The 121,896-nt window shown below is 39.6% G+C and overlaps 6 protein-coding genes across 7 annotated transcripts; 3 read left to right on the top strand and 3 right to left on the bottom strand.

The window, feature by feature from the left end:
• The first annotated feature begins 963 nt into the window (after positions 1-963).
• Positions 964-5,122, top strand: LOC121943922 (potassium voltage-gated channel subfamily V member 2-like). Its single transcript, XM_042487531.1, has 2 exons — positions 964-2,301; positions 4,868-5,122. The coding sequence occupies exons 1-2, from the start codon at positions 964-966 to the stop codon at positions 5,120-5,122; spliced, it is 1,593 nt and encodes a 530-aa protein (XP_042343465.1).
• Positions 5,123-13,366: 8,244 nt separating this feature from the next.
• LOC121944646 (purpurin-like) lies at positions 13,367-16,231 on the top strand. Its single transcript, XM_042488508.1, has 4 exons — positions 13,367-14,579; positions 14,946-15,082; positions 15,191-15,303; positions 15,389-16,231. The coding sequence occupies exons 1-4, from the start codon at positions 14,442-14,444 to the stop codon at positions 15,757-15,759; spliced, it is 759 nt and encodes a 252-aa protein (XP_042344442.1). The 5' UTR covers positions 13,367-14,441; the 3' UTR covers positions 15,760-16,231.
• A 105-nt stretch (positions 16,232-16,336) lies between these two features.
• Positions 16,337-23,159, bottom strand: idua (alpha-L-iduronidase). The gene is made up of 14 exons (XM_042488507.1): positions 22,826-23,159; positions 22,313-22,453; positions 22,111-22,193; positions 21,616-21,723; positions 21,069-21,164; positions 20,405-20,607; positions 19,765-19,944; positions 19,148-19,364; positions 18,725-18,934; positions 18,491-18,612; positions 17,761-17,886; positions 17,439-17,515; positions 17,099-17,199; positions 16,337-16,981 (listed from the first exon to the last, which is right to left on the bottom strand). Exons 1-14 carry the CDS (start codon positions 22,960-22,962, stop codon positions 16,881-16,883), a joined length of 1,902 nt encoding a protein of 633 aa, XP_042344441.1. The 5' UTR covers positions 22,963-23,159; the 3' UTR covers positions 16,337-16,880.
• Positions 23,160-24,293: 1,134 nt separating this feature from the next.
• Positions 24,294-40,742, bottom strand: LOC121944643 (poly [ADP-ribose] polymerase tankyrase-1-like). Of its 2 annotated transcripts, XM_042488505.1 has the most exons (28): positions 40,269-40,742; positions 39,283-39,507; positions 38,926-39,021; positions 38,326-38,362; positions 37,955-38,030; positions 35,906-35,926; positions 34,149-34,243; positions 33,998-34,064; positions 33,354-33,540; positions 33,057-33,178; positions 32,692-32,783; positions 32,351-32,429; positions 32,076-32,247; positions 31,749-31,828; positions 31,255-31,400; positions 30,686-30,851; positions 30,305-30,524; positions 29,914-30,023; positions 29,495-29,683; positions 28,966-29,212; positions 28,737-28,819; positions 28,294-28,414; positions 27,974-28,071; positions 27,587-27,661; positions 27,295-27,400; positions 26,935-27,121; positions 26,032-26,188; positions 24,294-25,597 (listed from the first exon to the last, which is right to left on the bottom strand). In XM_042488505.1, the coding sequence occupies exons 1-28, from the start codon at positions 40,717-40,719 to the stop codon at positions 25,511-25,513; spliced, it is 3,792 nt and encodes a 1,263-aa protein (XP_042344439.1). In that variant the 5' UTR covers positions 40,720-40,742; the 3' UTR covers positions 24,294-25,510. The 2 variants fall into 2 exon arrangements, with proteins under 2 accessions (XP_042344439.1, XP_042344440.1); XM_042488506.1 differs by lacking the exon at positions 35,906-35,926.
• Positions 40,743-41,570: 828 nt separating this feature from the next.
• piwil2 (piwi-like RNA-mediated gene silencing 2) lies at positions 41,571-58,342 on the bottom strand. Its single transcript, XM_042488142.1, has 23 exons — positions 57,901-58,342; positions 57,702-57,798; positions 55,766-55,868; positions 55,104-55,282; positions 54,850-54,940; positions 54,194-54,304; positions 53,723-53,840; positions 53,324-53,448; positions 52,863-52,943; positions 52,659-52,772; positions 51,862-52,050; positions 50,745-50,829; positions 50,220-50,312; positions 49,361-49,501; positions 48,504-48,617; positions 48,002-48,190; positions 47,031-47,132; positions 46,738-46,854; positions 46,374-46,462; positions 45,881-45,986; positions 44,295-44,548; positions 43,709-43,816; positions 41,571-42,077 (listed from the first exon to the last, which is right to left on the bottom strand). Exons 1-23 carry the CDS (start codon positions 58,324-58,326, stop codon positions 41,921-41,923), a joined length of 3,189 nt encoding a protein of 1,062 aa, XP_042344076.1. The 5' UTR covers positions 58,327-58,342; the 3' UTR covers positions 41,571-41,920.
• Positions 58,343-70,399: 12,057 nt separating this feature from the next.
• On the top strand, positions 70,400-103,151 carry htr7c (5-hydroxytryptamine (serotonin) receptor 7c). The gene is made up of 2 exons (XM_042488787.1): positions 70,400-70,851; positions 102,360-103,151. The coding sequence occupies exons 1-2, from the start codon at positions 70,400-70,402 to the stop codon at positions 103,096-103,098; spliced, it is 1,191 nt and encodes a 396-aa protein (XP_042344721.1). The 3' UTR covers positions 103,099-103,151.
• The last annotated feature ends 18,745 nt before the right edge of the window (positions 103,152-121,896 follow it).

Here is a 121,896-nt window from a genome sequence, read left to right as displayed (position 1 = left end):
CTGGTGCTGATAATCAGCAGGACAATAATCTGATATCCAGTAAGAGGATTCAGTTGCAAGCAAAGTTATGTTTCCAATTCCTTATAAATAACTACGCCTGATAGTTAAAATAATATTGTTAATGACATGTCACAGCCTTATTGATATATCTATGTAGGTCTAATATAAAAACAACCAATAATTCCCTAGAGTCTGTGGGCTTGAGTCAATTCAACCTCTGAAGAGTCCTGCACCCCCTCTGAATCAGGAAGTAGGCTAATACTTAAAGCCTTTATCCTCTTTTATGTATGCACCAGCCTTCCTTTGTTCCCTTAAGGTATGAGAATCTTAAAGGATTGCAAAATAATAAACAGCATAAGCAATCTATTGTTTACTTAAAAGAGATACTTGACCTAAAATTTAAAAAAAATGAAAAGTACTTTGCAAAGGAAAATCATCACAAAGTGATGTTATCCTCAAAGAATCAACACACGCAATGGTATTTTCCAATCATAGTCTTCCAATACGACTTCCTTGAGTAATCTGTAGGGATTGCAAAAAGATTAATGTATGGCACAGGCATTCATAAATAAACATAAGGAAAACAACACTTCTTGTCTATTTAATCAAAATCAGCTCTAAGTACTGAAAGCTCAAATCTTAAAAAATATTCATCAACTAAAACAGGGTGAATTCATGATGGGCACTGGGTGAATTCATGATGGGCACTGGGTGAATTCATGATGGGCACTGGTTGAGATATGCCACACGGCCAACGTCATGTGAGCTGGGCAGCTCAGCAGGGGATAATGGTATTTAGATGTCCTGTAAGCACGCGGATCCTCTCAGTCAGCAACATTAATGGGGCCATGAGGCATCCTGCTCATGTCCTCCATGCTTAGGTAAAGGGGGAATTAGACAGCCGTTTAGACATGCTGGCTGGTCCGAGCTTTCTGTCTGCTGTGTAGTCTGGGGGGGATCGACATGGGGAGCACCAGGAAGGTGGCCAACTTGTGGAACAGAAGACAGAGTCTCTTCCCCAACTACAAAGTCACAGATTCGGAAATCAATCGAAGACCCTCAGAGATTGCATATCCACTAGCCAAAGAAAGCTGCGTGAAGACATGGAACTCCATGCAGGAGCTGAGCAGGGACATCTACGACATTTATGCGGAGTATGAAGACGACGATGATGACAACAATTCTCCGCACAGCTTCTCAAAGCAGATTTCACCCTCTAAGAAGAACTACATGATCAACATCAATGTAGGGGGGAAGCCCTACCAGATAGCCTACAAGATGGCTGCCAAGTACCCCAAGACCAGAATAGGACGACTGGCCACCTACACCGACCACAACATGAAGCTGGACCTGTGTGATGACTACACCGTGACTAACAACGAGTACTTCTTTGACAGAGACCCAGATGTCTTCCACAGCATCTTCAACTTCTACAGGACTGGTGTGCTGTGGATCAAGGACGAGTTGTGTCCCCGTAACTTCCTAGAGGAGATCAACTACTGGGGTGTGCGGATCAAAAACACCCACCGCTGTTGCCGCATCTCCTTCGAGGAAAGGCAGGACGAGTTGAATGATCAGCTGAAGATCCAGAGGGAGCTGGAGGCAGAGGTAGAGATTGAGGAGAATGAGGAACTGTTTCATGACATGTTCATGGGCCAGCAGCGAAGAGCTATCTGGAACTTGATGGAGAAGCCGTTCTCGTCCATTAAGGCCAAGCTCATGGCGGTGGCCTCCAGCCTGTTTGTCCTGATCTCCCTGGTAGCTATGACTCTAAACACGGTTCAGGAGATGCAGTACAGAACTGCCACAGGTCAGCTCAGTGGTAAGACATACTGGGAATATGTGGAGTCCATGTGCATCGCCTTCTTCACCATGGAGTACTTGCTCCGTCTGGTGTCCACTCCTGACCTCAAGTCTTTCAGCAGGAGCGTGCTCAATACCGTGGACCTGATCGCCATCCTGCCTCAGTATTTGCAGGCCATCCTGGAGTTCTTTGACAATGAGGAAAACTACATGAAGCATGAGGCCGACATGCAGGCGGTGGGGCAGGTGGGAAAGTTGGGCCAAGTGTTGCGCATCATGAGACTGATGCGGATCTTCCGTATCTTGAAGCTGGCACGACATTCCACAGGACTGCGGGCGTTTGGATTCACTCTGCGTCAGTGCTACCAGCAAGTGGGCTGCCTCTTCCTCTTCATCGCCATGGGCATCTTCAGCTTCTCCGCCATGGTTTACACTGTGGAGCATGACATGCCTCAAACAAACTTCACCAGCATTCCTCATGCCTGGTGGTGGGCAGCTGTAAGTACATCTTAAAATGTAATAGTGTAAAAGACCATCAGGACAAGGCTTTAAAGAGCGTAGAGCTAAGATACACAGTAGTGCAAGAAATATGGAAAGAGAATGTCTTGAAAACTTAAATAACTTGCACACAAACCTAAGTAACCTGTTTATGTAAGTGAAATAAAGTGCCTTGTCCTTGATTTACTTAAAGTCTCCCTGAATGGTTTGTTAACTGTGCGATGTTATTAGATTAAACTCCAGCACCTGGCTTACAGAACACAATGAGGTCAGCTCTGCTGCAGCTTGGGTCACCTCATGCTTTGGTATGTGTGTCTTGTGTGATGGATGGGAAGATTCAAACTGCAGATTATATATTTGCATTGTATATGTACTGATTTATCCATGAAAACTGGTCAGTTTTAGAGGGTGGAATAACGGGTTTAATATCGGATCTTATGGTAGGCTTTTTGTTTGTGTTAAACTGTTAACACGTACCTTTGATTCACTGCTTATTGTGATGGATAAACTCATGATCAGATCCTTCCCCTCCCTTTTTGACTGAGTGGCAGAATCTTACTTCTAATCCAGGGGGAGGAAATGATAATCCTCTGAATGATAGTAATGGTTATGGTGAAGAGAACTGGGAGCGCTTCTCACTGCTACAGGTCTCTGTTGTATTCATATGAACAAGAGGAGAACTGTGAGCCATCTTTGAGTCATCGGAGGAGCTGCTTTTGGGTCGATCTGTTTGCAAAAAAACTCTATGAGTGGATTCTCACAAACGTTTTTTAAAAAGTGGAACATATTAACATTTTTTTCCAATCTTTGGCCGTGGAGGTGTGGCATTGAACAGGTTTTAAATATTAAATGACCCTCTCAACAGATTTGTACAATTGAGTCAGACTGTGTGGCAATCAGCACAGAGTAGTCAACACTACTTTTTCCAAAGACTATAGGGAAAAGCTCCTCTGACTCACTGGATGTAGCTGTGGCTGTAAGAATACCACTGACTGACAGTTTTGCAACTGTCACCACAATGAGGCTGTAAAGCTGTGTTCAGCACAGTTAAGTGTGATGACGTTCTGTCGTGTCATTTAGCCACTTGTTAGCAACCGTCTTTTTTAAGATGCATAAAAGCTTCAAAGTTTGCGAGTGGGATATTTACTGATGGATTTTATATTGTAGAACAAAGCATGACAGTCTCTTAAACTAGTGTTAACCACAGACCTTATTTAAGGCTTCTAGACAAAAACCCATACAAAAAACCCATTGACGTCTAGACATGGGAAGTGGAGGTGCTGAAATGCTAAGTCATTTCCAGGTTTAAGGACTCATTACTGGGGTTCTCAATAGCAGAGTGGTGCAAGTGTGGGTCCTTGTGAGTTATAATTTGAGTATACAATAAACTATCAACAAACTACAATTGGTTTTCATTTGAACACAAGTGATACATTTTATTTACATCACTTTGGACAAATAATCACAACACTAAGAGGGCAGCTAAAAGGTTAGATATGTGTTTCTCAATGCATATAATAAGCTGAAAAATGTTTTTTTCCCCAAACCTCCCCAAATCTAATATCATGTAACACAGTATTGTCAGCTAACTTAAATGAGTTTCCCATAGTTTGGATAATCTGAAATCAGTGCAGAAGTCTAAGGACATTGTCACTGTGTTGTACTGTGTTCTGTTACTTTTTTTCTGTTTTAAGTTTTCATAATGACCTGTTTCACTGGGTTAAAGGATTGTCTCACCCACAAAATGACCATTTGTAAATCAATTAGTCATGACAGGTTACTCTGAATTTGTGAGGAAAATGTTTTTCATGCATGCCTCCACTGAAAACAGCAAACATATGGGTTAATTGGCCTCCACACAGCAAAACTATATCTAAACATTTGTTTACAAACTCTCACATAACTCATGCAGTATAATTCAAGTCTCATTTATCCAGTCGTATACTAAGTACTTCTCAAACATGCATTTTTTTCCCAAAACATTACTATTTAAAATGAAAAACTGATCTATGATCCCTTTAACTTTAACATGAAGGGTTTTTAGGGCAAATGCATGTGTTTGGAAGAACTGAGCATAAAACTGGATAAATGAGACTTGTATTACACTGCACTAGTTGAGTGAAAGTTTGTAAACGCATGTTTTGATAGTTTTGCTGTTGTTAAGCCTGATCCCCAGTCAATCAATAACATCAATATGTTAAACATTTTCTGTGGAGGCATGCAAGAAAAACAAAGTTTTCGTCAGGAATTCAAGGTAACATGGAGTATCTACTTGATGCACAAATGGTCATCTTGTGGGTGAAATATTCCTTAAAGACTAGATTATTGAGGATGTCCTGACTTTAATAGACTTTAATGGTTTGAATCCAATCTCCACGTTTTTTTAACTGTTGGCTGTGTAACAAAGGCGACATACAGTTCTTTTTGGTGTGACATGCCCCAAGTTCTTGGCACGATCACATGGATCAACTATGTGTATCCAAATGGACACCAAGTAGATCAACTAGTAAAGGTTGGGAGTCATGTATTTCCATCACCACTCACAGCTCTCCTCACTCCCCCGCAGGTCAGCATCTCCACTGTGGGCTACGGAGACGTCTACCCAGAGACTATACTGGGTCGTATCTTTGCTTTCATCTGCATCTCTTTTGGGATCATCCTCAACGGTCTGCCCATATCCATCCTCTTCAATAAGTTCTCAGACTATTACTCTAAGCTCAAGTCCAATCAGTACACAGCCGCCCTGAAGAATCGAGGGAGGGTGAGATTTACCAAGAGGTCATTGAAAAGGTTGAACCGCTGCTTTGAAAGTCGCCATTGACAAGCAAACTGATTTCTTATGTGACTTTTTATTGTTGTCTTTTTAAAAAATAAAGAGCCTAATATGCTTGACTGTGAAACTGTGCAAAACCAAATTGTATGTGATGAGGATGAATGGGTAAAATAGGGTCAAAAGATGAGGGTTCAGTCCCCAGAAGTGGCACCTTTGGTCATACATCCAGTAAATTGTCAGCTTTTGTGGTTGGGAAGCCAGATTTACAATACAATATTAATATTAATTAAATAGCATGGCTGATTGATTTTTTTTTTAATATTTGCTTTTTATATACAGAAAACCATATTTCTTATATATTAAATTTCTCTCTCAAAAATGAAAAAAACAACACAGTAAAGACAAAGGTAGTTAAGCCTCATTATTAACATATTATGTTAATGTCATATAGAGAAGTTACCCACACAACAGAATATCTCAGTTTAAAAATAATCTGTATCAAATACGTCACGCACACACACACACACACACACACACACAAACATAAAACGTCTACAATATTCATATTTAATTTCTATATAATTATCACGTTTTCAGTGAAATGAGAAAAGGTACAGTATAAAAGGAATATGCTTACATTTGATAGTGTCACCCAATGTGGAAAGGTGTTTTTGTAACCTAAAACTAACAGGTATGATTTAGAATAAAACATGTTAAGAGAAGTCCTCCTGAATCAGATTCCTACAATGAAAATGTGTAATATTGTAAACATCCTACTGTTCGGGTGAAGACGTTAAACTGGGTTAAGCTGGTTTGGTCTGTGGCACTACCGTATGAATGAAAAAGCTCTATTGTTAGCGTAGCTGCACACACGGCATTGACCTTTTTATTTATCTACTACATAACTTTTGCCATATTTGAAAGAGATGCTTGTCAGAGACTGCTTTATCAGGATTTAGCAAAGATCTCAGCAACATTTTCTTTTGCAATTGCAGCTGCAATGTTTTAAATCTGTGTGTTCAGATGAGATGTGCAGGGGTCTGTGATGTGTAGCCTAAACATTCAGATACTGGTGCTGCTTTTCATGTGTTTGCAATGATCAACAGTTCCGCCTACAAAGTATGCAGTATGATGTACTTGCAATGGATGCAACAAAGTCACATGATGCAGTCATGACTCTGTTTACAATAAACACTGTACTGCTCATAAAACTGTTCTCCTCATTGACTAAATACTACACTGTCATGTTAAGTGTACAGAGTACGGAGACTGGCTCACCTGCATTCATCTCTACTGACCTCTTCTGGAAAACTTTTGCTATTGCAAAGAACTTTATGGTGTCTAAGGTTCATCATATTAATTCACCAATAGTTATTGATGCTATAACAGTGGAAAAAACATTCTGTTCAGCACTTTTAAACTGCTGGTGATTTTAACACAACGTGATGGTAAAAATAATACTTAATAAATTAATTCAGGCAAATTGATATATGTTGGCAGAGCAATGCTTCAAAATGACCACTTACAAGCAGATTCATTTAACAACAACACAGATGTACTCTCACACTGACTTTACTCAAATCCATTTAAGTCAAATTGATCATATTTGAAAGAACTGTCAACACAGATCAATGACACAACAAACTACCACAGCTGAATCAACATATTTTTATGTATATTTTTATGTATATATAATATTGTCTGTATATAATATTTTCATATTATAATAACATATTTACAAATGGTGAAGTCAGGTAATGTGGAACACTTTTTGGTAGATTACCAAGAAATAATCTAAAATTCTGAAGACTACATTATGTGTAATTTATTTATTTTCTTATATTAGTTAATTTCTCATTTTTCAAGAATTTAACACACAAAAACTCTTATTTGCCTCATGAGCACTGTGTGGGTAAGGTTAGATCAGATCTGATTAACAGTGACTAAACAACCCCTTAAATGTCATCAGATTTTTTTTTCTTATATTTTATTTTTAGAGCCTGGAACGTATCTGAGCTATATTCTTGTAAAAAAAAAAAAAAAAAAAGGCAATTTAAATACTTTAGACACACTGGACCTTCAAACACATCATGAACATCATAAAAATGGACAGCTGGTAAGATAAAATGGGACAGTCATGTTTTTGTTTTTTTAATTGTTAATTCCCTTTCTTGATGTTATTCTTAATCTATTAAATAATTAATGTAACCGAACTATTCACTAAAAAAAAGATTATCTTACTTTTCTGCCAAATTTTCCCTGTTATTTTGCTGTTTGCTACAACAGACGTTCATGTAACTGTAACAGCTAATGCTGGACTATTGCTATTGACATGATCTCACTGCATCAACTATATTAAGTAACAAAAATGCTGACAAAAACTCTGTACTGTGTTATGTTAGAGGGTGGAATATATTAGCATAGCACCTGGTAGCCTGTAAACATGCTAGTTTCATGGCAGAAAAAAATCCCACTTTTGCCCTTTTTTACCTGAATGCATTAAGTACTCACTAAAAACGATTTCCCATGAATATTTAAGAATATTGTTGCATCACTGTGATTTTGAATCAAATTGTTTATAAATGCAACATCCTAAAAACATGTTTGCTATTTACACTTATTGTTTCAGCTGCAGTATTCTAATTACCAAAAAAAAAAAAAAAACAGAAAATCAACATGTCACATGGCTTTTACCTAGTAAGTTCTGGGACCGGTAATTTTTTTCACTCTTTGCTTGGCTTTTCTAGTGATCTCACACAAATCCAAATGATTGTTTTATGTAAAGACCATGTAGTAACATGTTAAGTAATTGGCTGCTAATATTTAAAGAGCCCAAGATGTAAAACCTTATTATGCAGCTAAAGTACATGTTACATACGCTGAGTACATTTCAGAAAACAAAAATATTTATTTCATATGACTATTTCCATACTATTTGCTACTTTATAAACACCATATTTATACATATACCATTAGACATGGGAAGATCTTAATTTGCAGATGACGATTTTTGAGGTAAAACGGATATATTATCTAGCTAAATATCACAAATTTAATGTTTTGTTAATTAACACGACTACTGGAATAATACACAGATTGCCACTGAAGGGCACAATTTAGTCCAGAGGATGGCAGTGGTTCACCACATCAGCTGCAGTATATCCTCAGAGAAGAAGAAGCCTCTCCTCTCCCACAGTCCTCTGGTGTTGAAGTGACCTCTGCTGCTAGTTGTTAGCCTGCTGTAAAACGATGGCTCCTCCAGTCGCAGTGTCGCCTTTAATTAAGGTTTGTCCTAAAGTACATGCTGTGCATTTTATTTATTTTTCATATTATACGACAAATTACCTTAACAATCGCATTTCAGATTCATTGATATATGGAGCATGCTAACCTGCTAACTGTTGGCTAGGAAGCACGTTAGCACACAGCTAACGTTAGCTGTAGTTTTGCAGTGTTACTTCAACTTGTAACATTAGTCGGTCAACCCAAGCCCAAAGTGAATAGTTGTATTTGTGCCGCATTATTGCTGTGTATTAACAGTGCATTTGTTGAATGTTATTGTGTGGTACATTGTGTACTGACAGGATAGCACCCTTGACATTGTTAGCTAGCAGCTAGTGTCGCACCAAGTTTCCATTGAATCGACGTAGCTTGTGTTGTTATAAATAGAAATGCCCTTGATGTAATCGACATTCATCCAAAAGGAGGTGTTTTAAAAGTAATATCGCATTCGTTGTGTTGACGAAAAGCAAGTTAACTTAAGAAGTATTTATTCAGCTGTAACTCGTGTTTTAGATTGAGTTTTGCGTCCTGTATGTCGCCCACTGCTGTTCATTTTCGGTGGTGACGGGACTGCAAACATCAGATGGACAGGGTGTAAATGTATATATTTTTGTTAAACTGTTCATGCCAATTATGGGTCCTAAACACTCGTCAACGTTCAGTTCAGCTCTTTTATACGCGTAGTGTGTGACGATGACCAAGGTCTTAGTGAATACATGCAACAGTTGTATAGAGTTCACTGGGTTTCTCAACATAGTGGGAAGCACTTATAAGTTTGAATGTCTATAACTTCTAAAGCAAAGGCTGCTGGGTATCCTGTTTTAGTCATTGCTAGTGATGGAGAACTTTGAAGTCTAAGTGGCATGATGTCTTTAAGACGAAAATGACAAATGCTGTTATCTTTGCCATCTGAATGATTGAGAATTTGCATCGACTTTGCAAGCAATGACATTAGGACTGCCATTGATTTGCTTTGCTTTCTCCTTTACAGACGGCAAGGTATTCAGCTCTGATTGCTGGCATCATCTATGGCAAAAAGAGATATGGTGAGCTTTTTAAAATTAGTAATCATGTGCATTTCACTGGACTAGTGCAGTGAAATTAATCCACTGCAATATAGTAAATATAATTGATATGAAATACAGTACATGTAAGACAGTATTGTGGCCTACATGGAGATAAAATTCTACACTGTAATCATTATGTTTAAAATCTGATTCTCTTACCTAAAAAGCAAACATGCAATGTCATGAACTTGACAAATTAGATTACAAAAAACACCAGTTGCTGGATTAATGGTCATAGAAGTGCTGACAGATTGCAGATCTCCATTCAGTCTTATTTCTAGAGGACGTGACACTTGTTTGCATTTTGGACTTACATCAGGGTTCCCACACATTGTAATGAACCACATTTCAAAACTTCTCCATTACTTTTTAAGGACCCATAAGAACATTTAATGAATATTCATGAGGTATAACAAAAAGAACTGTACGGCATACGTTACTGTGTTCAGTTTAGGACTAGATGAGACAATCCCTTGTTACACAGTTTGTTGTTTGTTAATTATTGTACAAATTTTAAACAGCAACCTTTTCTATCTCTAATAGTTGGTTATGTTTGTTACACTATGTGGAAGGTTATTCACAGAGGAGCACTGCAACAATTTCATCACAACAAAATTCCATGACTGTTTAAGGTCTGGAAAATTAAAATGGGAAACACCATGACTATTTCAGGTTTTCAATGACTGTAGGAACCTTGTCATATAAGTCAGGTCCCATTATTGCATGGTGCATCTTAACAAGCTGTACATTTTTCCTATAATGAATGCAAAAAACCCTTTAATTTTCTTAGATTACCTGAAGCCTATTGCAGCTGAGGAGAGGAGGATTGAGGAGGAGGAGAAAAAGATTCGCGAGGAACAGGAGCGCATCGCCAAGGAGCTAAGAGAAGGTAAACTAATCACCCTCAATCTCGTGTCAAAACCTTTGATCTGCAGTTTACACGTGCTTACACCTGTTGCTCTACAGTTTACAGGGAGTGGACGCAGTAATTGCAACACCAGTGTACATTAATGAACGGTATTTGCAGTGTAAAATCCTAAATGTACTAATCCCACTTCTTTTACTGTCTCCCTACAGCAAGCGAAGACACCATTTTGAAATAAAGCTGGTGTGCTGTGTGAGGATGTCCATGTGCAATTCCCAACCTCTCCCACCTTTTTTCCTGAAGTAACAACAGCAAAGTCGGGTCCAACCAGTCAGACACACCACGCTATGGACGTATTTACTGTTACCTTGTATAATAAAACACCTCTGGACTGCCAGATACAGTGATTTCAGGTTATGATAAGAAATAAGGCTCTTTAAGTCAGCATTGTAATACTGCAAATGCAGCAGCACTCATTATGTTGTAAAGCTCATGTTTGTAATGAAACAATGTAATAAATACAGAAGTACATGATCCCTGTGGTCTTTGTTTACCAGCATGTGACTTTGGTTAGAATTATTGTTCTCCTGCAGACACTGTTATAGATCAGTTATGATCCAGTGTTTTAATCAAATAACAGTTTGTAATCAAGTATTTGTTCACATTAGCCATCACATTCAAGGGACAACAGACTCCAACATCAAAAATACATATTTTTCCTCTGTAGTGCTATTTATCAGTCTAGATAGTATGGCGTTGTTGGAGATGTCTGCCCTCTCTCCAATATAATGGATGTTTGGGTCATCTGTCTGTTGAATTGCATACGTTTTTAATGTGTTGCTGTTAAACCATAACCCAACACCTTTTTGATAACTGGATTCCATTTAAAATATTTTGATTTTGACCTTTAATTACGTGAATACATGCAGGGTTCATTGTGTTGATCTTATTAAAAGACATAGGTGCATAAGTGTCATATGAATGATTTTCAAAGAAAGCTGATCAGTTAACGTCTCTCATGGAAACAGCATCGGCTTAATAATGTCCTCACCCTGTGGAGTTCCTACTGTAAGCCTATGCCATAAACAATGAGGTAGTTAATACTAGGTTTTCTAAGATGCATATCTAATTAGGGTAAAACAATTACAGATGTGTTACTTAGCAAAGAAATGATCGGTTTTAGAGTTATATGGACTGGTCGACATGGGTCATGCACTTAAAATATAGTAGAAATGAATCTGCCTTACTTGAATGTAGAATATATATGGTCTACAAAATGTTGGAAAACAGCTTAACTGCTTAGAATAATTTCCTTAAGCCAAAGGTTATGTCAGCACATTATTTTGTCTGAGAAATAGTCCAAAATTCCAAAACACTCAGCTTATCATAAAAACAGAAAAGCAGCACATTTCTCCTATTTGAAAAGCTGGAACCAGATCGATTTTGGTTTTCAGTTGTAAGCGTGTCACAAACTCATTGATATGAGTGATTTCCACTTCTGAATAGTGAGATGCACTTTTGGAGTCTTGAAAATCGGACTTTACAGAATTCTCGGTTAAATTAAACATAATGACATAATTGTGAAATCCATGTATTTCCTCTCTAGTGCAGATTTTGTGGGAATTTGATCACTGTTAAACCCCTCTCTGAGAGTCACCTGCTGCTGTCCAGCCGACAGTCAGCTCACATGGCTTCAGTCCAGACGTGTTGACCCGGAGCTCACCTTCGGTTAAGCAAGTGTGTGCCTACATGTGTCCAAGTTCATTTAAACCTATCTTTTGTTTTCAGATCAGAGTTGCAGAGTTAATGCTGTCTACGTGTGTCAGGCTGATATTTTTAAAAGTGCTGATCAGCCCAGGTTGTCACAGCACTGAGGTCTTACCTAATATACTCAGGACAGGGTATTATTAGAACAATAACAATACCAGGGTCGGCTAAAAATAGAAATGGACATACTGGCATGCCAGGTGGCTTTACTTAGCTCTCACCTACTGCAGTTAACTAAAATATCTCCTCAGGACTGGTGAGGATAGCATGACTAGGGTCACAGTGGTCTGCTTTATACATCATTCTTTTTTTCTTGCTCATTTCTTAAAGTAAACAAAAGAAATTCAGAAAAAAAACTAAAGATGAAAATAATGAGAAAAAAATTTCTATGATTAAAACAGGAATCAAAATTTAAAAAGATGTAAAGACTGATACTAAACAAACTAAAATATAAAATAAAAGGGGACAAACTAAAAACAAAAGCAAGTTAAATAGGCTTTAACACTTAGAGAAAACATGATGATATATTGTGAGCAACAACACAAATTAGGTTTATAAATGAAAAAAATAAATAAATTCATGGATGACTTTTTACACTCTGTCTTCAAGTGGGGCATTTTTACCATAGGCGGATTCTGACACAATGGGCCCCTGGGCCCAAACACATATAAGGCCCCCTTACCCCTCTTGGGCAGGAATGACATGCTGTTGGTTCTCCCCACAGAACTGAAGGGACCATATTGTATCTCAAGTCCTATAGAAAGACACTCTCTTAACCTGGGGCTCTGTTTTAACATGAAGCCCTTTGACAAGAAATGCAAAGTTAATAACCTTAACTTAACAGAGGCGCTGGCTTAGGGGCCCCTGAGCCCAGAAAGCCAATTCAGCAATACATCCATAGTTTTTAAACTTTGGCCTCAGGATGCAAATTCACTGGCACATAACTGAAGTAAACTTCCTGGGACTCACCTCAGCTGTTTCCTATACGCAGTACAGTAAGTACATTTTCTCCAGTAGGAGTAGGTCTACTTTTACTTTACTTGAGTACTTTGATATCATGCCCCTTTCTACTACTCCACTACACTTGAAGAAAATGTTAAGACACAAAAGCTCACAAACCATATGAAAATAAACAAGTGAAATGATTAGTCTTTTTTATGCAAAAAACATTTTATGATTCCAACTTCTCAAACATGAGGATTTGCTGCTTTTCATGTTAATTATTTCCTTTTTTTAATTAAATGTATTTAATTTATATATTACTATATTTAATTTTTACTTACATACTTAACTAATGTTTACTAGTAACAGAGTACTTTAACAGTGCAGTATTAGTACTTTTACTAAAGCAAAGGATCTGAATACTTCCTCCATGACTGCCAAAATGAAACATTTTACCCCACTGTACAGGATGAAGCTCTGGTAGCATTTACAGACAAAAGTAACAAGCAGGTTACTTAACCGAGCAACAGATGGGAACAGCTGAGCCTCTGCTGACATAACATGACAGAGCGTCATTACTCAATGCTATTCTCCAGACTTTTATCATCTTAAATGCTACTGTTTCTTCATTTGCGATGCTAGTAAATGTGAAAATTTTCATTGTCCCTTCCCCTTTACATCCCTAAACTTTATGTATCTTTTTCTGTTTTATATAAAATATTTTGTCTACAGTAATAATCAAGAAAACCCTACATATTTAAAGTCCATTTACAGTCAGTCTTTCAAAGCCATCTGTGAATATACAGAGGTATAAAAACAGAACTATAAGAACTTTACAGGGTATTGATGAACTTTACAGTTGGTCTTGGGAATAGTATCCCAGTCTAGAGATTTGGGCTGATTTTATCACTGTATTACAATACTTTCTCAGTAGGTATGACTCAAAAAATTTCATATTTGCACTTGGAGGTCTTCATGACACCTTAGTGCCTCAAATACAGTCATGTGCTCATGTAAACATGCCATGGACGTGTGACTTGAAGCTCAGGCCAACTCTTTGCCCCCAGCAACTGCCGTTATGTATCCCATTATAGAGCCCTGCAAACAATTACATAAAGCCCACACACTGCTGAATGCGATGGTTCATCAGCTTACAGCGGGGGATTTTGTTAACTGGATTAGCAGTAGATTTAAACTCTGCATTTAGGTTCAAGAAGTGAAAATAATCAGTGAGCCTGTCTGTGCATCAGATATATAAAGGCTCACACGCCGTCTTCTCACCACAGCTCAGACAAGCCAACAGCTCTGCACTGAAAACTTCCTCCAGCTTCATTCTACACTTCAGGTAAGAGGATGCTGTGTTGTGGGGACTAACTGATGTTTTTGCAAACTAAATATGGAGTAGCAAGAGTGACTTTTTGTCCTTTAAATGACAAATTAACACATGCTACACTTTATTTTGCTTAGAATGGACTTCCAAATGTTTGCCCTGGTGATGTTGTTCCTGGCCTGTGTGGAGCAGGGCCTGGCCTCCTGCGTGGTCGACAGCTTCACAGTCAAAGAAGACTTTGACCCCAAAAGAGTGAGTACAGAAATGTGTCTAAGTGTTCAGTTTAGTTCCAGTGCAAGTTACGGCATAATAATGGCTCTATGTAAGTTCAGAACAGCTAGCTACAAGCTAGAAAACAGATTCAGAGACAGGAATAATGATCGTAATCCTCCAAATAAACCAGCACATCGTCCGCGTACAGTAAAATATATGGTAACATGTTGTGTACTATAATCAGCGTTATAAGGAGTTGAGCAATTTGTTAATTATCTTATATCTCTGATTGTAGTACAAATCCAAAAAAAACATTTGACATTCAGTTTATGTGCATAACCATATTCTACTCATGAAATATCTATTAAAAGAATTTCTATATTCATCTGATTTTTTCGCCGACAGTATGAAGGAAAGTGGTACGCTCTGCAGAAGAAAGATCCCGAGGGTTTGTTCCTGCAGGACAACATCTCTGCTGAGTACACTATTGGGGACGATGGTGCCATGGTTGCCTCCTCTCGGGGCAGAGTCACTCTCTTCGGGTGGGTATTTGTTATTTTTTGGTGCGAGTCTCTGTGTGATATGTTTAAATGAAAATTTTCCATTCTATCTTGCAAAAGTGACATTTTTTTTCTCTACTTCACATCCAGGTTCTGGGTTGTGTGCGCTGACATGGCTGCTCAGTACTCTGTGCCCGACCCCGGCACCCCTGGCAAGATGTTCATGAACTACCAGGGCCTGGCCAGCTACCTGTCCAGCGGCGGTAAGCTTCCTCGGTTGTATACACACATTTTCTCGACCTCTCTCTCACACAGTTGAGACTTATCTCTTGCTCTCTGCTCTTCCAGGTGACAACTACTGGGTCATTGACACAGACTATGACAACTACGCCCTCACCTATGCCTGCCGCACCCTGAAGGACGACGGAAGCTGCGAGGACGGATACTCCCTGGTCTTCTCCCGCAACCCCCGTGGCCTCCCCCCTGCCATCCAGAGAATTGTTCGCCAAAAACAGGAGGAAATCTGCATGGCCGGAGAGTTCCAGCCTGTGCTGCAGTCTGGTTCGTACTCAGTCTTTCATATTCAGTTTCATAGACAAACAGTGACTATGTACTTTGACTTGCATTTAAAGGATTTAGATTATAGACGCCAAAAATGCCACATTTTTAACATCATTATAGCGCTTCACTGCACTTTTTCATGTAGATTCAACTCTTAGAAATACAAAAAAAGTCTCAGTTACATAAGTTACTTATCAGTCACTAATCAGTCATAAGTCATTAATTTTTAAGTAATTTTACTTTGTATATTCAGATTAAATGTTTCAAGCTCAGTGTTACATTTTAACATCTAACAGTTGACCCTCTTCTCTCTGTTCTGAACAGGAGCCTGCTAAACTGCTTATAAGCTGAAGCTTTTTGAGGAGCCCTTCATTATACTGGATTGATCATCATCCTGCCAAAAACGAAGACAGAGCTCCGCTCAAAGTCACAAATATGAGAATAATTATGTCATGCTTATGATCTGCCATGTCATAGGAAAGAATTCTCAGATAAATCCAATTCAGCTCCCCATAGAAAAAAAAAATAACAATGCCAAAATGAAAATATAATTCCAAATCAAATTCACTGAAAACTTCCAGTTGAGTGAATTCTGAAATAACCAACTACACAGTATTGTCACACTGATGGGTAACATCTGCGCTGGGTAATCATTCTGTATTGGTGACAATAAATTTTGTAAAGAAACTTGCTGTTGTCCTTGTTTTTGTAAAAATGTCCGTGTGAGCAACTGAGTTTGCTGGTCCAACTTTTACTTACACAAACATGTAAAACACAATCATTTAAAAATCTGAGACATCTAGAGTATAAAAAAAATAGAGTTTAACACATAAAAAACAAAGATTATTCATGTATCCATTATAATTGTTGGTCTGGTTGTAACTGTTTCTGTAACGGTGCGATCAGTTATTTGTTAATCTCATTGCAATGTGGGATTTTGTATTTTACTTCTCCTTTTATACAAATAACAACAGATAATATGCAACTGCATAGCAAGTATCAAATCAAATCTTAGTTAAACACTGTTTAAAAGGCTGTCCTTGAGGATGTATGACAGAGCTGGCCTGTTCATGTGTAAGTTTATTAAATAATAAGTCTGGTAATATTTTCTTGTTTCTCTGTGTAACCAAACTTAGTGCTGTCCAGCATGATTGAACCAACTGCATATTAATCCACTGCTAAAAATAGTCATTGACAAATGTGCTAGTTACTTCTGTTTGAGTCATTTTGTCTTAAAACTACAGCGCTACAGGAAATACTGATCCTTTTAATAATTACACTATATATCCTCTGAGTACCTCTCTGGCAGCGAGTACGGGCCAGGCCTTCCCCAGTAATCCACAGCTCGGACTCTGTACAGACCGCCGACCTGCTGGTCCACTACAGAACACAACATAGTATTTGGTATTATTTCTATGGCTGGATGTCACTATGCAAAAATATTTTTGTTCATTGCCACCATAACAGTCCTTAAATGAATTAACCGGGAATTCTTACCTGGTGAATAAACATGGGAGGTAAAAATGGTGTCTTGAGTATTAATTCTGCTGAACTCTTTGCCATCTGCGGAGAACTCCACTTCAAATGTCGTAATGCATCTGCGTGAACAAAGAAATTCAAACGCATGAATGAGTAGTTTCTTTTTTTTGGTCCACGCACATTAAATATTCACTGCATTTACACATAGTCATACAGAGATTAAACCTGTTGAACTGTTGCACTCAATATAAGGAGTTCCACATAAGACACATTTTCACATGAATAAATCTGTACCTTCTTTCACATCTTTACGGTTTCTCCCAGTGACTAATGTAAAAATAAAAATATAACTACTTACTTGGAATCAATACAGTGGTCTGACCAGATAATCAGGACTTGGCCTTTGGTGATCCTGATGAAGCGTAATCCATTTACCTAATCAGAAGTGAAATACAGTTCAGAGTTCATCTCTTTTGAAATATGCAGCTCAGTCCCATTCAGAACTTTTTTTTATCAAGTCCATCAATCCCTTTCCCACTTTGCAAAGTTCAGTGGAGAAAATCTGCCTTATTACCACAGATGGCACTAGCACAATGTAAGATTCAACTGATACACTGCTGGAGATACTGTGAGGTGCCACAGTCATTTTGATTTAAAAATGTTGTGATGTTGGTACTGACCTGGTCTGGCTCTGCTTTGGGTTGGGCACAAATGTGGATGAGGAGGACAGACGGCACAGACAGTTTGGCATTTAAAGTCAGATTTTCCGCTGCAGGAACTTCCCAGGGCCCGTCGACATGAGGGTCCTGACACAATGACACATCATCAGTGGGTCAAAGCACTTTACGGACACAGAAAAGCCCAAAGCGATCAGATGAATCAGCTCTGCCTTAATGTCAGCAAATTGAACATATTAATTAAAGGTGCACTGAACAAGATTGTCATCCATGAATACACCTCGTCTCAATATATTGTGCAGGTAAGATGTACTGGGTCTGATATTATCGTAGATGGATACCAAGAAATCCAAGACGTCAAGCACACCTCACTTTCGATCTAATGCCAAATTACTGCTAGTGTGAAAGTTTTTTTTTGTTTTTTTTTTTTAAGGATAGATCTTCAGGAACTCTATGATTCATCTGACAAATAACAGTCCAGACTGATTTTAATTGATTTCTGGTTTGAAAAAAATGCTCACAGGCAAAGGGCCAATCACAATAATTCTGAGCAGACTGATTAATTCAGAGTGGCAAGAGAAATTACTTTCACACACACATATAGAGAAAAGCTTAACATACAGCATATTTTAAAATTACTATGCACAACTTTTGGAAAAAATTCATGCAGTATATTGAAAAAAACCCCATAAATATCATGATTTTAATTGTTAAATGTTGTTTTGATGTTTACCTGCGCACTCCTGAGGCGTCTGAACTGCTCTGCTGTGGGGTAGTCAGGGCGGCCCATGCTCTGCCACAGCTGGTATGGGTTGGTTACATTGTTGTCAATGTAATATGCAACATACACAAGACCTGGATGACAAACACACGGATAATGAGTAGGATGAAGTAAAGCACTGGTGATATTTTTCTGAAAATAATCTTTAAATCTAAAACAAGACTTCAGTTTTTTTTTTAAACCTACCCTTCTTCGTAGCCAGTCCCTTCAGTGAGATGGTGACATCATCAGTGTTCATGGAGGTGCTGTTGTCGTCACTGTTGTAGACCAGCACCGCGGCCTGCCAGCTGTCTGAACCTCCAGGTATTACAGGCTCGTGGCTGCTGGCAAGAACTCCTACAGTGCTGCTGTTGGTTCCTGCTGTGTCCAGAACCTGAGCCAGGACCTGGGTCTCTCCTGAAAGTGGAATCACATACAAGAAAGGCAACAGGGCCATTAAATTAGGACTAGGACAGATAAAACGGCAACATCCTGGAGACCGGAGCTGTGCAAGGCTGATTCTGAAAACGCAAACATATGAATGAATTTCATCATAACTAGAACATATATTCCCCCTGAGACGTATAAAACCCCAGAGGTTCACTTGTTGTAGAGTAAAGAGATTGTCACCTAGCAGCGCCAGCAGGCCCATGACCGTGAGGACAGGCTTCCTGATCAGCTGCACGTGAGGGGGCTGGGTGTTGTTGACCTGGAAGCGGGCGGTCAGCGTGCGCTGGGTGAAGGGGTGTGGGTGGTAGCTGAGGAAGGCATTGTCGTTGCTGAGGAGGGTGTAGTTGATGGTGCTGTTGGAGTCTGCCAGCAGCAGATCCTGGTGCTGGTTTATCACCTGTAGAAGGGAGTAAGACACAAGATAGGTGTAGTGTAATTTAACTTTTAGAATGAAGAGCTAAACCTGCCTGGCTGTGGTGCGCAGTTCCCCATCCAACCAGTGACTACAATTATATTTTATAATTCCTTCCTTTAGCTCACATGCCCCTATTACAATTACAAAACTCAACGCCCTGAATACCAACTGCAAGGGTTAACAGAACAGGCTAATATTATAACACTATGTTTATTATACAACATAGTAATGATTATTACATACCATTTCTGTCAAAAGATTCACCTAAATACTTCAGAATGGGCCTTTTATTACAAATGTTGATCTTCATCATCACATGTTCAAATATGATTTAACTCTCTAGGTGTTTTTCATGCTGCTCTCCTTCATCCCTTCCCCTCACCTTTGCCACCATTGCAGCGTAGGTCACATCAGCCCTCCACTCCTGAGGCCTGGACCAGCCCACCAGTGGGTCAGCCTCATCGTTGTAAACAGGGAGGCTGCGGAATTGGGGGAAATGCTCCTGGATCTCCCCCATTGTCTGGATCTCCTGCTGCAGGATGGGCAAGGAGTAGCCTCCTCCCTGAGGGACAGAAAGAGAAAGTCAGCTTCCACAAAACTGATTCTCAGTGTATCACTTTTACAGTAATTTAACTCTGTGAAACCTGGGCAAGTTGGCCTAATCTTTTTTTTTAAACATGGGAAGAAGAATAATTAGAAATATACAGTAATTTTTGCAAGCTTTTGAAAAAAAAAAAAAAAAATCTCTGGATTTCTTGCCAAGTTGCCCATGTTTTTTTTAATGAAATCAAACCAATTTGCTCAGGCCTCAAATGTTTAAATACTTGTGAAAGGTGTCTGAATGCAGAAAAAGAAAAGTGATGTTGATCCAGCTGTCACAGGGTTAGGATGACGGATGCAATGATAAATATTGTTTTAAAAAACTCAATATTCATGTACAATATTCATTAACATCACTATTCTTGTGTTTCTTCTTGAAAATTATTTATTATTATTTGTTCTGTGAGTCTAGAAAAGCCCACCTTCTTGTGCAGGGCGATGTAGTCGAGCCTGACCCCCGTCTCTCCAGTGAAGTAGTTGGTGCCGTTGTAGCAGTGCTGCAGCATGGCCCAGCAGTACGGGGAGTGCGGGGGAGAATGGCACGAGTCTCCTGGACCTCCGAACCTCAGGTAACGGCTGGCAGCACGCAGACCCTCCGAACACGCATCATAGTAGTTTAAAAACCCTAAAGAAGGGTTTATTATTCCTCATGATCAAAAACAGTATTCTCTGGCAACATTAAATCTATGAAATGTGAGGATTTTAATGACAAAATAGTCTCCAAAAGATTGAATTCATAATTTTTAAGGTGACAAAATCCATTCAAAGAGCTGTTAGACCATTAATGTATACTGAAACTCTCCACTGAACCTAGACTATTACTGCTTTAATGAATATATGAACATATATCTATTCAAGTATAAAATATATATTTGATAGATTTTATTCAATGTCACTATCAGCCTATTGAGCCAAAATTTCTATAATCAAATGACACACTCTTGGAGTAAGGAGAAGTAATATTAAAAGTAATATATAACAAAAACGATGACAAACAAATTACAATTTCCTAATCAATGGCTTCGTAAAAGGCACCAATTTCCACTATAAAATCAAAATATCATGCATAATGCATTATGGCTTTACCTTGAATTGACATGGTGACATTATCAAAGTCATGGTTGTTGGGCTCATTCCACGTTTCAAAGTTCCACTGAGAGACACTTCCCAAGCCGTACTTGTCTGTAATTAAACAAAACATGACAGAAATCACATTATTTAAGAGCAGGATCAAAAAGTACAGGTTAAGTTTGTCTTTGTCTTCTTATTCTAAAAGGTTATGTAGAATTACACATGAAATATTTGGACATAAACTAATGAATGTTTCTGTGAGGACATTACACTTCCTGAATGGTTCTGATATGATGTAAATACTTGTGTAAAAACAAAGCTGAAACTATCCAAAAAAGTATTAAATTTAATTGTGAAATACAATAAAAAATCTTGCCTTCATTTTTCAGAGCAACACATTAGCTGCACAACTGGCAAAATTCATTATTCTATTTCAGCACCTAAAAAAAGTGATTCTCAATAGCAACTCATGGTCTTTTTCGAATTCAGGTTTTTATTGCCCATGATTTCATGATATGGCGTGCAAACAACAATGCAATAGTAACAAAACAATAGCACTCACCGATGTACCTCTTGGCTATGAGATAAACCAGATTTCTCCACTTGACCACTTGTGATTTGTCCTCAAAGTCAGTGAAATAGTTATTGACACTGCCCATCAGTTCAAAACCTGTAAACCACATATGTAGAAATCCATTAGAGTTCGCATATTCACAGACACATGTCACACGTGCAACGGAGACCAGCAAACTCACATCTCAGAGGTTTTTTAATGTACCTTTATCGGTAGATTTGAACAGGCTACTGACAGAACTCTACTTTGGATTCTTGCTTAAAGCCTTTGGGACAACAGTGTTTCAATAATATGGACTTAACTATGTAACAGTTATATAACAGCTACTGAAAAATGAATGTCATCTTGTAAGCACCAATCTGGAAATATGGAGATCAGATGAAAACATGAAGACTAGTGGGGTTCATTTGGAAAGAAGATTACTTAAAATATGCATCACAAATATGATGTCATGTTTTCTTGCCAGGGGTTGTGGTACAATACCTGGTCGCAGTCCGTTAATCCTCAGGAGGTCTATTAGCTGATCCAGTTTGGTAAAGTTGTACTGGGGTTCTCCTTCAATATCCCTACAATAACAGGACCAGACAGCATTAATTAGTCATAAGGAACACTCATAAACCAGCAATTTAAGATGATAATGTCCGTCATAGTCAAACAAGACAAGTTTTCTTGCAAGTTTACTTACTGTGCGGTGATCAGCTCCAACATCCAGTGTATCCGGACCTGCTGGATCCCTCCATGGGGGACTGATCCCACATAGGCCAGGTTCAGCTGCTGGTCGATGCTCAGGTCAAACTGGTGGGCCTGGGTGTGAGGGAGCGGGGGACTGAACACAGACAGGAGACAGCCTCCTCAAACAGGTACCGCTGACACAACAATGCATTTATAGATTGACAATATTTTATATATCAGCATGTACATAAAGTTAGTACTTAAGTGTAGTCAGACTTCAGACTGAGACTTGTCATTTATTGCCTCTTGAGAAATATCCACTTAAAAAGAAAAAGTCTCTTAAATAAACTTCCTCAGTGCAACATTGTTCAATACATTTATTTAATAGCAGAGGTCTTCGGTATGAAAATAAGCTCACATTCACGTCTCCATTTCAATAAACTTTCAACTTTCTCCCCGCCTGCTGTTCACCACTGTGTTTCTTGCTGGAGTAACTCTGAAGAAGACCAATTTTTATTTCACTCACCAAAAACCAGTGCTTCTCCAGAAGTGTTTAAGATCTCCAACTGGTCTTCCCAAATCGACTGTGATAACATATGAAGTCGCTGAAATTTCGGTAATGTTTAGAAGTAACGCAAAGACAGAAAAGGTTTTCCAGCGCATGTCTGCGACTGCGCATGGCAACTTTGTGTCGCGCGAGCTGAAGGTACTTTAAAAACGACGTGAGGTTAGTAACGAGGGGTCAGCTTAACCCCGACATGCCCTACACATTGTTTGTGAATAAAAATGTAAAATTGTGAATGTAAAATACGACCAAACAAACGTATTTCCTCTCCTGTGGCGAGTTCTTGTCGCAGTCAGCTGAGCATGATGACGTCGAACGGGTGCGACGTTGCTGTTGTAGTCTTTTATGGAAATTTGTTTTATGAAATAAAGCATATTAAAAGCATGTTCAAATCGCAAAAACTTCTTAACAATCCATTGCCATGTACACAAAAGAGAAGCACTATATTATAATTAGAGATAGGTGTGTATAATTAAATATCATTTCAGTTTAATAAAAACGTTTAATTTAAAACTGGTCAGAATGGATTTCTTAGGTTAAAGTATGACCCATTTTTGGCACATATGCTACCCTGAATACTATTAACTTGATCAATAAGGCAAGAGTATAATTGATCTATATATTTTTGCATAATGAGGGAAACCCTATATTGTTTAGAACAAATTGTTTTAAGTAGTACTGATGCCAGAGGTGGGGTAAAGTCTTTGTATTTCAAGTCGCAAGTGAGTCAAGTTTTTGCACTCAAGTCCCAAGTCAAGACAGGTGAGTCCTGAGTCAATTCCCGAGTCAAGACTGACAAGTCCAGAGTCAAGACAAGCAAGTCTCAAGCCAAGACAGGCAAATCCCAAGCCAAAAATCAAGTTCCAAGCCCTAACCTTTGATTCCTAAACAAGTCAAAATGTTCTTCACCAAATGTAATGCTATTTTATCAAGACTAATGTATTACATTTATAAAAATCATGAATACTTTTCAAAATATGTATTTATTTGTTATTAACCACTGCGACTGGAAGTAATCATGAGAAAATAGTGCTTTAGTGCTTTCATAGAACATATAGCACCAGTACTACAACCGAATGAACTAAGTATGTTTCTGTCACATGTTACTTTTGTTTATTCTCCTGCAACTTGACTGGATGCTGTCAGATTAGTTCAAACAAAGTGGATCTGGGGAATTAAGAGTCCACTTGTTGGCATTAAATAGCATTAATGTTAGTTGATTCAGGATATGAAGGGAAAGGAATTAATTCCTGGCGCACTTTTTAAGAAGCATACTTCTTTATGGGCTTGAGGGAAGGTACCAAGTACTTTCAAGTGAAAAGGCTTAAGTCCATGTGAAATCATGAGACATTAGTATTAAAGACCAGGTTGAGTTGCAAGTCTTTTGATTTTGACACTATTTTAAAATAAACAAACACAAGGAGCTGTTAATGGGACATTTATTAAAAAAAAAAAGTTGGGAGAATCAAGAAGGCATGAAAGGAAAATTCATGTCATTTACAGTTGAACTCTAACATACTGTTAAACAGCAACAGTTATACACAACCATTTACACAACCTGTACAAATATTTTTTTCCCGAAAAATTCGCAATTTAAATTCAAAATAACTTAAATAGGCTTCTATGTAAAAGTGCAAATCCTTACGCGTGGGATGTCTGTGAGTAAGACCATGGCGACAGAAGGGGTGCTGTGTTGAGTTCGTTGGCTATCGGGTGTTAACTTGTAAGGCATCACAAGCACATTTCAGCGTTTACTGACTCTACTGTCTTGAAGCACAGTCATATACATAATGCTTTTAATATACAACATCCACGCTTTTAGTTTATGATTGTGTAATTATGATGCCTTACGTTGCATTTGAGCTTTGTTACCGTGCACGTCTTCTCTCATACAAATTGATATTGTAAATGACAATAAAATAGTCTCAACTTCTGTGATTTGACAGAGAGCCCTTTCTCTATCAAGCTTGTCTGGCCCTGAATAAAACCACTAAAAACATTTCAGTTCAGTGTTTGTAGTGTCATTGGGGTGAAAATCTGCAGAGTCAGCATTACAGCATAGCAACAACACACTGCTACCTGTTTGGTAGTGTTCTAAGTTAGCATTAAAATCACAGTTACCAGAGGCCATTCTATACAGGATGAACCCAGATGCGGTGGGGCAGTAGTAGTCCACAGGTTTCAGGCTCTGACAGTGAGACAGTGTGTGTGTGTGTGTGTGTGTGTGACAGTGTGTTAAGAAGCGAGAGGTTGGTGATTCTGCACAGTCACAAGGCATGAGACAACAAAGAGTGGCAAACTGTTAATGCTGATAATTTTAAGTCTCTACAGGCATCCTCCTGATTGGTGAGGAGGTAAAGAACTAACCCACGCACGCTATTGGGCCGTACATGCTTCTGTGTTAACATGCAGCCAATGCAAAAAAAAAAAAAAAAAAAAAAAAAATTGTGTCATCAACACGGGTGGGAGAGTATTATACAGCATATCTGCTCATGAAGCACTGGTCACCATGGGTTCTACTGGACAGGAGACTGGAAATGTGTTCCGTAAATAAAAGGTGTTTAGGCATTTGCAATACAAAGGAGAAAATAACGAGCATCGAGTCCTTGTGTGCGTGTGTGTGTGTGTGTGTGTGACCTAAAGTAACTACGACTTCTGCTCAGCTCCTGCAGCAGACTGGGCCGCACTCTCCGGTTTAAGGATCTGGTAGGTGATGAGGTACTCTGGGTACGCCTGAAGGAATAATATAGCAGGACATCAGCCGACATAATACAGCAGGTCTTTATTGTGTTTTTTACTTATGTTATATAAGAAATACTGTTCAATGAGCGGGTGATTACTGCGAAATAAACCTTTCACAATAATGACCCACTCGCTGTACATTATTCCATTTATTATATTGCTACTTACTAAAGAAATAATGTGACACAAAATACTGATTTAAAAGTGATTTCATTGATCAAAAAATTGTTTTATTGGTTCCGCGAAGCATCTATGATAAGAATTATGTCCATAGTATTGGTTTGTTGTTCATAGCAGCAATGTTTTTATCAGAAATAACTGATTGTAGAATGCTGTAATTGTCCAATCAGAATCAAATACTCAACAAAGTCGTGCAATAAAGGATAAAGGGTATACAGGAAGAAATTGGTGGTTTGCATTTTTACCTGCTCTCCTCTGTAGATGACGTACTCAGCGTAGGCCAGACCGTTAACGCTGGGCCGCCCGATCACTGAGTGGTGTCCTGGAGGGGCGTGGGCCATCTTCATGGCACTGAACTGTAGGAAGGACTTCCCCAGGGTCACTCGGCAGAACAGCATCTGCCTGAGGGTGCAGGCAAGAGGAGATGGGTCAGACACAAGTGTCTCACAATACTGCATATGAAACCTTCACTTTGATGAGGAACACATGGGTACAAATGCCTTGATTTACTGGCTGCACATCAGTATAGTGCCTCGGTGACTGCCATCAGCCTATTAGAAAATAAAATATCGCGCAGGCTAAAAAGCAGGGCTTCAGACTGCATCCTGTTGTGATCTGAAGCAGTAAAATCACAATCGACGTGTTGGGGATGCTCTCTACGGTTTCCCTAATAATACTGTATATATGAAAAAATAATCTGTACAATTTAGCAGGAGGAGGGCCAGTTAATGTTAGCTCTAAGCAGCCAGTGTCATCAACTAACTGCTGATGAAAGGTTGCATTGAGTCACATTATGATGCTTTCAAGCTCTCTTTGGTAAAAATGAGTACTGGGGGAAGGGAAATTATCATAATGTCTTCAAATGTCGTATAGTAAAATGGAATCTTTGATTTAAATAAATGCCAATAATTAAATTTGTGTTCATTATAAGATACTGCAGTGAAGGGATGAATGATTTTGAAATAGCTCAAAAAGTGTAGAAAGTGTATATTTCTTTGTTTCTCTGGCACACAAGGGGAAATAAACGACAACAAAAATAAAATAAACAACAACATCCAAAAAAAACAAGCAAACAAAAAAAAACATTGTTGTGGTCTGAAACTGCAGTTAAACTTTGACAGTCTTGGTTCCTGTCAAGTCAGAGTTACCTGTGGCACAGGTAGCAGGATCGGTCTTTGTGCGTTGGGCAGCCTGTGCCTCCACCGATGCCATAGACGTACTGATTACTCTTTGAGGAGTTCTCTGCAAAGTAGATACCTGCTCCAAACATCCCTCCTATGTAAGCGTGGCGCTCATCGAAGCCTTTGTGGATGATGGCGTTGATGAACGGGGAACCTGAAGTAAGATGTGCCAACAGTGACAGATATAATAACATAATTACAAGTATGTGTCTGACAAATAAGAAACTTGAGTTAGGGAAAGTCTTTAAATAACTAAACTCAAAATAGACAAACAATGCCGGATGCTGACACAAAGCAAACAGATGGTGTGACAGTGGGTGTGGTTACCATGAAACAACATCCTCTCATTGTGATGGTTGTGGTTCTCATCTGCGATCTCCTTCTGCCTGTGGGTGTAACGTTCCCTCAGCTTCTTATTTACCACCTTCTGAATCTGTGGGGCAAAACATGACATGTATCAAACACGATGTTGGGCGTCAAAAAATAAATCTTGAGTCATCCGTCGGGTCAGGTGGTGTTATCAGTTTTCCTTAATATCAAAGAAATAGTCCCTTCAACGTCTGTTCAGTGTTGCGTGGGTTATTAAAACAGAGAGTACAGAGAGATTCCTGGTTCAGACCTTGATGATGTTGTATCTGCTGAACACACCACCAGCGTTGCCTCCGTCTCTGTGCTCTCTGATGGTGCTCTGCAACTGAGGGGACACACAACAAAAACACCAGGATTTTATAAACAGGAAAACTATTACTTACCACCAGCAAAAGCTGCTGTTGCTTCTCAATTTATTAATCAAACATTCTTACTTGTGCAGATGATGTGTAAAGCACCACGACTGAATATAAACATTTTGTAAGGTAGGAGATGCAAAATGTTGTGCCCAATCAGAGCGAAAAATCCTTTGCATAGATATTTAATACCTGTTTAAACTATAAAACTGTGACTGTTCCTAGAGATATTGACCACGGCTGTTAAAACACACCAAAAACAGAAAGTGAAGTGGACTCACCTCCTCCTCCACAGACTGGTACTCCTTGTCGTCTGGAGCGAGGTCTATCAGGATGGTGCCCTGGTTGGCACAGTGGAATGTCAGGTAGGGGTTGCCACCTGAAAAACGACAACAAAGTTAATCAACGACTATCTAGTGTTTAACAGTAAAACATCTTTCCTCTGGAGCGTCACGCTAATTCTGACTTTGCTTTTTAGTTTGAAAATGTCTCTCTTTGATGAAAACTTGTAGTGCAGTTCAAGAACAAACTGTTACAGACAGCACAGTACGCTATCATTTTTTAGGCGATTGTTAACAAAAACACAAAGACGCCTCCTTACCTTGCTGGCCGCCCAGCAGCCTCTCAACTCCCTTGATGAGCTTGTGTCGGTGACCATAGGCATTAATTCCAATCTCCTTCAGCTCCTCGTGACCCATGTCAGCCAGCACATCCAAAGTGATCTGGAAAGAGGAGATAATATAGCAAACCACTAAAATCAACTCACTATTGTGTTGTTGGTGTGTTGGCTCCAACTACCAGCCATTTTCACAAATAACCAGAGTTGAACAGATCTCTTCTGTGATATTAACACAACTCAACACTACATAGAAATGCATCTCAGTGTCTGCCAGTCAGTTGAATGTTTGTCTGGGAACTAAATTAGATTTTTAAAAAAACAACTACTTAACTGTTTTTCTAGACCCTGGGATTGCCTGAAATCAAATACTGGTACTACTACTGCATGAGTGTTTGGATGTATTAAACATTTTTAAAATAGCTGACCTGCTCTCTCTCAAAGATGTCCCTCAGGTGCTCCAGACCCAGGCTCTTCATGAATTGACTTATGTTCATGTCCAGCATGGCCACTGTGGAAAATAGGGCGTTAAGAGTTTAATGAAAAATCATCCACCAATGACAAACAAGGTTCGTGCACATTTTCCTCGTAAAAATCCCAAAAAGTTTCCATATCCATATTCTTCTGGGTAAACTGACCACTATTCAGTAAACTTACTCTCCCCTTCCTTGCGGTCACTGCCTGTGGCTCCGTCTGCCACTCCGGAGGACCCGGAGGCAGCAGCGCCGGCCAGCTCAGTGAGCGGTCCGGCCAGGTTGTCTATGCTGCTGGCGGCCGACAGACAAGATGGTGTGGAGGCGGGGGAAATGACCGAAGCGCTGACCACTGTGGCCTGCGGCTTAAAGCAGCTAGGCAGGGCGTCTGGTGGCATGGCATCCATCAGCAGGGCCCGGATATCATCAGCCTGCAGCGATGGCAAAGAAGAACTAGTTGAAAGGAGCCTGATTTAAAGTAATTCACTGTACATTCTCGTTTCTATCATTCCAGTCAAGTGATCAGTTTGGGGCCCTAAATGAACAAAAACAAGTAGCAGTATGATGCTCAATGTAACTTGAGAGCTACAAAGTGAAACATTTTTCTATTTTACAATGTATTTTAACAAACAAAATTTGCACACATATGAACTAAGTTTACAGTGGTTGCTCCCAAGCTGTCAATGTGTGTCTGTTTTGACAGAAGCTGTTACCGTGGCCAGATCCAGAGCTGTTTGGCCCTCTTGGTTCTTCATTGTGGGATCGGCTCCATGAGCGAGCAGCAGCGCACAGAGCTGCGTGCGACCCTTCTGGGCCGCCTCATGAAGTGGTGTGAAAGCCCATTTGTCCGTAGCATTCACACAGGTATTGTACTTGATCAGCAGAGCTGCGATATCCACATGCTAAAAAGGAAGAGAGGTGACAGAGGGTAAGACCGTCTCTTTCTCTGAACTACACAACAGAGACATAAATGAATGGAAACAGCAAAGTAACAGTTACTGAGCTTGCGGCAAGACTACCATAACAAATATGATTTTCTTTAAAAATGTAGTTGGTTTCCTGTACCTTTAAGCTTTTGCAATGCACAGAATCTGAGTTTGATTAGTAATGTGTTCATGTTGTTGAGACTGACCCCATAAGAAGCAGCATTATGAAGAGGGATAAGGCCTCCTTTGTCCTGGGCATTGACATCAGCTCCATGCTCCAGCAGATACTCTGCCACCTCAAGGTTGTTGTACCCAGCTGAGGAAACAGAACAGTAATTAGAGCGTGAAAATGCTTTTTTTTTTTTTTTTACATTCTGCTTAACTACAGCATCTAAACTCCTCTTTTTGAAACACAGACAGTTCAGCAGATAGAAAGAAAAAAAAACAAAAAACAAAAGCACATACAGCCTGTGAGGCAATGTTGAAAGCTTTTCCCTTTCTAACATTTCAGGAGAGAACTAGACAAAGATCAAAAAATTGTTCACATCAGGTGTGTGTTAGTAGCAGTAACATGTCACAGCAGCTCGTGTTGATTACCTGCGAGGTGGAGTGGTGTGGAGTTGCGCCCCTGTGTGTCTCTGCAGTTGATGTTCTCTGGGGAACAGAGTTTCTGGACTCGGGCCAAGCAGCCTTTCTTGGCAGCGTCCAGCAGGGCGGCATCACCCCTCAGCAGGTCCTGGATGTCTGTGTCTCCGTCTTTCACCATGTCCAGCGGCATGTTACCGTCACGGTTCTTCTTGGATGGGTCGGCTCCGTGCTGAACAAAGTAGTTTGTTATTACACTATTTTATGTATATGTTTAATAAATGAGACTGTGTGGCTTCACAGTAAAATTCTGTATTTTCCACTCATGATGATCATCAAGATAATAACACAGGACACCAATTCATGTAAGTAATGCATGTGACAGATCCTCACTTTAAGCAGCAGTTTGCAGATCTCATATTTGCCTTTGGCTGCGGCCTCATGAAGCGGGGTGAATTTCCACAGGTCGGCCACATTGACTGAAGCTCCGTGTCTGACCAGCAGCTCAGCCACTTCATAGTGACCGTAGGAGCACGCGTTGTGGAGGGGAACCAGACCGCTGCAGGAGTGAGAAACACAAGTTAAAACCCTCCAGAAGCACGATGTGTTACCTAGTTAAAACTTTCTTCTTATGCGTGCTAAAACATAAAAAATAAGAATCAAATAGAAATTATCACTGACATTCACTATTTGACTTTCTACTTACTGTTTATCTTCCTGCTTACTGTTTGGCTCTCTACTGTTATATTCCCTTTGGGGTGTCTTGCTTCTACCTTGCTTTTTTTTGTCAAAGCACTTTGTAAACTCAGTTTTTAAAAGTTGCTGTATAAATAGTTATTATTGCATGGCTATAGAAGAAAAACATCCTTAGTATCTCAAAGAATCAAACATTTTTAATTAATTCATTCATTGAATTTTTTATATAACCCACAGATGGTTAAAATGGCAGCAAGAGAACTCACCCCTTGTCTTTGGCATGGACATCGGCTCCATGGTGTAACAGGTATTCAACGACAGCCACTCGATTGTAACCAGCTGCAAAGTGGAGAGGAGTGGAGTGGCGGCCCTCCAAGTCCCGGCAGTTTACATTCTGTGGAGTGCAAAGTTGCTGCCAAACAAAAAGACAACAAGATAATTAGCAAATCACTGAGTGGTGTAATAACAGGTTTACAAAACAATTAAAATGGTGCCTTCACAGTTAGCTGTAAGCCACTGCTAGATCTGCCAGTGTGTTTGAAATGTCAGTGCTAAAATTCTTCAGGAAAACAAAAAACTGCCCCAGTCACAGTGTAAGATGATGATTTTATCATAATAATGCATCATTATGTAGTAATGTTTGCTGCTGCCAAATCGGCAACTGAAAAGAAGTCTCCAACTATAAATAAAAACAGGTGCCGTGTCTAAAAACCAAACAATGCTGCTGGTACAAAAACTACCATGGAAATAGTGAACTTACTTGCACTGTGTCCAGATCCCCCGCTTTGGCTGCCTCCAGAAATCTGTAGTCCACGTCAGAATTACGTGTGGGAACATTTTCTGGAATGAAAAAAGGAAAAAAAAAAAATCAAATGAAATCCTGTCACCTAGGTTTAAACCTGGCAGATCTGAAGACAGTTATAAAAGAGCCTTGAGCACTGAAATTCCCACAAGATTTGTAGACTTCTGCCTCATCTTGGGCAAGGACATGAAGTGCTGTCGGAGTGGATTTTCAGTCTCTAACTTTAAAAGATCAAACCAAAAAAGCAGACAATGTTAAACAGTGAGTGGCGGTGGGTGTGATTACCATTAAGAATCTGTTGCACGGCCTCGTTGCCCATCTGAGCAGCGGTGAAACCCTGCAGAGACACGATGGAGGGGTCGGCCCCGTAGCTCAGGAGCAGCTTGCAGGTCTGGATGTGACCAGCCAGCGCAGCTCTGTGAAGAGCTGTCTGACCCAGTGTGTCCACAGCGTTAACCTGCAGTCAGAGGAGGGGACGTTTCAGCAGCATATACTTTTAAATCCTTTCAAATATAATTTTATAATTGACAGAACGGAATCTAAAAACTAAACAAACAGACCTTTGCTCCATGTTTCTGCAGCACCTCCAGGATATCGTTGTGAGCTCTCTCAGCAGCAACGTGCAACGGTGTCATGAAGCTGAAAGTCACAAGACAGAAAGTTATCTTTTTTTTTTTTAATTTTATGATCAATTTTTATTAGCTAGTTATCACCTTTTTGATACCATTGCTTCAACATGCAGTAAACTTTCTCTTTTGATGCCATTTTTCTCTTTTTTAATGTTTTTCTATGTGGAAGACCTTAACTTAGCTATGCCTCCAAGTTAAATGAGTTGATAATCACTGTAATTGTCTAGTTTAAAATATTTCTTACATGTAAAAACTAAATGTTGCAGACTTACTCTTTGTTCTTCTCGTTGATGTTGGCACCTTTACGCAGCAACAGCTCAGTCACCTGCTTCCTCTTGGGGTGGGGGGAAGCCACAGCACAGTGCTAAAATACACAACATTAGAATAATGCACTTGAATTTTGACCAGCCAGCCCAGGACAAAAGTTAAGAGAAAATGCCACATCGCTACATCTGTGGCCAATCACATAAAACTAACGGGCTGTACATCATAAGTCATTGGAGTATTGCTAGCAGGATCACTTTTAATTTCCAAGGTGAATTTTTGTCAAGATGAGCAGTGATTTTAATTTCCACACTGCACTCAAATGTAAACATGATGTTGAGCCCTGAAACGAGTAGTGAGGCTTGATTCTGACCAGAGCGGTCTCGTTGGTCTGAGGATGTTTGAAACTGATGATCTCCAGAGCCAGCGTCTTCTTCACTTTGGCCATGTCTGCCTCCCGGGCAGCCTGCAGCAGCGAATGACCTTTGAACTCATCTATACATGGGAGAGAAAAGGGAGGAAAAGGAAAATTACTTTTTTGAGCAGCCAACAGCTAATGCTTATGTATTGAGCCTATAATGTATATTGTGTGAGTGAAAGATTTTCCATTCATCATTGTGCGCATACATGTCTATGTGTATGCTGTGTGACTGACTGTGAAAGAACTCACAGGTGAGTCTTTCTTTAAGCTCTGGAGTGGGGGCCATGTCCACAGCGCTCTTGCTGTGGCAGTTCAGCAGGGTGGGGTCGGCCCCGTGGCTCAGCAGCAAGGAACACACTTCCACTCTGTTCTTGGACGCTGCCTCGTGGAGAGGAGTGAACTGCCACAAGTCCATGGCGTTCACACAGGCTCCGTGCTGCAGAGAACAGCACAGAATGTGTTCAGAAGGTTAACTTCCCAGATTTCAGTATGTCACATTATTAAAACATTGAAAATTCTGATTTGAGTGGTTTGTTTTCATGCCTTGCTCCTAATTAGTTTCTAATTCTAATTCCTATTGAAAGTGGTCAATGTTAAATTCTTTGTTCCAGCAAACTGATGGAGCAGAATTTTCATAATACAGTATATTACAAAGCAGCCAACAAGTTCGAAGAGAAAGTTTGATGAAAAAAAAGCAAGTTCCTGTCAGAATCTTCTCTTACAAATAACACACACTTGCATAAATGCACAGGGATGAAGGTGGTTTTACTCTGAAAATCTCATCGTCTAAAGGTACTCTTTATATTCAACTGTGTATGAATGCATATTTATGCTGCCACATGTCCAATAGTATCTTGACAAGTTTGAGAGAGAAACCTTTTTATGGGTCTTACTTTCAGCAGAAGCTCGGTGACCTCAAAGTGGCCGTAGGAGCAGGCGTTGTGAAGGGGAACCAGGCCACTGCAAGGAAAACACACTCACTAAATTATGACTCAATGGCAAATTAAGTGTTTGAGTGTTTTTTTTTATGAAAAAGCGCCTCACCCTTTGTCCTTGGCGTGAACATCGGCTCCATGCTGGAGCAGGAGCTGGACAATGCGGACCCGGTTGTAGCCAGCAGCCAGGTGGAGGGGCGTCGACTGTAAGAGAAGACAGCTTGTTAGCACACGTGGATCGTCGTCATGTTCAGTGTGTGTGCTGCCTTCGATGGCCACAGAGCAAGCGGCTGATTAGGGCCAGAAGCATTGTGCTACGGCAGGCTATGCTCGGTGAGTTGCAGATGAATGGTAGATATGATGATGCAAGGTCAATGAAGTTTGAGGGCAAATCCAGCGACAAAAGTTCATTTGCTGTCGATACTGTCTGACCTGAGTGAGTGACAACAAGCAACTTAAACCTCATTACTCATTTACATCGACTGCCATTTGACAATGTCAGCAAAATAAAAATATACTTCCGTCTTGGGAGTTTAAAATTAAGTTTTATGGAGTTAGATGACAAGAAAGAATTGCGATTGTTAGACTATAAAAATTCAAAATGGCTGCGCAGGAATTACAGTTGGGTGACGATAGCTTGTTCCTGGATTTGATAAGTCATCCTCTTTTTCTTTTATTAGGAATATAGGGCAATCAGGTAGTCATTTAGACAAACAGAAAACAAAATGTGGCAAATATTACTTATTTAAATGTCCACCATTGAGTTTTGGTTTATAAATATTCAATTATTTTTAAGTGCTGTTTCTTTCTATAGCTGAAATTGTGGTAAATACAATAAGAGGATTCCATACTGGATCCAGGTTTGATGAAACACTATCGAACCCCAACTGTAACAGGATGCAAGGAAGCTACAAAAAGCAGGCTGAGTGTTTGAGAGTGCATCTCTGCAAGCTATTAGAGGATCAAATCAAATGGCTTTTTTTTCAGCCGAGGAAAAATAAACGTTAGTGTAAGCAAAGCTTCAAGTCAAGCTAAGGTGGCATTTGTTCTCTACTCAAACGTCTAGCTCAGGTCAAGCTTACAATCAAAAAGAAGGGATATGTCACTCATTTCATTTTCCATGCAGTGATATTAATACAAATCTGAAAAGGCCAACTGTTAGATCTCAAGCCACGGTGATCAAATCAGATGGACTAGAGAGTCGAATCATGGAGGCATCGTTCAGTGTGGGATGACACGAGCAATCAAAAGCAATCCAAAGTCATTACCATGGAGGGTAGCATAGCACTAGAATGACAGGTGAGAAATGTAGTCCATTCATTACTGCATACCAACTGTTCCAACAGGGAACGTGATGAAGACAAAAATTTCACAGACACGTACTCAGGATTCGCTTGACAAAATGCAGAAGGGGCAGGCCTTCAGGCATGCATGAGTGATCATCAAAAATAAATTAACATGAGTAAAAACAAAAGCCAAAATCAGATACTGACTGAAGAGCAAGTGATTGAAAGTTGGAATAGTGTGGGTGAGTGTGCAAGGAGAGGACAGACGCTGAAGAAAGCAGGCAGTGGACATTGTGAGCTCCTCTCCAAATCCAAAAAAAGATGAGTCATCACCATGACACCAACCCAACTCGCTCACTTCCTCAATCACATGCCACACACACACACAAACGCGCGCACACGCACAGAGGAGCATCAGGGTAAGGATACATGAGTGACCCGTCACACCCAGGTCCATGATGTGCAATTAACAAGTGACAGCCAGCTTATTGGTCAAATAAAAACAATGGATTAAAAAGAAATAAAAAAAAGAAATCACAACAGTGCATCAATCAAGTGGCCGTTATCAAGGTCAACTTACCAGCATTTTTTGGGATGTTGACTGATCGACAAATGTTGCCAGAGTCACACGGAAAACAAAACGAAACAAAAATTACAAAATGACAGTATTTTTCTTTCTTTTCACAGAAATTCTTTTCTTCCTGCTCAAGTCAGTGAAACACAAGCCCTGGTTATAAATCACCGTTTGATTCATCAAACATGGTTCGAGATAAAATGTGACACCAGGGCAGAGAGGACAATTGGCTGAAGGGAGAGTGTGACGACTTCTCCTTGGTTTTACCCATGTCTTTGTGAATAGTCAAGCACTGGTTAATGGTGTCCGCTGGTTAAATCTAAGAACAAATCTAAACTGGCATACTGGCACGGATCATGCAAACTTTGCAAAGCAGGGGGATAAGGACTAATACTTAAACTGCTGTGGAAGAAGATATGGTTAGGAATGAATGCAATGGACAAGTGCTGGTATACTGTTAGTGACATGGTGCTGGTGATAACCATTATTGTAAGTTATAATGTTTTTGGTAAAAGTAAAGATTTTTACAAAAAATTTTGTTTTTGCAAGATATGACAAGAAATGTGTCAGTAATATCTGGGAAAAGTAATGCATGATGGACAAAAGCAGCGAGAATATGTACATCAATGCCTAACATGACATGAGAAAAAAAATGCAAAAACAATCCTAAACCTACATTAGCAATGCTGACATACAAAAATTAATGCATTCCATAAAGTGTGTCCTTGTACTGCTATCCTTCTAGTCCACTTCCAAACAAAGAGGAAAAAAAATAAAATAAAAAACACAAAATGAATGCCTTAAATACCGCATCATTATTGAATCAATGTTTACAATAACATGGACTGGGTTCAAAGGAGAGAAACTAGAAATGACACAGAAATAAACCTACATCAGGGTTTCTCACACATTCACTGAATTGGGGTGGCCCACCACAGTTAAAACACCTGCCACCACATAATGATATTATATTTTTGTAGGTAGATCATTCTTCGTTAGGAGCGCTATTGTAATAAATACACTGTTTGGTTATGCACTGCACCACAGTTTCGGAGCACAGAGCGGACTCTGGGCACACACGGAGCAGCAGAATGCCAGGTGCAGGGAAAAATTAGACTTAACCATTCACTCTGCTGGGTTTACAAGTTTGCTTCCAATTGCCTCTGCAGCAGCTGCTCCTCTCATCCATCTACATAAAAACAGACTGACAGATCAATTATCTATCCCACAACTCAAACTCCCCAAACTGTGGCTGAAGAAAAAAAAAGGGCTCATAATGAGCTCTGCTTGCGCTATGTTCACGGACCCCCCAGTCATCAGCTCCTGCCACACTCAAATTCTGTGGGAAACACTGCTACACAGATTTCATTATCCTAACTAGTTTTGCTCCAGCTTCTGGCATGGAACAGTCATTATGGGGAAGGAGAGACAATATTGCTGTCAAGACAAAATTTTTTTAAAAAAATTAAACACATATTTGTATATAAAAGGAGTGCTTTGCCCACTTAAGCTCTACAAAAAGAATACAAAATCAACTAGCCGAAGTAACGGGATCCAAATGTTGTTGTTGTTGTTTTTTTACGGTGAAGAAACAATTTATATGTGACAACACACACCCACACACACACACACACACACACAAAAAAAAAACCTTAACTGAAAACTTGAAAGCCGAAACCTAGAAGATAAATGAGTTTGGTAAAGTTAAAGTTCGTTATAACAGAAGCAAATGGATTTCAAGGATGCGTTGATGAGTCACACATGCATAATTAGAGAAAGAGAAGCATCAACAACACGCTTGTCAAAGGCACGGAGGTCCCTGTTAACACCCAATGACCTAAATCCCCTTTACATCTGCACCACACCAGCTAATCAAGCCATAATCAAACGGTTAATTTCCTCACACATAATGTGACTCAGAAACCTTCTCATTTTTTGTCAACATCTTCTAAAATACAGAATAACGTTTTTGCAACCTTGCACAACGTTGTATCAAAGGTGTAACTGCAGATATCTGGCTGGTGTGATATGGTGCAGTACTAGTGGCTCTTTTACCTTGCGGCCGTCGCTGGCATGGCAGTTGACATTCAGCGGAGTCAGCAGTGCCATCAATTTTTCTTCATTTCCACTCCTGTAATTACATGGTTGAAAAGACTTGTGTCATTAAGTATTTCCCATGAAAATCACCATTCCCTGTGCTTGAAATGGAGATTACATAATTGAAAAGTAATACCACAGGCATTTAAAGATGATGACACAGCAACACTGGATGAAACTAAGTAGTACTTTTTGAGCTGGTCAGATTTAAGAGTTTTACATCACGTGTAATCTGCAGGTGCATACTCTGATGAGCAGAAATCTATGCAGCTGTTTGAACCTGGCAAATGGAAAATATATGTTCAATGACCAGTCAGACTGATACTCACCTTGCTGCTTCCAGAAGTTCATCCTTCTTGTATTCACCTGGATGAAAATAAACACTCTGATTAGCGCTAGGCATGCAAAACACTTTCCAGGAAATGTGACATCTGATCTATTACTGCCTATGTTTGTTTTGTAAATGGATGCATTCTGAGGTTTATGGAAGAGGACTACCAACCTAAGTTGAACAGTTTTAACACTTAGTTTTGTTGTAATAGTAGGGTTGTCAAAAGAGAAGATGCAAAAAAAGAAAAAGGGTGACAATAAATCACCTTGCTGCAGCTGCATGCCTCTGCTCCACCAAGACATCCAAAAAAACTAAGAAAACCACAAGCAAAGGGCCAAGTAGTGGTCATGCTTATCCTTCAATGTTTATCGCAAAATACCTGGTTTGGTCATGGCAAACTGATGCAAATATAACACTATGTGTACCTTGTCTTGTGGGAATGCAGTCTATCTGACCATTACATTTTGACTACTGGTTCCATTCCGTGATGGTTATCTGCCAGCTGCAACTTTATGAATTCATATGCTGTTCGCTATAAAAGTGAGGGTTAAGTGTCTAGAGTGTACATGTGAGCGATAATCAGCTGGGAGGGACTGACCAGTAAGAACAGCCTTGGCTGAAGGGTCCGCAAGGTCCAAAGCAGATTTTCCATCAGTGTTGCGGATGTTTGGATCAGCTCCATGTTGGAGTAACACTGAATGAGAGAGTTGCAGATATAGACAAACTTATAATTTTCTCCTTAAATCATTCAATTTTGTGTCACACAGTACACTCATCATAATTAAAAACAGCTAAGATGTTGGCAGGGAACACAAACCTGACAAGCTTTTCAGAAACCAAGGCTACATTGCAACTAATTACACATAAGACTATAACAGTCTAATTAAAAAAAACAAAACACCAAACAAACATCCAGGTTTGCGTGTGCTTAAACATAAAGGACAGGGATCCTTACCAATACAAACATCGATCTTCCCCTTGATGGCAGCCTCGTGTAACGGAGTGTAGTTCCAGTTATCTCTGGCATTGGGGTCTGCACCCTGACACAAGAGGAGGCTGACAACCTCTGCGTGGCCAAAGGAGCAGGCATTATGCAGGGGGATAAGTCCTCCATCATCCCTGGCATGAACATTGGCCCCTGTCTGCAAGAGGTGCTCCACCACATCTTTTCTGCCAAAACCTGAAAGATGTTTAAAAATGCATTTCAATAGAGCATCTCCTCTATATTTGGTTACATCAACATCAATATAGATAACCACCAACCACAATTAACATAACAGCATTAATTACATAGATTTATATTACAGAATGAGGTTGCAAATCATAAGCCTTTTCCTTACTTGGTTGCTGGTAAAATAGAAGATTTGTTTTTCAACAATACCAAATGTGAATTTTCCTAAATCTTATTTCACAACAAGTTGCATATACTTTGACAGCATTGCATAACCTGATTGATTAAATTTCACGTTAATTAATTCCTAACGACCGTTTAATTGATGGCCTATTAATTGTTATTATCTCTAGCACAGAATGTATGCTAAATATAACGGCACATATCTTACCAACACTTGCGTTGTTTTGTATTTTTTAACAACACAAAATAAAGTTACCTTTTAAGTGAAAGCCTGACTAAATTAGAGGTCGTTTTATGTTGCCTCGCTTGATGTTATGAGGGATTAGCTAAGTTTGAGAAATGTCAACAGTCTGTTTGATAATAATACTGCGTTAGACGGCGTCACATTAGCTGACTAGCACCACTGATGCTGTTAATTCACATAATAAACTTACGTGTATGTTATCATAAGAGCAAACCACAAAAACTAAAGTTAACAAAACGCACGTCAACCAAAACACAACATTAGCTAGCTAGCCGTCTCAGCGTGATACAGCTAGCGATGCAAAACATAACGCTGCTGTTTCGTTAGCTTAGCTCATCGTTACCCGCAGCGAAGTGAAGCGGTGTTGATTTTCGACCAGCCATGTCCTTCGCGTTTACATTCACCGAATCGACAAGTCTCTTTACTCGGGATACATCTCCGTTACGACAGGCCTCGAACAACTCCCTGAACGCCCCGCCGATGCCGCTGCTACCGTCGGTGGGGCTGGCGGCTCCGGAGCCGGGGCTGGAGACGCTGCTGCTGCCGCCGCCAGAGGTTGTCGTGGTGAAGCTTGCGCTGCTCGTTAGGACCGGGGCGGGCAGGTCCGGGGAGGCCAGAGCCATCTCGATCCCTCCGCTGCACTCCCTCTCATTCTCCGGGGGTCCGACGGCCGAGGTCAGCAGAGCCATCGGCGGAGAGGCCGGAGGGGCGCCCGAAATAGAGCTGTTCCTCGGCGGAGACTGTAATGTACTCTGCTGTTGTTGCTGCTGCGAGGAGCGACGAGACACCGCCATTACAGCAGCTCGCAGGCGACAATAAAAACTGCTCCTCCTTTCCGGTGAAAGTGGTCGGGCTTCCTGTCAGCTGTTTACTCTCAGAGGAGGCTGGCTGTGGAGGAGAAAACCCCGATATCCCATATATTTTATTTATAAGACCATTTGGCGCCCAGAAATAAATTATAACTAATTTATGTAATTTAAATATTCACATATTCATGCCAATTGTCTATTACTATATTTCTTGCATTTATATTTTACACACTTACATACTCAGCATACTAAAACAAGTGCTAATTGTTTAGTCTTATGATATTTAGATTTTTACATTTCTATTTTTATTTATAATGCTTGTACTTCTGCTTAGGATAATTTTCATCAGACTGCAACAACCCCCCCCCCAAGGTTAACACTGTTAGGTCTGTCAGCACTGTTGCTGTTAACACTTTTACCGCAGCGACTGCAGCCAGCCACAAACACGTCAGATCAGCCAACAAATACCAAGTCTTAAATTTGAAAATGCCATTTACTTCGGCCAAATGACTAGATTACACTGCACCACTATGATTTTAAAGTGTCTGAGGAAGAGAAAGAGACTCAAGTTATATTTAAAGTCTTACCAATTACTAAAGCTTTATTTATACCATGCACATTTAAGTATTATGGACATACAAAGCTGAATACTTAAAGATGAATTCTAGGATCTAACTTGTAAACATGTTTAAAGCTGTTTTGTAAAGAACAGAGTTGTAAAAAAAATAACTATCAGTCACAGTGGAAGGGCCTGAACATAGGCAAAACTGATCGCAACTATGCCACAGGAACAGTGGCTGAAAAAAATACTAAAATACTCAAGTCAAACTTTGGGCCAATATTCACTTAAAACTTAACCGTTTTCCTTCTCCTTATTAGTCTTGAAATTAAAATATATGAATGTGCAACACAATTTTTTGCTGTAATGCAATACGGTGTAAACCCTGCGAAAAGGGTTAGCTTTAATCAAGGTGTGAGGTAGGGCAGCCTTCTCAGAAACAATTAAAGGCTTGATCCATATGGTGATCCTGGGTGAAAATCTACAGTATACTCTAGAGACATTTTAATAATGAATCCCTCATTAATTTCAATGAGTTGTTCGTCATTTGGGTGTTTCAGTTCTTTTTCCTCACAGCTGGTTTTGCTGTGACGAGAGCAGTTTGCTTATGGTTGTAACTGGTCCAGGTCAGAGGAAGAAGAGCCTGTCTGATAGCTGGATGGCCGGCTCTGAGTGCAGGTACTGGCCAGACAGGAAAGCCAGTTTGTGGGCATACTTGCATGGTGCTGGAACGCGAATGGTGCCCGGCCAGTTCCAGTACAAATGGCACATCTTGAAAGTCAGCCTGGTGTGGGAACAAAGCAACACTGCTAAATGTGTTCTGAAACTGATTAAATATTAACATTTAAAGCCTCTCTTTTCTTTAGGCCTGAAGATGAAATACCTAAAATGTATGAAAAAACTTATTCTTTACACTTTTATTCCAGGTTGTATTTTTTTGACGTTCAAAATAATCGGATCCCTTTTTTTAGTCGCTGTTAATGTGGGTCATGAATGGCTTGTACTAGGGCTGTCGCTTTTTTTGCGTATGTCTTTCACAGTTCAGCACATTGTCTATGGTAACAGCTACCACTAATGTGCGAGGTTAAATTTATCTGGCATGCTGCCAATGCTTTCTGCAACATAGACAGCTGTGTGTCTATGTTTTTCCACGTGGTGTCATACAGTTTAAATCTACCTTTTGAGATTATGGTGTGACTTGGACTTTTATATAATGGCTCCTGTTCTTTGTGAGATCCTGAAACGACTTCCAAAACAATACCAATAGGCCACACGAGCTTCTGGCGAGGGGCCTACTAAAGCTAAGTATGCAGAACAGTCGGCAGTCAGACGAGGTTGTACACTTGCAGTTGCTCCCCTCGTCTGTGACGCCTGCACCGCCTTAGGTGCCAAGCTAAAGTTAGCAGGTAAATCTGCAGATTTGTCACCGTCGTAGAGTAAAACAGACATGTCTAACTTAATATCCCTTATTTTAACATTTCTGACTGTTTTAATGCCTGCATAAATGTCTAAGTCTGATGTTTATATGTTTGACATTGTTTGTCCTTTGACATTTACTAATCTGATTCTTATAAGAATCATTGCCTGCCTCACTGACTACCATGTTACTAAATTACTTAGTTGCACATTACACACATGAACAACATTTTGTCCTACAACGGGTGTAGAGTCCACACTGTGTATGTGCCATGACAAAGTGAAGCACATTTCTTTACAAATAGCTATGCTAAAGATACAACACTCTATATTTTAAATAACCAAGAGCAGCAGCAAACATGTTGCAATGTCTTAATAAAATGTTAGAAAATATATAAAACATGTTTAGTTTGGCACAAAAATCTCAGATTTATATTGATCAGCTGTGAGGTGGGCACTGGTGGACAAAGTGAGGTCCATATGTTAAATGCCTTACCGAAAACTAGTCCGACATCATTAAAATGCTCAATGAAGCTTACATTCTTCTGAATAGTAAAACTTTGTCAAATTATAATACATAAACAGTCCAGCTGATCTAAACTAATACCAGACATTGACTAAATTAATATGATCTCTGCGCATTATTGTCACCAATGCCAATAGTATTTGTTTGTTGTGTTTTATTATGCTTTATTTTGGGGTTTTTTTTTTTTGACTGTTGTGTGCTAAAATGTATATATGGTCTGTTAGACTGCAAAACTGAATTGCCCTTTGGGATAAATAAAGTTGTCTGAATCTGAATAGTTTTCCTTGAAGCATGTCAATTAAATGTCAAAAATACTGTCAAAGTGAAAGAACACTAAAAACAAAAACAAAAAAAAATACCAGCTGGTTAAAAAAGTATCATTCAGATAGCATATACAGAATTAAACAGATATTTTACATGTGTACCAATAATGAGTATGATGTTTAGTGGAAAAGAAAACTGGTTACTCATACCTTTGCAAATGGTCAGGTGGGAGGTTTGCCGTGTTGTACAGAGAGATGTAGTGTGTAGGAAGTCCACAGCCCTGTCGAATGTGATGTGCCATCAGATAGAAGTCCACCCTGAATGAAAAGAACCCCAAAAACTTTGGTGTTAGAAACTTTAAATAGCCAACAGCGTGTACACTGGCTCTTTGATGGTGTTCTCTTCAAAGTGAACATATTTACTCCTGCTGCCAGGAGATGATGTTGCAGCTTTTTTGATGTAGGCAGGTGAAATAAATAAATAAAAAGCAGCACCCCTCTTCCACTACCCCATTAGGCTGCTCATACACTTCACCTCTCCAATCTTCTTCGTGTAAGAAGGATCTTTTCATGATTTCTCTCTCTGTATTACATTCAGAGTGCACACACTGAACCGCAGTTAGACTGGATCCATCTCACACCGCCATGTTCAGATGGTCGTGTCGTTTCTTGGTTGTTGATGGGGTTCAAAAATAAAAACAATGTTTTTTAAAACTAAATTGCTATCGTAAAAGCCTATTCAAGCAGAGAGCAAGAACGAATCAACAAACACGGGGTCATTACGCCAAAGACTGACCAGTCACTCTGGGTGAGGGTGTGATCCAGAACTGTCCCGGGAGGAGGTGTGCCAAAGCTCTGCGCTGCACAGGCGTAGAGGGTGGTGCTGATGCGCTTTTGGACCACAATGAAGACCAGCTTGGGCTCATAGCTGGGGAACGTCTCAAAACATTTGATCAACTGTGGGATCTCGTACTGCTCCACCATCTTCAACTGGCTGTCTGACACACCATCCCGATACACCACAATCTTCTCTGGCAAGTTGTGGTTCACCTGCACAAAACAACATGCACAAGAGTTATGGTGTAGGTGATGGAATGAAAATATTCAAGTTGAAAAGTAGTACTGCAATGGACTCTGTGTTTATAAATGTGGCATTACATTTTTTTTTATTAGCTACATAACATCTAGATACAGATCAGAATGGAGCAATACTCTGAGGAAGTTCATATTCTCAATACACTGACTCTGATCAGACGGTGTTTATTTGGTACCTTAGTTTTGATTTTGCTTCCGTAAGGCCGACAGTCATTAAACAGTAACTAAATGGTTAATTTTCAAGAATTTAAGAAAAACAGACAAAAAACGAAAATCAAAACGGTCTTTCCCTTAGTCTGATGCTCCATTCATGAGTTCAGTCCATTGAGAGGTGGTGAAATTTTAATGTTTTCTGTTGTAAATGTCTTATATTATACAGGTATTTTCTGTTGTCTTTGCAGACAGGAAGCCGCATTCACATGTGCTAACATTTCCTGCTGCCCAGCCTTGGGTCTCCGTGGTTCGTTGACTGCTCTGCAGAGCGCACCAACCAATTTTATCAATTCTCTAAAGTGATACAGTAAAAATGCTTTATTATGAGTCTGTAGTCGGACTTGCCCTTAATTGAAATCAATCAGTTATTATGCAAGTTATTCTTCTGCAACCCCAAATCAAATAATTGAGTAATTTCCCTCACAATTTAATGGGATTTCTTAATTTGTGAGAGACCCATGGAACATGGAACATGGAACAATTTATACTTCCTGTGAATATAATCCAATTAATCTTATTTTCATATATATCTTTTGTACACACTCTGCGTAACACCATATTTTGAAAAGAGGACATAGTTGCGCGTATTCTGGATGGTTTCAAAGCATTTACCACAAAGGTCAGAATACAGTTGGCTGATGGCTAACTTGACTGAAATCTTTTTCTCGGCCAGCTACTGTGCTTCTGAGGAAGTCTTGAGGCAGCATCTGCATCTCCTCAGCAGCCATGTTGATCTTGTTCACATCTTTCACAAGAATTTAAATATTTTTTGAATGCTTTGGTTTTTGTTTAACACGGTACAGTTACTGGAAATCTGTTATGTCACTAAACTGTATTCTACAACTGAAGTAAATAATATGTTGTCTTTGAGAGATAAACAGGATTCAGAAATGTAATACTTAAACTGAACATATTTGACATTATTTCAAATGTTGGGTTTATTTCTTAATATCTATACGTTGATAAAAAAAAAAAGAATCAAATCAACAGCTCCTCACTAGTTAGGCAGAGACCCCCCTAAAATAATAGTGGGGGAAACACAGCATTCTTGTAACACATGTTGGTAGCATCTACCTCATAGTACTTCTGCAGTGCAGCCAGTAAGCAAACTCTGAAGCCATCGATCAGTTCCTCAGTGGGCGTCTGGAAAGTCACTCTGGAGTACCAGCGGGTCAGTGAGCTGAGGAAGGTAAAGAAAAAAGGCAAATGCATTTCCATCCCAATATTACAATCATTAGCACAAGTGATTGTTGCTAAAGGAAAAAGTCAAATACACGGTTAATCTCTAACACAAACATTTTTAGCACTGATCTGCAGATATAATGTGTGGCTTTGGGGAATTTTCTAAAAGACTTTCTGCTTATACAACCTTAAAATCTGCTGGTCTCATCATACAAAGTGACTCTGAGGCCTGTGTTTGGTAATAATGTGAAACTTGTACTGCAGGTAGTAGTTAAAACAGACTCTCACACAGTGCTTTATGCTCTACAAACAGTAAAGGAAATCTTTAGGAACAACTACTAAGACAATATTAAATTAAAAAAACAGTACGGGGGAATAAGTTTACCTGTTCACACTTGCGACAAAGCCCATGACTGACTGATGTGCCTTGCTGGTGTCATGGTGGACGTCAACTCCAACCACCATCAAGTTTTTCTGTAAGATTGAGAAAGGGGACAATTTTTCCATTAACTTGCGTAAATTTATACACCAATAAACCACATCAACAACATCTGTGTAATCCTGTTCTGATGGCACTGTGGTATAAATGTTTCCTTCCAATATGATTCTCAAGGGCAGTATAATGCCTATAATTGACAGAATCCAACACACTGTTGCTCAGATAAATCTTAATTATATTGTTTTCCCCAAACCATTTAGCCCACACAGATAAGGCGTTCTCTTCCTGCTCTTTAAGACATGACACTCACCAGAGGGACGTTGACAGTCCACAGTTCTCCGCCCAACTTGCTGTTCATCTGCAGCAGTATTTTTTGCGCAACACTCTTCAGTTTCTGCGGCTGGGATATTGTCCGGACATTGATGGCCTGTTGTACAAAAAGTGACAAAAAAAAAAAAAGAGAGACAGATCTTTAGTTTAAACAGGAAAAAAATATTTTCCCAAGAAGAAAGAATACAGTATGTTGAACAGTTTCAATTGGTGCCCTCTTTTCCCTTCATTCTTGATCAGCTATGGACAACCACATGGACAAGCAATGCAAACCTGGGATGGGATGGGACTTTTAACACAGCAGAGCTTCTTGATGGCACTGTAGAGATCGTCTCTGTTGCCGACCATGATGCACACTACCAGTTGCAAATTGGGCTGAAAACAGAAAGGAAAAGGAGAGTTACACGGTCAGGATGTGTTCACTGGTACCAGACATCATTTTAACATTGTCAATTAAAAAGCTTGTGCAGCTGTTTAAACATCTTTAACTCTTTGGCAGTTAAGTAGATGCAGTTTGAAGTTGATGGGCTAAAATATGCAAAATCATTCAGGGCTTTCCAGTTGATGGTTGCTAATGTTGTCCAAGGCATCCAGACTGGAACCAGGTCAGTCATTTTGCAGTCGTGTTTCTGCAGCAACCATTGTTACAGAGTTAAAAATAGAGTTTTGAAATGCCATAAACAAGACAAATACTGTTATTTAGTTGCAGCAAAAGCTATTTAGTCACAACGTATTTAAACCACAGAAACATACTGGCTGTTTTGTATTATAAATTAAGTTTGTCTAACATCCCAATTGTAGAGTACCTTTATTATATCAGATAGCACAACCTTTTTTTTTGTTTTGGAGGGCACAGCCTCTATACACCAGACGCCCGCTCTATCCACTGAGCCACCAGGCGGCCCATAGCCGACATTTAAACGGCAATAAAAAACTTTAGATTTAAGCTGAAAATAAGCAAAATTAAGAAGCAGTCTGTGAAACAAAGTGTCAGAGTCAAAGGAGGAAAAAGATGACATGATATGATTTTTCAATTCACCATCAGTTTGTCAAAAGCATAACATAACAAACGTTCAATGTGGACACATCCTGTGTGGTACACAGTGGGACAAGCTTGGAGGATGCAGGGAAAGGCAGACGAATGATATACATATATATCTATCTGTCTGCCTACAGAAATAAATGAATCTTGAGATAGATTGATAATTTTAAGTATTGTTAAGATGCTAATCATTATGTCGTACCTCACTGGTGAGCTGAGAGTGGATGCTCTTGACATAAGTCTCGGTGCGATCGTCCCTCAGCTCCACACGAATGGGTCGCTCCAGTCGCATCCCAATGGGCACGGCCACCTTGTTAAAGGTGGAAACAAGCTCCTCCGCCTGCTCTGCACAGCGGCGGGGGAAGAAGATGGCCCAGATCTTCATTGGGATCTAAGAGTGAGATGGGAGAGTTGGTGAAACCACATTTGCTGGGACAAAGACAAAATAATATACTGTATGCTTGAGAGGATGGATAGGAACTTTTAGTATGAATATGAATTTTACCATCACTGAAGAGTTTGATTATTAGCCCTAAACTAGTCACTAGTAAATCAACTGTGGAAAATAGTCACAGACTGGACAATGTTGCTGCCTTACATCATCAGCTTTCAAGTTGAAAGGTTTTTTCTGATGTTGCATTACATCTAAATTATACCGATCAGAAGTCAGGAGGCAGCAGCAGAGATCTGCCTCCAGCACTCACAGAGCTGATCGAAGGATCCCTGCAAACCTCTCTGGACCAGGACACATCAGCACTGGTGGTAAAGGATGACGACTGCAGACAGATGGTCTCCACCGGCAGAGTTCTACCTTTAGTCTGCAAGAAATGAAGACAATATCCCAAATACTGTCAAATGTGTGGTAACAAGAACAAAAATAACCAAGAAACACATTAGCTTAAAAAGCAGACAACAAATCATATTAAGACTAGATTCTAAGGTTTTCTTTCACACCTGCTTCAACACAGTACTATAAGTGTATTATATATTCACTGTTTAAGTAAACAAAATAATCATAGTTTTTACCAAGAAAGAAAAAATGACAAAACAATGGTAGAGAAATGCATATCTAGGGTAATTTTAGTACCATAAAATGTTTCAATTAAAAATGTATGCAGTTATAACTTGGTAAAGTAACAACAGTAGAGCTTGCAGGGTTAAACTGTCTCGAACGAGCTCTGTGAATTGTGTTTTGATTTATCTCCGTTGAAAACGATATATGCGAAACAGGGTCAAAGTTCAGGACGCAGTGTTATGAATAAGTAATATGTCCCGTTTGTGTGTATACTGCATGCAACAGTACATACTATGTAAGGGCAGCTGTAGTACAATAAAAATAAAAAGAATCAGTATGCGTTATGGAGCACATCCTGGTTCTAGAAAGGGACACGCACATTTTTGCATCGGCCACTGTAAATTTCCTACATGCTTGGCACTCAGGAGACGTTTTGGTTGTTTGCAATCTGCAACCTGACTGCTAGATGCCACTAAATTCTAGATACTGGACCTTTCACTATAGAAAGTTAAAATAAACCTTTCAGTGTTAACAGCGGAGCCTCACCACCAGGATATCTGACTCAATGGCCAGTCCCCATCGGCTGAGCTCCTTCAGACTCTCCGGGTTGGTGCTGATGTTCTTCAGAAGTTGTTTTATTGAGTGGGTGTGCTGCTCAGCGCTCACATTGATGTGCATGGTCAGATCCTGCAACACATGAAAGACATTGTTACAGAGTCGTTTTCCACAAGTTCTTTATGACCTACTTTCAATTCAAATATTTTCAGACCTGTACTAAGATGACATATTATTGTGCCACACTTTCTAAACCATTTACACTTTGCATTTCATTTCATGTTTTTAAAGGGTTGGGGAATGGGGGAGGTAGTGTCCAACTTCTTCTATTTCTGACCTCCAACAGTTTAAAACTATTGATATGCCAAATTTGAATGGGACATTTGAACTTATGCTTATGATCTGCCAATTATGAGTCAATTACACTCAACTACTATTTTGCTGGAACAACTCTTTTTTCACATTTTTAAATTTGTTTTAGACAACACTGTTAACAGCTGAGGCTATAAATAAACACGGCAGCTTTTAAGTGTTTGAACTTACAGACTAATGTAGCAGTTTTGGTGAGACACTGCACGTCCAGCCCTAAAGATAGAATCTGAGAGGTTTTGCAGTTTAAACCAATACTGTCAAAACTGGAGTAACCTTGTCATGTGACTCTAATTGAGCTATCATAACAGACCTACTTTGCCCACATTCAGCACAATAAAATATAGTAACTGTAAAATAAAAAATAATAAAGCATTATATATTGTCATTCATAACATAAGGACAAGGCATTTAAAGATGCATTGTGAGCTTTAGAGCAGTCTCTGAGAGGACGAATATTGTGTTAACACATCAAATTTACCTTCATAGCTCTGAAGTCCTTCCTCATTTTCTCTGGGATTCCTGTCATAAAGGAAAGCTCTGGTACTAAAAGGATCTCTCCAGTAATAATTTGCTGCAAAAAAGAAAATAAAACTTAAAACCATCATCACAGTTGACTGCTAACATATTTGGATAAAATATCTTTCTGTCATTATGTTTCTGTTGGACTAATGGAGCAATCTACACTATCCATTTGTATGTGGAACAAGTAGTACTGATGCTTCAGATGGATGTTCTCACATGGGATAGTATGGCACAGCTTTAATTAAAATACCCGATTCAGTTATTGTAAAGAAATTCTTTCTATTTTGTTTAAGTCCTGATGTGAAATATGTGAAAATTTTAAAACTTATTTTGGCCACAAGGTGGCATTCTGATGCAAGGAGTGAGGTCATGGCAGCTGGGTGGTGTGTTGTAAAAAGATTTACAGTTATGTCGAAGAAAAAAATTAGAATTGACTTTGAGCATTTATTTTAATATAACTGATGCTTAACAGTGCGTTTACCTTTCCTCCTGGCTTGGCCCTCTCCTTTGGCCGATGCATGAGCAGAGGTTGGTCCATCTCTTTGATTGTAATCCCATAGTTCTTGCTGTTAAAATGTGCAAGGCCATGCAATGCAATTGTAACAAATGAGTGCTCATAGTTAAATAGGTATTTCTCTGCTACAAAGATGATTTTTTCATAAACCTGGACTCTCTGTGCAGTAGTAAGATGCAAATACTTTTCTGAAATTGGTGCTACATGACTAGGGTTGGGTACTGAAACCCAGTGTAAGACCAGTACCTACTGGATCGAATCTTAACGCAGATTTCAGTGCCTAATTTCAGTGCCAATAGTGTGAGTAGCGAGACAGAGAGCAAGCGATTGAGAACATTAGAGCGTGCGTGCGTGCGTGCGTGCGTGCGTGTGTGTGTGTGCCGGTCTCACTGCGGTGACAGTCTCAGCTGCTCATAAATGATAGAGAAATGTCTGTCTGCTGAGTCTCCCCTGAGTGAATGAGTTGATTACAGATCCCAAATCAAGGGAAATCGAATTTATGAAGTATCGTTTTAGCACCAGTATTGGCAAAAAAACCAAACAACCAATACCTAACCCCGCACATGACCAGAGAAAACTGAGAAAAAGGGTTGTGTCATTCGCTTTTGGTCAAGATTTAGAACACTTTTAACTACCAGAATGCACTGCGCCGCAGACCAATTAACGCTCACGCTGCTGAGTGATCCAGCTCGTCTGTTTCTCCTACGTAAAGATATATGAGAGCCTCTTGGTAACAAACAATCTCAAATAACAGTTAAACGATAAATTAAAATATGTTTGTGAAAACATTTGAGATGAGAAATAGGCAAAGCAGCAACAGAATCTTGGTTCATATTTTATCAGCACGAAGCCATTTGATCTCAGCCTCCGTTTTTATAATGCGGGGAACAGTATGGTGCACACTTCCTGTTCACAAACTCATCTAAAACAGGGCACTAAAAATGTTGAAAATGACATTTTGGTCAAGAAATAGGCATTACAGTTACAGAATTTGTTTAGTTTATATTTGATCAGTGTAACCTAGTTATACAGTTTTGTCTGAGTTTGAGAGACATAGAGACAGGCGGGGATGAGGCAGCCTCACCTGTAGTATTCCACAAAAGTGGTTTGCGTGCCATCCATCAAAGTGAAGGTGTCCTTTGGGGACTTGTTCCACTCGATGCCATCGATGCGGTAGGTGCGGTTGTTGTAGCGGGTGATGACGATGCTGCCGATGAGCTCTTTGGTGCATTCGTCCTGGAAGTTCTGTTTGCTCTGATGGTACAGCATGTTCCTGGCAGACAGCAGGGGGCAAAGGTCATAGTTTTCCCATTTTCAATTTCAGCAGAAAGGTCATGTGCCTTGTTTTGGCCTATATCGATTAAACAGAAGTGCGTAGCTAGGGCAATATTGTTTCAGTTCATAAATAATCTATAGGTGGAATAGGCCTGTTGCATTTGACAAACGACCTCACCTCTGGATCCAACCACACTCCCAGAGAGTAAGCTTATAGTGGCTGCTTCTATTTACAGCTCTGTCTCCAAGGACAGACACACTAAGAACATCTTATCTTATAACCTGCTATTCAAATATATATGACTCTATCTCAGAATATGACATTTACTGCATATAACTGTGTGGTTTGGTCATGGCATATTCAGTGTTTAAACTTGTATGAGCATGTCTACAGAGGACATGCCAGAGAAATAGGATAAAGCTGCACTTTTGATTTTATCATACAAGAAAAAGTGATTCCCTCCCTCGAGCACTTACCACAGGAGTATTTCAACACATTCTGGAAATAAAAGTGCAAGGCCCCAAATTCCTTTAAATAAAAAAATCTTTCATTTGACTTATAAAGGTGAATTTATCTGTTAGTGTTGGCTTGATGTCTGAACTCACATGACATCCAGCACAGAGTCATTCCGCAGGACTTTGTGAGTCACATCCACATTCAGGTACAGGCCTCCGTCTGTGCGCTTGATACTGGTTGAGTAACCTGGCCACACTTGCAGTCTACAAAAACAGACAGGATAATGAATTGACTAGAGTCGTCACATTAGCTGGTGTCTGCCCTCTGATGTCAACATAAAACTGTGTACTGACCGATGTTTTCCAAGAATGACTGCGCTTTCTGGATCGTAATGATTTCGACCCACTATCTTCAGCCCGATGATTTTCATGACCCTTAAAACAAAACAAACAAAAAAAAAAACCAACTACTGACTATCCTAATAGTAACATATGATGGCAGAATAATTTGAAAAATAATTATGGTTTCTTAAGTTATTTCATTGAAGGGATTTTAAAAAAATATAGGAAAAAATGTTTTATCTTCCGTAACAGGCTGGCTTTGTGCCAAACAGATCAGGTTGCTGATTTAAGCTACTTTTTAATTTACCAGAATGTGTCATAATGACAAATGCTAGTTAATCCAGTTTACACTAAAATAAACACGTTTGAGCACACACACCTGACCAGACCAGCAAAACTCTAAATCAGCCCAACTTTACTGAAGTGTTCAATCTCTGCCCAAACACTGTAGGAGCCTTTTTTAAAAAACATACCTCCTGAGCACGACATTGTAGAATGGGATGCATAGATCCGAGTTGGGTGGCAAAATCTTCGTCATCTGGATTTTGATTTGTATTTCCTCATTATCGGTTCGTCTCAAACTCTTGAGAACAACCACCTGCATGTCATCAAAATATTAAAGACAAGAAAGAAAGGAATCCGGTGTTATGTTCAGCAATGTGACAAGATTTACATTGTATAGGTCTGCACATTAAAATACTCAATACATTTAAACTGACAAACACTTTTTAAAATTAGTTTGAGACCTTTGTTGGAACTTGGTCTTCACAGTATGTCTATATACACAATTTAAATAAAGACAACAAACTGAAGACATTAAGACATCTTTGTCAGTTAGCCACACCCCTAATACAGTTAACTGCAATACTTACGTCTTTTAGCTTGACAGGCAGGAAGAGTATGGAGCCATCAAAAGCTACGACTTCCCCTGTGGCCGAGCGGTGATCTTTCATCATGCCAAAGCGCATTGCCATTGATTCAACATTTGGACTGAAAGATAATACTGAAAACACTCATGACTTCTAACAATACATACAGCACTTTCCAATCGCCAGTTTCATCTGAACACATTGAACAAAGAGCTGCTTAGGAACAGTCTTGCATTAAACAGGTCTACTCTGGGATTGTATAAACAGTCCTCTACACTATCCTCAGTGTGGATTTAGCTTTGGTTGAGTCCATTGTTTTTGTTCACATTGTGATTCAAAAATAAATTAGCTATCCAAAGATGAACAAGCTTTTGTTTCACTTGAAATGTTGACTAAATCTTCATATCATTGTTTTCTTGATTTCCATTTTTGAAAAAGGTTGCTAAATTAAGAAACACAAATTAGTGTACTTACGTGAATGTAACATGGTACTGATACACAGCTTCATTCTTGCAATGAATGGGGATGTAGTTTGAGCAAATATTTATAGGAGCTCCTTTTGTTCCAGCTTTATTTAGTGGCTCACTGACCAGATGAGAATATACATGCAAAAAAAGATCATTTCAGCACAACTCTCAATCACAGTTGGTATCTTTGTGGTTCTGAGTTTTATCATCTGTGTCTTTAAAGTGAATAGTGGCCCTGAGACACCAAGCCGATCTCAAAGAACTAGCGCTGATAAAGGCTGACTGATCAAACGCATTATGTCGCCTTGCATCTTTAAAATGTTACACACCACAAGACAACAGTCAAAGTCCTCCCGACAGCCAACATGTACATACTGTACGCTCTGTGCATCTACTTAATCAATAAAGTCTGCATCATATGCTCAAAATAAATGTAATATTTCTATTTGTTTTGTACTGCCATCCTCAGTCATGGTATGGAAGAAGAGGCGGATGAGTGCTATAATAGCCTCCCACAATGCATGCGTTAAGCTTCAGATATGCTAGACTCACAGCCAGTTAGTGAGGGGGGATCGTTTGCTACTGAAACATAATGTCAGCTGGAGGTCAGCTTGGTGTGTAAAGGCTCTTAGAAGAAAATACAAAGTAGAAAAGTTTACTTACCGGACTGTCTCCATTTGCAGCTCTTTTTTCTCTGGTGCAACAGCAGGAAGCTCCAGCGCCTCCTTAGTGGTGGGCACCAGCTGCACGGTTCCTTCACATTATTTGCATTTTAAAATCTTTTTCTTCCTATCATTTCAACTTAATAAAGTGACATTAGTGAAAGCCTAAAATCTACTTTAACATGGCTGGAGGTAACATTTTATCCTTTGCAATCTATCATGAATGATTGGGAACACTTTTCAAAGTTTCCCTACCTGTGTGGGAAGTCTGAGTGTGTAGGGCTGCCTGTTGCTCAGGGGCTGGAGACACAGAATGGACACGACCTGGAGAAATAGGAAGAGGTAGTGCGCGTCCTCTGCCTCCTCCAAGGTGAGGCATTGCTGTTCTTACAAGTCCCGTCATCGTCTGAGGGGGCAAACCTCGGCTATGGAAACTGGAATAGGTCAAATTCCACAGTAGCCAGGGTTAAATATCTGTTTTTCAATATAGACAATAGCCGCAAAATTTCATATCAGTGATCTTTTTAAAGGTATGGAAGGGTATGACCAACAAGAAACCTGTGGTGCCCTCAAATGGGCAGTTAAAAATAAACTCACAATTAACCATAGTGAGAACATGTGTGTATCTTAATATCTGCTCTAACATTTACAAAAATAAAAGTGCCCACAAACGACTGCACCACTCCAGTTAGACAAACAGATCCAGATTCCGGTATATTAGGCGCACTGAACTAAACCCAACCAGATAAAACAGTGCTTCAATAAATCCATCCTTCATAGAGTTTACAATATTGATTCAACTTCATGGTCGTTTTGGAGGATGTAGTTTAGTTGTATTGCACTTTACCAGTGGGTGTTTCTAATATTCTGTGTATGTTAGTCAGTACAATGGACCTTATCACTCCTCTGCCGCCTACCTGCTGCCTCTGCCCATCACCTCCTCAGGTAGGCCCATGCTTTCTGGCCTTCTGAAGACACCTTTCAGCTTCAGATCACCAGAATCTCCAGCTGCTCCTCTTCCTACAACAAAATGCAACAAGTCAGTACTAGGGATGAGGATCTAAACCCCGTTCTATTGCGGACGCGGTTCCACTTTTTACAAAACCTGAAAATCAATTATGCTTGAGCTTAACGACACTGCTATCGAGTCCCGTGGGTCCTGTTGAGGCACACCATTTAAATCCGTTCACTGGTCAGCATACATAGATTTTAAGTCAAATTAAACCTAAATGCATTACCTTTTGACTGTCTTTGCTTAAAAAGAAGAAAAACCCCTTCAGCTCTGTCAGCTGCTGCTGCACAGCTGGCACAATCTTCATCATCACCACTTCACCACTAAAAGCAGCAGCAGTGGTAAGAACACCCAAACTCCTGACAGTTAAAAATAGTAATCAAATGTTGAAATGCGAGTTGAAATCAGCAGGATAAGAGCAAGTTAGCAAAATAAATTTGGTTGTTTCATTGTGATGTGTTCAAGATGTGCTTAGTAAAATGACTTTTGGGCAAAGGTAAATAAAAACTTCATGATGTGTTCAAATGTAACATCAAGAAAAAAAAAATCAGTTTTTGGTGAGAAACTTGAATAATACAGTTCTTTGGGTGAGAAATATGTTTCCCAGCAAGATAATCATCTTTTAATACATAATTAAAATTACTGATGCCAAGATTTTTCAAATTAAATATTTAAATTAAAATACAATAATTTCTTTCTTATATTTAATAAATTACATTCAATCTCAAAGAAATTTGAATCAAATGAATTTAAGCATTAAATTGATACTTTTTCAAAAATTCTACACCAGTCACATCCTGGTTTCTCCGTACCACAAGAGGGTGCCAAAGCTTTATGCATTAGTGATGAACTAAGAATTAATTACTCCATAATTATTCTTAAACATCATATCACACAAAAGACACTGTCTGTGAATGACACACTACCTTTATCTGGCAGTGGTAGGTGTAACACTGCTGTGTTTCAGAACAGCACGCCTGATGTTTTTATGTGAAAAAACACCTGACATCATTATAATTAAACATTATTAATGCACTGTGGCGATTACTGATCGTGGGTCCTGCTGGTCATGACAAAGCAACATTCTGAGTAAGTTGTTAGAATTTGCAGAAACACTGTGCAATAATCCAGTTTACATCTTCTCTTCCCGTCTCATCTCCGTCTCTCTAACGCGACAAGCTGCTGTCTCATTAGTGCTGCCACGCTCAAGGCTTTCTGATTCGGCTTTTGACCACCGTGATCTGTTAAGGTCCAACATATTTACGTCTCTCCGGTCATAATGTCCTGTTAAAATATTTCCCTTTGCAAATACGTTTGCCTAACACTGTGTCATTACAGAAAGCAAGAGTGTCCACAGTGAATCTGTTAACTATGCACCTCTGTAACATCATGTAAACAAACTACACGGGTTATCAGCTGTGGGCTCAAGATCATGGACTTTAGGTGTAACCACTTAAAAAATGGGGTGAGTGCATGCTGTCTTTCGGTCATTTGTACTGTTAAAACAGAAAACAAATGTCTTAAAAGTGTGATATTTACTGGAAATAACATAATATAGCTAACAGCAAGTAGGTTATAACCAGAAACTTTCAGCTCAGTTTGTTTTTTTTTGGTTGTTCGGATTTGAGTCATTGATTAATGCATGTGTAGGGGTCGGGCTGGTCGAGTTGGCTCCCTTAGTGGACCGAGTTGGGCCAGGTTTTAAAAAACCCTGACCCTGGCGCATTACTAGTGGCTACCAATAACTATCAATGAACCAATAATTAATAATAATTAATTAATTAATAATTGATCCCCGCCCTGTCTATATTTCCCCCCAAAAATCCAAGGTTAATACAGACCCAGTGGCGGTGCTCCTCTTCCCCATGAGGGCTCGATGCCCATTCCTCTAAACATTGAGACCAGTGTAGATCCTTGACCATGAGTAGTCATGTCAGCCTGTAAGCAGACAACAAACCTTAGCATCTGTTTATAGAGCATTATCATTCAGAGAGTTAAAACACGCCAACTGTATATGCATGTAGACAGTTTTGTTACAACCTTTTTGGCTGTCAAAACAGAGGTCTCCTCTGTTTGGTCTCGCGTTGTCGTTTCACGTAGAGGCATCTGTTTGTGTTTTGGCTCCAGACTCGGCAGAATTGCACCTCTTGCTACTCCAACCTTTGGTTCAGCCGCTGGGAAAAGCATTCCTCTCGCTCGGCCAACTCCTCCATGATCAGGCTGCATCAGCAGCCCTCTAGCTCGTCCAGCCACAGGTTCAGCAATGTGTAGAGTTACTCCTGGTCCTTGTGGGGTATCGCCAGGAGTGAGGAGACCCCTGGCTCGTCCTATAGTGGGCCCTTCTGTAGAGAGCTGCAGTCCTCTACCACGTCCTACAGCCGGCTCCTGAGGCTGTAGTCCTGCTCCGCGTCCCAGCCAGGGAACGCCCGTCATACCACTGAGGTCAGGAGGCTTCTTTGGGTCCATTTGGTCAACTTTATATTACCAGTTGACACAACAATGGGTTAACTGCAGAGAAACATCCATAGTATAAAAATTAGCAGTAAGTCTCATTGATAGCACACTATCAAGAGGAAATTATACACACAAAAATTTAATGACGAAAAAAGGGTCAATGCAATGTGCATTTTCTATTCTGACAAAAAGATGCCAAGTACAGGGGAGGTCTGCCTGTAAAGTCAGTGGTAAGGTGCAGAAATGCATTAACTCTTTAGAAACCTCAGCTAATCGGATTGATTTCTTTCAAGAACATGGGAGGAAGGCAATTTAACAAGTCTCGCAAATTTGCAACAATTACTAAAAAGTTAAAAGAAAATGATCTGAAAACAATAATAATAAAAAAATATCTGAAGTAAAATGCTAGAAAATGAAAAAATATGTATTACACATCCTGTAAAATATTTTGAATATATAATTCACAGATATAGTTTCTGGACGTTTCCCCTTTCTTTTCTGGATGAATATTTTTGAATATTTCTCCCTCTCTCTCTCATTTTTTAAATGATAACTTTCAGGATGTTTTCTTGTCACTTTTAACTCATTTCTTGCATTTTGCTCATTTCCTTTTCCCATGTTTTTGAAGAGAATTAAACCTTTTTTGCTCAGATTTCAAAGGTTTAAATACTAAAAGGCTTCTAAATGCAACACAAGAAAATGTGATGCCCCTCCAGGTTTCAAGGGTTAAAATACATCAGTCAAAACCATTGACTATGTAAAAACAGTATATAAACTATAGACTTTATATACAGTCTATGGTCAAAACTAATACCGCCCTTGGTGTTGGTTAGAGATACAAAATTTAAGGCCACATAATAAAATACAAATATAATGTATTTACTTCAACACAAGGCTGCAGTTTTGTTCAACTCATATTTTTCTTTATAGCTCGACGCAGTTAAATTTACTCAAAGACACACTGACAAATTAACTTATCACATGAATCATTTTTATGTAAACTATGCTAACAAAAGAACTCTGCGGGAAAAATAATAAAGACACAGTGCTGATGAGCCCACAAGGAAAATAAGCTAGCTAATGTTACCCTCAAGTGCATCTGTGCCAGCTTTGTATTACCGGGTTGTCTGACTTCAAAGTACGCTAACGAGAATTAGCCAGACTTAAGGGCGCCTTGCTTCACCATTTCGACATGTTCGTCACAAAGTACTGTTACTGTTACATTTACTATATGGTACACGGTCAGCTAAGGTCAACAGCAGCTATTAGCTAACGCTAAGCTAATTGCAAAAAACCGAACACGTGTTGCGGATAATTACACAGCAGAGCCTCAACCACAGGAGATTAAAAACAACCGAAATACGCCCAAAAAACCTCGACGTCCTTGACAAACACTACTACAATGTTAGTTATCATTATTACAGTATGAGAAGCTGAAATACACGAACACATCTCTCACCTTAAGACAAACTGTCACGTCCAGCATTAAACTAATCTATCCGATAGATTCAGCGGATTGATAGACGCCATTCCCCCCTAAATCCTTATTGGATAATCAGTGGATTTTGCCGCAGAGCATTGGTTTATTGAGCTGTCAATCTTTTACTGTTAATTTAAATCAAACTCGAGCAGCATACTGCTGTGTTGCTCTCTGGCGGTTAACATTGGCATCGCAGGTGTAAAAGGTAACGCCTGACCAATTTAATGTACTGTAATAGTAGCGTTAATGTGCAATGCAGCATCAGTTTATTAATGTCTGTAACCTGCATTACCTGCGCTTAACTTTTAATGCAGACTCCTGAGGTGCAGCAGTTTAATCAGGCTCCCATGGAATAGCCTAATTTAATAATGGTTTAATGATTAAATCTTAATATTACCCAAGTAATGCAGTCAAGAAAAGTCATGTGCAAAACCAGATGAGAGATTATAATACTCAGGTGAAGCAGAATGCTTTTTAATTAAATTGACTAGACCCGCTAGATGTAATTTACAACATTAAAATTGTATTTTGTCCTTTTTGTATTCCTTAACTCTTTGAAACCCAGAGAGCTATCAGTTTTCCTGTGTAGTATTAAGGTGCCTTTCAAATGCAATTAAAGCATTGAAATCTGAGCAAATTTGTTTCTTTTTCTTTTGAAAACAGGGTCAAAAATACAATGAGCAACTTGGCAAGAGATGTCCTACAAACTGCAAGAAAATAAAATTAGTCTTGAGAGAGAGAGAGAGAGAGAGAGCAATTATTAAAGAATGATAATTTAAGAAAATCTATATGTTTATTTATTCATTTGTTGTTTTTTGTTTGTTTTTCTTTTTTCTTTTTAATTTTAATTACATTTAAGTAATTTTAAGTTTGTTGAGGTTTCAAATTTTTTCTGCTCCATGATTCAGCATGGCATGTTTCATATTCCTCCAGTTCATACATATTTGAACCTGGGAGATAAACAGCTTTGTGTTGGTGGCTTACTGCAGCCAATTAAGTCACTGGGGCAGAAGCATCTTTGTGCAGCTTGCAGATGGTGAGTAATATGTTTGACTGTATTACCATATGGTTGCATTAAATCTAATGCACTGCTATTTTATGGTTATTCACAAAGCAGTTACCATCACAAATTGAGCCAATTATGCCCCTGATCTATGAGATAAAACAGTCACCACAGGAAAAGTGATTGGTAGAAACTGTGGCTGTTTGTAGACTTTTTCCAATGAGGGCTTTGACTCTGACCTTCACATGATCAATGACATACGTATTTAAGATGCTTAAGACAAAGCTAAAAAAATATAGCTTTGTGAATAAACTATGTGATAACAGGTGGTCTCTGTTATCATTGGGGAAATTACCCAAAATTCTGTGTTTTACAGCCATGTATGGTGGTCAAGAGTAATTAGTAAAAATGGCAAGTCTTGCAAACTTTGCTTTCAATCATTGTCTCGCTTCACAACTATGCACATTCATTTTGGACACAAGCAAAGCACAACTAAAGTGATGATAATCATGTTGAAAATATGCTTCACCACCTACTCAGGGTCAGCTGCTGACATGTGCATAGAATTGTGTCTCTTAGTTATATCAAAACATATTTTCTAATAAGAGCTAGAAAGGAAGTGGGGCTAACATTCTTTAAAGTCCAAAAGCCCAGAGCTTTGGTTTTCAGGTCACCGGTCAGGCATATTGGCAATTAGCCTTAGACTCCTTTGAAATAATCACAAAAATGCTCCCAGAGGTGTTGAGGTGAGGTCTTTGTGCTGGCACCTGGTCTCTGCAAGAATAGATTAATCACTGGACCACAAAGTAACCATTCCTTTTGTACTTTTATAATGACTACTGTTTTTTTGTGAGGAGTTACTTACAAAAATAAAGGTAAAACAGTTAACATATATATATACAGTTATTTTTGTGACTAATGAAAATGCCCTTTTCTGGGCCTGATGGGGCTTTTAAATGAATTTAGTTTAAAAGGTTGTGATGCCATCTATTGACATTTACAGGCAACTGCCACAGATATGAAAATCACATTGATCTTCGAATCTAAATGTTATATATCAAATCAGTGGTGGATAAAGTACCTGAAAGCCATACTTGAGTAGAAGAAAAGATATCTTACCAGAAAATGTCTTTACTAGAAGTTAAAGTCACCAATTAGGATATTATTTGAGTAAAAGTCTAAAAGTATCTGATATTTACTGTTCTTAAGTATAAAAAGCAATTGTGTTATATTAAACATACTTAAGCACTGAGAGTAAAAGCACAAGTAAGTGCTGTTAATAATAATAATTATGTACACCACCTCAAAAATGGATCCTACATTACACTTAAAGAGAGAAAGTTATTTTAAGGACTTAAAGAACAACATGTATCTATTTTAATTTCCTCCCATTCCTTCATTTGTTCGTCCATCCCTTCCTCTCAGTTTTGTAGTAAATAACTGAAATGCTTAGGGAAAATGTACTTTAATACTTTTTTTTAAAGAAAATGTAGTGGCGTAAAAGTAAAAGTTGACAGACATGAAAACCCATGTAAAGTGCTGGTACTTCTGAAAAATACTTAAGAACCTTATCAAAGTATCATTACTTTGATAAATTACACTGTAGTATATGACACAGTATATGCAGTATCTTGTATATTGACTCACTGTATATGGTGTTGGATACACGCCTCAGTAAAATGTAAAACAGTAGCTAACAGCTTGTCAGAGAGGTTTTATTTAATTCTAATTAGAGCAAGCCTTGTTTTAGATCTGTCGGGGCTAATCAGCAATCAGTAATTATTTACCTGTTGAGAATAAACCCAGAGGAACTTGACTTGTTTGTGACCTTGTATCTAGACTCCTTGCAGCTGAAATAATCTAAAAAAGGAAGGGCTTACAGGTCATTGTATTTTTTTCTCAAAAACTATCAGTGATGTTTTTTGGTTTAAAGCGCTTTGCTGATTTAGTGCAGCAGCTCAGCGTCCAGCAGCAGAGATGTGTGGCAGTTTGTAGGTGTGATGCAAATCAGGTGTTCCCGAAAAAATGGGTAATAGTTTATATTCATTGTTTAATTCAGTATAACTGTGAGCCCAGCGGGAGTGAAAGGTTTCATTTTCTCCATGGTTATCTCCTCAACTGTAGCTGGTTACTAACTATAGAATTCTGGCCTCAATCATATATAACAACCAATACAATACCCCTCCTCCCCCATCCCCACTGTACTGTCCAACAATCAAACAGAATCAACTGCACAAAAAATTATAAGCACATATAAATAAATTAAATGTGACAAAATTGTAGGTGAAACATTAAATGAATTATATTAAAATTAAGTGCAATATATATTTAAACAATAATAAATAATTAATAATTAAGTAAAAAATTTAATTGAGATTATTACCATAAATTAATAAATAAATAAATACAAATAAAAAGATTTTAAAAAACTAAACTATACATAAAATGGGTTCAGTACTACAATACTGCATTTTTTATTGTTTATTTAACAGGGAAAATAAACAATAAATTTCTCCAAATAGCTTAAAGCTCATTTTCATCTGTGATCCCTGGATGGAGGCTGCTGTTGCTGCCAGTGGCCTCAAGAGTCAACACTGACAGAGGAACTTTTATTGTGTAAAAAAAGTTAACTATTATTGTGAACTTGTAGATGAAACTGTCAACCTTCAATGTCATAGTAGAGTCGTTTCCATTAAAGCTTTAGATAAATCCATAACTTTAAGGTGTTTTGATGTCTGTCCAGTGAACTCATTGGCGGTTATGTGAGGAGCAACATGCGACTGGCTTTGACTCGAGCTAAGAATGAACACCAGGGTACGACTCTGCTGCTGTGATTCTCCTTCAGCTACTTTTTGGAAATGAATCACAGTGGAAGCTGCTAAACACAGCTGATAGTAAAGTCTGTGTTAAGAGATGAAAAGCCACGAAACATTTATTGATATAAAAATTAAAGGTCTTGGGTTGCCATGGCTATGACTTTGCAAATGGGATTTTAACATTTTTTTAATCCACATAAATATGTATTAATGTTTTTGCTAATGCATTTTTTAGGAGTTAGAATTTTTTTTCTCCACAAAATGACATGACCTCCCTTTATCTTGTAACAATGTGTATTTCGAACAGGGAGTTTTAATGTCTCAGACAAATACTCATTTAAAATGTGTTTTTCTGAAAAAAATTCCAATCACACACAAGCTGTGAGCGGGCTTTTTTCTGTTTTAGACATCACTCTCACTCTCATATTTCACACTTTCAATCAATTAAATTCAACACTTTGGCTGCACTGATGAAAATTAGCTTTATTTTGAAGTGTGACCTTGTTGCGAACATTTACGGCTAAACCAAATAGTATATAGTTTTAGCTAAGTTGTGATAAATTTATTGATACTGATAATTTACTGAAATAATTTACCTTTGACTCTGAGTAAATATAGGCCAGTGCATTGAGATAATGTATTACTGAGCTAAAAAGGATTTTAAGACCACATGAGAAACCTCTTGGCTTCGCTAGTAGCCTAAGCTAGTATTAATAGCTTGTTTGAAAGCTAGAATAATCAAACACGTATGAGTAATACGACTGATTAGAATATTGCTCATCCACCTTATCAGTGAGGACGAGACCATCTAACACCATCTTCGACACCAGCTAAAATCAACTAAAACCAGCAACCAGCATAAGCTGGTTTTTAGCTGTTTTTTTTCAGCAGGGTGTCTATGGTTATTCCCAGTGGCTAATCTAAGTGGCTAAGCACCAACAGCGGTTCTTTTCAAAAGTAATTTGCCTTCAATTTAGAAAATCCTGTTCGGATGTGTTAGTGTGTATTTATGAGTTATAAGAAATAATAAATAACCTTTTACAAAGAACAGGTGTTTTACTGTAATCTAGCTCAGGCCTTGTTTTTTTAAACATAGCTGTCAGAGATGGCAGCGGTATGATCACATAATGCCGTCTGAGACACTACAGGTGTGGTGTTACCAATGTTTTATTTCTGAATCACCTTAGAGAAGAGGAACAGCATAGCCTACTGTTAAATAGCCTACCATTAACATTTAAAAACACAGGTTCCAGCGTTGTGTCGATAAAGGTTTTATATTCAACAGGAAAAACATTTCAATAAAACACTACGTCAGTGTAGGAAGTTAGGCCCATAAGTCACGCAGTATGGGTGCTAGGAATAAGGTGGATAGGTAAGGTAAGGTGACGTAAGCTTATATTGACATTTGCAAGAAAACACTGGTTTTATTCATTGTTTCTGATTTGTAAGTAATTGTTTCTTTGAGTTCAGCACAAACACCGTCCATGTTGTTCACTGGGGATGTCTGTGGCCAGGCACTTGAGAAACAAATGTGTTTTTCTGCTCCTCTCTTACATTCTGTTGTCATGATGAAATCAGCTGTTTGTTGCCTAGCTCCTGCTCCGTGCCTGATTGTGTCACTTTATTAAGGTCATGTTCACAAATCCTCAATTTGCTGCCAAGAAAACGAGGTAAACAATGCTTATCTCCCCCCTGGCCTGTGAGGAGAGACAATCTCCACCTGCCTGCCTTCTGCTGCAATCTACATCTAAAGAACAGACATTTAACTTCAGCTGACTGACTGATAACATTATGCCAGTTCATGTCAGAGGCATAGACATTGTCAACAGCATTACCTGTCCTGTCTAATACAGCATATTTGGATAAGATCTGAAGGGTTGCTTTTTGCAGTGTGCTTTGACATTTACACTCTAGAAAATGATTGGCATGTTGGTCTAATTACAGGTCAGAAGGTAAAACGTGATGGCAGCTTGCATCATTCCCATGAAAGGACATGTTTACTCAATGTTTTTGGTTTCATTACTGTCCAATTAGAAGGCTTGTGAGCAAACGTCACATGGATATACATGGGGCTTGTTTATTGGACAGAGTCTCTGTAACCTGAAAGCCAGACAGGCCACGGGGGATTTGGGCTGCAAGGGAGATCAAAACAAGTTTTGCATTTGGGGTCACTTCCTGCAATTGATTCAAACGACGCTTTCACTTCTGACAAACCACACCACGGTTTTAATAAAGGAGCACACAGATCTGAGTTTTCAGCTGTCTCAGCATGAGAACCTGGCCGCACCAAAGTCCCAATGTCTACTAATTAAAGATGTGCCGTGCAGGACTTCTCTGCAGAGACTCTGCCGTCTGCCTGTATTTTCTTATTTTCTAAGTTTTGGGCGTTTATGGGCATGTACGCCCACAGCACTCAGGAGAGGCTGAGCCATAAAAAGGTAGAAACCAGGTGCCAGACTGTAAACAGCAGGTATCCACAGTACTCAGAAATAAGCAAATATAACGAGGTAAATTGCCAAACGACAGTGAATCCGCTTTAACTCTCACTTTTGCTGTTGTGTGTTTTCACCATAAACTGTACAAATAATGGACATAGTGCTAAGACGTCACCCATTGGTTTGTGGACTTCTTTGAAGCCTGACATTTTGGCTGTTGCCATCGTGTGTTTTTGGAGCCAAAAGTGACCATAGTTGGATGAGAGGAAGAAGCTGTGAAGTGGATGTGATTTATAGACTGTAACGACCGCTCGAAGACAGCCTGTCACTCAAGTGGCCCAGCCCTTATTTATGTGTAACTTTCAGCCTTGATGAAATTTACATAGGTGGGTTATAAAAAAACACCCCTTGTACAACTGCCTGTAATCTTGAAATTACCAGGCTGTAAACATGTTTATTTCTGATGTGAAGTTGGGCATTTTAACATGAGGGTCTATGGGGATTTACTCTGTTTTGGAGCCAGCCTCAAGTGGCCATTCAACTAACTGCAGTTTTTGGCACTCGGCTTGATTTTTCAGCCTCAGAGGTCAACCAATTCTGACTCCCAACTCATCACATGGTGACACCCAGTCAGTGACCTTCTGTGTAGGAGTGTGAACGTGCATGGACGTGTCAGATGATAACGTGGCCAAATGAAACCAGTCGCGTGCACCTGAAATGCTGAAGTACAACGTCACGTAATAATGCTGCCGATAACACTGTAATATACAGAGTGTGAGTGTGCTTATAGGGTAAGCGGTGGGGAGGTAGATGGGTCCAACAAACAACTGACTTACATGCAGGAGTCTGGAGTTCGCGTCCCTAGTGTGTGTGTGTTTTCTCCACCTTACAGTGTGCCTCTTTTGACTGACTCTAACCCACTGTGACTTTGGTGCCTAATCCCAACCATCGTGACAGTCCACGCTGTTGTTTGAACATAGGGACCATGCTGCTTCATCCCCTATACATGCATTTGTTGACATCATCGCAGTGGCATCTCGGAGCTTAAACAGCTTACGCACAATACCTAAAACATCATAGGTTAACGCAGAAGGTCACTGACTGAGAGTTCAGATTGAGAATGATTTGCGGAGGTTGCCGCTTGGCTTTCACGAACAGTTACTCAAAGTCTTGCATACTATAACTTAAAATGCTCAAGAGTCAGAGTCCATACATACTTGATGCCTGGAAGTACCACACAATTATCAATGCTCACATTGGATTGCTGAACAGATCTACTAAACACTGGCCAAGGGGCCCAAAGGGTCAGGGGGCCTGTGAGCGAGAATCTCTGTTTGAAGTTAAGTGTGTGTGTTAGAGATGCAAAACTTTCACAAAGAACCACTAAACTAACAAAGAGAGATAATAAAAGGGATGATGAAGAGATGCAAACAACTACACAGACACAAGCAACCAAAAAGAGATGCAGAGTGACCACAAAAAAACACAAATAAAAGGACATAGAAAACAGACACTAAGGGACACAAAATGAACACTGATGAAAAAAAAGACATCATAAAAAGCCAAACAACCACAAAGAGATACAAAATGTACACATAGAGACAAAAAAACAACCACAGAGAAATGCAAAATGACCATGGCTGTATGGTTGCGTCCTCAAAGATGAAACATTAACCTCAGTTTGATTTGAATTTCTCATCATGTTCTCTCCTAACCAACGCTCCTCATTGCTCCCAAAGCATGTGTAATCCATACCTGTTTAACCCCTCTCATTACAAAATCCCCAGAGGAGCTGAAAGAGACACTGACATGTTGACAGGTTGTTTTGCATAAGCCCTGAGAACTTGCCTCAGAGGCTTTCCACCCTGGAAACACGACCCGTCTCCTCTGACTTCTGCGCATCGGTAATATCCTTAGCGTCAATAAGCCAAATTTCCTTGACAGCAGGAGGTTTGGCGGAACCTGCCAATGGTCAGTGGCGCTAATTTCATGTGACAATCATTACTGACCTGTCTGTCAAACTGAGGAGCAGGTAATGGTGACTAAAAGGCCGTAACTGTGGTGGCTTGCGTCTAAGGTGGGGGAGGAGCGGTGATGACAGACTATGAGGGAAATGTGGGAAATGGCACTGGCCCCTCCAGAGCCAGAGGGGACAAACACACCACAGCTGTTGCGGCCTGGACGATGATGCAAGCAGCCAAAGTCCTGGGAAGCTTTCCCATATGTCCACACTGTCTTCCAGCATCATCAGCAGTGCTGGACTTTCTCTTTTGATTTGTCTCTGGTGCTTAGCTACATCTGAGGAGCCAAGGCAACCAAGAAGAGCGTCAGCACAACACAAAAGCATATTGTGCACTATAAGAGAGTTGAGTTTGAGGGAGATATTCTATTTATAAACAGGTGATTTTTGCTTGTTGGAGGCTCTGGCAAAATGCCATGAGGTTCATTTCCTGTCTCTTCTTCAAATTCGAGAGGCATGTGGGAAAAGCAGAGATTTTTTTTTAACAAAACCTGCTGCATGATTTTTTTTTCTCCAAAAAGGCTTGGCCGTGTTTAGGGGCTGTCATTGAGGTTTCCGAAAAGCTCATTCTGTGAATCATGATGAGGAGATATTATGTGTGCAACCCATATGTGATATTATGTGGGATTTTTGTGATATTACCTCACAGCCAGATATAAAATAGACAAACATTTGATTCTATAATATAACTGCACACAAGGAAACGCACCTTAGAATCTGTATTTTCTGATGAGTATATACAGAATATTTCACTTCATTTTGTCCATGGACCACAAAGTTTTATAGTCATATTATAATACATAAAAGAACACAGACACACAGTGCAGTAAGGGGGGGTGGGATGTGTCCTAAATACAAGTCCAACAACATTAAGGGAGACTAGGGTTGGTTGTTATACTGATTTGTAAAATTAAGAATTGTAAATGGACCTGCACTTGTATAGCGCTTTTCTAGTCATTTGATCACTCAAAGCCCTCTAACACTATGAGTCACATTCACACGTACATTCATACACTGGTGTCTGAGGCGACTGTACAAGGTTCCACCTGTTACTCTGTTTTTAAACATTTATGCACACACCATCACACAACAATGGCACAGCCATTGGGAGTAATAGGAGTTCAATATCTTGGCCAAGGATACTTCGACATGTTGTCTGGAGAAGCTCGGGATCGAACCACCAAGGAGGATGACCTGCTCTACCTCCTGAGCAACAGCTGCCCAAGTTGTAAGTGTATTTATATTATAAGACATTGAAACTAATTTGAATGTTTAAAAAACAGCATTTACACTGTTACTTTATTATAATGTTGAATGGTCACTGGCTTAAGTAATGAGACATCCCTATATGAATTGCCTAAAACTGTTGTTTGGTTTTGAATATGAGCTGATATTCTACATTGCTTGTTTTTTTTCTTGAGGGGGTTAACTACAGCATTTAACATTTCCCATGATGGGGCTGCCTGGCACAAATGCACAACTTGACTTTTATTGCGAATCATTTAATTAAACATTTAACAGACCTTAATATTCCATTTTCTGCAGGTTAAAATAATCTAACAAAATTTTGGCCAAAAAAGAATAGCAGAGAGCGAAAAGTTTACGAACCAGCCCCGGTCTCTCCTATTCAGTGGTGCTCGACTTACACTTTCCCACTGTAGAAACCACAGCAGCCTTTACATCTTAAATGGCAGATGGGTATATAGAATGAAAATAAACATAATATTAATTTATAAGTACAAAGACAAACCCATCATAACACAATCGTCATCATCAGCGTCATCATCTACAGTAACTGTCAAGGTGGTGGGTACAGTTTGGAGAGGAAACCCCGCGCCTAAATGCACCAATAACCACCAAATAAACTATTCATGCATTTGCACGCCCCGTGAGTCCACTTTGAAACCGCTGCTCTGAAGTCTCGTATTTGGTTGTGCGCCCTAAGAGATGCGTCACATGGATAGGTGCGGTTTGCGCAGCGCAACTCCCCAAATAGTCCACATTTGTCTGCTTGGTGAACTGAGAAACGAGCACTCTGGGAGCAGCTGTTTAGATTCTGTAACTTTTTTTTCATTACATAGTTTTGGAGTACAGTTATTTTTGCCTGCAGGGATGGAGCACGCGTCTAAAACCTTTTTTCAGATGGATCATTCTTAAACAGAGACCGGTCAAGTGAGTTGCTGGCAGCTGTGATGTGGTGCAGCTGCAACAGCCTCGATCTAACACCGCTAGACAGGAGTCGAGAGCAGGTTACACATATCCAAATATGCGCGTAATTGGAGTGCACTGGCGAGGCGTCCCTTGCACCCCCTCCGAGATACCGTTGTCGTGATGTTCAATACTTCGGGAATTGAGCACACTTTTAACAAGAAAGGGGATGTTTCCGAAGTTATCAATGGTACTCTGCCTCTGGGCACCACCAGCCCCACAGCCATGTGGAATGAGTCGTGCGGGGAGCAGCTGCAGGATTTCGGGAGACCGGAGAAGATCATCATCGGGGTGATGTTGGCGATCATCACGGCGGTCACCGTCATGGGGAACACGCTGGTGGTGATCGCCGTGTGCGTGGTGAAGAAACTAAGGCAACCTTCAAACTACCTTCTGGTGTCTCTTGCAGTGGCGGACCTGTCAGTGGCCATAGTTGTGATGCCGTTTGTAATAGTGACGGACCTCACCGGGGGAAAGTGGCTTTTTGGAGAGGTGTTCTGCAACATCTTCATCGGCATGGATGTAATGTGCTGCACTGCCTCAATCATGACCCTGTGTGTGATCAGCGTCGATAGGTAAGTTTGTAAAGTTAGTAACTAAAGCTGATTTGATGTAAAAGCCTGTCGATTTTCAGTGCCACCAGAATTACGCACGCAGAATGACGCGGAGAGGACCAAATACGTGTCCTTTTGTAAGCTGCTCTAAACCACATAAGTACACTGACAGCAGGAACACTTCATGAAGTAATGATTTCGATTTTGCGTCAGAGAATGGCATTAAAATGTCTGATTCCAGATCAGGCGTTCCTCTAATTATCTGTGCCGCTGAAGCCATTGATCCAGAAAATTAATACGCAGACTGTGATTAATTTATAGCACGCTGAATTAATTTGCTTGACCGGAACATGAGCAGTGTTTCCTGTAATTACGCATTTAGGATCAGTGCCCATCGACCTTACAGCTGCGATGACTTTGATAGGCGGTTTACCATCGTCCTACATGTCTGTTGAGGACGCACCGCACCTGCGCTCCGCTACAACGCCCCCGTAACAGTAAAATGAAAGTGTTGTAGGTAAGGTTCACCTCAGAGAAAGCTGAAATATTGTTTTTCTCACTACATAAATATGAGATTTACCATCCTGCTGTTTTACATCAACACATTGTTCCTAAATTATTCATTCAAATTAGTTCCCAAATGCCCCCCCCCCCCTTAACCCTTTAACAACTGCATTGGCATCAGTTTTCTTGTGCTGAATTCAGACGCCTTATACTAGAACACAAATCTTTGAAACTTGAGAAAATTGGTTTTATTTCATTCAAAAACATGGAAAAATCATGAGCAGTTTGGCAAAAGAATGTCCTGCAAGAAGAAGAAGAAGAAGAAGAAGGAAAAAAAGTTTAGCTGAGGGGGGTTTAACAGATATTATTAAAAAAACAAGCAAACAAGGGGAAATGTCCAAATAATATTTGTAATTCTCTTGATTATATATTTAAAATTATGTTACAGGAATTTTTTTTAAATATATATATACAAACACACACACATCTTCCTGTCTTCCTCTTTTTGCTTTTGTTTGCCTTTTTAATGTTTTATTTTTTCTATTTTCAGACCATTTTCTTGTTATTTTTTACTGATTTCTCTGGGCCATTTCTTGTTCAGTTGCACGACTCTCTTCCCCTGGGTTTGTCCCAGTCAGTTCGAACTGTTTGACAAGTAAAATTATTTTTTTTTTAAAAGGTGCAAATTAGTCTCAAACCTGAAAGGCAGTGATGTGCCAGAATAGTGTCTAGCCTGACAAATTTTACGTGCACATAAAGTGATACTATATGTATTTTATACGATATTGATACTATACTAATGATAACCAGGAATGTAAGAAACTGCAATTTTAGTAATTTAAGTAGGTATGGGTACTGGAGACTAAATAGTAAAAGAAAGCAATGCAGGTACACCCCACCCACTGAGATCCACTCTCAGGTGTACCCCAGCTGTTTGGAGTCACAGCGCAGAATGCCAGAGCTCAGCCTGACAGCTTGTGACAAACGAGACACTGTAATCCACAATGAAATAAAAGTCAAGTGATTGGTGTCCTTGTTCTGCCTCAGTAACCATAATGAAGACAGAGGCTCATTGTAGTATTGATGATCTGATTATTCCTCCTGCTTGCCAATCAGGTATTATTACCTCAGTGCATTACACCCACAATTATGCATGCTTGTGGATGCGCTAAGCACAATGGATGTAAGTAGGCCTGAGGAGCTAATGATATTATGGGAAGAACTGGATCACAGAGATCATTCTGGGAGTGAGCTGAAGCTGACAGAGGTATGGATGTGTTTTGGGGTGATTGGGTACCAAGGCTAAGAAGCCCTTCAGGGGGTTACGGTAGAGGTCACAGAGGTCACAATGATAACTGAAGATGCAGGGACAGTGTTTGTGACTTGTGCATCACCTGTGGCTGCTCACTCTCCAGTGAGGTCATGAGCTGGCCTTTTCAGTCAGTATGGAAGCAGCTATATATAGCCTGTATTTTTTTCCCATCATGACATGAGCAAATATACAAGGAGGACAATGTTTAGATTTAGATAGGAAGAACTAACCTGAGGTGAAATAATATATACATATATATATATATGTGTGTGTGTGTGTATTTTTGTTATTTACAAGAACATATGAAAATCAGACAATAGTTTTCACCTTATGCAACCCATCAATTTCAAAAAGCCAGCAAGCAAACTAGTACGAAACAAAAAAAACAACTAAAGCAACACCAGTACCTACCAAAAACAAACAAAAAGCAAAATACATGAATGAATATTTAAATGAATGTGGAAAATAAATAAATAAATCGAAAGGTTAGTCTTACAGATCATAAAACTGCATGCTTTATCAAAATAAGGTGTTTTAATTAGCTAACTATTCCATCTGTTGTCTTTAGGACATGGTTACTAAGGAGCGTGACCATACTGAGTACACTCATCTACTGAGCTTATAGTTATATGAATTTTTTTTTCAAGTGTAGCTATTTTCAACAGTGCATCAGTCCAGGCTTGAATGTGTGGAGTACCGCTGTCTCCCCAAGTTATTGGCAACAGCAAAAGCTACAGACATCGGCTTATTATACAAATAATAAGAGAAATAACAATGTCAATGCCTTTCACCAGGCCTTTCTTTGGTGGAGGATATGTAGGAGGCAAACCAGCACTGTCGGGTCTCACGGCCATTGTCTGTGATAACGGATGTGCTCATTGTATATACTCAGGCAGGACAAATGCGCCCACCTGTGAGCGAGCATTTCTGAAAAGAAAGAGGAGTAGGTGACTGAATCTGGTGCCATGAAATCGAAGTGTGCACGCCCACCAAACCACACCATCCCAGAGCATCTTTTCCATGTCCTCCAGATACTTTCAACTACGAGACTAACTGAGATTTTTAAATAATTATGAAGTCAATGTGGGTTTATTTTCATCCCTGCACAAGCTGCACAGACCGTTCTGTAAACTGTTTGCGCTGATATCCGTGAAAACAGGCTCGTTTGAATTCAACAATGCAGAGCGTGTTTGGCATATGATTCACAATGGGAATCATAGAGATAATTCATTAGGATGGGAATTGCCAATTAGACACATGATTAGCCATAATTAGGGCTCTCTCGCTGTCATTTTGGATTCCCAAGGACATGCATTGTGAAATTAAGATGAACAGTAGGGAGTGCTGCAAATGAGGCTAAGGATTGAGCAGGTTTGTTTGTGGGAGTTATGCACTCCCTGAAGACTAGGCGCTCTGCTGGGATATTGATTGCCTTTCAGAGCTCCTTTAGGTTTGCAGGAAAATGTTGCATATATGTATGTGTCAATATGGACAATGCGGGGCTGGAGGAGGGGTCCCTAGTGTAAGGGGCCAGTGAATTTATGATCCTGCAGGGACCTGACAGGCTTCAATAGATGCTGTCATCCTGGTGGAATACACAATCTCTGCCATTCAGCACTTAACATGAGTCTAGTCAGTGCTGGATCAAACCCCTGCGGATCCTGGGGCAAAAATTGGGCCCCAACGATATATTTAGATAATAATAATAATAATATTCATGATTTAAAACTACTTTTTGACACAGGGATCTTATACTTTACAAGAGATGAGTTTAAAGGGAATTTTGATACAAAGATATCGGCATTTGTATGTACAATCTCTAGGCAACAGTACAACATTTTGGTATGAGTTATTTGTAGTCCATTTGTAGCCCCATTAGTAGTGACTGATCTGAGTGGCAGGTAAACAGTCTTTGTGAAAGGCAGAAGGTATTGGAAAAATTTAACCTTGGCAACCACTGTCTATTAAAAATCTATTTTTTAAAAATCTATTTGTATTCATATGCAGATATCTGTTTGAGATTATCTGAAATGACAAGCAAAGAGAAGTCATGGCCCAGATATCTACTGGCTACACCCCTCGAAATATTGGCTGTTGCCCCCAGACTGGTCCCGAGGTTGGATAATGGCTTACTCCAGCCATGTAGTATAAAGTTCGTGGACGAAGAGATACCTTTACAGAAATGATTGAAATTCATGCAGCAGAGTGTGAGCTATCCTGGCTGTTAGTCGTGAACATAAGTCAAACCCCTAAACAATCCAAACCAACATTTTCCAAATTGCAATTCAACAGTTCTGTTTCAGGCCACCTGCCTGGTAAATGCCCACATTTTTCAAAACCCACGCCTTTAAGAAAGCTCCCTATAGAGGTAATGAGTACTTACAGATTAAGTCCTCAGTAAAATCCACGAAGAGCCCTTTTAACATTGCAGGACTTAATCAAAGTAATAAAGCCCCACCGCACTAACTGATTCAAGTCACCAATGTTTATCAGTATACTTTGATTGGCTGCGAAAAGGCTAGAAATGCTGCGCAGCTTATAAATGTAATAATTCTTAATAATTCATCGGTAGTACGTGGTAAGGCGTCAGGGTCTGGACCTGGAACACAGTCCACCTAAATGACACATTTCACTCAAATTATAAACAGAATCAAAATCTGAATATACAACCTATTGCTTCATTTTTTCCCTTCGATGTGCTTTTATTATAGTCTACTATAGCAATAATGCCCCTTAGAAATCTTAGTTTAGCAACCTTTCTCACCCAATAATTGTGAGCTATTGACAGACTTGAAGAAAAGGTTACCCGTCCTGTGGCCTGGGTCACATCAAACTAACAGCAGAATACTCTTCAGTGGTATTGATTCACTACTGTAGGTGCAAACGATGATTTATGGCTTTGAAAGCCATGCTTATGGATGAGTACCAATTCAGCACCTCCAGCCTCTTTAAGTGGAGATTCAACAACTGCAAATTGAACCTAACACACCGCAGCATTGACCCAGTCACAGCAGAAGAGTCCGGTCTGAGTGTTGGGAAGTGAATATAAAAGGGAAGTTTTATATGAATGTAGGTCTGCTCTTTCACAAGATATCCCAGCTTGCACTTTCAGAAACGGCTTTTGTACCCACTTCCTCAAAAAGTTAGTATCTCTTTTGGCTATAGTCAGTTTTTACCTTTGCTGAGAGTAATATGTTGTATGTTCAATAATTCAAAAGTCAAATATGAATGATTTATTCACAACAGTGGCAAGAGACGGGAGTCCTTTGCTGTAGTTCCTCAGACGTCTAAGAAAAGACAGTGCTAAAGGAACGGAGGAACTCGCTACAGCAAGAGACAGAGTTAAATTTGCAAATCAAATATAGCCTGGCTTAACTATGAGTGAACTTGTGGAAGATGGATGTAGGTCAAGAAAAAAAAATAACAACACATAACTGCAGTAAAGTAAACTTTTCCACCGAGATTCAGACGAAAAAAAACACAGTGTAGGTGTGATCACACCCGTAAGATTCTGCAGGGGATTTGAGGGAGGAAATCATGCTTGCTGGGGCCCTTAGATGGCAGCAGGATTAGCCACAGCCTTCACATCCTTTCTGCCAAATGGTGTGTCAATGATGAGCCGAGTTCACACACAGCTCCCACACTGACCCGGCCTCAACGTCTGATAATATTTCTGTGAGGTCGGCGCGTAAGTTCGTCCCAGGAGAAGCAGCGCTTGGCTAGTGCAGCTGGGGAACATCCATCCGCGGCAGCAGACACAGATGACTTGACCTAGCTGACGCATCCTCAGGTAATGTGATGTGACGCCTAAGCTCCTCTCTCTCAGGCACTATTCACTTCCCACTTGTCGGCCACCTCGCTGAAATGTGGAGGATTGGACATCTCCTGCGAGGACAGTGCGATCAGATCAAAGGCGGCCCATGCTTGTAAAGGGATGCTAAATCGGGACAAAGTGTGCTTTGGCGCTAAATAGGATGTTACACTGCTTTCTTAAATCTTGTGAGCACAACCAGTTTACAAGGAGTGCTACAGTGCACAGTTGCCACATTCAATGTTACAAGCCACTACAGTTGTTTTGTACAGAAAAGACAAACCACTCTCATCCTTAAAGAGAAACAATATTTAAATTTAAAAATCCAGCTCTGCTCACATGCTGAAAACAAGCACTTCTTCCAGAGCAAAACTGCTGTCAATGAAACTATTTCGGAGCACCATTAAATAAAAAATGCTGTGAGAAGGCATTTGGCAAGTTAATCATTGATAAGTGCTGCTTGTACTATCAACCGCAGCTGAGTTTCTGTCCTGTTTGACTGTCTGTTTGACTTCTATAACAGCAGCGCGTGAAGTAAGAGACAAATTGTTGGTTGATCGTGTAGTCAGATAAGGTGGTGTCTGTGTGGTAATGGACCTGAGGGAGTTTGAGATGACTGAAAATAGAAAGTCAAAGGGAGCAGAGCAAAACTGATGGCAGCGGCTTCTTGTTTGTCTCTTAGCTTTTTGATTTATCTTAACTTGTACCGGGGTATTGTCACTGAGTCATAAGGTCATGGTCACTGAAAAGATATTAAGGTGACTGTTGGTGACAGATTTGGAGCCATTTATCTCATATGGTGTGAGCAACCATTGCTTGAGAGCTTGTGGTTGATTCAATAGAAAATCAAATATATTTAGCTCTAGCGTGTTGTCATATCTATGGCAGCAGGTCCAGCATGGGTCCATTCACGCCATATGGAAGTTACCATATTTAGCAGATTTCTTCTTGTCCTACTTGCCTATTTGATCAGAAAGCTTGGCTTCTGCCTACTACCAGATGACATGTGAAACTTTTTTATTAACTAAATACTGTAGCCTAATTATGCAAAGATGTTTTTGCATCCAAGTGTTTAGGACAAGCAATCTCATATCTTTTTAAAAGAAAATCAGACTTTGTTAAATACAGAAACATCTGAAAAGCAAACATGAGTCGTTTCTGACAGCTCCAGTGAATCATTCAATCTAGCCCCTATTATAGAGAACATGGTCAATATTAATTCAGTGGGGACCACCCAAGCAAAAATAATTGAGGGCAAACATCATTGTCTTTAAAAAGGCTGTGGCATGCTCTTTTTAAGCTCACATGAAGTTAGTGGTATCTTGCGAAGCTAGGCAACCTAAGGTAGGATTATTGAAACTTTTTTGGATGAGGACCAGATTAGAAAATGTGACAATATCTGGGGGCCAGCTGCTTCACGCATCATATGGGTTATTACAAATATATCACATACAAATGACACAAATGTTTCATCTTCAAGTGAAAAAGTATTCAACTTTCCCGGCAGGACTTTGTAAAATTATTTATCTTCAGCATCCACTGGTATCCACCATATCATGCTAGTTTGTCGGGAAGGGGGCAAAATAACGCTCAAAAGTTAGGCTTAATTTTGGTGAGAGGAAAACTGGCATGCTGATTTTCAAAGGGGTCCGTCAAACTCTCACCTCAAGATATCTGATTGAAAATGAGTTCTGTTGGTACCCACAAGTCTTTCTTAAACTTGAGAGAGCTTGTTTTATAGTAAAGGTTTTTTTTTCTTACAATCAATTTAGTCCTTCAAATGAAAGGTGTTGTCTTTTTACGAAAAAAAGAACAAATCTGAAGAACAATGAAACACAACACCTGTATATAAGCTATAGATACACATTAAAACAGGATTGTTGTTGCCCCTGGAGAGTAAAACTCTTTTTTTTGGACTCAAACCTCAGAATGGGCAAAAAGAGACAATACTTATTAAACATATTGCTTGTAGCAGGTAAAAAGGCCCTTACAGGGAAATGGCTATTGCAGGAGAGCCCAACCTTAAATGCATGGATGGACATTACAATGGATTTTTATAAAATGTAGAAGATCACAGCACATGTTAATTTTCTGGGAAGGTGGGTTGACTATGTAACACCCCACAGGCCAGACTGTATTTTTACACGGTTATAATGACAAAAAAAAAAAAAAAACACTCCCCACGTGTTTTACACTTTTCACTGTTCCTTTTATGTTTCTGTCATAAATTTTAAAAATGTGTCATTTTTCAGACATATATAAAGGCTGTACAAAGCTTTTGAAATCAAGGTAAGAGATGGTATGTTAAATGCCAATAAAAAGTATTTTTAAAAAAACAGATTGGATTGAAAGGATTGTTGTTGAATTCAAAATGTTAACTGTACCAGTGTAAGTCTACGCACATCAGATAATTAGTAAAATTAACTATAAAATAAGAAACCGAAATATATCAGTACACGATTCATTAATTGTCCATGTTGACTTATTTTTTAGCTAGCCTGTATACTTCAACATCATAATCGAACACCTAAAATTTACTTGGCTTTTGGTTTTTCTTGTGCCAGATTTTCAGTGGCCCCATCTGGCCTACCCTGAGTAAAATTTCTTGAGACACTGCTGTATTCGTTCAAAATGTCAATTAAACTCTTTGTCGCTGTCTTGAGTTGTCAAATGGCATAAACAAATACATGCCATGACCTAATCTCCCATCTCTACCTTCCACAGGACAAATTTCACATTCAGATAATTGATAACAGATATGATGAAGTGCCTAACTGCCACTGCAGAGTTAGAGATATTGAACTAAACCACAGTGCACTCTGCGAATGGTCTGGTTAGCATGCATCCCATTTCCCCCTTTGCCTTCATTACAGCCTTGTCCTTCCCCGTCTAATTGCATTCTCACTTTGTTCTGTGTAAAGAGATCCCTCTAATTTGCAAATAGCTCAAGAAAAAAGGGCAATCAGCAAAGGGCAGAAATTGAAACATTAAACTGAATGCAATCTGATAAACAAGACAAGACGAAGAGGAAGAAGAAAACAAGACTGAGGGTCAAGAGAGCTGGCGGCTCTGTGAAGCTGTCAAGTAATTTACCAAGCTAAATGCTAACAACAGCAAGCTAACGTGCAGACAGTTACAATGCTAAGATGCTGGAATGTTTAGCAGGTGTAATGTTGCCGTGCTGACCACCTAAGTTTAGTGTTGTAGCTCAATCGCTAATTATAGTTGTGTTTTTTTGAGTTGATTCACTGACACCTTCTCGAGAGTCACGTCGCTAGCGTGGCTAATGATCACTCTGCACATGTAGTTTTCACTCTGTTGTTGCCTTCAAGTCATATTTAATATTAAATTCCACAGTGGAAAAAATACAATTTTTTTGACTACTGCCAGTCTAATTCAAGCCCCCAGGAACGGAGCTGGGCATTGAAGTTAATCTGACATCATGGCCAAACCGTGTAATCACAGCTACCAGCTCTGTGCCATTGGACCCCATAGATTTACAAAGTGAAAGATAAAGTCTGTGAATTTCATGTCTGTCCCATTGCCATGAATGCGATGCTTCAAAAAGGCCTTGGGGGAATTTCCTCAAATTCTGCACAAATGTCCACTTTGACTTGGGGATGAAATCATGAGAATTTGATGGTCAAAATTCAAAGGTCACGGTCAAAAACCTATTTTTAGCCATAAAGAATTCTAAGAAGGCTAATTATAACAAAATTTTACATAAACGTCTTATAAGATAGAATAATGAAGTGATGACATTTTGTATCCAAAAGGTCAAAGGTCAAATTCAATGTGATATCATATTGTTTTGCAAAAACATTTCCACCATTATTCAACACCATAACTAAGGAACAGAGAGGGAGACATTTGGTCAGATACTGACACTAATCTTGGGTGTCTTGAAATTGAGCTGTTTAGATCTTCTGTGCTGCCAGGGGGAAGATGTATATGAAGAATCCGTGTTTTAGAATTTGTTATTTCTTTGCAGCAAAATCCATATTTAAAGCATTATCAGCTGTCATGACTATGTGTGAGTCTGGAGAAATAAGGATGTAAACAGCAACTTGACTTGTTTGAAGAGACAATAATTCTATATATTTGTGGTTTTGTTGTTTTTTATCTACTTAAACTTTTCAGTACAAACACTGAAATAGCCCTTATTTGAGTCAGTTTATCCCAAAAGTTGCAAAATTTACCAATAGCCATTTCTCTATTGCAATTCGTGAGTGAGCCCGAGACAGCTGGGAGGCGGGATTGAAAAAAAAAATAGTGGCCTTGCTCTGTGGGCTGATGGATGTGGAAGATTCAGGTAGTTTTACACCTGGAAATTAAACTTTTCTGGCATCATGTGCCACTGATCAACTTTCACAGGAATGAATGAGCCAAGCCTCCAACGCTTTATCCAGATCTCTTTTACAACTATGCTTTAGGTCTGAGGGGGACATAGAATTATGGTGAAGAAAAGAAACATTTCAAACTGCTACATGTGTGAAACAGCACAGAAATTCACGCTTCACTGACGGCATGTTTTGATTTCTCTTGATTTATTGGTTGCCCCCATAGGGAGCCACTTAAATCAGATTTGCCCACGCAACTAATCAGTGAGCTCTTGAACTAGATCCAGCTATGCATCATTGGCTTTGAGTAGTAGTTGTTGTATTGATGGATCAAAGACGAAAATGAAAATAACCACCCCAAGTGCTTCCACAAATGAAAATTAGGTTATGAAGCGAGTTGCTTTTGGGGTTTTCTGCAGATGCTTCTTTTTTTGGTAAAAACCATCTGACCTCAATTTGATGTTTCTGTTTTGACTTCCCTCAACTGAAAACACACAGTTTTTGATGTTTTGAGGGAGTTGTGTGAACTTGGTGTTGATGAAAGCTATTGAAAACTGAAGTTTCCTGAAAAGCTAGGGATACCCATCTCTCATAAGTCAGCAGCAGTGTTGGTACGTCACACTTTCCTGTGTAATTTGACATCGATGATGATGGATTAGTACGCAGTTCACAAATAGACATCTGAGTTTTGCTACTCCCAGCTTGTCACCCTATTTACCCAGCAATCTCTGAGGACAGGAAGAAGAAAAGGGCAAAGTGCTGAGTGACTTTAGTGTGACATAAATCATGCTTTGTGTTTGGCATAACAAAGGTGGCTCCACCATTATTCATCAAGATTGAACAAAGGGCCAACGAGCATTTACCAAGAGTTGAGATAATGGGTTTCCTGTTGATGGAGCTGAGAGGCTGCAAACACACAACCCAGCACCCTGTGGTTTGCAGATAATATGTTTTGAAGATCAAGCATACTGCTGCTGTTGAAGAATAACTACGCAACTCAAGTTTGGGGTATCATCTGTGTACATGAACTGCATATTTATATTGTCCATTCAATTGGCAATGAATGCTCCTATAAACAATTACTGAGAAGTTAACTTTAGTGACTAATTATGTGTATCCATGCGTATTTATATTTAGAGGAAGTAAGGTATATGTGTCTTTATTTGAGCATAATGTTGCCAAAGGTAACAGTTCATAAAACCAATCTCTTAAGACATGCAGACATTTATAATTGCCTCATATTTCTCCCACTGACACATCACTCTTCATATATGTTCACTGCTGTGCATCATTATAGTTGTCAGTTCATTCTTAACTCATTATCCACTATTGTATGATGGAAATGTGATTCAGTGTGGCTTTATTGCTGAAATATTTCCTCATATTCAGGTCAGGTAGATGCTGAGAAGTTAGTGATCTAACCCGCAGCACTGAACAGACTTTGTATTCCAGCTGTGACATAGAAAACTGAGTTATGGCAACCCAGCACTGCCAAACTGCCCTTGAGCAAGACACTAAATCCCAGAACTGACCACAAACTGGGTCAGTGCACTGTAGGCAGCCCTGCACTCTTTGAAATGCCCGTGAGTGTGTCCACGACATACTGGGAATAGGAAAATTCCAGTTACAAGCAGCATCAAATGTAACCAAGCGCATTAAAAGTTGATATTGAAAGCTCATTCTTAACAGTAATTGACCAAAAATATCTCACTACAAGCTCTATTAGTGGCTGTATTGAAGCTTTTAATTATATTTCACTAGACTTTAAGTAGTCATAAAATTGGAAATCTGAACATTTAACCGGGAATATTCCAGTTTATTAGACGGCTTCACCATAGCTACCAATGGACCTTGTTATGGGAAAGTTTTTGTCAGTTGTAACAGCATCTTTGAACCACGTGTACATATGCTGACCATCAGGAAAACATACCAAGTTTTAGGGAAAAGTTGTGAAAAACACAAACACCCACGTTATCCAACTGTCTTTGGATTAGATTTTGTCTAAAAATCTCCATGACAACACATTGGGATTCAGTAGTACTGCATGTCGAGGATCAAACTCAGATTATTCAAAGTAGAAAGACTTTGAATAAAAAATATCATCAGCTTGGTGCTCAGAACAGTGTACCATTGTTGGTGGATTGTGTGGGTATGTCTGTGTCTGCGAGGATGTAGGACTACATATCTGATTAGCCCTGGGGAGACACGAGTGTGAAGGCTCATATAATTACTCTTTCTGTTTCTGTGTAAATTTCAGTAACCTCTTACCAAAAAGCTGCCGTGCAATTGTACAAGTATTACACTTCTCACTGTCTTACCTTTGAGTCAAATGCTGATGTTGTGGCCCTCCATCACTCAGTGTAAATATAAAGGTAATGATCTAGCTGGCACACATGGTTGATTTTGGTCTCTCCTAACACTAATAATAGGCTAAGATCATATTATAGTGCTTAATGCTCAGGTAAAATTTATTTTACCCAGATCCAATCTTTTTACCTAGATTGTTCACATTCATGTTTGAGGTGACCCATACTTAACATTAGTGTGAGTGCATCTCTGCCCCTGAAACACTTCACATGCAACCAATAACATCACGCATACACACACACACACACACACACACACACACACACACACACACTGGAAGAATAACAAAAATGGACACATTTATGAGACAGTTATTTTGGGAAAATGAATGAAATAGCAATGCAAACATTCCTCTCCCAAATGATTTGCTGCAGAGGTCAGATGACAATTTCTCTTATACTGAGGAGAGAACTGGCCATCATTCCAAAGGGCAGTTTTTCCAATGCCACACAGTGGTTGTATGGCCAGTGATCAGTAACACATTAGGACTGCATGTTAAAGTGGCCTAGATCTGACTGGAAATTGGAATTTAAGTGTCCACACTGCTCCGAAAAAAATATAATCTGTGTATCATAAGATCAAAGACATCAGATTTGCAGCCTTTAGGCATAATGCCGCTAGTTTTTTTTCCAAATTTGGCACAACTTCTACAGCGCTTGTTTTCACCCAAAAGGGTGTGTGTTTATTCTGACAACATATGCCTGCACTCATGAAATGGAATATATTTTCTGGGGACCATGAATGTCTGTATGAAATTTTATGCCTATCCATTAAATAGATGTTGAGATATTTCATTGGATAAGTTATAACTTTGACCTGCTGGTTGCATTAGTGGAAAAATCAGGGGATAAAGCTGCATAATGCATATTGTGTATATAAACGTAAGCAGAATTGCTGAACAGATCTGTTTGTGTTTAAGTCACACTTCAACCTTGCTAGCATGGCCAGAAATACATGGGGCTGTAGAAAGCTTATGTGGCTGTTTATATCAGGGTGCAAATAGTATCTGCCACAGAAAAATAGCCTGCTATCTCACTGTTGCACTATGTCATTGCAAAATGTAAAATGTGTGTGGTTTTATGTAAATATGAGACACCTCTTTAAAAGTACCACAAGTACTTTTCTTCGGCTCAACTGATAAGGCTCAATGATCAACATATTATACTGTACTGTATAGTGCATGTGAATGTGTAGCCAATGATCCGACCAGCACAGATGGAATTTAGTGTAATTTATTCTCCCTAAAACCTAGCGTACAGACTCTCAGATGAATGATTTTATGAATTTAAACCATTATGACATTTGGTCCACAACAGACTACTGTAGCTATTTAGAAATATACTCCTCCCTTTTTTTTGTTAATATTAAGCTCATTGTGCAGTTAAGCATTATGACTAGATTGACTGTTTCTACCCCATCATTACATGCCTTGCTTTGGCAACATAACTGTGACCTTTAGTGCACCAGATCAGTATTATCAGTGTTATTACCTTGTTGCCACAGCTGTGCTTGCTCGCCCATGATGGTATTTTGTTTGGCTGTCTTTCAAATTAGCATGCGTGTAGATGAATCCTGGAAATGTACAAATGTATTACTGTACATAAATATGCTTTTCCAGTAAAAAGGGCCTAATAACTTCTCCCCTCACTTCTTGTAAGTGAGATAAACAACAGTAAAATTGCTTTTGTAATGAATATTCTTGCCATCAGGCATTGTTTGTCTGATTTTTGCTCAGACAGGAACAAAGATCCCACCTCCATATCTTGTGTTGTGAAGTATGCCTTTTGGTGCGAAATTAAAATGTATTCCATTCACTTTCTTCTCCTGGAAAACATTAATGTCGGTGTAGCTCATGAAAGCAGTGAGGCTTCTATCATCCTTTTTTGTTTGAATATTACCTCTGGCATAGCTGAACATAAAGTATTCCCTTTGTGCGCCTTTCTCATTTGTTTTATCTAAATGTTTCTTTATAGAATACTACTTAATTGTTTGATTTATAGGTTGCATATCTTTCATTTAAATGACACACTTAACATCTGGCTGAGGGCTATTTTATCAATCATTTAGAAGAACACAAAGGCCTTAAATCTCCTGTGTTGTACTGTTCAGGTTGAGAATATAGGAGAACACCCAAAATGCAGGAGTCTATGTAATGTCAAGAAATTATTCTAACAAGATCTGTATCTGCTGCTATGATGATATAGATGTCTTTGCCAATGATGTTGCATATGAGCTACTATTTAAAGAAGTACTTTCACTATTGGAAAGATGGATAAAGATCATAAAATTAGACTTTCTATTTAGTAGAAAGACAAAAATTTTTTTTGGCATTTTTGTTATACGACTAGAGAAAACAGAGGAAAAGGACTGTGGCATTTGTTTTTGGTCGAGAGTTGAAAACCTACAACTTCCGTTTTGACACTGGAAACAATATGACTGAATGGTAACAAACAATCTTGATTTACAGTTAAACAGTGCACTAAAATATGCCTCTGAAAACATTTATGGTGAGAAAAGTCAACCCAGCAAAAGAATCTTGGTTCATATTTGATTAGCATTGACTGTTTTTACAGTTTCATTTCAGTATGTTATGCCTTAGTTTGAACATTACAGCAAACTAGAAACAGCCTACTTCCTGGTCCTAGGTTCTTATATTACAGCTAAACAACAGACTAAAATATGTTTCTGAAGACATTTAAGGTGAGAAATAGGCAATACAATAACAGAATATTTGTTTGTGTTTGATAAGTACTGCCTTTACAGTTCAATTGAAGTAAAACCTGGAATTGAGTTAGAATATTACCACACCTGGTTCCTTCGTCTTGAAGCCAATTTGTTTTTTGAACGGGTTTTTGGTTAGATGCCTGAAATAAGGTCTGTGGTAAACACAAGCTTAAGAGACTCTCATGTTTTGTTCTAAGACATAAGATACATCACAAAATATGCCACTAGCAAATTTGTAGCGTTTACATGTGTTAAAAAGAATGGCTGATAATAAGTGGGAAAATGAGACCACAGAGTGTCAGACAGAGTGTCACAGCTGTGCGATGGTAGTGTAGTTATAGCCTAATGTTAACGTCTTATTTCTGGCCAATTATTTTATGCTTCAGAAATCATAAAAGTGGCGTTCATTTGTAAAGTTTATCTTGCTGAACAAAACATATAATTATCATACACTTTTGTTTGCCACAGAGTTTATTTTCTGGAATAATACAAATCTAATGAGAATAAGATTGACTCTTTGTTGAGGGAACCAGGGTGACATTAAGTGCCCTGTTGGCCTTCAAATAAATTTGTTTTCTGTGGTTGCAGGCATAATGCGGGAGTACAATCTGTAGTTCAGGCAACAGTCCAAGAACCAATGAGAATCTTGACTTGAGCTGAGAGATGAGCGGAGAGATCTGGTCACGGACTCATGGCTAAGATGGATGGAGGTTTACCGCAGTCCAAATACACATACTACACACATTGCTATGATATAAAGCTTATTAAGAATTTAAAGTATCCCTTTAAACACAATGATGTGACCACTGTTCCCCCAAAAGGTAAATCTCAAGGAAGAGGCCCTTGGAAAAGTACAGCAGGTACATTTGTATAGACACTTCAATAACAAAGCAATTTAAAGTTCTTGACACAAGAAATTTTAAAAAAGCATAATAAAAAGATAGGGGTTTGCCCCAAAAGGCTTTGCATTGATACATGGTAAGCAGTGATACAGAAACAAACTGTACAAATAGATACAAATACAAACATTTGTTATCTTGTTATATTAATGGGGAAATCTTTCATTTTTTTGGGGCTCCTGGAATGAATTAGGGAATTTCTGTCTGTTTTGAAAGATGGCAGAAGTTTATTGTAGCCGCGGATTTGTGCAAGTGCGTATGTATTTGTAATAGAACTTTGTGTACTAGTCATGAATTAAACATGTTTGAGGATTTTGTACATGATTGTTGTTTTATTTTGCCTCGTCATAAAAAATGGATATGGAAGGTATGAAACTGAAAATATGATTCATGCTCTATAAAAATTCCTCAGAGATGTATGAACATGTTTGAACCTTGAAATGTATTGTATCGCTATAACAAGACATTTTCTCTGCATGTGCTCAAGGCGATTTCAAAAAAATACAATTCAGCCAGAATACAGGTATCAGAAGCATCTTCTTGCTTTTTGCTGAGTTCTTAAATATCTATGATATTTTCAAGTCCCAAAAATAAAAGGTCAGTAAGAGAATGTGAGGCAGAGAAAAAGTTCATCCCTCCACGTTTGCCCTCACGTTACATGGTATTGTCTAGTGAATCAGGAACAAGTTAGATACAACTCCTCCTCACTGTCCTTTTCCATTTGCAGAGCCACAAAATGATGACATGTAATGGGCCGCACAGCTACTTCAGCTACACTAACTGCTGGCTAGATGCCAAATTGGAAGAAAGTGAGTCGGCTCAAAAAAGGAGCTGCCTGTGGTATCCTTGGTAACTGAAATTGTTCAATTTTTTTCTGAAAGGTCAGAAGTAAAATAGGAGGAAGTGGAGAATTAGATTCCTCCCCCACATCTGAGACTTCCTCTAAGCTTATTTCATTTTCGAGGTGTCCTTTAAGGAAGCGAGTGCACTCGGTGACAGAACCAAAGGGAAGGTGACAAAGATGGAGGAGCTCCTCACAGTCACTCTCTCACATCATCATGACAGGAAAAAGAGAAGAAGATGGACTTGCTGGCACATACTTATTCACCTTCCACGAACAGCCTTGACTCATTGTATAATAATGAAGAGAGACTTAGCGCACATTAATATTTGAGTGAGCGTTTTGGGACCTCACTAAATGAGTTTGCAGGTTTGGGGCTGTCAGAGGGATGCTGACCACAGTAAATTTACATTTTGGTGGGCAGTAGTAGCACTTCACATGCCATATTACACACACATTTAAGATTCCTTGAGCAGCAGTGGCATGCATGTACAAATTTAATTTTCTTGGTATAAAAGTCCATTTTAGAATTGACAGGGAGAATAAAATGGCTAAATGCACATCAAGCAGGCAAAAATCCATTCAGGAAGTTAAAGTAAACGGTGTGATGAGGCAGAAGATGGCATTCTTCACTTTGCACTGAAAAACATCCAGGAAACACAACACATGCTTCACTGCCCAAAAGAGCACAGACAGAAGGTATGACTAAAAGTTTTCTTTGACTGATGAGCTTCCCAACAGTGCTGGTCAAAAAAAATAGTCCTTGTTGTTTATGTATATGTAAATTTTGTGTTAACCTCATTATCTTGCTTACATAATAGTTATTTATAGGCGGGACCATGAAAATTAAGGTTGTGACCAATTTACTTCTCCTGCAGAATATTAACTACAAGAAGCAGTAAGACATAGAGGGGGAGAAATCATCATCTTGGTTTATTATAGAGGAATTCCGCAGTGACTTGAAACATGAGACAAAATTTAATTTGTTGCTTAAACTTAACCAAAAATCGTGACTCAGGATTGGAAGGCATGGTAGATAAATGTGCTTCTATGCCACTGATAGCCGTGGTTGACTGTCCATCTGTCCATCCCATTCTTGTGAATATGATATCTCAGGAATGCCTTGAGGATTTTTTTTTCAAAGTTTGCACAAAGATTTACTAATGCTCAACGATGATTTAATAAGAATTTGGTGGTCAAAAGTCACTATGACCTTGGGTCCATCTCATTCTAGTGAATTCAATATCTCAAGAAGGCCTTGAGAGAATTTCCTTAAATTTGGCACCAACTTCAAATTGGACACTAGAATAAACTGATTAGAATTTGGTGTTCAAAGGTCATTGTGATCTCACAAAATATGTTTTTGGCCATAACCTGAGAATTTGTACGCAAACTATGACAAAATTTCACACAAATGTCTAATGAGTAAAATGATGAAGTGACGGCATTTTATATCCAAAATGTTAAAGGTCAACTTCACTGTGACATCATAATGTTCTGCAAAAACACTTATCTGGCCATTATTCAATATCTTAACTAAGGAACAGATTGGAATACATTTGGCCAGATATTGAATTGGTGACAATTATTTTGTCCACTTTGTAACTGTGCCGATCATGGCTACACATGAGTTTGGAAAGACATGAATGTAAACTGTAACTGCAACTTAACTAGTTTGTGGAGGCATACAACAGCAAGGCAGTGCTTTTAGTTTCACTAAAATTTAACCACAACTTAATTGGTAGAACAATTCCACAACATATAAAAGATATTTTCCAGAGAAAAGGTTGTCCTGAGAGAGCGAAATAATGCCTGATGACTTAGACTATCATGCACACTTAAAGATAAAGATAAAAATTATTAGTTAACATACAAAGGTGATTTCAGAATAACCAAAAGAAATTATTTTAACTAGTTTTGGGGCAAAAAAATGGCATTGTGAGGGGTGGAGGAAAAAAGCACACAAAGAATTTAGGAAAAAAGAGGTATTTAACTTAACTTTAATTGTGTTCTATGATAAAACCAAAGCCTTGGCCTATAGTTGTCTAACCAAACCTTTTATAGAATAACCCCAATCATTGGTCATAAAACACACATCTTAAAGTGCTTTGTACCGCAGAAAATATAGTCAGATGACTCTGTTTGACTCAGTTTGTTGAAGCGATGGATCACAGATCTAGACATGTGCGTGAGTGCTTTCGAAGCATTGTGAGGACTGGAAGAGATGAGAGAAGCTCTCTAAGGCTGCCATTATCAGAATGAAGAGGTTGTAACACCCGTGAAAGAGCAGGGCCAGATGATGTGAGTGTCCAGTGGGACAGGGAGTCCGAAAAGTGAGACGAAAAGAGAACAACGTTAAATAATGTGTGTGATGGGAATAGTATGTTTTTCCCTAAACAATATTTATATGCGTGTGTGTGTGTGTGTGTGTGTGTGTGTGTGTGTGTGTATACTGTACATATTCTGTATGGATGGCAATATGTTTTCCCCTCTTAAAGCATGGTAGCTAATGGCCAGTGAAACAGTTTAAAAACAACACATTTTATAATTTCGAAGTCTTGCAGCATACTATTGGAGACTCCAGGAAGTACTTAACCCCTGTAAAACCACAATATACTGCTTTTACACTTGGTTATAGGTGCTGGTAGATAGGACAAAGGCAGCCTATGTGTATTTCCCAGTGTCGAGCTATCCCTTTTATGACATTTTGCCTATGTATCTTCAAGAAAGTGTAGAATCAAATGCACACAGCCTAGTCAATTGTTTTGTGTAGTCCAGTTTGTTGAGGAGGAATACATTCAACAGTGACTGCTGCCACAAGGAAACAACTGAAAGTCACACTTGAGATTCCCATCCTTGTATTGTTTGACCTGAAGTGTTTTTTTCGTGATGCACCATTTTGCCTTAAGTGGATTGAATTGAATTGGCTGCATTTTTATTTCAGCTTCATGTTCATGCACAAATCCTGTAGACAATGTGCATCCTGTCGACAATGTGCAATATGCAATTGAGTGTGTGTCTATTTCCCAAGCCTTCATGACATGTACCTGCCTCTGGTGTTTGCTCAGTTGGGAACAAGGTACTATTTCTATACCAGCATTCAATGGAAACAGTATGAGGGTGCATGAAAGGTGTCAATAACTTTTGGAAACAGACAGCCTTGCCCACTTCAGGCAAAGATTGGCCACTATGAACGACTCCCACAAAAGATTCAGTCATTCCTATCTGAATGTTTGTGTTTTAAGGCTTACAGATTGGCAAATCCTAAGACCATAGAGGAATGACCTGCCCTACTCTCCCTATGTACTCATCGTCTTCGTACACTGGGTTGGGGTTAGGGTACAAAAGTCAGGGTAAGTCAGTCAGGGGCAGAATGAGGCAAGTAAGGCGGGCCATTCTTTGTCCATCCTAGAATTCACAAATTCGCTTAACCCTCACTACCACAGCAAGCTTTTCAAACCTCCTTCAAGTGTGGTAGGCCAGAACAGTTATAAACTCTTTCGAGGGGTGTCATGGTTGGACGACATGTTAGATAAACTAGTTTAGTTTGAGTGTACCCCACTGTTAAGTCACCTTGCTGTGTTTTTTCAATGGAGTGTTTGTTCTTCTCAACAAAGCTGAATGGATCACCTTTGTCTGCTTTCTGTAATTTTAACGTACTCAACTCATCTGTGGCTTAACTGAACTACCTCACATTGTGTTGCCAAGTTTATGTGTAGCTTTTAAGTTGCCATATCTCTTTTATTGTACAGCCCTATTCTCTACTCTATTCCACAGAGCCTGTAGACTCTTTGCTTTGTTATCCAAGGACACCGAGCTCTGACAGGGATGGACACGCTGACTGTTGGAAGGGGAATCCATTTATCACCGTGGCACTAATAGCTGCCCATCATCTATATCGCTGTGAGAGCCAGTAAACACCCGATAGGGACAGCTGGTGTGCTGTGCTGCTGAGGCCATAAAATATCCACTGTACTGCTTTACAACAATTAGGAGGAAGTAAAACAGACATCATAAAGGTGTCGGGACTGAAAGTCATAGGAGTGGAAGCATTGTCTCTAGGTGTGCCTTTCAAGTGTACGCAATGATTCAAATGCAAATAGCTAACCGTTAAGAGAAGCTTATGACTGGAACATAATTAGTATTAAGCAAAGTATTATATTCTTTAAAGGGTAGTCAGGGCTGCCATATGTAGGGGGATTGAACACCAGTATTATTCAGGAAACCACAGGTGGCCTGAGATCTTGAGCTATGCTAAGGATTACAGTTCATTTTGTGTCAGACATCACTTTCAAGGTAGCCGCTGTGCTTATACAGTTCCTTCAGGATTTCATGTGCTGTTTTTGGGATTGTTGCTACCTGAAATTCCTTTCTGTCAGGGATCAGCACAACTTGATCTCATCATTACTCATTTTTGCCGTGTAATGCTAATAGTAAGCCCTATCACTGTGTGTGTGCCTGTACAACCATTTCTTACTCCGAACATGTCAAATAGCGCCACTCTGTCAGTGCTTTTAGCGTATGACCGTGATGCCTAAACCTAACCATCCGTGACTTTGTTGCCTAATCCTAACCATTGTGACAGTCTACGCTGTTGTGTAAACATAGGGACTGTGCTGCTCTTTGCATGCTGTGACTTAAAGGTAATGGGCAGCGGCATCCCACCATGTGCATTATTGACATCACTGTAACAGCATTCCGGAGTGTAAAAAGCTGAAGAATACCTGTAATGTCATAGGTAGAAGCAGAGGGTCCTGACAGAGTGGCACCATGTGACCAGTTTGAAGTGAGAACGTATTGGCCTGTGTGAGACTCTGTTCCAGGCACAGGGCTGCAGAGATAGAGAGAGGGAGGCTGAGCAAATCAATACGTTGCATGCAGCTCTACAGTAAAAGGAGATTTTACTCATTTTAAAAGTAAAATTAGCAGTAAATTTGCTGTTACTAGACAAAACTGCAAGATTGTGCAGAATTCATAGGGACTGGCTAAATTTGCATATGTTGTTATAATCACAGCATGCAAAATTCTGGAGGGACTGCTTGTAGGACAATACAGTAAATCAACCACGGATGATTCCATACTAGTATCTTGCAATTCAGTATTGCATGTAGAAGAATACAGTATATACATTTTATCTTGCATTACATCGTCAGTTGTCTCATTTTGTGTTCAAAGAACATTTGACTGATTTCAAGCTGTGTGTTGGCAAGTCAAGTAAGAACTGAAGAAACATGTAAAATCTTTTAGCAACACTTTATATTATAGTAAGATGAGAAAGGGAAGTAGAATGACCTTTCACTCCCAGTCTTGTAGAACTAATCTTACATAAATAGGTAACTGAAAACCAAGGCTGCTAACTCTTAACCATTGACCGTGATATTCAAGCAATTGACACTATTACAGTACCAGTACCGAGACCAGCCAAAAAGGACACAGAAAGACAGCAACAATTTCTCACATGCTATAAATAAAACGGTCGGCAAATAAGTCCTTATCTTATAAAGTCGATTAGGTTCATAAGGTATAATAACCTAAGTTTTCTGAAAAGTGTCCCTGACCAAATTGACCATATAATTTCAAGTAGGGTACAGCACATTACTGTGCACTGAAAGGCATTTCAGATGATATTATAACGCACTGAAAATATCCCCATTTTTAGACTCTCATAAATGTTGTCTGTCAGATGTTTGCTCAAATTTTCAGTGCAGTGTTTTGCAGAATAACCCTGCCTATGACCATATGAAATTTCAAGACATTTTACTGCAGACACAGATTTAGAGAAAATTAAAAGGAAAGTTAGCTCCAATGACATTATAGCATTCATAATTCCCTGATATTTGAATTGCTGTTAAGCTGGCATAAAGTTTACAGTGTTTTCCATCTTCATTTAGCGTGTTGATATGCTAACATTCAGAAATGAGCACTCAATATAATACTGATGCGCAGGTTAGGTTTTTTTTAAAACCCACACCAACTAGGCCCATTATGAAAACCAATTTGTGCCAACCGACCTGGAAACATACGTGTCAAACAATGACCTGCAACCGCCATCCAAACCAAAGCTGAAAGTTTCCGGTAACGATTATTGCTAATAACAACCTTCTTGTTGTTGGCTATTTTGTCTGTCAGATGTGACATAAAACTTGTGTTTTCTGTTTTCACACAGCAAGTACTTACAAATCTTTTGAGTGTTCATGTCCTTAGTATTATCTCAAGTGCATAGATATTGTTCATGGTTTGTTTACACGACTGCACAGCTAATTGGTACAGTGTTTGTTTACAGGACGGTATAGAAGTGCATATCTGACATATTCAGTATGGTCAAGAGGCGCTTGCTAGTTTGGACACAGTGTTAGGCCAACATATTCTCAGAAGGAAATATTTTTTACCAAACATTATAACCGGAGAGAGTTAAATATATCAGACTTCATCAGACTCCTGGTCAACGCCAGATAATGGAAAACCTTAGCACAGCAGTGCTGGTGATAAAGCTGCTCACTGTTTGTATTTAAGAGATTCAGAGGGAGATGGAGAAAATGAAAGAGAAGGTGGACAATTGCACCATTTCTCTGTAAGTCATAAATAACTTATTCAAAACACTGCTTTGTCACCTTATGGCACCTAAAACCTGCGACAAGCTTACCTGAACCACCCGACCTGCAGGCTGTGGGTCAACCTGCACCGCACTACAACACAAAGTACAGCTGAGATTGAAGGGATTATCATAAATTGGGTCATAAATCAAAGTAAAACTCTGATCTGCAAGGGACACCAGATGAAAACTTCAGTGATTCAAATATTTCCTCTGTTTCCTGAAATTTCTTGGCAATCCATTTAATAGCTATTGAAACATTTCAGTCTGGATCAATGTGTTGGAAACAACTGACTGACTAACATTGCTACCCCTATCCCACGCAGCTATCCTAGCTAGGAATACAAAGGTTGAGCACTTCATTTTACAAAACCAGAGTGAATGAAACCCTTACCTTGCATGCAGCAGCCCATACAGCTTTATGTCTCCCTATTGCTCTGAACTGAAGAGAATGACATAGTTATGCATTAATGCAATTAAAGAGTTATTAGGTGATTAGCAGCTATCTCCACAGCTAGCCTTTACTAAGGGTATGTGCATGAAGATAAGCTAAAATACACATGCTTTTGTGATTAGGGTGAACTGACTTTTTATGCTTAATATCATATACTCAGGCAAGTGCAGCTCAACATGTAAAATCAGTCACCTCTTCAAAGTCTCATTTTTATTAAAAAGATTTGCTGAACATAGAATACATCCCTCATCTTTATGAAGTGTACTCAATTTGCCCTATGCACATTTTGGTAAACATTTCTTTTGTCTTAGGTGGCCTTTCCAAGGCATCTTCTGTGGCTAAATAAGTGCCAACAATTGTTCACAGACTATTTGACACCAGTCTGACCTAAGCTGGCAGTCCTGTGGCTGGAGTTAACAGACAAATCTGAAGGATGAAGTTTGTCTGTCCAGGGATGACTCAGTTTGGCTTATGTAAGAGTGTAAATGAGATTTGAAAAAAAGACTACTGCTGCTATTTTACTCCCTCATTCAACCTTCACCGGAGCAGAAGTCAGAGAACAAAACAGAACCTGAACTAAACACCGCGGGTTTGTTTGATCTAAAAAGAGTAAGGCTGAATTCAGTGTAAAGTATGAAACAGATGGGATTACGCCTTTGCTTCCTTGTCGAGGAGGAAATTAAAGCTCATGTTGTGCAGTGTGCTTTGTGAGAGAAGCAGTTCAATTTCTGTCTTACGGAGGTTCCCCAAATAGAATAGGAGAGCTGAAGCATTCCTTGAGGACTAAGGTTTGTTGTCTAATGTCGGAGAAATCCCAGAACTCTCACTAGACAGATTTAGTACAATTCAGTCTAGGGCAGCTAAGAATAAATACTCTGTGATGATATTTTTGTTGAAATAAACACTGTTTCATTTTAGTTGTTATTTATTTTTTTACCTAAAGAGAAATCTCATTGTTTAAGGGCTAGCACAGCTAGTAAAAGCTATTATTACAACGGTGTTACACAAAAAATCTATAAGAAAAAGATATGTAGCAACAAGAGTTTACACTGGAACAATGGATTTGGTGTTTTCAGATTTTTCCCTGCTTCAACACTCGCTTCACTTTATGTAAAGCAAACCAAGGATGAAGGCAATGAATATACTCTGACTGCTTGGTAAAAAGCAGCCAAATTGCACCTCTCAGTTCTTGAAGAGACAGTTCTTCAGCCAGGAAGCTTTGATTCTGGGTGAAGTCTGCATCTCGCTGCCCACTACTGATAGACTGTAACAAAAAAAGACATTCTCCCGAAAATGGGCAACTCTTCACTTTGTCACAGGCTCATTATGGGCCACCATGAGTGTATGACATAGGAATTCTGAATGTCTCAGTGAGATGAATGAGTGAGGATTCTCCTGCGGAGGGTTTATGTGGGAAAAAAAAAAATCCCACAGACTTCCCTCCAGACCTGTTACTTTTTTTTAGGAGCTCCTGTTCTAAATTTACCACCCCTCCACCCAAACCAACTGCAGCTTGGTAAATATTTCACCGTGTATCCCCTCTCAGACATAAAAGGTTTGAGAAGTGCTCCCGGACATGACTGAAGACTGTTGCACACCGTGGCCGCTTACAGCATTTTAGCACAGGAAATAGTTCACTTTAGCGTGCCCTAGCTGGTAGCCTAGCGGAAGTAATGGAATTCTCCATTAGCTCAGCCACACTTTTGTCAGTGGCAGGGTAATCCTCGAGGGCTGCTGTAGCTGTGGATATGTCCCAAATCCTCCTGAGATATCAAAAAACACACTTTAAACTCCCTGTGTGTCACTGTTACTGTCTAGTGCATGGTGTTTCCTGGGAGGGGATTGTAATCCATTGCCACTGGTATTTTGCATGAATATGCACTCCCTCTGAGGTGTGAAGTATCCCATTTGGTTTACAATATGTTTGTAAAATATGCTAAAATGTCATTTATTGTTACATTTGACTCTACTTAGTTGCAAAGATGCAGTTATACATATTTGTATACTGAACAAAAATTTAGATATAACACATTTGGTTTTACTCCCATTTTTCACAGGTTTAAGTTAAAAATCTGAGACTTTTTTTAATGCAAATTGTGGTCACAAATTTGTTAAAATTCATCGTGGTGAGCACTTTTCCTCTTCTAAGATAAGAGGCTGTTTGATCACACGACACAATAACACAAATGTCCCAAGTTTTGAGGGATTGTGCCATTGACATGCTGAGAAACATCCACTAGAGCTGTAGCCCCTGAAATAAATGTTCCTTTCACCAAAACAAGAGGCCTGCAATGTGCATTTATTTGGCAGTACGTCCAACCAGCCACACAACCACAGACCACATGTAACCACACCAGCCCAGGACCTTCAAATCTGACATCATGCAAGAATGTCAGTGACCAGCCACCATTAAAGCTGAAACAATGTAAAGGGTTTGCACAACCAAGTTTTTTCCCACAAATTCTCAGTAACTGTCCTAGGGAAGCTTATCTGCATGCTCGTCTTCATAGCAGGATCTTAACCTGACAGAAGTTTGTATTTGTTACTGACCTGAGCAGTTATGAGCCCAATGGATGGATGTACTGCCAAATTCAGAAAAACAACATTGGAGAAGACTTATGATAGCTTATGGCCAGCACTGTCCATGATCAGAAAACAGCAAATACAGGATGGAGCGTGAGGTCAAACAGAGAACAGTGCACCATTTTGCAATGGAAAAATGTCTTAGATCTTTAACTTAAACCTGGGGAAAATGGGAGCAAAAACTAAAGTGTTGCATTTAAAAAAAAATGTTCATTGTAAAATAACAATGGATCAAATGACTGCATGCCATGTGAGAGTTTTCAGTTGTTGGTATGAAACCACAGATAATTACCACCTTTTGCAGTTCCACATGGCTATAGTTAATGAGTTATTTTATTGATGCAAAAAAACTGTGTAAACTGTGGGTCTAAACTGTGTAAGAAAAAAAAATCAGATATATAATAAATGGATAAGTAAACATGTTAAGTAGTACAATAGAATAAAAAAAGTAATTAACACAGAATCCCATCATTCAGTGGAGACTTGCTGGTGTTTCAGTGGTGCACAACATGGGTGTAACAACCACAATTTTGTTATCAGTGTCCACAAAGAGTGAGCTCACCTAAGTGAAGTCATGTCTATATTCTCACGGATGTCCTGTATGCAAAGGAACATAAATACGTGTTCTTCATTTTGTATGCCAGTCTTAGAGCAACACACACAAAGTTCAGGTGGTGTATGGCTCCACCTCCCAATTTCAATTCACAGTCTTTGAGAGGACAAGCTGAACTATGTAAAAGTAATCCTCAAATGGTCTTCAATGTACTGTGTATTGCTCAGCTTTAAGAATCTCAATGATCATTGTTTTAATTTTATGGTCCACAACTTAAGTGTTTTGATTCACCCTCACAGTCCTCATTAGCATAGTTTTTAACAAAAGCAGGAGGCTGAAAAGCACTAAAAATGTACTGTATATTTCCTGCCCATCCCCAGACAGCAGAAAGACAGGGTTAGCAACTAGGTTGTGAACATAATGGAGCATTTAACAGCTGAAAGGCCAGATATTTCCCTCAGGAGTTAGTGAAGAGCAAAACAGACCTTAAAGTAGAGTGAATATTGGACTTGCATCCATCAGGTGTTCAGGAACTCAAAATGAATGATAATGTTGCTCTGTGTTTGCTGGGTGCAAAAAAGGAACTGATTGCTAACAATTTTCTACCATATCAACTTTAAAGATGTAAATATGTCAAAATTGTATTTATAGCTTGTTTGCGTTGCCCCAAGTGCCCAAAAATGATGTTATTGCAGTTTTAATGTTGCATGTTACATTTCCATTATTTTGTTATGTTTGCATATCTAGTTGGTTTTTTTTTAATGTTTATTCGGTACATTGTAGGGCTGCCATTATTAGTTGCGCATATGTACACCTAATTTTGTGATACTCATACATTATATACCGGTCATGTATGGTGTAGCCTGCTCATATGGGTCAGGAGAGTTTAAAGGGACAGTTCACACCAAATTAAAACATACACATTTTTCCTCTTACATAGTGCTATTAATCAGTCTAGATTTTTTGAGGTTTTTTTGTACAAGTCACCACATTTGGAAGATATCATGAGCTGTACAGATGTCTGCCTTTTCTCAAATATAGTGGAACTAAATGGCACTCTGTACACATACATTTGAAAGATCAACAGCCACGTCTCTTTCCAGAAATCATGACCTGGTTAATCAAGATAATCCACAGACCCTCCCAGAGCACTTTTATGTAGTAACATAGGAACTGTTTTCCTCCCACTGAATTTTTATTTATTTATTATTTAACCCATATTTAACAAGGCAAGTCCCGTTGAGATCAACAATCTCTTTTTCAAGGGAGACATTGCCAAGACAACAGGATAATAAAAGTTATAGACAAACAATAATAGCCACAATAAAAGAAAGATAAAAGATATATATTAAAATGTAGAAATATTAAAACACTTACGCAAAATGACGGGTACCAACCGATTCAATCACCCTCGTACTTATAAGAGCTTTAAAATCAGGCAATGAGATGAGTTGTCTTAGTTTCTAAGAGAACTTGTTTCTAATTAGCTACTCCAAGTGATGGGGAGCAGAGCGCAAAAAAGCTTTCTCTCCCAGCACAAGGAACAGACAAAACAACTAGATCTTGAGATCGCAGACTATAACAGTCAGATCTCTTTTCAATCATATTACAAATGTATGAAGGACCCAGTAGGGCTTTATAAATTAACAAATACCAATGACTGAGCCTACGAAAGGTCAAAGATGGCCATCCAGCCCTTGAATAAAGCATACATGGATGAACTACACTTGCCAACTGAATCACTGCATAGATGAGAGCAGGCCAATATTTTGGTGCTTTTAACACCATAAGCTAAGTGTCATCTTGTTCCATTATATTGGAGAGAAGGCAGACATATCTACATCCAATATCTCTGACACCTGGCAACTCACACCAAAACACCAACAATTTAATAAAAAGCCCTACGGGTATGAAGAAAAATGTGTAGTTTTGATTTTGGGGTGCCCTGTCCCTTTAATCCCTTCATATCAAAACCAACTGGAGGTCCCACAGATGTTCACATCAGCTCATCTTGCTAAAACACGAGCAGGAAGCTGTGTAATGAAGTGTTAAAATGCGTGCTGACTGATCCAACCTGGCAGTTGTTTGTCTCCAAAGGATGCTGAGAGCATTTTGTATCCAATGAGAGTGCGTCTGCAAACAGCTCTGCCTTCTAAAGGGTTGGAGATGAGTCATGGGTTTGTGCCGTCCACCCCAACAACACAGAAATCTCCCCACAAATAAGTAACACAACCACCTTCCTCATTATTGAATAATGCATTCAGGGAGTGTTGCATTACTGGGTTTCCATTATGTATCCCTAACAATTCCCACAGCATGGAGTGTACCCATCTCAGGATCTGTCTCACATATATTTGACACCGCTCCCTGAGCCAAGGGATCTTTAAGAGGGACTCTGTGATAGTGTTTGTAATGGTTTCACTGGGAACTACAAAGTCACTGTCAAGATGTTTGACATGATTTCCCAGGAAAGATATTTATTCTAAGTTTGATGTCACTGATATCCCATGCCAAATGTAACTCAAAGCAATGCGACAAAAACATTGACTGAAATGATGAATGTGTATTTGACTTTTTTTTCCTCCTGTTCTTCTTTTGTCTCATGGTCGTCTGTGCCACCACTCGTCCACTCCAGCTGCCACGGGCGACAAAATAATGACACCTGTCTCTGATAAATGATGGACGTTTCACTTGTTGTCATGGTAGCACTGAAGAATTCTGATGTGACTGGCATGTAGGTCACATGCCTCAAGTGCCCATCAAATTATACATGTGGTCCAGATAGGGACTGGAAAAACAAAATCGTGACTCTGAGCGTCTTTTTTTAGCTGATTAAAAAACATCAGATCTGTGTCAGATCTGCGTGTGTGTGTGTGTCGGGGGGTTGATGGTGCGTTGGGAATATAATTCAGTGCTTTCAGCTGCAGTGCAGTTGTAGCCTTATTGTCCTTTCCAAGTGATTGTGATCTAGATCAATACCGCTTGCACTATGTGTTGTCAGTTGTTAACAAGCTACAGTGTGCAGCAGAGATGCTGGACTACAGCGCCCTATTTTCTGAAGCCAGTTAGCTTTTGGCAAACTAAAAATTTGGATTAGTACTATTTTGTATTCGCAAGTAACTTTTTGTTGCCAAAGCCACTGTGTACCAGTAAAGTTTTTAAAAGAACTGAAGTGGACTCAGAGACATCAAAGGGACAGTTCTCTGCCAAATCAAAAAGACATATTTTCCCTCTTACCTGTGGTGTTATTCATCTATCTAGATTGTTTTGGTGTGATGGCTGCCTGCTCTCGAATATAATGGAACTAGATGGCACTCGGCCTGTGGTGCTGAAAGCCTCAAAAAAGATATATTTGAAAAACTCAACAGTAATGTGTCTTTCCAGAAATCTTAAGCTGGTTACTCAGTTTAAGTAATCCACAGACCTTGTGAGCACATGCAGGAACTATTTTCTTTCTACCAAGTGACACCCGCCAACTGTATAACAAAAGCAAAAGGAAAGAGTATGTACTCATGTATGCTCGTGCTTGTGAAGGTGGGAGATGTAAACATTAATTGCATCCTCTTTACAGTTGGGGGGTGTAGTTCAGTAGAAAGAAAATAGCTCCTTCATGAAACTGCTCTTAACAAGGTCTGTGGATTATCTCAAGTAACTAGGTCATGATTTCTGGAAAGAGACATTGCTGTTGAGGTTTTCAAATATACTTTTTAGGTGCTCTCAGCATTACATATCAAGTGCCATCTAGATTGATAAATAGCACTACAGGTATATAAAAATAAAAAATGATAAAAATTAAGGCATTATTGTGTATACTGTCAGATCACACTTGACTCATATAAAGTCAACATCTAAAAGCCATGAAGAAGTGAAGAATCTTGTCCAGGCTGACTGAGCTGAATTTGATGTCCATGGTGCTGATAGCATCTCTAAAGCTTTTTATCTCATGATTAACAGAAGAGATGGAAACTAGAAAAACAGCCGGGAGTGTCAAGAATACAGCTTTCATCAATGACGCATTTGATGCTGATGAAGGCTATGGGCATGCAGCCAGCACGCGCTGACATGTACACACAGATTTATCTTTTTGCCAGAATAGTGGCTATTTTCCCAGTTTTGTACAAATTCAAGCTTTTCACACCTCACTTTATCTTTATTTTCCCGACACCTCCAGCTGCTATTTGAAACCGCCGAGCTGCCCGTTTGATTGATAGCTCCCTCTCTACCTGCTAAGCTCCTCCAAAGCCAAAGAAAAGCAGCTAATGGCCCTCCAGGCAATGACGGAGCTTATGACCTCTCATTGAGATGTCTGTCTTTGAAATGAGTGGACGTGGATTTGATAATACCACACTGCAGTGTCATCTCAATGAAGATAGGCAGCAGATTTCTTTGCTTCAGCAGAGCGTCTGCATGCATTATAGATATGATAAGTGGATAATATGCCTTGTTTTTTTAGAGAAAACATCAAGGTAGCTTCAACTGCTTGCATCCCTTTATTGAAAATCTGCCCTGAGGTTGGTACTGATTCTTTTTTTGTCTCCTTTCCTCTCAGATATCTGGGGATCACACGGCCTCTCACCTACCCAGCGCGGCAGAACGGCCAGCTGATGGCGAAGATGATCCTGGGAGTATGGCTGGTGTCAGCATCCATCACCCTGCCACCTTTCTGCGGCTGGGCCAAAAACGTTCACACAGCCGGTGTGTGCCTCATTAGCCAAGACTTTGGCTACACCATCTATTCAACAGCTGTAGCCTTCTACATCCCTATGCTGGTCATGCTGGTCATGTACTACAAGATCTTCAGGGCAGCCCGCAAGAGTGGCGCCAAGCACCGCTTCACTGACCTTTCACGCCGCGAGCGCCTCGAAACAGTGACTAATGAGGCGCTGCGAATGCAGGGCCTGAAGCCCCCCGGTGTGGCGGAGGAGTGCGCGGCCTTGTCCCGCCTGCTGAACCGTGAGCGTAGAAACATCTCCATCTTCAAGCGGGAGCAGAAAGCGGCGACGACACTGGGGGTGATCGTGGGGGTGTTTGCCGTGTGCTGGCTGCCGTTCTTTATCCTGTCCACTGCCAGGCCCTTTATTTGCGGAGTGGAGTGTAGCTGTGTGCCCATCTGGCTGGAGCGCACACTGCTCTGGTTAGGCTACGCCAACTCCCTAATGAACCCCTTCATCTACGCCTTCTTCAACCGAGACCTGCGCTCCACTTATCGTGACCTTCTCCGCTGTCGTTATCGAAACATCAACCGCAGACTGTCTGCTGTGGGCGTGCATGAGGCTCTTAAGGTTTAAAGCGGGGTACTTCAACAGCATATTGAATCTCAGAAAGCGGGGAATGGCGGACCTGTGTCTGTGCGCCCGGTGCTTAAAGGGCGACGTGCACTCAGTGGGCCTGTAGATAAGACAAAGACTGACAGAATGGGAGTCACTGTTGGTGGCTCGCTGGCCCCTCCGCAAAGGCAGAGAGACGGCACGATCACTTCATTGTGTGTGTGACTCAGTCATTCTATTTTGGGAAAGAAAATCATAGAGCATACTTGATGGGCTATTCAAGTCGACACTGCTTTTGTGCATATGCCACAATTTTGTCCTGGCTCCGGATTTATGGAGGGATAATGTAGTGACAAAGGAAATGTCACGTAAACACAGTCAATCATCCCAGGGCTTTCAGAGGGAACACAAAACAGACGCATTTCTGTATATAAACAAAACTGATGTTTGATAGGGGGAAACATTTGTTGTGTGGCACAGTGTCTTCTGAACATCTTCATCTAAACGTTTGAGCACATCCCAGATTCATGTCAAACAGGGAGCGAAGACTTTGTATTGTGCTTTGTGCCAGGATTCAATATTATTTATATCATTTTTTCTCAAGTTTTCAATTTGGTCCCTCTCACTAAATTTATCAGGAGCACCGTAAATGTTTCACAAATGTTTAAAATGTGCTGATGCCAAGCGAATGGAGGTGGTGTGGAGAATGGTGTTAAAATGCAACACGAAAGGATCATTTTTCATTCATGAAATCTCAGTGTTTGTTGCTATAAAAAGAAACTGAAAGTAGTTTGTTTAGAGTCTGCATGAAACATGCTTGTCTTACATGCCACTGTATACATAAATCATAAGAGAATCTGAATAGTGAATGACAGTTTGGCAGAAGTGTTTCTATGTTTCACACGCACACTTGAATTCAAAATGAACTCAATACTGAACTTTTCAGAAACCATGATACTGTGGGCATTTTTCACTCTTAGTCATTTTGCCTTGATCGGTGTGATTCCACATTTGGCTGCTGACCTTATTGGTGTTATACAGCCAAACAAACCTGTTGCAGTTTCACTTTAAGAATTCACGCGTTTTGCCCCACTGGTTGTCAACACTGTTTTTTTTTCTAAATTTTGAATCAGGTTGTGGTCACTTCCCTTCTGACACCCATTTGAACTCTTTGGTGACCTTTTGAACCCGTGTCAAATGTCATCATTTGAGCAGTGTGTGCTTTTTCTACCTCGAATTTCTGAGATTATCTGTACATTTCCTCCAAACAGATGTACCGCTGTCTTGCGTCATTTTGTAATTAACTGCTATTTTATATTGTGTGGGATCGATCTGTCTACAACTGCTCCGTGACTGCTCTGTTTGACTGCTTTGTCATTACCTTCAGAAAGAAGCTGGAGACGTGGCAAAGCATTTCATCACTTTGTAAATAAAGAAACACTTGGTAAAAATGTCATTGTGGCCTACATCGGTCAACTCAGATGATATACATTAGCGCACAGTTCTGAAAAGCAGAAGATCTTTCTTCCCTCATTGTCAAACTGAAGACAATCCACACAGGTCTCCCAGCTTTCTGGCCCCACAGAGCACATCCTCATCAAAAGCCTGACGCACAGTTTGTCGTACAAAATTCATTATACTCGCTTACTAGACTGATAGGTCTATCAGAAGGAATAAAGACACACCTTAAGGCCTGCTAGAAGCCTTTGAAACACGATGAATCACAGCATTTCTTAAGAGTTACCGCCAAGGCCGTCATGCTACCGCAAGGACTCTGGAGACGTGTATGAGGATGGTGACCCAAAAAAGACGCCTTTATTCTCTGTCTGCTTGGAGTAAAATCTTTTATTCAGAGTCTGGGTGACAGCTGTCTGCTTGCTTTCATGACTGAAACTGTCCTGTAGAGACACAGGGATGAGGTGGAGTCTGCCATGTGCGGTGTGTCGTGGTCAGACGATGTGTAGTTCAAATGCTCAAACCAGTAGGGACTAAAACTCACTTGGTCTGAAAAACAGAAAGTGACTGGAACAAGCAGTCAGGTTCAAAGCACGCAGGACCCTTGAAACTGTATGTAATCTGTACGAACATGTACCTGAACCCTAGATCTGTTTTGCGTTTTTACACCACGGACAGTAAATGTAGGCTGGGTTTACGTTTACAAGACGGTAATTGCAGCGTCAACAACAAAAGTAATGTAACGATACAGAGGACCCTCTGCACATAGTTGATCGTTCACAGAACGAGACTGCATGTCGGTATGATCAGAACAAAAAAGAACCATCTGGAGTGTTTAGAGTCTCTGTTGCAATCTATGGGATGTTGAAGAATAGCTGGTTTGTGCATGGAGTCCTGATGATTCTCTCCTGGCCAAACTGGCATGTTTCTAGCTCCACCTTCTAGTATCAGATCGCGTGCTAAGTAGGCCTACCTCAACAGAGGAGTAACAAAAAAAGGGACGCAATAGACGCAATAGAGAGGTAATGTTGGTACTAACCTTTCGTTTGACAAGGGAATTGCAAAAATACCTAATGTGCAATGAGTTGAAATGAACTGAACCATACTGGTTGGTGGAAACATGGCCTAATGTATGTAACCATGTCAGTAAAGAATTATCAAGGCTGTGTTTGTACCAAACAAACATCTAAACCTAACACAGTACAGCCTTGCTAACTCTGTGAGGCTGTATTTAGGCACAGCTACTGAGGGGAATGCCAACATCAGCATGCTAAGACACTCACAAAGATAACGTTAAGTGTCCAATGACTCATTTTTGTTGGCCATTTTGGGGCAGTTAAGCTGTCAATGAGTAAATATGACACAATTTATTACACATCCAGCAGATAGGCACAACATTAGCATTCATTTGGAGTTGTTTTTCTGGCTACCTGGTGACTGTAAGTCTAATATTCACTCTTCTTTACACTCCCTTTTGGTCATCACCAACTGCTGAGGGAAAGGAACCCTTTCACAATGCACATAGTGATTTGATTCATTGTTATCTCAAAAAATATGGCTGATAGCAACTTTAATTTGCTGATGTAGCTAGAATAGCTAAAAATAAGAAAGATGTTCTAAGTTTTTCCAAGCCAAACTGGGTTTTAGAGTGCTTAAGTAGAACCATGTCAGACCTTTATTTGATAGATGTAGATCTGTGTGCATATACTTCCAACAAAAATGTGGCATTCCTGTAGGCATACTTGTTTGTAGCTGCTACTGGCATTAGCATTAACATTAATGCAAAGCCTAAATATCTCATATCAGTACAAATCTTCACCACTTTTTAAATATAGTTTTACTACGTCACAACATATTTCAAAAATCATCTGCTTGTTTGGGTTGACAATACATTTGGCAAATTCCTGCATGTTGCCGTCTGTCAAATGATCTGGCGTGACTGTTCCCAATTAGAGCATAAGGATTTTTCTAATTATACTTTTCATTGTCACCATGAGTATCTCTCCAAGTCCACTGAACACTGTTACATAATTCAGCTCTAATTCGACAATAACAAAAACCCATATCAGAGTCCCAGGGACAAAATCTGTTTAAATGGGGCTTTGTGGCCTAATGTGTGTCTACTTGGGGAAAAGCGACATGAAAAATGTTTGAAACTAAATAAAGAGCAGGAACATGGCCTCGGCCAGCATACTGACATTTTGTTTTAGCGCATGAAATAGCGGGCAGCTCTTGTGGACCCTTGTGCATCTCTCCTAAGACGTCCAGCCTCCCAGCAGCCATGTCATCAGGCGTTACTTTCGGGAATGAGCACAATTGTGCCTGAGAGGAGTGCCTGCTCTCTCAGTTAGCGTGGCTTGCCTCCTGCACTGGCTCGCAATGTTTGTCATCGCTATCAGTGAACGGAAGGAGAGGGCAAAAATGTTTACGTGTGATGTAGTATATTCATCAAAGGGGGAAAGGATAGTAGCAGATGAGTCTTTTGCATATGCTGCCCAGAGGCTCAGTTGCCAGCTCTGACAGGCTGTGGGGGCTGACGGGGGAACATCCACTCTTGCTTTGCTATTTTTAATCTGCCCCAGTAATTAAGTGGGGAAGCTTTGATTAAGCATGGAGAAAGAGATCTGAAGCGCTACAATTTTACTATCTTGCAATGTGTCCCTTACAGCCCCGTATGTAAACACTCAGTGATTAGGGAAGATCCTTCATTTGACCAGCAAGTGACCACATTTTCATAAAAATAACCACTACCCATTTTATTAATATCTACCGTGGATTTTTTATATGGTGTAGTGCAGTGACAAAACATCAAGTTAATACTTACTTGGCAAGTGGTAGTTTAATATCCCATGTGTTTCCTTTATAAGACACAAACATTCATGGACTACATGTTTTATATTTGTGTCAAATTTGAGATGTGACAAAAGACAACACGAGATATTCAGCGACAAAACATTTTGTTTGTTTTGTCTTGTTGGAAATGTGTATGTAAGAGTGCATGCATTAGCATCTGCAATATGTTCAGTGCATGAATGTACAAACTTTGGAGTGTGCAATAGATTGTTTAGCTTGTAGCTTAGAGCAGTGATTTCCAGCCTAAGTGTCATGATTACCCAGGTATGAAATAAGAAAATTATAATTTCCAAGAAACAGGACTGTAATTACTTTGACCATCTGCCCTCAAAGAATGTCCATATAAGTTGTCTGTGCAAGCAGCTTATTACAACTCATCTTTATGTTTATTGTTAGGCAGTGACTTCTAGTTCCCAAAGTAAACACAAAGAAGGAGTCAGGTGACATAGTATAAAAATTGAAAAGGTCAGGGTGGAAGGATGGGTCAAACAAACACAGGACATTCACCAAAGAGACTGCTGTTTGTGTCCCACATGAAAAAAAAATCAACATTGACTTACTTGACCTTAAGCACATAAGTATTTTTGTTGCTGAACATACTTTGCTTACATCACATTATGTACATCTCATATGTGACTTATGCACTTAACACACATACTTATTTAAAACAAATCATGTTCTAGTCCTAAACTTAGCCATATAGTTTTGTTGCCTAAAGAGTATGTGCCCCTGTTGCTGCTTTCTGTTCTTCATATTATAGTCTCCTATAACTCTATAACTATAAATTAAGCAAATACAGAGCTGGAGAACACCTTTTTCAGGGTCCCATCACATGCTACATGGAGCTGGGGAACAAAAGACCCTTGGAATCAGTGGTGTAGTGGTGGTGGATGTGATAGTTGTACTACTAGGTATATTACTAAAGAAGGAGGGGGGTATACTCTCCTATTTATTTCAATGGCTTTTTGGCTGATAGGTGGGTACACTGTAAAGAGATAGAAAAAGAGGTGGGTAAGCCCTGTATACTTGTGTATACCCTCTACTACACCAGTGCTGGGAACATAGGAACCAGGGGGCATAGGAATGACGCCTGGCTTCGCCTGCATGCTACCATGTTTGCACGATACCACTCATAACAACATTGCCCCAAAGCACTGCTAGTGGTAGAAAAACTGCACAAAGAACCTTTGAGAGATCACAGGAAAGCTTTTCCATATGCTGTGGAAAACAGGAAATGAGTTCCTGTTCACTTTTGAATTGTCTGAAAAATGTAAAAAGAAGTTGGCGCCACACACACAACAAGACAATTTCAAACACAGACAGTGAATCCAAGCCCAAACAACATCACTGACCCACATCCCACACTGTCTGACTGTCAATTGACCACTAGGAAGAGCAGCACAAGAACAAAAATCACTTGGCAGGAAAGACTTCCCCAAAACTGTGACATCTGCTAGCTCCAAAATGGCAGCGTGCGTGAGCTCTTTCTGGCAACTTCTGAACATAGATATCATTTAAGGCGATGCCAGGAAAGTTCACCAAGGATGCTCATATTTACCAGGGGCTCACTCACAAAGACTTCTAGTACTAAGAGTTGCTGCTAGTGAAGAAATTCGAAAAAAAAATCGAAATAAGAATTTCCTCTTACAGTTAACACAAGATCATGTTAAAGATGTGTTATATACAAAGAATTTTAACTCTTAGGTGTGCTTCTTAAGCAGAGGAGAAAATGGTAGGAAGAAGAGAAAGGAGAAATATTCTCCAAATGCTGGATAACAATGAGTTAATGACATACTACAGATTGCATGGTGCATGGAAAATGTGTGTGGTTGATCTTATTTGAAATGCACACACATCTCCCACCCAACACGATGATAATATAATGCCAGAAATAAAGTGGTCACAACAGTAAGATATTTGCTACTGGAAAAATGCAACAGTGCAGCAGTGTGATCAAAGAAAAAGCACATTCACAGTTGCTTATTGTGATGCAGTTCATTTCATTTCTACTGGGTGTCCACATCCTGTAGGCTCACAAAGGGGCATATTTGTGACAACCAATCACATCTGTTAAAAGAATACATAATACCCAGCAACCTCGTCTCCTCACTATGATAAAGGTTTCTGTACCCATCTTGCTCAGACAGGCTCTGAGAATTTTCCTTAATAATTCTTAAGCAAGGACTTTTTGCTATAATGTATTTGCGCTACGTTTGGAGCGCTTTGAAAGTATTCACAGAATGTTTGTCAATACTGCCCCAGGAGGCTGGTCTGTGACCCTTTAAACCAAAGAGATGTGAAAGGCTGAAGATTGGTAAAAAGCTTAGAGAGCTTACTCTTTTTCAGTTTGTATTTTACTGAGAAGTCTTGATGTAATTTAGGAAAATATGACACACTAATTATGTCACATTTGCATTAAATGCTCATCTATTGCAGCCCATGTCGCTTTAGCTATAAGATATATGCACTTATTTTATTATCTTATAATATCTCACTGTTTTTACATTTACCATCAAAGCAGTCATTCATAACTGCAGCTGCAAGAGATATTTCAATTACCTACGCCTTATCAAGGTCACTCTAAATTAATTCCCAGCACGGAGCGATGTAAATCAGATTTGTAAGGTAGTGTGGGCACATGTGTACCCAGCAGTTATATCCTCAAATGTAATTGGACCGTGAATTTAGCCTTGTTCCCCACTTTCCAATCAAATAGAAGCTATAAATACCCCAGTAAACATGTCAATTATGTGTTAATCCGATTTATGTGGTGTGTCCTGAAATATCAACTCCCTCCCACGGCTACCACCAGCGGCCAATCACAGCACAAGAGTCTGCTATTAGTCTATGCCACTTCCTGCGGGGATGGGCCTGTAGCAAATTCACACGCCGAGAAGTTATCTGCAAAGTGTCAAAGTGACAGCCAAAATAGTTTCTTTCCCCTCATTTTATTTTCTGGAGGCAGCTTTCTGTAATTAGGTTCTGTCATACTGCTGGGAGGTAAATGCATGCTTTTTAAGGTTGCTAGCATCAAAGGAACTGTACACGAGGGCGACCGCCTCTGTACACTTCAAAGTGAACACTGTAGAGATCTGCCTGCTTACATTCTCTTGATTTTACTGCCATGTATGTTGTGTTTTACTCAAGCTGTGGAATATCTGAGTGTTGACTCATTGCCTTGTATTTTCACACATGTTCACAACGCAGACTGCCAAGAATCAGAGTCCTCCTACACAACGAGTATGGGATGAGTCCGTCCATTGTGTTGCACTGCACCTGTGATAAAGATCGGTAAGTGTGAGTGTGAGAGTAGTAAAAAGCCACCCATATGTTCTAATACTGCTGTTTCCATATTCACCTAATATGTTTAGTATATCAAAGTAGTTGCACTTACTAAAGGATTGTTTTTAGGGAGCTCACTGAGCATTAATTAAAAACACTGTAACCAATGCATGTCAGCTCTGGTTTCCCATATTTCCAAAATTAAAAATCTGACTCACTCATGAACTGGAAGCTTTAAGCAAGCGTATTACATGCATTTAAAAAAAATGCTGCAGTGAGGAGTGTAAAGCATCTTGTAAATCAGATTTTTCCGACAGGCCTATAATAAGCTCCTGCCGCTAGATTTTCCAGAAATTAAAACACCCACTTGATGGAACAGCCTAGCTCAAACAAATTGGGAAGATTGCTTTAAATAGAATTTGCAACATATTACTATGTCTTAAAATTTGGTATGATTAATTATAGTATTTAAACACAAACGGTTAACTAAAAAACAGTGTCTCTGATTAGTTATCAATGTTAAATGACAATTTAAATAGAATTTATAGATATGATTGGCAAGTACTTCAAGATAAGAAATAGGTTTTATGTCACAGCATTTTCTGATGTTTTTTAAAATTTGTTTTTAGTAATCTTGCATTGAGTGTTTCCCCTTTTTCAAAGTGACTTAAAGGTCCAGTGTGTTTTAGAGAATTTAGGGGGATTTAGTGGCATCTAGTGGTGAGGTTTGTTGATTGCAACCAGCCGAAACTTTAGTTAGAATTTCTTTATCGTTCATTGTTTGGGAGATTTTTAGCGGCCAAATATCTGCAGAGGTCTCGCTTTCACCAGAACAAACAAACAAACCAGATGGTTAAAACCAGTAAAATCACGGAATAAAGCAGTTAGTTAGCGTTTCTCCTACACTATTCGGCTCGTCAGAGACAAGACACTAAGCTCACACCTCCATATGTTAGCTCAACTTTTTCCTCTGATAAATTAAGATCCAATTGCTCAGGGGGACTTTGCTGGAAGCTGCGTCATCCGCAACTTAGGAAACATGGCAGTGCAACATGGTGATCTCCATGGACGAGGATCTGCTCACTATATAGTTAGAAACAGCTCACTTTTAAATAACAAAAACACAACAATTCTTATTTTCAGGGGATTTTACACTAAAGAAACCATACTTATTCTGTTGTATTTATTTTTTTGCCACTATCTCCCCCTAAATTCCACAAACTGTACCTTTACAAGGATACCTCTGCAATTAAGTATAACACATCCATAAACTTGGGGGACTCACAAGAGACAGATTGTGAAAAGACTGGTCAAACTGGATCCGATACAGGTTGAGATGTTTGTATTTTTCCCCTAGTTCGGATCCTACAATTCCCATAATGCAACTCGATAGCATTTTTTATGACATCATGAGGATTATCTTTACAAACTTTGAAAAGCTGCCGCCAGAGCCACAGACGACATTACACAAATGTTTTACATGTTTTCACAAGATGAGCAGGACTCTGTATGTCAAGTCAACTGAACCGCATGTGCAAAAATTGGTGTAATGCCCCTTTAAACCTTGTGCGCAGTGGACAAAGTTGTCCAGTGTTTTGTTTCTCTACCTCACACTCGGGCAGCTGTGGCTCAGAGAGTGAGTGGGTTGTCCTCTGAATGTCAGCAGTTTAATCCCCCTCTCTTCCAGGCAACATGTCGAGGTATCCTTGGGCAAGATACTGAACCCCAAATTGCTCCCGATGCCGCGTTATCAGAGTGTGAGCGCGTGTGAATGTTTACTGAGTAGCAGTCTGCCACCAGTGTGTGAATGTGTGTGTGAATGGGTGAATGTGACAATGTAGTGTGAAAGCGCTTTAAGTGATCAATAAGACTAGAAAAGCACTATACAAGTACAGTCCATTTACCATTTACCATTTACACAGTCACCAGGGCATTTGTCACCTGCATAACTACCTCCTTGCCTTTTTTCTCTGTCTTTTGAGAGCAGTGAAAGAAAACAGCCGTCTGCTGAGACTGTGAATAATGGACTGCCTTCTGCACCCATAGCCTCAGTATGCTGCTTATGAAATGACAGTAAATGCCTTGACCTGTAAAAAGCATCATTTGTTGTTATTTAATTCCTTGTCAGTAATTGTCTGCTTGATTTAGATTTAAAAGGCATTACCATTCATAGTGCTGAGGGACATTAAGTAGCAGGATTCTTATGCAAGAGATACCAATTTACAAGTTGTGTTAAAGCCATACTGTGTAGAATTATTATGTGATTGTTGGCTCTTTCAAACTACCTTGCAATTCACTTAACTTGATGATTAGCGCTGAGAGTATAATGTAGTCAGTCTAAAGCTGCAGTAAACAACTTCATAAATGACAGTGGGAATTATTTGAACCTCAATGCCTAAAAGCAGAGGTGAAGCCAGGGGGTGACTGATCTGGCTCCAGATCTGAATATTTTCTTAAAAACCTTTTAGGTAACATTCAGCTAACAATATATGCCCATGCTGTTTTTTCCCACTATGTTATTTTGAAGAAATGTAACATACTCTAGTTAATGCTCCACCGTTGGCCTAATATTCAATTGCACTGAAGCCCATCTTTACTTAATGTTGAGGATCCTTGATTTACATTAAGAGCAGCTCAGATTATTATGGCATGGATTCAAATGCAGCAGATTTGTCTGGTAAACATTCATTCTGTGAACTCTAGTCCAGCACAGTATAACAAAAATATGTTTCATAGTAATGCTGTTTGCACCAAAATCCCTCCTATGTTATGTAGCTTAAAATAGTAACATCAGACAATTTTTTTTACTTCTTTTAAGGAGGCAGGAATAAAAATACGTAATTGTCAACATTTGTTGTGTTATGGTCTCAAAATGATGAAGACAGAAGGAGAGCAATTACATACAAAAGAGAATGTAGGCTCTTAAGTCTGGGTCTTCACCACGGGGTCCTCAAAGTTACTGAGGGGGGGGGCACCAAATCACCTTTTGATTATTTAAGTAGTTTTAAGCAACCCAGTTATCATAATCCATATGCAACCTGCTGCAGCAAAGGGGCATGAGCAGGGGTCTCCTTGGGTGAACATGCCCAAGGTTTGGGCTGAGCCCCTAATGTTTATGTGTTTATGTCTCTGCCCCTGCCTTGTATTTCCTGGTATTTAGATTTGAGGGGAGATGTCGCATTTGCAGCTTTAGTTTCATATGGATTATGATAACTGGGTTGCCAAACATGGAGCAACTCTGGACACCTCTTGCACATTTCTTTTTCTCCCTGAGATGCTAAAAACTCTCAGACTACTCTCTGCAGACTTCCTAAATTCATTTATGTAAACAGAGCACAGCATTACTGTGCAGTGATCCACATTATGTAAACACTTTTATCATATCTAACCAGGACATTCATGACTATTGCCATGCACTGGAAATGTGTGACTGGGTTTTTATCAAACATTTTTAATGGTCTGCAATAGAGCGAGTTTTTAACCTGGGACCTGTAAGAAACTGCATTCAGATTGTGCTGTGTGTGCTGTGTGTGTGTGTGTGCGTGCGTGCCTGAGACTTGAGTGAAGTTGTGAAGCGTGGCTGAGTGGGAGCTAGATTGCACAGCTTGCCTATGTCAGTTTGTTAAGGCTCTGGCGCTGCAGCAGGGTGCCAAGTGAGGACTGACAGCAGTTGGTCTGTGAGCGTGTAGACTCAAGTACACTCAGGTGTTCCTGTGCTGTCTAAGCCAGTTACAGCAGCAGTCAATCTGCACCTGCCTCTTGTCACTGCACATTGTTGCTGATCTGTAGGGCTGAGCCGGTGCAAGGATTTCTCATCCTGACACCTTGTCCGACTGCTCTCAAATCTCAGCTCATGCTGCTCCTGTGGACTCCCACAGTGCATTGACCCCTGGTCACTTAAGTTTACTGGCAGGGATTCATGAAGATGAAGGTCTTTCTCAAAGGTGTTTCTCTTCATCAAAGCTCAGATAATTTGCTGGACAGTAAAATTGGAGCTTGAAAAAATAATCTTATATATCTCCATCTACCAGGACTGCGTGGCATATTAGCAGATCAGCAACATAAGTCCTCAGTTGGCATCTACACAGAATGTGCTCAGGCACAGTATTGAGCGTAGGTCTCCTGCATTTTGGAACGAGCATGAGCTGTGATGTAGCCTGTGTAGACAGCTGTACTAATTGAAATGGAGGCAGACACACCAAACCAACACCAAAGAACAAGTGGGGACAAAGGCAGACTGTTGCGTCGCCTAACGTTGCCTGTATCTCTGCCCAAAAAGGTGCACTTGAACACACTGTAAAAACAACAGCCAACGGCCAACTAGTACATACGTTTTACACCTTAATGAGAGGAAACAACATACCTTTGAGACCAATGCAGACTACGTCTATGAAAAGGCAAGGCAGCCAGAAGAATCGGGTACAAGGGGACATTTGTGGCTTCTGCTGTGACCATCCTAAACAAAGAATAACGTGTGCCCCAGCCCCACGTCCATGAGCACTGCTGCTGTTAAACACTTGTTAATGTATTTTATGTTTTTAACTGCCTTTTAATGTCTGTTTTTACGCTGTTGCCAGAATGCCAAACTCCCATTTCATGAAGTGCCATGGACAATAAAGTTTTCTTATCTTATCTTATAACTCTCCATACCAGCAGGCAGCTGTTGTCTGTATCAGTCATTAAAAAAGGAAAACCAGGAGAGCGACAGGAAAGACTTAAGATGCTTGTCAGCCAGTTAGTGACATTAACAATGCAACCAGATGTTGAAGGAATAAAGCATATTTACTGTGCATTAGTGATAATTAAACAGTTAGTGTCCCAATGGCTAAAAAAAATCTTACCCAAGATAACAAGTTTGTTTTACTTCGTTCCCCCGTGACTTTAATCATTTGTTTGCCTTCCTTAGTTCCGTTTCCCCTTTTGTGCACAAAGCTCAACCGCAAACCAGAGTGATTTTATTCACTGACGTGCTCCACTTGGTCTGATGCTGGTTCAACATGCTGAATAGGCTGAATAGTGTCAGTGGTGCAGGACACACCACAAAGGCTAAGGCAACTGATGCTCACTGACGGAAAACATTGTACGACTGGTTCGGTGTGTTAGGGCCCTTAGGCATAGTTGTGCTTTAAGATTAATACCAACGTCAGCATCATAGACTGTACATAATAATGGACAACATGACAGTTCCCTAAGAGCTAACTTTTATAAATTATACTCTTTGAATCATGGGTATCTGCGCCAGATTTCATGGCAATCCATCCAATAATTGTGGTGATATCCTACTAGAAAACAAAATTTAATCCCCATGGTGGTACTGCAGGAAAAGTCATGAGATTACCGGGTCATTAAGATTTCTTCCTCTAGGGATCATGAATGTCTGTGCGATATATCAGTCTGGATTTAGCCTGAGCAGAGCTGGCCACTACAGCTGAAGAAACCAGGAAAACAGATCCATCTATAGACAATGCCATCCACTCTGTATAATGAGAAAGACTGCATAGGGGAAATCTACTGCAAAAAATATACAGCACCCCAAACTGGAACAAAATAGTACAAGTGATCTGTAGATTAGAGCTTTAAAGTTGTCTCTGCCTCAACAGAGTGTCATTTAATGGAATTTTCCCACACACTGATTTCCCTGACACTATGTGGTCCTTCTTAGTGCTTTGGTACTGTCGATGACACACTAGGTTTGTGATAGTCGCATCACATTTATGACCTTTGTGTGGGCAGCGGTGCCTTCCAGAGGCTGAACGCAACTCGTGCAGCCAAAATGACCTTCAAGACACAAGCTTCAAAGGACAGAATTGGTAACCGCTTCCATCTAAAGAAATCAATGCTCACTGACACAAGACGCTGGTCCTCCTGGCCTCAGCCTTTATGTGGCATCTTACACAAGTCAGCTAGTCTATAATTATATATTTCAATGCATGGCATAGCAGACCCAATCATAGTAATGAACAGGATGGAAAATAAAAGGCTAATGTAACCCCCTCTACCTGAGGCAAGTTTGTTCTCCTGTTTTTGTAAAATGACTTGGATGCATACAGATTCACAGCCATGACCAAAAATAACTAACCGCCTACTCATTCAAGTGCACCACAAAGCCTGCAAGGTGACAGTGGTTTTTACAGAGGGCCTCGTCTTTCTCAAAATCAATAAAGCTGCAGCCTATTATCAACGACACAAAGTTGTTCTTATTCACTTTGAAGCCTTTTTCTGTGCCGTTTTCTTAATCATAATCCTTTACAATGAGCGAGATATACATACTACTTTTTTGATAGATTCCACAAAAAATCAGCACAGTTATTACACACACACACGCACGCACACATACACACACACATTCCCTCAATTGTACTGTTTCGCTACAGTTTCGGTACTGCCCCGCTGGCAAAAACAACTGGAGGCCAAGATAACTGTCTTTAGGAGGCTGTGGTGCTCTCATTGTTTAGGCTAGCACATCAGTTGGTACCAACCATGTCAGCGTGATTTGTCAGGAGGGAGGCAACATTTTGGCAAAGGAAAACAAGGCTTTTCTTAAAGGGGTCCCTCGAGCTCAGTCATTTCTATGTAAAATTTGCGTCTAAAATTTCTCATTACCTAAAGCTTTGAAAAGAAAAGAAAAATGAAAAAATAAATAACAATTTCCTGGTTTTAAAATCCAGCCCAACTGAATTTGCTACTGAACAGCCCCAGTATACCATTTCTTAACTTTCCCAATTTTCATAGTTTTCAACTACACTAAAACAGCATAAACAAATTCCTGAAAAGCAGTTATGACTTTTGCTTTTGGTGAACCACTCTAAGATTTTCAGTGGCCCCATCTGGCCACCCCTTTGTAAATTTTCAGGGGTTACACTGGTAACTTTGAGAATGCCAAATACAAGTCGGCCTTATTACAGGTTACAAAGTGCACAGACCCATTTTTATATCATTGCATTTCCTCTCTCCTAAACCTTGAATGGCAATATATCTGAAGAGGGAAGTGATTGAGCAAATGTTCTTTTATTCCACTCTTTCAAATGCACTAAACAAAACAAACTCTCCTTGCTAATGAATCATGTCCATCTGGGCTGACGACTTGCAGTCTATTCATTCAGTGATGCTCCATTTTCTATTCTCTCCCCCCAAACCTGGTAAGTGTGAGGTGAAATTGTCCACATCCATTACCCATGATATCATCAGAAGTGAGGGCTCCCTGGCTCAGTCCGCAGTGGCGACTATTATGTTGGTCAAGGTTATTGGGCGTACTGGGGTGTAAGAAAGCCAGGACGAGCTGTGCACCGCGTTTCGCAATCTAGGATTTATTTAGTTTGGAGTCGCCTCCATTTGTGACCCTGTCTGCATGTAAGAGGCGAGGGCGGGAGAGCAGATTTAGTAGTTGAGATTTTCTCTGCTGATAGCTCAGCTTGTATTACTCACCCTCCAAAGGACAACACAGCACTGCTTGAGTGGGTCAGCCGACTTGTGCATAATGCATATTTGATAGACATCAGTGCTCTAAAATCAACTAATGTGCATGTAGTTATGTGGGAGGAATTAAACACAGATACCATGGTTACCACTATCCATCTCTTTCATTTGATGTCATAGATACATTTGTCCTTCCACCTAGGAAACATGTTTTATTGTGATAAGCTTAAAGGCAACAAAACTGACCCAAAAGTCCCATATCCCTGGTTTAGTGTTATTTTGAAAATACACAGAATTTGAAAAATGTACTTGCAACAAAACCCAAAACCCTCAATACCTAAGAACACAGATTTGACATGGTAGCTTGATGATGTTTTTAGAGAAATTACCTGCATAGCGTTATTGTGCTATGACAAACATTCATCATGCATTTAGCTTTGAGACAATGATCTGAAAATGCATTTTAAAAAAGGAATATGTTTCACAGCATTACTTGACACTTGTGGATCGATAAATTACAGTGTGTACGCCTTGATGTACAGTATATTTAGGGACATGAAATTGGTTTTTATTTATATGTTTGTTGCTACATGTATTATGTGTATTATCTACATTAGTATTAATTTCCATTGTTTTTTTTTCTCTTCCTTGCAGGCAGCTTGTGGCTTCTAGGGTTTCCCACACATTTATTTATTTCTGGCAGGCTACCACAATTAAAACATCTGCCACCCAAGACTTTCTAGCTCCACTGAAATATACAGTATATACAATGCGGTTATTGATTGCAACAAATTTTAGCAGCACTGTGCACTGTTGTCACCGACAGAGAAGCAGAAGCCTCGTACAGTCAGTCCAGAGATGGGGTCCATCCATAGCAGCAACCAGAGCGTGCTGGACACAGCTTTTGCTCTGTGTCAGTCAGCGCTTGATTGCACTGTTACTATGACAACCAGTATCTAATGTCTACAATGTCTAAAAACACAAATCTGATCTGGTCACTTATAAATTATAAGGATGGTGGCAGTTGGGTTTCCTCATTATATCCCTCTCCTGAACATGCACAGATGGCAGCTGTCTACACAGAACTGACCACAGATCAGCTTCAGAAGGTTTTAGAAACTGAGCTCTGCTTTGTCACACAGCAGTGGCACTAAAAAACTGACTCGCCCAGCTCAAATGACATTTCCGTCTCCAATGCCTGATCGGCCCAAGTGATAATAATTGCTCCTGGCCCTCCTCAAACTACAGCTCCTGTGACATCCTCCTCCTACCCGTAGTGCGTTACTACTCTTCTAATAAAAATGTGACAACATGGCATGTAATGCCTCAGGGTGCCAGACCATAAAGGGATCCTAAAAGCCTCTGCTAGACTTGTAGATGACTTTGCAAAATCTTCCTTTTTTCCATGAGCACACATTTGTGTATCCATGTGGAATCAATAATTAAGGAAAGTCTCCAGGCCCTGAAATAAAGACGAAACCCGGCTCCAGTCACTATTATTGTTCCAGGACTGTAACAGTGGCAGCTGATACTGCACATCCAGCTGTATGCCATGGGAGTATACAGCATCTGGACTTTTTCATGAAAATAGAGCTGCTCTGGATGACAGTGTTTACACAATAAGACTCTACAAATTCCTACCAAATTTATACCCTCGAGCAAATAGATAAACAGAGAAATAAAGTCTGTGAATTATCAACTTTCACTTTACATGGCCTCATATTTATGCATTCAATGCTCTAATGTATGCTGTGAAATTTATCTTAGAATGATTGGGCAAACACGATCAGTTTGTAAAGTAGAGTGATAAGAGACCGCAGAGTTCCTGGTAAGTTAGGAAGTCAGTCAGTCGCCCCTTGTTGTCTCAGTAGACGTCAGTCAGGGAGCTTTCTTATTGACTGCTTGTGATCAAAGGTCACAGACTGAGAAAAAAACACTCCACATTCAGTATCAATGTGAGGTGTATATTCATGTCAATTTTATATGAGTGCAGCTTGCCTGTTATCTTGAAGTAAAGGAGAACACGGATACGGATGACTTTGGAAAAGCCACTCAGCGGTGCTCCACTCATGCCGCCAGATGATAACATTTACAGTAATTAACAATGGAATTAATTCTTTTTGGCTCCCTGGAGGTTTTGTAGTGCAAATAATTTTCCATTTTATTTTGTTACTCCCCAAGTAAACAGTTTGGCTCTTTGTATGTGTGTTCCACTAATGTAGCAGGACACTGATCCCAAACACATGGCTAAAGCAGCAAAAGAGGTTTTTTTTTTTTTTTTTTTTTTTCAACAATAGTATGTTCTTGACTGGGTAAGTCATTCACATGACCTCAGTCTGACTGAGCAAGTGTTTCACAGGCTGTAGACCAAACTGAAGGTGAAACCCCCACAACCAAAAAAGAACTAGAATAGATTAAGTGCAGGCCTGACAGAGCATCAGCAGGGAAGATAAGTAGGCTACTATTCCTGCACTGCTCACTTAACATGCATGTGAAAATATTTAAATCCAATTTCAGACTAAACTTTAAGAATAAATGCATGATTATTTTGACTATATTTAAAAAGAGAAAAAATGTGCATTAGTGCATTCATGGTATTGTTCTTTGCTTTTCCACTCTCCACAGAGACACTTGACTACGGGCAGTGATAAAACAAGAACAGCAGCTCGGTTAAGAGATCCTCATCTCTTGATGGAATGACACAACGCAGCTCAACTGTTTGGACATGTTTGGGTTACATCATGAAGAGATGGACAGAGTCAAATCTTAGCAAGACCAACACATTTTGTTTTCTTTATGATATGAGAATGAACATGAAATGTAAATAAACCTCTTCAAACCTTTCATCATAACGTGAGATAATATACTGGAATATTTTTTAGGCTTCAGATAAGGTTTCAGATTATTTAGTGTTACTGGCTCGGGTGTCCTGTGCTTACTGGCAGCATGATGAGCCGCCCATGCTGCCTTTAAGTGAATTTCAAGTGAGGTAAATTGACAGTACTTGTATAAGCGTGTTTGATGGAGTGGCGCTAAAAATGAAGTCTTCTGCCTTTTGTATTGTTATTGCTGACAATACCCACAACATATATGTCATCCACTTTATTTAAAAATCGTGGATTTAAACTGAGCCAGTTTGCACACAGCAAAAGATCCTAAAAATAAGCTCACTAAACTGTTATGAGTGACTTCCATCTTTCAACCTGCAACAATAATGCTATTCTTAGGTTCAGCCAGTATTGTGTTATGGCTTCCACAGAAAAATAGAAGCATTTCTACCTGTTGGATTATTTATGTCTCAAAATCATACACACCTCATGCACAACTCTTACAACAATACCCCACTCCTGGCCTGGGTGAAGTGTACTTTTGATTTAGGTCTGTGTCCTTTGATCCACAAGGATCCAACTTACACTGGGCATTTCAAGTGTCTCGTATCCAAATCAAATCCAGTAAATTAATACATTTTTGTTAAAAATTAGCCAAATATGTGTATCTAGTAAGTAAGTACCCATTATAGAAATACATCACACACTAAACGACCATTTGTAAATCAATTAGTCATTCCATGTTTCCTTACATTCATGAATAAAATCTTTTCTCACATGCCTTCATGGCAAACACTCAATATATTATTGTACTGATTAAGTGAGCACTACTCATTTATTCAGTCATATGCTTAGTAATTTACAAACACATGCATTCTCACTAAAAAAAAACCCTTAGCACAAGAGCCTGGCTAGTGAAAATGCATATGGTGGTTGTTTTGGTGACAGTAATGCTCTACAACTTGCCTATTTTACAACAAGTTTT

This window comes from Plectropomus leopardus, chromosome 6 (genome assembly GCF_008729295.1).
Source record: "Plectropomus leopardus isolate mb chromosome 6, YSFRI_Pleo_2.0, whole genome shotgun sequence".
NCBI classification, from domain to species: Eukaryota; Metazoa; Chordata; class Actinopteri; order Perciformes; family Serranidae; genus Plectropomus; species Plectropomus leopardus.
Note: the sequence above shows the minus strand (reverse complement) of the source record. Positions and strands in the feature narration are given on the sequence as shown.

What these genes read in the sequence shown, in the direction of transcription:
- LOC121943922 (XM_042487531.1), top strand. Translation starts at nt 964, where the DNA reads ATGGGGAGCACCAGGAAGGTGGCCAACTTGTGGAACAGAAGACAGAGT. An exon ending in ATGCCTGGTGGTGGGCAGCT is followed by an intron (nt 2,302 to 4,867) that starts GTAAGTACATCT and finishes ACTCCCCCGCAG; the next exon opens with GTCAGCATCTCCACTGTGGG.
- LOC121944646 (XM_042488508.1), top strand. Translation starts at nt 14,442, where the DNA reads ATGCTACACTTTATTTTGCTTAGAATGGACTTCCAAATGTTTGCCCTG. An exon ending in GGCAGAGTCACTCTCTTCGG is followed by an intron (nt 15,083 to 15,190) that starts GTGGGTATTTGT and finishes CTTCACATCCAG; the next exon opens with GTTCTGGGTTGTGTGCGCTG. An exon ending in CAGCTACCTGTCCAGCGGCG is followed by an intron (nt 15,304 to 15,388) that starts GTAAGCTTCCTC and finishes CTGCTCTTCCAG; the next exon opens with GTGACAACTACTGGGTCATT.
- idua (XM_042488507.1), bottom strand. Translation starts at nt 22,962, where the DNA reads ATGCGCTGGAAAACCTTTTCTGTCTTTGCGTTACTTCTAAACATTACC. An exon ending in GACGCCTCAGGAGTGCGCAG is followed by an intron (nt 17,887 to 18,490) that starts GTAAACATCAAA and finishes TCATTGTGTCAG; the next exon opens with GACCCTCATGTCGACGGGCC. An exon ending in CCAAAGCAGAGCCAGACCAG is followed by an intron (nt 17,516 to 17,760) that starts GTCAGTACCAAC and finishes ACTTCTGATTAG; the next exon opens with GTAAATGGATTACGCTTCAT.
- LOC121944643 (XM_042488505.1), bottom strand. Translation starts at nt 40,719, where the DNA reads ATGGCGGTGTCTCGTCGCTCCTCGCAGCAGCAACAACAGCAGAGTACA. An exon ending in CAACATCCCAAAAAATGCTG is followed by an intron (nt 34,244 to 35,905) that starts GTAAGTTGACCT and finishes CTTCTCTTACAG; the next exon opens with TCGACGCCCCTCCACCTGGC. An exon ending in GTTCACGCCAAGGACAAAGG is followed by an intron (nt 34,065 to 34,148) that starts GTGAGGCGCTTT and finishes TTTTCCTTGCAG; the next exon opens with TGGCCTGGTTCCCCTTCACA.
- piwil2 (XM_042488142.1), bottom strand. Translation starts at nt 58,326, where the DNA reads ATGGACCCAAAGAAGCCTCCTGACCTCAGTGGTATGACGGGCGTTCCC. An exon ending in AGGACTTCAGAGCTATGAAG is followed by an intron (nt 49,502 to 50,219) that starts GTAAATTTGATG and finishes CATGTGTTGCAG; the next exon opens with GATCTGACCATGCACATCAA. An exon ending in CACTGCAGAAGTACTATGAG is followed by an intron (nt 44,549 to 45,880) that starts GTAGATGCTACC and finishes TGTTTTGTGCAG; the next exon opens with GTGAACCACAACTTGCCAGA.
- htr7c (XM_042488787.1), top strand. Translation starts at nt 70,400, where the DNA reads ATGTTCAATACTTCGGGAATTGAGCACACTTTTAACAAGAAAGGGGAT. An exon ending in TGTGTGATCAGCGTCGATAG is followed by an intron (nt 70,852 to 102,359) that starts GTAAGTTTGTAA and finishes CTTTCCTCTCAG; the next exon opens with ATATCTGGGGATCACACGGC.